The 123,500-nt window shown below is 41.9% G+C and overlaps 4 protein-coding genes and 2 long non-coding RNA genes across 9 annotated transcripts; 1 reads left to right on the top strand and 5 right to left on the bottom strand.

Moving 5' to 3' along the window:
* Positions 1–3,825: 3,825 nt before the first annotated feature.
* LOC138953299 (uncharacterized) lies at positions 3,826–33,800 on the bottom strand. Its single transcript, XM_070325099.1, has 15 exons — positions 33,286–33,800; positions 32,145–32,321; positions 31,647–31,821; positions 30,587–30,730; positions 30,222–30,286; positions 29,545–29,619; positions 29,009–29,118; positions 14,039–14,282; positions 12,808–12,984; positions 10,861–11,035; positions 9,623–9,763; positions 8,772–8,836; positions 7,746–7,820; positions 5,432–5,561; positions 3,826–5,073 (listed from the first exon to the last, which is right to left on the bottom strand). The coding sequence occupies exons 1-14, from the start codon at positions 33,510–33,512 to the stop codon at positions 5,450–5,452; spliced, it is 1,962 nt and encodes a 653-aa protein (XP_070181200.1). The 5' UTR covers positions 33,513–33,800; the 3' UTR covers positions 3,826–5,073; positions 5,432–5,449.
* Positions 33,801–41,749: 7,949 nt separating this feature from the next.
* Positions 41,750–52,874, bottom strand: LOC138953425 (mitochondrial amidoxime-reducing component 1-like). The gene is made up of 6 exons (XM_070325234.1): positions 52,092–52,874; positions 51,260–51,436; positions 50,741–50,915; positions 48,153–48,293; positions 45,783–45,919; positions 41,750–44,839 (listed from the first exon to the last, which is right to left on the bottom strand). The coding sequence occupies exons 1-6, from the start codon at positions 52,319–52,321 to the stop codon at positions 44,707–44,709; spliced, it is 993 nt and encodes a 330-aa protein (XP_070181335.1). The 5' UTR covers positions 52,322–52,874; the 3' UTR covers positions 41,750–44,706.
* Positions 52,875–54,480: 1,606 nt separating this feature from the next.
* On the bottom strand, positions 54,481–92,302 carry LOC138953424 (serine/threonine-protein phosphatase 4 regulatory subunit 3A-like). Of its 3 annotated transcripts, none has more exons than XM_070325230.1 (16): positions 91,839–92,302; positions 85,445–85,500; positions 83,711–83,809; positions 82,600–83,223; positions 76,523–76,672; positions 74,571–74,615; positions 73,980–74,096; positions 73,485–73,539; positions 73,030–73,106; positions 64,225–64,327; positions 63,406–63,564; positions 62,071–62,240; positions 61,718–61,863; positions 61,113–61,324; positions 60,493–60,779; positions 54,481–59,553 (listed from the first exon to the last, which is right to left on the bottom strand). In XM_070325230.1, exons 1-16 carry the CDS (start codon positions 91,978–91,980, stop codon positions 59,437–59,439), a joined length of 2,559 nt encoding a protein of 852 aa, XP_070181331.1. In that variant the 5' UTR covers positions 91,981–92,302; the 3' UTR covers positions 54,481–59,436. The 3 variants fall into 3 exon arrangements, with proteins under 3 accessions (XP_070181331.1, XP_070181332.1, XP_070181333.1); XM_070325231.1 differs by having other exon boundaries at positions 61,113–61,309; XM_070325232.1 differs by having other exon boundaries at positions 61,113–61,306.
* An 11,111-nt stretch (positions 92,303–103,413) lies between these two features.
* On the bottom strand, positions 103,414–106,581 carry LOC138953422 (uncharacterized). Of its 2 annotated transcripts, none has more exons than XR_011451526.1 (2): positions 105,854–106,581; positions 103,414–105,367 (listed from the first exon to the last, which is right to left on the bottom strand). It is a non-coding gene; the product is annotated as an uncharacterized lncRNA (long non-coding RNA). The 2 variants fall into 2 exon arrangements; XR_011451527.1 differs by having other exon boundaries at positions 103,414–105,363.
* A 74-nt stretch (positions 106,582–106,655) lies between these two features.
* LOC138953421 (uncharacterized) lies at positions 106,656–116,569 on the top strand. The gene is made up of 4 exons (XR_011451525.1): positions 106,656–106,791; positions 113,390–113,464; positions 114,926–115,012; positions 116,095–116,569. It is a non-coding gene; the product is annotated as an uncharacterized lncRNA (long non-coding RNA).
* Positions 116,570–122,232: 5,663 nt separating this feature from the next.
* On the bottom strand, positions 122,233–122,688 carry LOC138953298 (actin-binding Rho-activating protein-like). Its single transcript, XM_070325097.1, has one exon. It carries the CDS (start codon positions 122,686–122,688, stop codon positions 122,233–122,235), a length of 456 nt encoding a protein of 151 aa, XP_070181198.1.
* Between the last annotated feature and the right edge of the window lie 812 nt (positions 122,689–123,500).

Below are 123,500 nucleotides of genomic sequence, written 5' to 3'. Positions count from 1 at the left end.
TTTAGTCAGCGTATAGGGCTGGCTACAGCACCGAGACTGTTTTGCTTCGTGTTGTGAATGACATTCTTTCTGCTCTGGATAATGATGACCTATCAGTTCTGCTTCTCTTGGATAACTCAGCTGCGTTCGATACGATCGATCACTCTGTTCTGCTCTCTCGTCTCGAATCTGTTTTTGGCATTCACTCTACCGCTCTTCACTGGTTTAGTTCATATCTACAGGGCCGTAGTCAGTATGTGTCTGTCAATAATCTCTCATCTCCTCCATCTCCTCTCTGTTTCGGCGTTCCCCAGGGATCAGTTCTAGGCCCAGTTTTATTTGTACTATACACCACTCCTCTCTCTGCCGTCATCAAGCAACACGCAGTCAATCACTACCTCTTTGCAGACGACACACAACTCCAACAAGCATGCAAGCCTACAGAAATCCAAGCGGTGACGCACACTCTCCAAAACTGCACTTCAGACATTAAATCATGGATGACAAACAATATGCTCAAGTTAAATGATGACAAGACTGAATTTCTTCTTTTCTCTGGAGCTTCCTCTTCGACCACTTCCCTTCCAGCCTCCATCACAGTAGGTTCTAGTGACATTTCTCTCTCTGATAGTGCTAGGAATCTTGGGTTCATCATGGACTCCCACCTCTCAATGAAACAACACATCAAAAAAGTCTGTCAGACATGTTACTTTGAGATCAGAAGAATAGGTTCCATAAGAAAATTTCTCACTGTTGATGCCACTAAAACTCTCGTTACATCCTGCATTCTGTCCAGATTAGATTACTGCAACTCCCTTCTCATAGGCTGCCCTGACTCCACTCTCCAACCCTTGCAAAAAGTACAACACTCTGCTGCACGTCTCATTTTCAGAGCACAGCATCGACAACCCTGCACTCCTCTCATGAAAGAACTTCACTGGCTTCCTGTATCTGAACGTATTAGGTATAAAGCTGCCTGCTTCTGCTACAATATCATCTCTGAATCGGCACCTGCCTATCTTTCTGAACTGGTCTCTCTCTACACTCCCTCTCGCACCCTTCGTTCTTCTGATGATGCTCGACTTCTCTGTCAAGGTCGCTTTAAACGCAAGGCTCATGGCTTCCGCACGTTTTCGTATTATGGACCTCAGTTATGGAATTCACTCCCCTTTCAATTACGTCACTCTCCATCCATTTCATCTTTTAAGTCCAATTTGAAAACTCACTTGTTCCAACAACACTACGGGTAGTTCTTTAGTATAGAGTCTGGGGATGTGAGATGTGCATGATGTGTTGTTTGAATCTGACAGTGATTGTATGATTTTTGTATACATGTATTGTTGTCACGCGCTTTGAACTTCTGATAAGGCGCTTTATAAATGCCCGTTATTATTATTATTATTTATTAATCGAGACGAGGGTCGTGGTGTATGTCTGTGTGTGTGTGTGTGTGTGTGTGTGTGTGTGTGTGTAGAGCGATTCAGAGTAAACTACTGGACCGATCTTTATGAAATTTTACATGAGAGTTCCTGGGTATGAAATTCCCAGACGATTTTTGTTTGTTTGTTGATAAATGTCTTTGATGACGTCATATCCGGCTTTTTGTAAAAGTTGAGGCGGCACTGTCACACCCTCATTTTTTAATCAAATTGATTGACATTTTTGTAAAGCAATCTTCGACGAAGGCCGGACTTTGGTATTGCATTTCAGCTTGGTGGTTTAAAAATAAATTAATGACTTTGGTCATTAAAAATCTGAAAATTGTAATAAATTTTTGTTTTATAAAACGATCCAAATGTACTTTGATCTTATTCTTCATCATTTTCTAATTCCAAATACATATAAATATGTTATATTTGGATTAAAAACAAGCTCTGAAAATTAAAAATATAAAAATTAAGATTAAAATCAAATTTCCGAAATCGATTTAAAAACAATTTCATCGTATTCCTTGTCGGTTCCTGATTCCAAAAACATATAGATATGATATGTTTGGATTAAAAACACGCTCAGAAAGTTAAAACGAAGAGAGGTACAGAAAAGCGCGCTATGCAGCACAGCGAAACCACTACCGCGCAAAACAGGCTCGTCAGTTTCACTGCGTTTTGCGCGAGCGGCGGACTACGGTCATTGTGAAAAAATGCAGTGCGTTCAGTTTCATTCTGTGAGTTCCACAGCTTGACTAAATGTAGTAATTTTGCCTTACGCGACTAGTTTTAATCTTCTTAGCCTTTTCCTTACATTTGAGGACCTGAAAATCTTAAATGGCTGGAATAAATTTTAGACTTTAGTCATTTCCATCGGGAACCAGTTGCTTGCAGATTATTTCTGTCCACTTATCTCCAGAAGTTAATTTGTTGATCACCAGTTTGAAGTGTTGAAATAGTGGGTAAGTAAAACATGCAAACTTCATGTAACTTTTTTTATTTGTAATTAAGTAATTACATTTAACATCATCTACAGTTTCTCTGATACTGAAAATCTTGCATATATTTTTTGGGAAATTAAACTTTAAAGCACAGTCTGACAGAAAAATTTGTTTCTGAGTGTCATTCTTGCAGCTACTGTTCTTTGTGAATACATGTTGTTTGGTAACATTTGTTGTTGAAAAAATGGTCTAGTCATAACAGCAGTTATGCTGAATGAAATGTTTGTGTTGTGTATTTTGGGTGGCTGCAAGACTGTTGGTCATGTTTTTGAGTGAATGGGAATTAAATGTCACATGTAGACTGAGAAGAATTTGCTTGGTTTGTGCTTTGTTTGCTATCGATATACCCTGTACTGAAATGTTGGCAGCCCACTTGTGCCAGCAGGGTTTAAATCAGGTGTGGTGAGAATAGGGAGTAGGATGGTATGGGTCGTTGTGGTTATAGATCAGTACTGTTTGTACAGCTCCGTTGTCGGGCATGAAATTATTTTCGCAAATTTGCAGATTTCAAAGCTTCAGATCCCTAGATAGCAGGATTTTTTTTCTCTCTAAAAAAATTTCCAGGGGGGGGGGGGGGGGATGCTTTAAGGATTGTTATTTTTTGTTTTTACAAATGTTATCACATGCCTGGTTATCTAAAATGAGGGAGAATTATGTCCCTTGTAAGGTTGGCCTTGGCAAGTAACTGATAGCTTACGGCACATTGTAAAACACATCACCAAATGCAGTGCTGATGTTAATGTCAACTGAAATATGTGCACGTATTGTCTGCAGTTGCCATGGAGATACTGCTTCAGTTTGTGTTAATATAGAACCAGAGAGTCGGTGCTGAGATGTTCAGTCATATTGACCAAACAGAGTGTGCGTATGATGATGTAAAATACTCTTAACATTGTTCACTGTTGCCATGGTAATCCTGCTTATTGATTTCATTCGTATCCTTCATTTGTGTTGAACCAAGGTGGTTGGTGCTTTCTTGGTTCTATTGTCCCAAGTGAGAGCATGGAGTACATGGGAAGCTGTAAACTTGTGTAATGATACATAAATGCTGTAAATGATATAATTGGTAAAAGTTGATTGTATACAAGAAGAAAGTGGTGAGTATCTGTGTTCGTGAGGAATTGTGCACTTGCTCGTTGTGCTTGCTTCCAGGGAGGTCTGATTGTGCAAATAAAGGATCTCAATGGAGAACAACAAAATATTTGGGAAAGATTTTTGAGGATCTGATGGGTGAAAAGATTGTGTGAAAATGTAGACCGAGCCATCATTGTTTCCAGCTATAACCACTGACTGCGTGAGCGTGTACAATGGAATTGTATGGTGAACAGCTGTTTACGATCACGTAATAGTTGTTCGCTAAGTGAAAACACAGACTTGTTTGCGGGCTCAGACACACGCACTAACACACACTAAAACTGTTATTGTATGGCAGGAGTATTTTACTGTCATATTACAATGTTTCTTTGTAATAAAAACACATTAACACATTTTCTAATAAAAACAACTTTTCTGATAAAAAGACAACTTTAAATTAAAGCTTACTCGCACTGATAGATCTGACATTACACATGCAAAAACAGAAACAGCAATTCTCTAAATGTTTCATATGGATGGAAAGTTAAGCACATCATCTTTGGTTTCTGAAAGTATGTCACTGTTCATCACGCTTCCGTTGCATATTGAATCTGATTATCGTTGGAATACACTTGAGTCTACAGCACCTCCCCTGGTCTGTACGGTTACTTGAATACATTAATACATCATCTGGATACAAAGTATCTGTACAATTCACATATCGGAACTAAATATCTGATCAACAAAGGGAAGTAAGCGCTCTAAATGCATTGACATGTGTAATAGAGTAAGCGAGAGTTATTCGGAATGATTCTCCTGGCACCTGAGAGAATAACAAGCATTGAAATGAACAAGCGACTTGAGGTTCATTATCTGATATCACTACAACCACTGTCAGTACATGTGTACCATTTTCACAAGAAAAGTAAATGTCTCTGAGCTCTGCTTTTATTCCACCTTCAGGAGGGTTCAAACTGACATTGATGATTAAAGATACATTCCTTCCCGCGTAAAACATCATGTCAACAGCCACAGACCCCACCTAGCTTTTACACAGGATAAGAGCATACTCCAAATTAAACATATCCGAAAATTCTGCAGTCTGGCTGCTTTCTGTGCTCAATGGGATTTGTGCTGTTGACTTAATTGTGTATCTGACACCTATGTCAATCTGTCAAACTATTTCAGCAAAAACTTCCCACTCGGGCTTTTGATTTTGGGTTTGGGTTCAAGTGAAAGAATGTTCTAATTCCATGTAAAACCCTGGACAGATCCGTAGCAGTTAATATGTGACCCTCCACCACGAAATGAGTCGCATGTCACCTCATGCGGTTCTGCGCTAGGCATAATATAAGTCCGGGGGGTGTCTAGTAACAGTGTGAGGGTCACCTTAGTCACAGGCTTATAACTTGAAAAGTGTTCACTCTTTTCTAAAACGGTTTTCACCACTGGATAGAGAATAAAAAAAACTCTTTAAGAAAATGTAAAAATATGAAAATCATGAAAAGGGGACATGCGACTCATTCCGTGGTGGAGGGTCACATAATGATTGTGCGCATTGAAAGGACGGCACTGAAAATGAAATGTTGAGTGGGCGGGGATGTAGCTCAGTCGGCAGCGCGTTGGATTTGTATCCAGTTGGCCGCTGTCAGCGTGAGTTCGTCCCCACGTTTGGCGAGAGATTTATTTCTCAGAGTCAACTTTGTGTGCAGACTCTCCTCGGTGTCCGAACACCCCTGTGTGTACACGCAAGCACAAGACCAAGTGCGCACGAAAAAGATCCTGCAATCCATGTCAGAGTTCGGTGGGTTATAGAAACACGAAAATACCCAGCATGCTTCCTCCGAAAACGGCGTATGGCTGCCTAAATGGCGGGGTAAAAAACGGTCATACACGTAAATTTCGTTTCAGCCCACGAACGCAGAAGAAGAAGAAGAAGAAATGTTGAGTACAGTGTGCATCCTGGTCTCACTTTCTGAGGGCGTAGACAGGATCCCCAACTTTGACCACACCCTCCACATCAATGGTAGCGTTTGCTCCAAACAGGGGGCTTGTTCCATAGTTGGGAAAACATCGGTACCTGCACATGTCCAAAAGGCTTTGATTCAACAGTCTAAGCAATTGTCAGTGTTTAGACAGCTGGACAGCCAACTGGCTTGCTGGCCCTGTGGCAAAACACTTAGCATTGAGGTGTTTTTTCCACCCCCCCACCCCCCCTGAGTAATCAGTGAGTCATAGTAATGAACGATGTGTGGTCGGCCCACCATCTGTAAACAAACTTAACATTGACATTTTTTAGACTGTTACTGAAGCTAGCTCTTAGACTTTTTCAGGGTTTGATGACCTCCAGACCTGATGCAAGTCTGGCGGATCGGTAAAATGTCAAGGTCACACTGAACAGGGTTGTATTCACAGAACATAACTGACAATAATGAACAGTTTCAGATGTTTTTGAACGTGGACATCTCAAATTGGGCAACGTTGATTGGCTATGTCAAGGTCATACGGAGGTCACTTAACAATTGAAAGTGACAAATTCAGACTGAACTGGACTTTTCTAGTACATTTTTACAGTGTGACCACTCAAACTTGGTACCCTCATAGCCTTTCATGCTCGTTGTTTTGTCCACACAGTTTGTCAACGAGCATGAAAGGCTATGAGGGTACCAAATTTCAAGGTCACTGCTATTACAACTGAAAATAAAATAATTATATAGCTATTCTGATGGACACGTGGGGGAATTCGGGGGCTGTGATTGGATGGTCTCACACATCCCTTTTCCGATCATCAAAGCATAACGCTACAGAAGTTGGCCATTTTTGCCGATATCCAAACGATATCGGCAATAACAAAGACGCATGGTTCCGGTTTCTTCCACGTGTATAAAGTACACGCATTCTGTGGCTAGTCGACAGACGATGCCATTTGCTTTGTGTGTGTTTTTGTTGTTGCTTACTGTACATGACATACATTACGTGTAAAATCCAGTTCTTTAACAGGCAACAAACCTTGCAAATTTCCAGAAGCTGCAATCTGAAGCGACCTATCTCTGATTCTAGCAGACGATCTCTCCAATGTTTAACACAAAATCAGCAAACTCTCCTGTCACATAGAACGTCCATTGTATAGTGCAATGTTGAAATGAAGTTACCGGTCTGAAACATTTCGTCGTTTCTTCTGAGACAATCCTTGTTCTCTTATCATCTACAGATTTACCGCAGTCTTCACCACGCGAATTCCCAACAGAAGTCAGACTTTCGAACATACAATCTACGTAGGCAAGCATGATACGTCATATGATTCCTAACATATTGACGTAATGCTAAGCATCCGGTTATCTCGAGTTTTCTCCGTAATACATGTCCGTGGGTTTTTCAATGTTCGGTTATTTCCGTGGCTTCATGCGGAAAGGGAACCGTCGTCTGCAATCAACGACATGGACCATTCTGGTACTTGTTGCTGACAAAAACATGATTTTAACACAGAATTTAATGTCAGAATAGCTATATAAACGCTATTGTGTTTTCATCGTAGCAATAGGGTCCGATATTTAGACTCGAACAAGTATAATGCGACTCGTCTTCGACTCGTCGGCATTATACTTGTCTCGTCTAAATATCGGGCCCTATTGCTACGCTGAAAACACAATAGCTGTTAATAACAGCAGACATACCGTGCGCTGTCTCGGAAACTGAGACTTGTCTTCGAACAGATAGCTACACGCAATTATTACAACATCACTTGAAATTAGAGGGTACTCAACTCAACTCAACTCCAATTTTATTGGCTTCAATTTTCATAGAAGAATTTGTCTTGCGCTTGGGAGAAAGTAAGAGTATAACATATAAAAACAGCATTCATATCACATTTCATGTATCACACACAGTAATCACTAGTATAAGCCTACAATTATCACATTTGTACCTGTATCATACATGCAAATAAATAGTATCACATTTCCACGTATCACACACAATATATACATTACATAACATACAGCAAGCTTCCATCTCCCATCTTCCATCTAGGTTATAGTATTGTGTCTTGGGGGGGGGGGGGGGGATACAATAACTACAGTGGAACCTACCTTTAAGGCCCCCAAATTTAAGACCTCCCCTTTTAAGACCTTAAGTTTTCAGACTTGCTCTTCAGAAAATCTGTAAATTCACCTACATTTTAAAATTCCCTGTCTTGTAAGACCTAATATTCTCATATTTTGGCAGTCTCAAAAGAGGGTCCCACCGTAAAGCAAAACAGACTTACGATTTCAAAGTGTTGAGTGGCTCAGAGGCGGCATCACGCTCCCCTTTCTCTGGGATGACCGTGGTCAGCAGGCACCTAGTATAGTGACCACAGCAGAATAGTTAATCAAGCAATCAATTAGTCCGTCTGTTCTTAAGTTAAAAACTAAGCGAAATGATTAAAGCAACTTGAAGAAAAAATTGCTCTAATGAAAAAGTACAGCAGGGAATCTCGTTCTCTATAAGTCATTGATTGAGCTCATGGTTACATATGAGATACTAGATGAATACCCGCTTCGCCGGGTACGGCTTCGCCGGGAAGAAGTCGAGCCGAATACCCGGCTGCGCCGGGGGGTGTACACCAGCTTTGCCGGCGCACCGCACGAAGGAAGGAAGATAAACGCGCAAAATACTGGAGAAGAGTAATACCCGGCTTCGCTGGGACAGTGACCTTCTAAAAATAGTATAACGGGAATATGGATTGAGCGTTGTCGACAGTGACCTTCTAAAAATAGAAACGGGAATATGGATTGACGCCACACGAAGGAAGGGAGATAAACGCTGAAAACACTGGAGAAGATAAGGAAGAGTTACTGGGAATGGATCCAGAGAAAAACCAAAATCGGTTCAGCGCTGCGCGCTGAGAGCACGTGTTGAAATATCTCATCGACCAGGTTGTGTCCGGGGTGTACCTGAATATGGCCACCAAATTTGAAAGAGATCCATCGAGAACTTTGGCCGTGCATCGCGGACACACACACACACACACACAAGTCGTATATATATATATAGATAGTGCTTACTGATATAATCAGCAATATTTCGTAACCCGCTGAGAAACGTTCTTGAGGTGCTGGGCAAACAATATTGACATGGAGAGAGTATTCTGCATGTGGAAGAGGGAATGCGATATGGAATATGAGACACAGGACACAAACATGAAGCTGCGTGTCTTTCTAATGTGGGAGGGGGTGCACAGAGAAGCTCGGGAAAAGAGAGAAAAGATTGAGTTAGAACTGAATGCCCAAAGCAAAAAATGACTGTTTACCTGTCACAGGGGTCCAGTATTCTAAAGATCGCCTTGTCTCCGATTCTCACTTCAGACCAGTTGTTCTGAAAGTGTCCAACACACACACACACACACACACACACACACACACACACACACACACACACACACACACACACACACACACACACATGAATAAGTCTTAAACAGGTCCATAATAGTCTACAGTTGCATTTACTTATACAGTAAATCAAACTGATGATACCCACATGAAGACCAACGAAAACCTGGCCGTGGCATTACACATTATATCTCACAAACACACCTTGTGTTTTGCCCCAGTACCATCATATACTTTTCTTTGCGTATAAACTATCGTGTAGACCAAAACAGATCTGTCAAGATTTCACATGGGATGAGAGCTAGCATCTTTCCGCTTGAACACGTGACAAAAGTCAACAGCCTGCCTGGCTGTATTCATGAGTGCTACAACAAAAAATCTGCTCGGCTTCACAGAAAGCAGGTAGGCCGTCGAGTTTTGCTATCTGTTCACGTGAAAGGGTGCTCTTATTCCACGTAAAAGCATGTGTGATCTGTGATAGTCTAAGTGGTTGTTTATCCGGCAAGGAAGATGTTTTTAAAAAGTTGATTTCAAGTCTTGTACATTGTGAGTGTAAAAATCTATATTACCCACTCAGTGTTTCATTTATTTATACTGTTAATTAAATCGTTAAAACTCATATCGAAACTAAAAAAATGTGAATTATCTACCAAAGGCACTCATTCTAGCTCTAATGCTTGGCGACCAGTGTCATCATTTGCATACAAACACAAACACAAACAACAATGTGCAATCGTATCACTGTATCTATGGTTCTTAGTCTTCTTACCTCATCAAACGCCGGGCATCCAGCGATGACAATGTTGGGCCTGAACCTGTTCATGGACACGGGCTGCTTGAGACGCCCGTTGAGGTCACACAGCGACCCCTCGCTGATCATCAGGTAGGCACTGAAGTCTGTGAACGCCGCCTGCCAACAGTTCAAATTGTTAGAACACCTGCTGCAGACTTGCCCACTACACGATGGCCTCAGGAGCCAGATCTGGGCGGAGGCGACCACGGTGCAAGGGAAGCTCTATGGCAGTCTGGACGACCTACAGCGCACGGCAACATTTGCGCGGAGAACCGGCGTTTCCATCTGAGTGATCGACAAGAAGAAGAAGAAGTTAGAAATCCAAAAACAGATAGACTGCCAAAGTTCCAAAATTCAGAATCAAAATTCAGAATTAAAATTCAGAATCAAAATTCAGAATCAAAATTCAGAATCGATTGTGGTTCACTGCAAGCCGCTGAACATGTTATCAAGATAGAGACATAGATAGAATATATAATGTCTCTGGTCAAGATAAGTGTTGTGTAATTAGTGTTTGTCTGAGCATTTAAAAGACCGCTGGGTCGATATATTTGTGAACGTAACGTTTTGTATTGTCAATAATTAAACGTTCCAACAACTTGTATTTTGATTTAAAATTGTTAGGTTTTATAACTAGAGTTTTGAGTCGTGTCCCCAAAGTGCCCTAATCTCCAGTAACCGTTACGCTGCAGAATGGTCTTTTTTCCAGGCTCTTGTTGCAAGGTCTTTCATGCGGCCACCCTTTGTCAAAAGGGCGTATGGGCTAATATCTCATTTAGTTTGTATGCTTAACAGTTTAATGATAAAAAGACACATAAAAATTGCTTAGAGTGTGGGCTGACAGACAGACAGACAGACAGACAGACACACACACACACACACACACACACACACACACACACACACACACACACACACACACACACACACAATAACAGTAGTACCCATGCACCAAATTAAAAGACAAAGCTACACACGCACACACTCTCTCTCTCTCTCTCTCTCTCTCTCTCTCTCTCTCTCTCTCTCTCTCTCTCTCTCTCTCTCTCTGGATGTCTCTCTTGTTCTCGTACTCTCTCAGTCTCAGTACCATCCTCCCTCTCTCTCCCCCTCCCTTTCTCTCTCTCTCTCTCTCTCTCTCTCTCTCTCTCTCTCTCTCTCTCTCTCTCTCTCTCTCTCTCCCTCAAACACACATTTGCACACTCTCAGCTCACCTGATCCCCAGGCAGTGCCGGATTTCCCCAGGGTTTCTTTGTCTTGGATATATCTACACGCGGCAAGGAGGGGGCGGCCCACAACAGCCGTAGGCCGGGCTCCTGAAGAAAAGTTGAAAGCCAGAGTCCCGCCTCCTTCCCACAATCCACTGCCTTCAGGCGATTCTCCCATACTCTGTGAACAACAAAATATTGTGTGACAGGTCATAGCCCCGCCTACTGCCCACAATCCACTGCCTTCAGGCGATTCTCGCACACTCTGTGGACACTGATCAAAAGATTGAGTAACCGGTCATAGCCCCGCCTCCTGCCCACAATCCACTGCTTTCAGGCGATTCTTCCACACCGGCTCTGTTGACAACAAAAGATTGAGTGACAGGTCATAGCCCCGCCTTCTGCCCACTATCCACTGCCTTAAAGTGATTCTCCCACACTCTGTGGATGTCACAAAGATGTGAGTATGATATTTGTGATGTGAAACACGTCGTGATTTTAACTTCCCTAAAGATTGAATTGCGAATGCGTTGGGGACAGGAGAAGCGTTATCACGGGTTTCGTGTGTTGCACGAGAAAATAGCTTTAGCTTGACATGAGTTGCGTTTACAAGTTTGAGAAATATAGCTGGCTATGAACTGGGAACATTTACAGCACCTAAGATTTTCAACCAGGAAGGTTGTAAGCGTGTGTCGGTCTTGTTCAGGGAACAAGCACTCTTTCAAGAGACGGGTCTCTTTAAGGTAAATGATTTACTATGTTGTATATTATTGAAGCTTCAATACATAGCTGGAATGTAAATGTTAGTGTATACAAAGTCCACTAAATTCTAGTGAGAAGTTTTAAGAGAATTCTTGTTGTGATTGTATTATGGTTTTTGTTGGGAAATTCTTGAACATAAATGTTGTTACGCATTTATGTTATGTTTAAGACAGTGATGCTATGTATGGTAGTGTCATTAGTGGATTAAGTGATTCATGGATTAAGTATAGCTTGGGTATTGACTGTGGACGGAATGTGAATGTAGAATGAACGAGAGAGATGATACATGACTGTTTAGAAAGAAGAGATGGTTTAAGAGAATCTTGTATTAAGACTTGGGTTAATTCTTTAGGAGTTTCCATGAGGAGTTTCCCGCATGGAGTGTACGAGGGGCGGACCTCACACGGGAGAGCGCAGAACGATGGTGGCGAAAGAGACCACATCGGCGCAGATGGCTGGACGGAGGAGTATCCATCGTTACTGGTCGTAGAGACGACAGTTCTTTTCGCTAATGGCGAAAGTGTTTCTCGGGGATCCGGAGAAACGTGAAAGGTGCATGTTGGCATCTATAAGGAGAGTTTCTGGGAATTCATCATCTACGTGGATTCAGCGGCACAAGGATGTGTAAATGACGACATGCAGTGAGCCGTGATACGAACTCGTGAGTGTCTGTCAACACCTTAACTTGTGCAGTAATCTATAGTAATAGTATCTTTATATCATTTAATCACATTATTGAGTGATTGCGATAAGATTGTGTGAACTGTGTGGTCGAGAAGTTGATTGGTATTGATGTTTTGAGGTGAAGAATTGTGTTGTAATTTGTGAGGAATTAATAAGTCTGTATCCTCCCAAATTCTGTGTTTGAAGTGTGTAGTGTGAAGAGTGAAGTCAGTGTAATTAGATAGGGCAGAACACGTATACATAAAAGTAACTCCTTATTCGCACTATAATCCACTTCATGACAGTGGAGTACAACAAAAGATTGAGTGACAGGTCATGTTGTTGGTGGGTTGTGCTCTCCTGTCTGATACTACATGTAGGCTACCACTGAGTACGACAGTCCACAGCCTTTGGTTTTCTGATACTCCTCAGTTTTACAAGACAAACTTCGATTGACAGCCACAGCCCAGCCTCTTGTCCACACACACACACACACACACACACGCACGCACGCACGGTGACAGGTACCTGCAGTTTACGACGTTGCCATTGGTAACGGGAAGAGAGAGCGGCACCTTGATAGGGGTTATGCCAGGGGCGTTGAGCACAAGGTCGTTGCCCCGGACCTCTGTCTGTATCAGCGCCATCTTGGAGAACTGACGCTGCGTGATGAAGTCACCATTGGAACGCACCACCACCCAGTGTCTGTAAATCAACAGTGTATGGCATCGTCAGTTGTGGAACCACTAGTACAACTTGCATCTTTACATGATGTCATTTGGTAACGTGTGCAGATTAAACTTATAAACTGAACTTTGAAATGGCTAACCCAACTCCACAACTTCTCCTCCAACCGAAAACGTCATCGAGTCAACCCCCAGTGACATCATCAACACCCAGTGACGTTATCAACACACACAGCCCCTCCACTGAGTGACGTCAGGCCGGCACGCCGAAGAAGGCACCCGGAAGCAATCCAACTAACACCGCCAGGACCGTGTCAACAGTCTGCAGCAGCCCCGGCATCTGATACTTACTAAAGTGAACGCCTCAATGTCCAGAGATCACGATGTGGGGAGGGAGGTGTCGAACTGGCTGGTGCGGCTTGGTGCCACAGCTACCTCCCCTACAACTTTGTCATGAGGCTTGTCCTGAGTGGCGCAGCCTCTCTGCTGCTCTCTGAGGTCATTGCTGACGACTGGGAAGTCACAAGGTACAAGTTTTGAGCTGTGTGTGTGTGTGGGGGGGTAGGGTGTGTGTGTGTATGTATGTGTGTGCGTGCGTGTGTGTGTGTGTGTGTGTGTGCGTGCGTTCGAGGGAGGTAGAGGGTGCGTGCGTGTGTGTGTGCCACGGTGTGTGTGTGTGTGTGTGTGTGTGTGTGTGCGTGCGTGCGTGCGTTCGTGGGAGGTAGAGGGTGCGTGCGTGTGTGTGTGTGCGTGTGTGTGCGTGCGTATGTGTGTGTATGCATGCGTGCCTGTATGAATGGCAAAGACCCAAGTTCAAATCCGCTTCTACTTCTCCTTCATCTCAGCCATCGTCGTCGTCGCATGTTTGTTTTTTTTGTGTTTTTTTTTAGCAGAACGACTTTCAAACAGCTTTTAAAAAAAAAAAATTCTTTTTTTAGTCAAGGTGTTGGCGTTGCTGAGAAAGTCACTGAGTGGGGAATAACGTGTTTTGCCGACTTGCAATAGCGACAGGAATAACACATATCACGAGTCATCTGCATAATTAGGTCCACAACAAAAGCAAACATACGCACCTGTCGACAGCATTTTCGACTTTTAGTCCAAGAGGAGAACCAAGGCCAGAATTGACAGTGATTCCGCGGCACGATTTGACGGGGTAGTAATTCAGCTGAGTGACCGTTCCGACTTTCACCATGTTGTTTCGCCGGTTGTTCTTTGTCATAGCTGCGAAGGCGAATTTGGCCACAGTGACAGCAACCAAGGCAGCAAGCACTGTAAACTCTGTGGAAAACTCCGGCATCTTTGTGTGTATATAGGCTTATCTTTTGTTTAAAAGTGTGATGGGGGGTCGTTGCAGGCTCAGCCCACGGTGTTCACACGACTTTGCTGCAAAGAGAATAGAAATAATTAAACAGAAATATACGCGCGGAGAACATAGATTACTGTGGTTCGCGCTATATAAACTGTCTTTATTTTCATATGTTTAAAATTATTATCATTATTATATCTGTTTAACCAGCAGCGACTCATTATCCGTACTTCACTGAGTACACAAAACAAAGCCCTGGCTTTGAATTACTACACGTGAGTGTAGTGCGTCACTTATACTTTTTGTTTTACACAAAAAAAGCACGAGCTTCAGCACAAAAGCGAAAGCACTAATTTCAGTAGGGCCTACTATAAAAAAAACAAGTCGCGTAAGGCAAAAATACAATATTTAGTCAAGTAGCTGTCGAACTCACAGAATGAAACTGAACGCAATGCAACGCAGCAAGACCGTATACTCGTGGTCCACCGCTCACGGCATAGGCAGTGAAATTGACAAGAAGAGCGGGGTAGTGGTTACGCTATGCTGCATAGCACGCTTTTCTGTACCTCTCTTCGTTTTAACTTTCTGAGCGTGTTTTTAATCCAAACATATCATATCTATATGTTTTTGGAATCAGAAACCGACACGGAATAAGATGAAACTGTTTTTAAATTGATTTGGAAAATTTAATTTTGATAATAATTTTTATATATTTAATTTTCAGAGCTTGTTTGTAATCCGAATATAACATATTTATATGTTTTTGGAATCAGCAAATGATGGAGAATAAGATAAACGTAAATTTGGATCGTTTTATAAATTTTTATTTTTTTTTACAATTTTCAGATTTTTAATGACCAAAGTCATTAATTAATTTTTAAGCCACCAAGCTGAAATGCAATACCGAAGTCCGGGCTTCGTCGAAGATTACTTGACCAAAATTTCAACCAATTTGGTTGAAAAATGAGGGCGTGACAGTGCCGCCTCAACTTTCACGAAAAGCCGGATATGACGTCATCAAAGACATTTATCAAAAAATTGAAAAAAACGTTCGGGGATTTCATACCCAGGAACTCTCATGTCAAATTTCATAAAGATCGGTCCAGTAGTTTAGTCTGAATCGCTCTACACACACACACAGACACACACACACACACACACACACACACACACACACACACACACGCACAGACAGACAGACACACATACACCACGACCCTCGTTTCGATTCCCCCTCGATGTTAAAATATTTAGTCAAAACTTGACTAAATATAAAAAGCACTGTTTTCTCACAGCTGATCAGTTGTGACGATATTGCGCAGGTCCGGCACGTACACCACTATCCAACAGCCTATAGCTGGCAGGGATGGCGACCAGCTGTCACCACGGTTACTCTCAAATATATCGTCAAAGCTAAGGAGCAAAATGTGAGAATGAATCATGACGAAACAGGATGATGCTAGCAGTTATGAGAGTCTCACTGAGTGGCATTGGTCTCTTCTTCTACAGCCATTCCTAGGTGGGAGCTCGTTGCGCGAAACTTGACGCTGAAGCTGTGAATTTTTGCTCGTAAAATCTGTCAGTATTCTGACAGTCAAAAACTATACCCGTATCTCTGTATTTGTATGTCGGGCTCAATTAACAATACCGGCCGGTGATGAGGGCCTGAGATATCATGGGTTTTTTTTAATTCAAAGGTCAGTTTTCTAACTGTGCCCGTGGGTGTATCCAAGTTCCTACCGTTACACACACACTGAGACACACACGCACATATACAATCACTGACATACACGCCGCACGCACTTTTTCCTCATGTGGCTGCCATCCCACACAGGAATCCGGGGAAATAAAATGGCGGACAGAGCAGCAAAAGCAGCGACTATGTCAACCATGCCAGTGACAGACATTCGGCTCTCCTGCCAGGAAGCCAAACTGCTGCTAGCCAAGATAAAAAGAGAGGAAAGAGAGCAGACACTGTCACAAACATGTGAAGAGAGAGGATGGATACACCTTCCCTACAATAGGAAAGGGCACCACCTCTCACTCCCCCCGAGACCCACGAGCCTGTTGCTTCGCTTGCGCACAGTCAGCAGCCGCATCTACTGGGACAAGATAGTCTGTCTGTGTGGCAAGACTGGACACCTCACACACGTGTTTGAAGGTTGTGACACTCTCAAAGAAGAGATGTCTAGTCTCATCCGCTACAGAAGGGAGAATGCTCTCAGTCTGGGAGACTTTCTCCGCCCACACCCATCACTCGGAGAGAAACCGATGATGATCCTGGTCACCAGTCTGTTCACCTCAACTGTTGCGAGCTGGTTCTAATGTGCTTGCAGCAGACCCAGCACAGCACAGATCCACTTCTGGAATCTTAAGCTAAATGTGTCCCAAGACACACATTTTGTAGTCCTGGCATCCTGAAAGGCAGAGGCCCCAACCTACAGGTTTGCTTCCATACCAAAAACGCCTCCAGACACGGGAACTTGGGAGCAGAGGCAACAGCTCCGCTTGAACCTCAGAAACCAAATGTGCCTCTAGACACACAGATCCCTTAGACGGCCGAGGCTGTGGCCTCTAAGGTTCTCTTGTACCAAACCGCCTCCTGACTCTGCATCAGATTGCTTGCGCTGGCATCTGCTTACATAGACCCACATTAAGTCACCACCGAGTGGTAGACACAGACGACATTTGCTGTAGCACTGACTGCCAGCTTCACGGTAATGCGTACGCCTAGCGCGGCTCTGCTTGGGTGGGAATGACGAATGTTCTGAGCAAAACACTATGATTGTGTTCCTCCATACCCCCCCACCCTCCATGGAACTTCTTGACCCCAACAAATTGGGGGGGGGGGGGGGTATTTTCTTCTTCACGCCGCACGCACACACATTGGCTCAAACACACACACACACTCACACACATACACACACACACACCGTACACACGCACGCATTCTGCACACACACACACCGTACACACGCACGCACACTGCACACACACACACGATCCAAACACTAAAATTGCAAACCAAAAAGTGGGCAAATAAAGGATTTTGTGTCTGTGAATTGTTATTTTACCTGCACACAACGCATTAGTAACTGAAGTGCATTAGAACACGAGAGTATATATATACTTATAGTTGTAAATGGTCTTCCACTCACAGAATCATTGGTTTGACAGCTGTTGCCTGTTCGTCAGTTCAAAGTGTGTGTTTCTGTTTGTTTCTGTGTGTGTGTGTGCCGTGTGCCGCGCCGGGTGTGTGTGGTTTGTTTGTATGCCGGTGTTATTGTATGTGTGTGACGGTGTGCCGGTGTTTGTGTGTCAGTGTGTGTGTGTCGTGTGTGCCTGTGTGTGTGTGTGTGTGTGTGTGTGTGTGTGTGTGTGTGTGACGGTGTTTGTGCACGGTGTGTGTGGTGTGTGTTTGTCAGTGTGTGTCTGTTCAGTTTGTGCAGTGTGTGAGTGTGTGTGTGTGTGTGTGTGTGTGTGTGTGTGTGTGTGTGTGTGTGTGTGTCTTTGTGTGCAGTGTCCGTGTGTGTGTTTGTCCGTCTGTGTTCACTCACTCGTGTTTAACTTCTTCTTCTTCTGCGTTCGTGGGCTGAAACTCCCACGTACACTCGTGTTTTTGCATGAGTGGAATTTTACGTGTATGACCCGTTTTTACCCCGCCATTAAGGCAGCCATACGCCGCTTTCGGAGGAAGCATGCTGGGTATTTTCGTGTTTCTATAACCCACCGAACTCTGACATGGATTACAGGATCTAAGTTTCCGTGCGCACTTGCTCTTGTGGTTGCGTGTACACAGGCTGACGAAGGGGGATAAGCCACTAGCAGGTCTGCACATAAGTTGACCTGGGAGATTGGAAAAATCTCCACACTTAACGAACCATCGACCTTCCGATTAAGAGGCCGACGTCTCACCACCCCGCCACCACGCCCGTCCGTGTTCAACTGAATTGTAGGCCAATACAAACCACATAGAAGTTGACCTGTCTATGTGCACAAAAACTGACGTTGATAAGAGCAAGCAACACACCCCTACAGGTGTGTTTATCACAAGACTATGTATGTCAAGCTGTATATCAAGTTCAGTCCCGGGCCAGGTCAGTACATGTTACTGACAGATATATAGAAAAAATGCTCACGCACGGACTGCAATGACGTGCACTCGCACACGCATCCACACACCCATCATCTCTACACACAGACACACGCACACAACACACTCACTCACACATAGTCCCACCAGCACACACGCGCAAGCGGGACAAACCCAAAAACCAAACAACAACACACAAAAAAACACATCCGGCGGCATCCGCATGCACTGCGCACATGTGATACTGGCAGTGGGTAACTTGACTCATGTAATGCCAGCAAACTTTAGTTGGTTGCACAAAACAAATCAAATACCACTACCGAAAATAGTCAGATATGTGCTGTAGGTTCAACACTCATCCAAAACATAGTATGAATTGAAACAAGAAACTCAGTTGAGTACACACTCAGAGGTCTAGTTATTGACATATGGAAACTAAAAACCAAACAAACAAACAAACAAACAAAAAACACAGACACGAAAATGCAACGTGCACCAGTGCAAACGTCCAAGTTTGAAGTGTATGCACCTTTTTCAGTTTTAAACCGCATTATAAACAAGAGGCGAAGCCTTCAAGGCTCACGTAAGAAATCGACAAACAGTAACACAAACTCAATCACTCCGTCACACACACACACACACACACACACACACACACAGTAAGCATCATAGGTGAAACTGTGCAAGAAAGCGAGACCCTGGATCTGCCAAGTAGTCTCGGCCCGCTCACAATAACAATGACCGAGACTTTCAGTAATTCCTTTGCGTGACGTCTAACCCTCTTACGTCATAATGTGACGTCTTCAAATAGTTTCTATCACACACGTCGAACACTTTTGACCGAGACTGACGTAATCCATAGACTCGGAAATGTTAAAGTTTCTATCACACACACACGCACGCACAGACAGACAAAGTTTATCATCGCATAGGCTACACTTACGTGAGCCAAAAACGCTCGCGCTGGACCCGAGTACTCTTCAGACTGGCTCGCTCCCCCAGTATGAAAGTTTTTTTGTCTTGTGCACGTGGATTTAAAAAAAAAATATATATATATATATTATTTATTTATTTTACACAATAAAAACAATTATTAGAGTAAAATAAAACATTAAAACGTTCATAATAAACAATAGTAAACAAGAATTTTAAAAAAAAGAAAAAAAAAGACCGCCCATACCGGGAATCGAACCCGCATCACTCGGGCCATAGGCGGACGTGCCTACCACCAAGCCACCAACTCTGACAATTCTATCAGTGAAATTTAAGGCTATTGGGTGCTGGCAGGCTGTTCTATGAGGCTGGCTGTTGCCGTTTGAATTCGTCCTACGCCAAGTCGTTTTTGTGGTTTATTTCGCATTTAGGTCCCAGGTAACATTATGAAGTTTTAATACGATCAATCGGACCTATTATCAAGTTAGTGTATCAACTTTTGAACGAACTGCGCCCAGTAGCTTCCCAGCAATAAGCTGTTAAGTGGAGAAAGACACACACACACACACAGACTCACACACACACAGACACACGATTAAAGTCTGCTGAGCCCAAGTACTAGCGTACTCGGGGATAAACAATAGTAAACAAGAATTTAATAAAAAAAATTTTTTTTAAAAAATAGATCGCCCATGCCGGGAATCGAACCCGGATCACTTTGGCCATAGGCGGACGTGCTTTCCACCAAGCCACCAACTGGCTGGCTGTTCTATTAGCCGAACAGCAGTTCTATCCCACCGCGAATTGCGCCCACCGCCAAGAGTCGTTTTTGTGGATTATTTCGCATTTAGGTCCCAGGTAACATTATGAAGTTTTAATACGATCAATCGGACCTATTATCAAGTTAGTGTATCAACTTTTGAACGAACTGCGCCCAGTAGTTTCCCAGCAATAAGCTGTTAAGTCGAGACAGACAGACAGACAGACAGACAGACACACAATTAAAGTCTGCTGAGCCCAAGTACTAGCGTACTCGGGGATAATGTGCAGTTTGAAACGCATCAGTCTGTGTGTGTGTTGAGTGAGTATCATGCCGAATCAAATGTTCCCTGTGTAAACACCTTCAATGCATTAAATTTGACGCAAAACAAGTAAACAGCGATCTCAACATAGTTACAAGAAAAAGACAGAAAAGAACAGCTGTAGCATTACTCACTTTCGTTGTCCAAGGGCGTTCTTCGACCCAGCACCCAAAACAGTGCCACCGAGTTTTTGCTATGCCTCAAACTATACACTAGAAACGCCTGCGTGTGTGCATATCACCGTAGATTACACCATATTCACCAACATTGAAAAGAAGCTGTAGGCTAGATAGCGTACAATAATGCGGCACACGTCAATGTATCAACACTCCAGTACGCAGACCGACACAAACTGCACCGCGAGTGTTTTCAGCGTCAATGCAAAAGATTTTAGTCCCGAAGTTTGCTAACGTAGAGCAGAGAACACAAGCAAACAAAGTGAGACTGACCTAAAACAAGTCGCGTAAGGCGAAATTACTACATTTAGTCAAGCTGTGGAACTCACAGAATGAAACTGAACGCACTGCATTTTTTCACAATGACCGTAGTCCGCCGCTAGTGCAAAAGACAGTGAAAGTGACGAGCCTGTTTAGCGCGGTAGCAGTTGCGCTGTGCTGCATAGCACGGTCTACTGTACCTCTCTTCGTTTTAACTTTCTGAGCGTGTTTTTAATCCAAACATATCATATCTATATGTTTTTGGAATCAGGAACCGACAAGGAATAAGATGACATTGTTTTTAAATCGATTTCGGAAATTTAATTTTAATCATAATTTTTATATTTTTAATTTTCAGAGCTTGTTTTTAATCCGAATATAACATATTTATATATTTTTAGAATCAGAACATGATGAAAAATAAAATAAAAGTAATTTTGGATCGTTTTATAAAAAAATAATTTTAATTACAATTTTCAGATTTTTAATGACCAAAGTCATTAATTAATTTTTAAGACTTCATGCTGAAATGCAATACCGAAGTCCGGCCTTCGTCGAAAATTGCTTGGCCAAAATTTCAATCAATTTGATTGAAAAATGAAGGTGTGACAGTGCCGCCTCAACTTTTACAAAACGCCGGATATGACGTCATAAAAGACATTTATCGAAAAATTGAAAAAAACGTCTGGGGATATCTTTCCCAGAAACTCTAATGTAAAATTTCATAAAGATCGGTCCAGTAGTTTACTCTGAATCGCTCTACACACACACACGCACAGACACAGACACAGACGCACACACACACACACACACACACACACACACACACACACACACAGAGACACACACACACACATACACCACGACCCTCGTCTCGATTCCCCCTCTATGTTAAAACATTTAGTCAAAACTTGACTAAATGTAAACAAGTCGCGTAAGGCGAAAATACAATATTTAGTCAAGTAGCTGTCGAACTCACAGAATGAAACTGAACGCAATGCAACGCAGCAAGACCGTATACTCGTGGTCCACCGCTCACGGCATAGGCAGTGAAATTGACAAGAAGAGCGGGGTAGTGGTTACGCTATGCTGCATAGCACGCTTTTCTGTACCTCTCTTCGTTTTAACTTTCTGAGCGTGTTTTTAATCCAAACATATCATATCTATATATTTTTGGAATCAGGAACCGACAAGGAATAAGATGAAAGTGTTTTTAAATTGATTTCGAAAAAAAAAAATTGATAATAATTTTTATATATTTAATTTTCAGAGCTTGTTTTTAATCCAAATATAACATATTTATATGTTTTTGGAATCAGCAAATGATGGAGAATAAGATAAACGTAAATTTGGATCGTTTTATACATTTTTATTTTTTTTTACAATTTTCAGATTTTTAATGACCAAAGTCATTAATTAATTTTTAAGCCACCAAGCTGAAATGCAATACCGAACCCCGGGCTTTGTCGAAGAGTATTTGACCAAAATTTCAACCAATTTGGTTGAAAAATGAGGGCGTGACAGTGCCGCCTCAACTTTCACGAAAAGCCGGATATGACGTCATCAAAGACATTTATAAAAAAAATGAAAAAAACGTTCGGGGATTTCATACCCAGGAACTCTCATGTCAAATTTCATAAAGATCGGTCCAGTAGTTTAGTCTGAATCGCTCTACACACACACACACACAGACACACAGACACACACACACACGCACATACACCACGACCCTCGTTTCGATTCCCCCTCGATGTTAAAATATTTAGTCAAAACTTGACTAAATGTAAAAAAGGTTCTCCTAGTTTGGTTTTGGCCGTGCGGTTTCGGGGCCGCATGTGTTCTATTTCACTTAGGCGTTAATCTGTGTGTGTGTGTGTGTGTGTGTGTGTGTGTGTGTGTGTGTGTGTGTGTGTGTGCGTGTGTGTGTGTGTGAGTGTTTGTGTGTGTGTGTGTATGTGTGACGTGTGTGTACTGTGTACCCGGTGTGTGTGTGTGTGTGTGTGTGTGTGTGTGAGTACGTGTGTGTGTGTGTGTACGACGGTGTGTGACGGTGTGTGTGTATGTTAGTCAGTGTATGCTTGGCGTGTGCGTGTCACAGTGTCTCTGACTCGATGTGCCTGAATGTGTGTCACTGAGTTGGCTAGTCTCCATCCGTTGTATCATAGATGTGTGTGTCAGTGTGTGTGTGTGTGTATGAGTGTGTGTGTGTGTGACGGTGTGTGTATGTGTGTGTGTGTGTGTGAATGCGGCGTTCATTCTTGCGTGCGTGTATGTGATTCAGCGTGTGTGTCAGTACTGCGATGTGTGTGTGTCACTGTATGTGTGCGTGTAGTGTGTGCGTGTGTGTCACTGTGTGTGTGTGTGTGTGTGTGTCACTATGTGTGTGGTGTGTGTGTGTGTGTGTGTGTGTGTGTGTGTGTGTGTGTGTGTGTGTGTGTGCCAGTGCAGGTGCTTGCGGGAAGGCGTACGCCCGTTCAGTTTGAATGCGTGTGTGTGCTTGTTTGTTTGTCAGTTTATGTACGCCCGTGGTCCGCTTATATATGCCTTCTTCCTGCACTCTCTTTTACCTCAAAAGTTACGTTTGCTTACTTATGCACATGCGAGTTACGTTGAGAAATGCCAAGAATAGCTATGCAAAGTAAAGATTAAAAAAAATCAGTATTTTGAGTAAGCAAGACTTGAAGAAACGTTTGGCAATGACAATGTTTATTCTTTGAAAACTGTTGACTCATCAGAAGTAACAACAATAGCCTGGCAATATTACAACAACAAAATTACAACTTTTAAATTACACGCATCATTGTTGCATTAACAGAATGGCAGAAACTATGTTGACTGCGGGACAGAAAATAGGGAGAAAGCAACGCAGCTTTTTTTTTCTTCTCCTTTGTTTGCTGATATTGATGAGAACGGAATGAGCAAACAGCCGAGAGCAAGTTTGTACTCAAATGAAGCTCTACATCATATAACATCCAAAAACAAATAGACTGCCAACGTTTCAAAATTCAGAATCTAAAAACGAGACAGCTATGTTGTTGGGACGTTTAATTATTGACAACACAAAACGTTACGTTCACAGATATTTCGACCCATTGGTCTTGTAAGTGCACAGACAAACACTAATTATCCAGAACAAATTTATCTGAAAAAATGTTCAGCCGCTTGCAGGGAAGACACAAGAAGGAAGATTGCCTCGCTTGTGTGCAAGCGGCTGAACATTTTGTCAAATAAGTTTTTTTTCTCTATAATTAGTGTTTGTCTGTCTGTGCACTTAAAAGACAGCTGGGTTGAAATATCTGTGCACGTAACGTTTTGTGTTGTCAATAATTAAACGTCCCAACAACATAGCTTTCTCGTTTGGTTTTATTCTACATCATATAATTCTTCCAAAAGCTCAGTAGAGAACGCAACAATTGTTTGTTCGTTCATGGGCTGAAACTCCCACGGCTTTTACGTGTATGACCGTTTTTACCCCGCCATTTAGGCAGCCATACGCCGCTTTCGGAGGAAGCATGCTGGGTATTTTCGTGTTTCTATAACCCACCGAACTCTGACATGGATTACAGGATCTTTTTCGTGCGCACTTGGTCTTGTGCTTGCGTGTACACACGGGGGTGTTCGGATACCGAGGAGAGTCTGCACACAAAGTTGACTCTGAGAAATAAATCTCTCGCCGAACGTGGGGACGAACTCACGCTGACAGCGGCCAATGGATACAAATCCAGCGCGCTACCGACTGAGCTACATCCCCGCCCCGAACGCAACAATGATATTCGTTAAAAGTTGGTCTTCTCGTGCTATATTAAGCATGCATAGAGGTTTTTGTTTTGAGATCGAGCAAAGTAAACTGCAGTAGTAGCGTAACTTCAGTCCTCCGAATCTGTACTTGAATACTGTACTTAATACTCTACGCGGAAGAGATCAATGTGAAAATCAGTGGGCAGTGTTTTGTAGACCAGTAATAATCATTTTGACTTAGTTCAAAACGAGCATTCGTCAGTGCACAAATCTTTACTTCAGGGAGAACATTCAAAAAAGACACGAGTAAAATCTCAGCAGAACATATTTTAACATAAGTTAAAAATGCACTGCATTTTCCTGAATACACATAATACGTTGTTGCCAAACGCAACAAAACAACAATATATACACTTATGAAAAACTCTTTGCTTTAGCAAGCACATAGCCTACAAATAGACAAGTTACGTTTGGACAAGACAATATTTTTTTTTTTTTCTTCACAATTTTTTTTATTCAGAAAAGGTTACATGCATGTATTGGTAGGTTCACAGTATGGGAAAGGCAATTCAGAACATTGTGACATTAACAAAAACACATTATGTATACAATGGCAGAAAATAAAGTGTATTTAGGTATACAAAAGCAGGAAAGTGTGTGCAGTTACTCTTGTATCAGATCTGTGTACGCAGCCCACTTATGAATGTATTTGTCATAACTCATTGTAATCTGATGTACTTGTTTGTCTATTTTGTGTACATATGCAAGTTCTCTGAAGTACATGTTGAGAGTTGGTTGGACTTTAGCAAGTCTACACTTATAAACAAAAAACTTGGCAATTAATAATATGTATGAAAAACCTTCATCGACTTTTGTTTTATTGTCATTGCCAAACAGTACAAGAGTAGGGTTCAAAGCAAGTCGGGTACAATTTACACATTTCTCCCTTAGGAAATTGACAAACGCATTCCAAAAAGTCTGCACGCACTCGCATTCCCAGAGATAATGAAATATTGTGTCTCTCTTTCGTTTACAAAAATTACACTCATCACTAGCAGTCACACCCATGCTTTTCAAAATACTATTAGTAACAAGCACTCTGTGATTAATTTTCATCTGAAACCAGCGTAGTTTTGTTTCCTTGATTTTCTTTGTGGTCGTGAAAATGTTCGGCCATTCAACCTCCATGCCAATTATCCGTTCCCAGCTTTTGCAGGCATTGGGAAGTGTGTGTTCACCCAACATTACATCATAAAACACTTTGGCTCCTTTTGGAGATCTAGTTACAATGTCAAATGTTTTGTGCGATTTAAAACCATTGTTGTCTTCTAATTGAATGTTGTGTTTTCTCAATTTTTGCTTGACCGCACTGACGAGTCCACAAAAATCCAGAAACGGAACCTGGATATTGAATTTTGTTTGAAAATCTCCCAAGGATAAAAATTTGCCTGTGTCATTTACAAGATTTTTTTTACAAAAAAACACATCTTTCTCTATCCAATCTTCAAAATACACAACCTTGTTATCAATCTGAAATTTGTTATTAAAAAACAGGGGTTCCATCAAGATCTCTGCCCCTTCTTTCACTGGAACGCTGTCATAAAGTTCCAAGTAAGAATCAAACACAAATTGTTCCAAAATAAATTTATTGTGTGATTACGAATGGCATTCTTCAAGACAACAGGACCGTATTCTTCCAGCATATTAATTTCAGGACATTCTTTGACTAAAAGTTGTTTCCATTTTGGGTTACAAGGGTCTGAAAGACATTTCTTGAGCCAAGTAAGTTTTAGTGATTTAATGTATGTAGCTACGTGTGGAATATTCAACCCTCCTTTCTCAATGGGGTGCACAGCATTGGACCGCTTGACTTTGTCTCGTCTTTTATCCCATACAAAAGTGAAGCACATATTTTGCACCTGAGTTATCAGATGGTCTGGGGGATTGGGCAACATGATCCACAGATAGACAAGCTTTGATAACACAAGAGACTTCAAAACCGCCACTTATCCTGCAGGTGTAATAGAACGTTTCATCCATGTATTAAATAACTGTTTTGTTTGATTGAATTTATCCATAAAATTCATCTCTGCCATATTTGGAAGATCATTTGTAAACCAGAGTCCTAATAATTTAAACTGTGCTGGATTTCACGTCATTTGAAAATTGGGTACATATTGAATATTGCTATTTCTTTTACTGCCTAGCCAAACGTTACAGGTTTTCTCATAATTAAGCTTCAGCCCCGAGATAGATTCAAAGTCTGCTAAATCTTTAAAAAGTTCTACAAATGAATCCTGATCACCTTCCAAAAATAAGGAGGTGTCATCTGCAAACTGACTGATTTTGCACTCTGTGTCCGAAACTGTAATTCCTTTTATATTATCATTTTCCCTTATTTTACAGGCCAACAACTCTGCACATAAAATAAATAAGTAGGGAGAGACTGGATCACCCTGTCTACAGCCGCGACCGACTTTAAAACTTGAGGAAGCCTTACCGTTAATAAATACAGAAGATTTTATGTTGCTATAAAAAGCAGAAATCCACTGACGGATGTTTTCACCAAAACCAAAGAGTTCTAAGACCTTGTACATGTAACTCCAATTAATAGAGTCGAAGGCCTTCTCAAAGTCTATTGAAACCAGTAGACCCGGAAGATTTTTTTCTTTCAAATAATATATAATATCATGTACAAGTCTCAGGTTATCGCCTATGTACCTTCCTGAAACAAAACCAGTTTGGTCGTCATGAATAAGTTTTGGCAGAACTGATTTTATTCTGTTAGCAATGCACGAAGAGCCAATTTTGTACACAACATTTAATAATGATATTGGTCTCCAATTTTTTAGGTGTTCCCTTGTTCTATCGCCTTTCGGCAAACATATTATTATACCCTCTCTTTGTGTTACAGACATTTCTTTGTTATGGAAGCCTTCATTCAGAGAACGTACAACAAAGCCTCCAATTTGTCTCCAAAAAAAATTGAAAAAATCCACTGTCATCCCATCTGTTCCTGGGCTTTTTCCATTTTTCATGTTTCTGAGTGCTATTGAAGCTTCTTGCAAAGTTATTATACCCTCAAGAGCATCAGCATCTACAATCTCGGTAACGTGTGAACATAGCTTTCTAAGTCTCTGTCTTTTACCTGCCTTTCTGAATATAAATTCTGATAATACTCTTTGTTTCCTGTAACATATCATCAATATATCTGCTTACTAACGAAATGGCGTTTTTCTAAATTACAAAAATATTTTGTAACTTTCTCTCCTTCCGCCGCCCAACGTGCCTTACTACGAATAAGAATACCCTGAATTTTGTTTTTCCTCAAATTTACCAAAGTTTCTTTCCTTAATTGCAGCTCCTGCATTTCATTTTCTGTTTTATTCACTATATTTTCCAGGGACTGAATTTCTTCTTCCAAGAGTTTTTCTGTTTTTGTGTCTTCTTTCTTTTTCTTTGAACTGTAGTCTAGGTTTTTTTTCCTTATTTCCATTATTAATGTATCCACAAAGAGTTGATCAGAAATGGTTAAATGTAGACAAGACAATATTTTACGTAAATAAAAATACTGTACACTTTTCTGATTACAGATAATGCTTACGCCACCAGGCAAAACTCATAGGCAAAACTCATAATAGAACATTTTGTAGTAAAAATTAACAACTGATATCATGGCATTTTGCCCACTAGTCAAAACAACAGCCGCTTAACCGATCGAAAGGTCATTTTCAAACAAGTATGGATTGGACATGTATGGAATGCTGGTCCATATAAAAAATACTTCACGTTGAGTGTAGCAAACAATAACCCTTTGCGTAACAGGTTGCATTTGCGCTTTTGATTTGACTATGAAACTCCAGAAAACACGCACGCACCCACGCACACACACACACACACGCACGCACGCACGCACGCACGCACACACGCACGAACGCACACACACACACACACACACACACACACACACACACACACACACACACCCACACACACACACACACACACAGAGGTGCAATCACTGAGCAATATGTTGGAAGCCCGAATTAAAATGTAATACATTTCAGACCTTTAGTGTGTATGTGGTAAGCAATTCCGCCGTTTTACCGTCTTTAAATCCTTTCACTTTGATGTGCTTTCGGCAGAGTCAGCGGCTAAGGTGGTTAATTTGAATAACAAGCACAACAGACACGGCATGATGCAATCTATGTGGAATTTCCATGCTCAGTCTCACAACATTGATAAACACCAATTCCACTCAGCGCCAATGGAGAACAAATAATGAAGGGGACAAAATATGCAACAGACACTTCTTAATTTTGCTTAGCTTATAACAATATACTTCAATACTCTGAAATCAAATCCACATACTCATCACACAGATTCGCCATTCACGAATGTTCATAATGATCTAGCTTTAGGAATACTTTGACGCAACATAAAATAATGTCATTTCATGAAAGCATACACTGCGTCACCCACTCGGACTTTTCCCTCCGTTTCCACTGTTGCGTTGACACCAAATAGCGGGCTGCTGCCGTACTCCGGGAAACACCGCATTCTGGAAGAAAACCATTATGTTGAGAGTGATTTTGAAATGTTCGTTGTGTGAATGCAAGAAGAACATTTGCTACCTCTCCGTTAAACCCTACCACCCACCAAGTAAGCAAAAACTACTTTTCTTTATGGAGTCCTTAATTAATTTAAAAAAAAGTTAATTCATGAAATACATGAATGCTTTTGGTTTCATTTAATAAAATGTTAACACAAGTTCGCGTTCATCAAACGCAAAGTTGGTCTCAGGCCCCAGTGGTATTGATCGTTTGATAAATCACCTTGCCATGACTACCACAATGGAGGCTGCCTTAGGATAGTTGCCACTCAGAGTTTCTGGGACCACCCCGAGCAGCTCTCTGAGAAAAGGACATACGATTTCCTAAGACTCTGAAGCTCTGAAGGGTAATCTTTATGATTTATGTTAACTTACGCCTTGAGAGTCTCTAAGGGCTGCGAGTTGGGGTCCTTTTCGCCTGTGTCTGGGTTGATCGTGGTTATCACACATCTGCACGTGATCAGACAAAGAAAATGTCGAAACCCAATAAAAGGAACAGTCATTGTGGTAAACAAACAAACAACAACAACAAAAAAGAAAGAAAAAAGAAAGAAAAAAGAAAGAAAAAAGAAAGAAAAAATTAATTAATAACAACGTAAGCAAAAACATCAAAATACACAGGATGTGTATGTGTGTGTGTGTATGTATGTGCGTGTGTGCGTGTGTGCGTGCGTGCGTGCGTGTGTGTGTAGGGTGTGAGTGTATGTGTATGTGTGTGTGTGTGTGTGTGTGTGTTTAGGTGGTTTGTGTGTGTGTGTGTCTGTGTGTGTGCCGCGAAGGAGACTCTTCGTGAACATTACAGTTTGTGTCTGTGTGTATACATGGGTGACATCTATAGGTCATAAGATAGCCTTTTTCTGACGGTGAACTGAGACTAATGTTCATTATCATTGAGAAGAGGTGTGAATCCTCGCCGCAAATGTATGAGAATGTCAAGTGTTTCTTTGGGTATATGTGGTCTTTCTGCCTGTGTGTTTGGGTTGGAAGGTTCACAGGGCTGCTTCATCTTACTCAAACAGTCTAGACTCGAAAACTGAAATGTTGGCCATTACCTGGAGCCACGGTCGAGCATCCTCAATATGGCGGATTCTTCAATCTCCACTTCACCCCAGTCGTCCTGCACGTCAGTTCACCATCAGTTAACCAAAACAAATCAGACTCTATGCAAACTATCAGTAAAGGAACAACTAGTTAAAAGTGCGATATCTCCGACGTCGACTGTGACCAGGTCAGATTTAGGCTAATACAACCAGTTGAAACAAAGCGGATACGAGCAAGCATAGTCTGACGTCACGAAAAAACCCCGCACCAAAACCTCTTCAAGAAAAAAAATCAAGATCTTGTCCAAAGTAAACACAAGGACGAACTAAAAAGCAGACGATGCCAACAGTCATTCACCCGTATGGCCGTAGCCTACCTCATCAAACGCCGCCGGACTGCCTGTAATGACGATGTTGGGTCTGAAGCGTTCCATGGTCACCTTCTCCGCCAGATTTTCGTTCAAGGCTGCCAGGGATTCCTCCGTCAAGACAAAGTAGGCCGAGAAATCGCTGAACGCCGCCTGTGTTGAGGTAAAGGTCAACTCTATAGCACACAGAGTCGCTGGACAACTGACCCAATCAGGCGCACAGCTGCTTGGTTTGGTATTCACGAGGATTCACTCATGCACGTTTGGCTGTCTAAACGTATCTCACTATCTGTAGACTAGATGAATACCCGCTTCGCCGGGTACGGCTTCGCCGGGAAGAAGTTGAGCCGAAATACCCGGCTGCGCCGGGGACCCGGCTTTGCCGGGTGTACGCCGGCTTTGCCGGCGCACCGCACGAAGGAAGGGAGATAACTTATGCGCAAAACACTGGAGAAGAGTAAATATAGTATAACGGGAATATGGATTGAGCGTTGTCGACAGTGACCTTCTAAAAATAGAAACGGGAATATGGATTGACGCCACACGAAGGAAGGGAGATAAACGCTGAAAACACTGGAGAAGATAAGCGGGAAGAGTTACTGGGAATGGATCCAGAGAAAAACCAAAATCGGTTCAGCGCTGCGCGCTGAGAGCACGTGTTGAAATATCTCATCGAGCAGGTTGTGCCCGTCCGGGGTCTACCTGAATATGCCCACCAAATTTGAAACAGATCCATCGAGAACCTGGGGCGTGCATCGCAGACACACACACACACACACACACACACACACACACACACACACACACACACACACACACACACACACACACAGACAGACACAAGTCGTATATATACATAAAGATTATGTTAACATACGCCGGCATGAAACAGTCGATCGCTAATGGTTACATAAGCCTCTCTTTGCGACGTCCACCTGGAACAAATACTGTGCATTCAAAGCAAAAACAAGAGAACGCAATTTAGATCATCGCAACGTAAACTGAACAAAAACAGCAAACAAGTAATCCAGCAACAAGCAAAGACAAAAAAATTGAAGAAAAGTCAGACCTGATCTCCGGGGACGGTGAAGTTGCCCATGGGCTTTGGGACCTTGGTGAGGTCGCGGTGGTCTATGTCCGGGGCTGAATAGACCATGCGTACACCTTCCACTTTGAGGAAGGTGGAGAACCAGTATGCTGCGTCGTCCCCACAGTCCATGCCCTCTGTTCTCAAATCCCACACTCTGCACATGGTTTTATTCATGTCAGTGTTAGTTCCTTTGTTATCTAGTCTTTCTATCTTATATAGGTTCCTTTCAGGCCCATACAATGAGTAACTTCAATCAAGCCAGAGAGGACACACACACACACACACACACACACACCCTTCACGAACATTGACCAAGAACTACGAACATTGACTTAGAACTAAGGATGAAGTTCTTGACCTCGGAGCTCCAACCCTTTTTTTTCATCAGGCCTAGTCTTATTTGAAAAGCATTATTTTACCAAATACTGAATCGCCTCAGAGCTTTTCGGAATACATTATTATAAATATAACACCAACCTGCATATCATAACATGCCATCTGTCAGTGATTGGGTTGAGGGGCAGCTTGAGGGTGGGCATGTCCGGAGCATCAACGATGAGCTCATTGCCCTCGATCGCCGTTTGTATCAGCGCCATTCTGGAGAACTGACGCTGCGTCACAAAGTCGCCATTGGATCTTACTACCATCCAGTGTCTGCACAGATATGGATGGATGAATATGTTTCAAGATCCGGAATAAATCAGTCAAGCCGGCGCTTGTTCAACTTTGCTCAGATAAATATATTACTTTAGTTACCATACAGAGTCTGGGATGGATTGGGCGGGGCGGGGGGTGGGAGGGGGGGGGGGGGAGATGATGGTCTTTGTTGATAGATCTTAGGGTCAATGAATACAGGGGCGATGGATCCAGGACAATTGATCCTGAAGAGGGAGGGGGGGGGGGGGGGGGGAGATCCGAGGGACGAGGGATCTAAGGGGCGAGGGATACAGGGGCGAAGGAACCAAGGTTTGGTAGATCCAAAGGTCAATTGACCAAAAGGTCGATTCATCCAACTAAATGGTTTGCTCAAATATATGCGTGTGTGTTTTGTTTTTAGCAAACTTCATTGGACCCGGCCTTAATCGTTTGACCAATAAAAGTACACGACATTTTGACCTTCGGATTCATCCATCTTTGAATCTACCGGAACGCATGGCTGTCCAAAAAAATATATTGAAGGTGCAATGGCTCCAATAGCCGAAGTTGATCACTTCACTGAATCCTTCGCGATATATTGACCCTTGGAACCACTGCTTGAATGAATCGACATCATGCGCTCCCCGGCGGCCTGGTCCGGGTGGCCCGGCATTGGGTTCTCAGTCCGGTCTTGCCGGGCATAACGTCAAACAGTGTCAGTATTCGGAAACCCAAGTCAGTGACAGCATGACCACTCAGCACTGGCAGAGCAAATTCGGCTTAATGGTCACTGATTCAATCATTCGGCTTTACGATTTGAGCATCCTCATGTAAAACTGAACTTAGCCTGATTAACCTCACGCCGGGGTCTTGAGAAACAGTCAATGTCTCAGAGTGTGTCTAATGAATAGCCTCACATCCGCAAGAGGGATACAGACTTTAAATAGCCCATATTTATCATGTAAAAATGTAAGGAACCCACCTGTCCGCTGCCTTCCCGACCTTCAACCCGAGTCGTGTGCACATGCCCTCCTGCACGGATATTCCGCGGCACGATTTGATAGGGTAACAGTTCAGCTCTGACACCGTGCCGACCTTCACCATCTTGCGTCGTCTGTTCTTTCGTGTAACCGCTCCGAACAACATCTTTACGACTGCTCCTCCCACAAGAGTTGCAAAAATAACCGCTTCTTGAGGAATCTCAGACATATTGGAAGTTTTCTACCAACGTTTGCTCGAATGCAATGATCAGTCATAGACAATTTCCTACAGCAGCGAAGAAGTGACCGAGTCAGTCGTGGAAACACTGGAAACACGAGGCGTCGTGATGATCACCGTCAAAAGCCAGATTTGGTGTCCCGTTGGAATTACTCGATCAAAATTATGCAATTCAGACGTTATTTTTCTGCTATCTCAGGCTGTCATGCTTTACCGTACTTACAGTTAGTTCATGGTATTACATGTTTTGAAAGTCAGCTGCCTCTGAAACTAATGCAACAGGGTTTGAATCACCGGTGTCACCTTACTGTTGCTCCCTAGTACATGGTGACATCATTGTGTAAAGTTTAAGTTTTACGTAATTCTCGTTCGCTTTGCTTCACGGTGACATTGGTGGACTTCAGTTTTTTCTTTGTTTTTGTTTGGGTCAGTAAACTGATACTGAGCTGTAAAAAATTTTTTTTTTTTAAATTAACCTCGTTCTAGCGCTCAGCCTTTATAACACCATAGCCTACACGTTTGGCCTTCTCAGTGCCCGCATTCACTGAGCTGAGTATCGCCGGGCAGAGCCCGAGCCGTATCAGTCACTGAGAACTTATAATTTCACATTTCCGTATCAGTCGGCCAAACAATGATGAGAAATATAGGAGGTGCTTATGATGGACGGTCAGTCAGTGCAATGGAATACGGCCAGTCACCGGCGCCGGGCGGCGCAGTCTCAGTCTAGCTTGGAACCGGTGTCACGAACTGCAAAACTCTGCCTGAACAATCCTTCTCATTGATGATAATTAGTTTTAACGTCCTCTTAGAACCAATTGGCCTATCTTGGGACAGGTAGAGTTGATATGCTTTATGGGGGGACAGGACACTGGACAGACATGCAAACAGAGAACACATAATTATGATCGTGTTATAGATCTGGAAGTATGTTGTTGCGATATTTCAAAATGGGGATGGAAGTAAAGATTTTGTTGGGGTTGTTGCCATTGTGTACGCGAAATATAGTTGGAGTGGAGCGGTTTTGTAGGCTTATTTGCTTTTTATTCATGTAAAATATTTTTCAGACTTTTGGATAATGCCAAAATAATGTAATAAATAACTGGCTGAATAAGTAAATAAATACGTAACTAGAAACATAAAAATAAAAAATAAAAAAATTATTAGCCAAATAAGAATATTAAATATAACTTGCCAAAATAATATATCAGAATGGGGAACTTAAGTTCAGGTAGGAGGAGGGCGGTGTATGTGATTTAGCCTTGTTTGAATAGAGCTATATGATAGGTGTTGTAGGCGCTTTGGTTGTTGGGCGTGGGGGGGGGGGGGGGTCGGTGGGAGAGAGGGTTGAGGGGGAGAGGGGATGAAGTTTTCAAAACAGATGTCCTATTTCAGCCTTATGTATTGAGAGACACAGGGTGTATGCTGGCTTCCATTGAAGCGTGCAATGTTTATCTACAAACTCATGGGGTTTCAGTTTGTGTTCGTTGACAAGGGTGTGTATGTTGCGGAAATCTTGTTGGAGTAATTGGCAGCGGTCAAAGAGGTGTAAAAAAGATATTAGCTTTCCACATTCACAGAGACGGGGAAAGAACTTGTGAGCGCATTCATCCGTGCGAATTCTGCGAAGTATTTTAAGGAGGGGGGTGGGGAGTGTAGGCCTGTTTTGTTTTGTTTGTCGGGGCAGAATAAGCCAACCATGGGCATCGCCTTCTGTTTTTAATTCTGTTTCCCAGTGACGCCAGGCAACTTTGGCCATTTTGTGTTTTGCTTCCGTCTTTGTTAATTTGAGGTCATGAAATTCTGCTTGGTCTGTGACAGACTCTTTTGCTGCTCTGTCATCCATATCATTGCCTCTGATCCCTGTGTGTGAGGGGATGTACATAAGGGTCAGTTCTGTTCCAGAGGCAATGATCTGGTGACAGAGGAACAATATTTCCGTCTGAAGCTCTTCCCGGTTTCTGGAACCATTTTGGAGAGCAGTCAAAGCTGATTTTGAGTCGGAGAGAATCACGACTCTTGTTGGGGGTTGAGGGAGGTCATTGATATAGTGGCATGCTCTTAAGATGGCGTACATTTCTGCAGTGAAAATGGACACATCCTGGTTGAGTTTGAATTTTTTAGTTATTTTGAGGTCAGGGATGACAAAAGCACAGCCGGCTTGGCCATCATTTTGTTTTGAGCCGTCAGTAAATATTTGTAGGTGATCTTTGTAACTGTTTGAGATTATTTCTCTTACTATTGATGAGACAAGCACAGGGTTATCTTTCTTTGTTATACCCAGATCATGATCAGGGATGATAATGGGGGACTCCATGAACCAAAAGGGGAAGGGGTTAATGGGTTCACCCCACTTTCTTGAAATATCGGTTGAACATAGTCTGCTAGTGGGATTGTTGCTTCGTATATTGTGGGTGTTTTTCTTTTTAGGTTTTGGTAAGGGGCCGAGGTTATCGTGTCGAACTCAGCAGTGAGCTCTTCGTTCACAGCATTATCAACTGTACTGGCTCTTGATACATACTGCGCCGACTTTAGTCTTCTTTCTTCATTGAGGGGCAGCCAGCCAGCCTCTTGATACACTAATTTGTTTATGGAGTGTTTTGGGAGATCAAAGATGATTTTGAGGGCAGCCATTTCGGCTCTTTCCAATAGTTTTAGATTCGATTTTGATGCAGCAAAAAATGCTTCTTGACCATATGTTAAACGGGATCTTATAATGGCTTTCGTAACGTGAAGCAGGCTGTCTTTATTTGAGGCCCAGGTCTCTCGTTTTAATACTTTGAGGAGACTTAGTGCTTTCTTGGTTTTGCCGACAAGGTTTTTGATGTGTGGCCCCCATGTTAGGTTCGGGGTGAAGGTAACGCCAAGGAATTTGACTTGTTTTTTAGACTCCATGGGTGTATTGTTGACGATAATTGTGGATTTTTCGTGTAGTTTTTTTCTGGTGACAACCATGAATGTTGTTTTTTCGGCGGCGATTTCAAAGCCGTTTGTGTGCAAATAATGGATTATTTTGTCTACTGCGTTTTGATATCTCTTTAAGTTAGTTTTGTGTTTAGTTTCTCTTGGTTTGTGATTTGACCACAGAGCCAGGTCGTCTGCATACAGTGAAATCACTGTTCCATTCGTCTCGGCTCTGTGGATGTCATACAGCATGATGCTGAACAATGTCGGGGCAATGACACTGCCCTGAGGGACTCCCATGTTAACTTTGTGTGCTGTGGATACATCTTTGCCTACTCGGACTTCTAACGTCCTTTCGTTGATAAATTCCTTCACGAAATTATACAGTCTTCCTGATATTCCAATGTTTTTCAGTTTTTCCAATAGTTTGGTGTACCAGACTGAATCGTAGGCGCGTTTAATGTCAAAGAAGGTGGCAAACATGGTTTTGTTTCTTGCTCGAGTTTTTTTTAATGTGGGCAGCTAGTTTAACAATGTTATCTGTACAGGACCTGGACTTTCTGAAGCCGGCCTGGCACGTGGGGATGATGCCATGTTTCTCTAAGTAGTGTTCCAGCCTATTCTTGATGATTCGTTCATAGATTTTGCCAATATGGGGCGTGAGAGATATGGGCCTGTAACTAGATGCTAACTGCTTTGGTTTTCCGTCTTTTGGAATTGCTATCACCAGCGCTTCTTTCCACGCCTTGGGAATTGTGTTGCTTTCATAACAGGATTGGAAAAACTTAAGCAGTATGTCAGGGAAGTATTGTATCATTTTATATGAAATTGGATCTTTGCCAGTGGACTTGTTTCCTGTCTTTATGCTTGTTATTGCTTTCTTTAGCTCCTTTTTGGTTAGAGGACCGCAATGCACACACACGGCACACACACACACACACACTGACACACAAACAAACCGTGCACACACACACACATACACTGATACACACTGGCACACACGTGACACACAAACCGTGTACACACACACACACACACACACACACACACTTGAGTCATGCGTATAGATGTTGCACTGGAAGGATGTCAGTGTGGGATTTTGTGTGTGCTCCTGACAAATGATCGACATTGTAAGTATCACACCGTAATCCAGCTGTTAATACCTCGATCTCTAAGCAGCTGGGTCAGTTTCACTTTCACATGGTGACAATGTGTCACTGACGATGAACTAGTGCACGTGAGAAAATAAGATCAGCTGCACCATTTACACCGTGCAGGTCACAAACACACAGACAAGACAGGCTCAGAGACTATAGAGTATACAGGTACTCTACAGTCTCTGACAGGCTGCCTGACACTGAGATGGGCTGGCACTGAAACAGACACACTACAACGCCGCTCACACACAAACGCACACACACACTATACGCGCGGGAGCTTACACGTACACACACACTGACACCGCACACGCGCGCGCGGCGCACGTACCGCAACTTACACACGTGACACCGTGCCAAAACTCCTTATATGTCCTACCCTTGACTGAGTTTTTAACGTGGATGTTCGACCGTGTATGTGAATGTTTGTGTGTGTGCGTGTCAGTGTGGCTGTTTCTTGTTAATGTGTGTCAGTGTGCGTGTGTGTGCGCGCGTCCGGTGCGTGTGTGTGTATGGGTATGTGTGTGTGCGAGTCAGTGTGTGTGTATTTGTGTGCGTGCGCGCATTTCTGTCTCAGTGTCTGTTAGTATTTTTTCTGTCGGTCCGCTGTGCTCCCTGCCTTGTCAATTCAGTAAAGATGGTAGGCCGCCTAATTCAAATTGTACGCCCAAGGTGTATACTCTCAAGAATTGAAGTGCATTCCACAAGCAAGAGTTCCCATAAAAACATAACGCTGAATCAGTATTACATTTATTTGTATTACTCAGCACTTCCCTTTAACTTGTCTATACAGACATATATATAGGCCGACCTATCTGGGTGGGTGAATAAGTTCAAGTATGAACTTGAAACCTGAGTGATCCTCAACAGGTACTTCACACGTGTAATTAGTTTGCCAGAGCACAGAAAGTGTTTGAAATCATTAAGCGCTGGTCTCAAATGCCGCACTTCAATGGCAGACGGGAGGGGACAGGCTGTGTGTGTGGGTGAGTGTGTGGGACTCGGAGTATGTGTGTCACCGTCGTGTGTGTGTGTGTGTGTGTGTGTGTGCGTGCGTGCGTGTATGTGCCGTGTGTATGCGCGCGTGCGTGCTTGCGTGTAGGCCCTATGTGTGTACAGTGTGTTTGGTTCGTCACGTGTATGTGTGGGTGTGTTTGGGGGGGGGGGTAGACTCAGCAAAACTTGACACAAGACCGAATTAATCGAGTCGTGGATTTGATAAATAAGTGATCGCATGAAAAGGTGTGTCAATGGTTCAGAGGAATTTCAGTCAATGTCATACCGTATCAAGCTGTGTGCGGTACTTGTGTGCCAGTCAGAAGATCTAAAGGTTAGCCCTTACACCCCCAAGAGAGCCTTTGATTCGTTTCCTGCTAGGCCTACCCCTTGAAGCTTTCAAGAATAAGCTTATTCATCATTCTGTATGTCACTTTCTGCACTTGATCACATCAGCACTGACTGGCTGTTAATTCGCAGAACAGCTCCAAGCACCGTAGTCTTCTGAAGATAAACAAACACGACTGCCGTACTTACTAAAGGTGATGTTTTTATATTTAGTCAAGTTTTGACTAAATATTTTAACATCGAGGGGGAATCGAAACGAGGGTCGTGGTGTATGTGCGTGTGTGTGTGTGTGTGTGTGTGTGTGTGTGTCTGTCTGTGTGTGTGTGTGTGTAGAGCGATTCAGACTAAACTACTGGACCGATCTTTATGAAATTTGACATGAGAGTTCCTGGGTATGAAATCCCCGAACGTTTTTTTCAGTTTTTTGATAAATGTCTTTGATGACGTCATATCCGGCTTTTCGTGAAAGTTGAGGCGGCACTGTCACGCCCTCATTTTTCAACCAAATTGGTTGAAATTTTGGTCAAGTAATCTTCGACGAAGCCCGGACTTCGGTATTGCATTTCAGCTTGGTGGCTTAAAAATTAATTAATGACTTTGGTCATTAAAAATCTGAAAATTGTAAAAAAAAATAAAAACTTATAAAACGATCCAAATTTACGTTTATCTTATTTTCCATCATTTGCTGATTCCAAAAACATATACATATGTTATATTCGGATTAAAAACAAGCTCTGAAAATTAAATATATAAAAATTATTATCAAAATTAAATTGTCGAAATCAATTTAAAAACAGTTTCATCTTATTCCTTGTCGGTTCCTGATTCCAAAAACATATAGATATGATATGTTTGGATTAAAAACACGCTCAGAAAGTTAAAACAAGTCGCGTAAGGCGAAAATACAATATTTAGTCAAGTAGCTGTCGAACTCACAGAATGAAACTGAACGCAATGCAACGCAGCAAGACCGTATACTCGTAGTCCACCGCTCACGGCATAGGCAGTGAAATTGACAAGAAGAGCGGGGTAGTAGTTGCGCTAAGAAGGATAGCACGCTTTTCTGTACCTCTCTTTGTTTTAAACTTGACTAAATATAACGAAGAGAGGTACAGAAAAGCGTGCTATGCAGCATAGCGTGTATACGGTCTTGCTGCGTTGCATTGCGTTCAGTTTCATTCTGTGAGTTCGACAGCTACTTGACTAAATATTGTATTTTCGCCTTACGCGACTTGTTGGTTTGTTGTCGTGTCCCATTCACATCAAATGCATTCATTGACCATTCAGATGTAAGTTTGAGCACTCAAAAAATGTAGAAACCACACACCTTCTTGGCGTGGAGTGAAGAAGAGGATGGGGTGGTGGTGGTGTATAGTGGTTGTGGTGGTGTATAGTGGTGGTCGTGAGCATGAGTAGGAAGCTTGAGGAAAGGAATGAAGGACGGGAAGGGGGTAAGTGGTCCATCATTCCAGTGGGTATTTCGATGTCTTCGTGCTTGGCTTGTCAATAACTACTGAGGTTCCTTTTATTTTGGTTCCATGTTAGTGTGCTAACTTGAAGACAGTGCGGTTAAGTTTGATAATGTGTTAGAAGATCATTGAAACAAATGTAATGTAAAGTCGAATGAGTTTTGTCATTATTGTCCTTGGTCATTCTGCCCACAAAAAGGCGAGAAAATAATGCTTGGCATCAGAGCAACCGGGACATGGACTGACGAAGCGCATCACGCAAAATAAATGATAACAACAACCAGAGAGAGAGGGCTAGAGAGAGAGAGAGAGAGAGAGAGAGAGAGAGAGAGAGAGAGAGAGAGAGAGAGAGAGAGTAATTAGTTTTAAAGTCGTCTTAGGACCAATTGGCCTATCTTGGGACAAGTAGGGTTAATATGCTAGACCGTCGCGATATAACCTTCGTGGTTGAAAACGACGTTAAACACCAAATAAAGAAAAGAAAGAATATGCTACTAGAGAGAGAGAGAGAGAGAGAGAGAGAGAGAGAGAGAGAGAGTGACAGACAGACAGACAGACAGACAGACAGAATGGATTCATATAATGAATTGATTTTTTCGTGATGCTGACCAAAGTTATGTTCCAATTACTTTACCCATGGCCCATTTAGGACACCCTGTCCCAAATGCCCTTGGCCTAGAATCACGTCCAGGAAATATGTCTTAACGCGCAACCATGTACTCCCTTGCACCAGTGACACTGACTCATTCATAACCACTGAGAAACTGTTTCCCTCACAGTGAAGAGAATCGATCTCTGCAAACACATCATTTTCCCTTTTTTGTGGCTGTCCTCATCGATTTTGCACATCTAACCCTGTTAGCTTTACTGGTTTAAGCTCTGTACGCCGGAGGATAATCAAACACGAGTTTGTTTGTAGAACCTCGCTGACACGATTGCTACTTTTCTTCCTCCGCTTTAAAAAAAAAAAAGGATATTTGGTGACATAGTTTGGATCTCTAACCTGCATGTAAAAAGACAAGGAAAGAAACAGCTTTTCAGGTATGTTTATGCAGTGGATACTTGTTAGGTATACAAAATTGAGACTGGTGGTGCATAGTGGTAGTGGTGGTGGTGGTGTGTGTGTGTGTGTACGTGTACGCACTTGCGAATGTTTATGTGAGGGAATATGAATGTATGTTGTGTCTTTGTGCACACGCGTATGTGTTTGCACAATTCGTGTATTTGTTTGAACTGTCATCAACTGGTTAATCATGTGATGTACACACACACACACACACACACACACACACACACACACACACACACACACACACACACACCATACATAGAGTAGAATATCACAAAAAACAGCAAATTTCTATTCAACTGGTAATTTACTAAGATTGTTTTCCTTTTCTAGTATACGAACACCAGAAAAGAAAAAGTCAATGCTGAATAACAAAACATCATACATAATGCACAAGTTGCAGTAAGCAAATCCTATTTGATTACAAAGAGTCATAATTATCAAAAATAGATTTGCTCTGTTTTGCAAACTAACTACATGTAAATCTGTTCACAGTATAAAGACCTTTCTTGTTACATTTTGTAAAAAAAAGATAGTCTGCTGGCCTTGTACACAGCCCCATGTAAAAGAGGACCAAGCGAGTAAGTGTGTAAAATCAGGAGTTTGCTAGGGTGTCACAATAATCAGAACATCTTGTGTTTGTACATATCACAGATGGAACAACATCAGTACTGTTCTGCCTGCAGATCTCAAAGGGCATACACATCAAATATGTTTCAAAGTTTTATGTGACCATGACATATTCTCTGCTTTTTCCTCATTTTCATGCTGGGGTAGCTAACCATTAAGTAACCACAAACATTTCATACACTGTGTGCGTATGCATTCTAGTGTGTGTGTGTGTGTGTGTGTGTGTGTGTGTGTGTGTGTGTGTGTGTGTGTGTGTGTGTGTGTGTGTGTAAACAAATGCAATAAACTGAGAAAGCACCAAATTAGCTTCATACATGTAGTAGGCCAGTTACTTGTAAATAACTTAGATGAAGAATTAGACATATAACTGCCATGCAATTATTGCCCACATTTGTGGTGACACATTACATCCACACTGATCTGTAAGCTAAGAACTCACCGTTTGGTGAGAACGTGCGCAACCCATCTTAGCTTGCAAAAAATCACACCGAAATTCTTTTATCATGACAGAACTGTTGCACAGCAGGAGTTTGAACTGAAAATTTGCCACTGACTCAAACACAGCGAGTAAAACATCAGAATTAACATACAAAGAAAGAGAACATTGAAGTTGGAATAAAATGGCAAGAATGCTTGCAACTTCAGAGTATTTTACATCAAACATATGTATTACACGTGTCATTTATTCAATTCTGATCACACAACCACTTTAGTAATGTATAAAATGTGGACAATACAGTTCAAAATCAAACTCGATCAAAACTGCCTAAATAAAACAAATGTGTTAAGCAACTTCTGACATTGAATGAAACCAGTTGTGAAAAAAATGTAATTTTATTTTCAAAAAGAGAGTCTGCTATGTCACCTTGGAAAAAAATGAAAAAGGTAGGGGGTATGCACTTTCATAAAATCAAAGTGTGCAGAGATTCAGGGAAGGTAAACATCTAACTGAACAGACAATTTTACTGGGTTTTTCCCCCCTTTCAGAGCTTTACAAACATTGCAATTTCTCACAAGAGAACAAAATTCATTTGGAGACACTATTTTTTTTCCAGGGAAATCTCATGTTATCTTACTGACCCTAACAAACAAGAAACTGCGACAGCTGTTGACAATCCCAGTCAAACGACAACAAAAACAACCACAAAGATCTACAGACGAAAGAAAAAGCTTACAATAGATCTTACTCTTGAGAAAAAATTCCAATATCTTTTCAGCATAATACTAAACAGTCAAGAACATTAAAGTGTAGGTGTTCAATTACATACTGTACCAGACTTGATAGGGGAGTGCAGGGTTTAGCCTGGAGGAAAAAGACAATGGGACATTTGTCCCCCTCAACCAAATTCTGATGGGACATTATTACATAGTCGAAGGCAAAACGCACAAAGCAGGCTAGGCGGTTCAAAAATGCTTTTGTCGAAAGATGCAAAATAGTGCTATTTGGTGCCATATAATAATACGAGAATTTTCCAGTCTATCGGGTTAGAGTGTGTGGGTGGGTCTGTGTTTCGCTCGATATCGCTTCTGTTGACAAAGGTAACCCGGTCTTTCTGAACACTGTACTCCCGTGAAAAGTGTGCATGGGGTGGCGCAGTGGTACGTAATCTCAGTGCGCCCTTTGACGCACTGAAGAGAATTCCAATGGGACATTCTGAGATGTTATGCGCCAATGGCGCAAGGCGCACCAGTAAATGAAACCCTGGGAGTGTATTATCAGTCAACACGTTGGTCCACTGAATGCCAAAGGATGGTATAATCATAAGCAGATTAAGTAACATAAGCATGAAAAGGTCATTACTGTGGTCGACATGTGGTGTCTTGCTTTTGAGATAACTCTATGAGTGAGGGGGTTTTCTGTGTATATTTTAAAAGCAACTCAAAGCATGCTGGTATGAGTAACAGGAAACATGGTTGCATTACCTGTGGAGACCGTTGAGTTTGGACATAACCACTCGGGATTCCCTTCCAAGAAACACAGCGGTTTCTCATCTCTCTTAAAAACAATTCTCTTTGCTCTACGTCATATGGGCTGTTCACTTCAACGTGCAAAAGGCCGCAACTTTCTGATGGTATAAGTCAACAGGAAGAATATAGGGCTGGCTTGCTTGTGTCTGTTTATATCCTTGTGTACAAATCTTAGGGATAGAGATTGTTAATATGACTGTCTGGTATGCAACCCTTCACTTGCTAAGGGTGCTGCAGCAAACGAGATATATATAGAAGCTATGCTGCCTTCCCCATCAATACTGTCTAATTCCTAATGCAAGCAACAAGGATCACACAAGCATGTCTACATATAAAACACAGATCATAAAAATTTCGGATAATGCTCAGATCTATCAAATACAAAATGGAATCAATAGCACACTGGTCAACATTATTGTAAAATCAAAATGTAATATTGAATCAAAACCGAATCAAAAAAAGGTTTAACCTGATTAAATACAAAGAAAAGTTTTGAGGCGACCCCAAAGAGGAGCACACAAAATTAATACAAAATTAGTTCTCAAGAGATCTAACTTGCTGAATATCACAAGGTGTGGTAACAGTGATATGGTTTTGAAGTGGGATACCACAGTGATATGGTTTTGAAGTGAAGGATGGATGTTGCCCTATTTTGGGGAGACTTGGTGCTGGCCCCTCATGGCATAGATTGTGTCACCAACTTTGATTTTTCCAGGCTTGTCAAGGGTAAAGTTGACACCAAATGTTGGCTTGGGTCCATACGGCTCTTTTAGTCGGAACCTGCAAAATAAACAAGATGAAGTCTTCATGCACATTTTGACTGGGAAACAGACAATGTTACATAACTATTTTAAAACAAACAAACAGTGAATCAAAGGAGAAAAATAAAAATTTTGATTAGCGACCTTTGACACTGACAATAAGTTCTCAATCTTGCAACCACCTAATGTAGCAAGACCTCCTATCTGGATATAGGGAATTTTTTTTTGAGATTTTGCACTTTTCAACAGAGAGAATGAAAACCTGACTGTAAACTCACAAAAGTTCCATCTTCTCAGAGATTTCTAATCTTTCCTATCAGTATAGAAATATTGAAATGTTCAATATTACCAATACCAATATTACCAAACTCACCTTTCCTTTTTATATTTAGTTAAGTTTTGACTAAATGTTTAAACATAAACGGGGAAATTGATTGACATTTGGGTCAACTAGTCTTTGACTCAGCCCGGACTTTGGGATTGCATTTCAGCCTGGAAGCTTAAAAACTTGTTAGTTTGCTGATTAAAGTTGTCATTAAAAACGAATTTTTACTTACAGATTAAAAACCCATTGCATTGTATTCCTCATCTTCTCCTGAATTCAAAAATATACAGATACCGGTATATGTTATGTTTACTTTAAAAACGCGCTCAGAATGAAAGAAAATAAGGTTGAATATAATTCTCGCATGCTCCGCGGAGACGGGCGTGACCCATCTTGGTCTTCGGGGATGGTTAGCTGAGACAATCTGAATGTAGTCTCACCGACGACTGGTTTTTGGAGTTGATCTTTTAGTTTGATGCCTACAGATTGACTAAATGTTTTTATATCACTTGATGACTTGTTTGATTCTTGATTTTACAACATTAGCAGTCTCTCTGTTTGGGATTTCTGCATATCCTCAAAGGCAAGGAAAAAAGAAATAAAGACAAATTATAAGCTGCCTTCAATGAACACCTACTTCTTGAGAGTGGCCAGTGGCTCCTCCTTGGGGTCCTTGACCCCTCTGTCTTGGTCCACAGTGACCAGCACACAGCGAGTACAGGAGTCCAGCGCTCGCAGCTCAGCGTTGCCAATGCGTACAAATGCAAAGTTGTCCTGACGACAAAATAGTCACTTGTAACACCTACGATCATTGATAAAGTGTCATGTATGCATTCACCATAACACACAAAATCATTGATAAAGTGTTGTATTGTAGATTTGTCGTCACCATAACACCTAAAACCACTGAACAAGTGTTATTTGCCATAAAATATAGTATCACTGATAAAGGGTTATGTATGTTACATGTATCACCAAACTCCAGTTGACTGTTAGCCCACAAGGGCGTTAAGAGGTCCAGAACCTTCACCTCAGAATCACAAATGTGGTTAACTTTTCCTCTTTACCACCTTCAAACTTCTTTCCTGTTCATTAAGGGGTGACAATTCATCCATAACTTTAACAGAAGAATTTCAACAAAACATACTTTACGAGTGAACATTTGCCTGAATTACAAACCTAATCTCTACACTGTGCATGAGTTGGTAAGAATTGCTCTGTTAACCTTTCAAAGTATTGATCAATTATGAATTGTCACACAATTTTCATTAAATCTCAAATGACTTTGTTTTGATTAAAGGCACAGTAAGCCTCCCGTAAACCATCACAGAGCTCCCCGAGTGTCTACACACAGTTCCAGCATACTTCCATTTGAACGCTTACCGAACGGGAACATCCTGGCTGCTTTCTGTCGAGCGTGAGAAATTTTCAAAGAATTTATTTTCGTGGACTTGCTCCTCTACAACAATGGCGCCTCGTTTTGGTGCTGGACGGCTGTTATGAATATTCAATACCGGAAATCACGCCCGGACAGTAAGCCTCCCGTAAACCATCACAGATACTGTCAGGCTTTTACACACAGTACAAACACCCTTCCCTTTGAACGCTCACCAAACGGGAACATCCTAGGTGCCCTACGTAAAGAGCGAGCAATTTTTAAAGAATTAATTTTGCAGATTGTCTCGAACACTTTTTGGACCCATCCTGAACTCAGGTCAAACATGAGTTACTTCCCTTCGGGTCTCATTCTATCGATGTAAACTGGCGATAGCCGTGGATCGATGATTATCAAAATGTTTTTGTACCGTGGTGCGTTTTTGCGCTAGACCTAACTTTTAAAATCTAAATAATAAATTGACAGCTTCTTACACAAACATTCTTTAATCATAAAAGAATTCTTTTTTTATCAAGACAAGATCAGTACAATTCGAAGTTGTGAAAGTTTGAAAAAAGAAAAGCCCGGAAGCAGGGTCACGCAAGGGTCGTAGCAGACGACGGTTTATGCATATCGTTCCTCTCAACTGTCAAAAGCCATCGCTAGAGTTCTTGTGAACCACAGCCGTTTGTTTCGTGCATAAAAACGTGCTATTGTAAATAAGCTCACATCGAGTCGCATTCAAGTGACTAAGTGACGACTACATTGTGAAAAAGGGAAACTGGATCACACAGGTTCACGATGGCTCAGGGGTAAGATAAACCACGCAAAAATAAATTCTTTGAAAATTGTTCGCTCTTTACGGAGGGCACCTAGGATGTTCTCAATCGGTGAGTGTTTAAATGAAAGGGTGTTTGTACTGTGTGTAAAAGCCTGACTGTATCTGTGATGGTTTACGGGAGGCTTTCTGTGCCTTTAATTTAATGTAATTTTTTGTGGTGAAAAGAAATTTGAATAAAGGTTTGATGATCCAGTGCACATATTGAACAAGCAAAGGTCTTGTAAATGAATGTGTTGGCATATTTTTTATCCACAGTTTATGGCCAGGGTTTATGTGAACTACAGACCTCAGCCAACTGTTACAGGCAGACAAAAGTATACATATCCCATGCAACCTTGTTATGTTTGACCAGGTGATCTGGTGACTTAGTTGGTAGAGCATTGGCCTTGTGATCCTATGGTCACAAATTCAAATCCAGGCCAGGACGTACACAGGTAAAATGTATGCGATTACTCAGAGACTTTTTCTTCTCCATTCATGGGCTAAAACTACCACAGTTTTTATGTGGATGACCGTTTGGACCCCACCATTCAGGCTGCCATACCCCGCTTTCAGGGGATTCTCAGAGACAAAATCTATGTCCCACCCCGATGTTAACACCATTGTAAGTTAAAGACCTCGGGTCATTTTGCCAGAAGTGCAGGTGACTGATTACATCAAAACATGCACCTACAAATGTAGTGCAACTCTTGTTGCTGTCAGCTTTCCACGGTGACCTTGAATATCTCAGCAATGGGATAATAAAGACTAGTATCAAATGAAATGAAAGCAAAATGAGTCACCAGACTAACCTCTTCAAAAGCCGAGCATCCATCCACTATGAGGTTAGCACGGAAGTTGCTGATTGGCACCGGGCTGTTCAGTTTCTGGTTGAGAGCTGCCAAGGACGGGTTGCTCAGCATCATGTAGCCACAGTAGTCGGACAGAGCCGTCTGAATAGACACAACGTAATGACGTAATGAGAAAGTGCTGTGCCACTGAACAAATCTACATGTATACTCCTTAGATCTATCAATTATGCGATCCGATTTCCCCCCCCTAAGTCAGATCACTCCATGTATCAATTATGCCATCTGATCTTTTTCCCCTTAGTTAGATCACTCCTGCGTTTATTATGTTTGTCTAGTAGTTGGTCGATTTATCTGGTTTCCATCTTTAATACTCACGCTTGTGATTTTTAATCTAGTATTGGCATACTCCAGAATTAGCCCCATGGAAGTGACTTTGTGTACTGAAAGAAGAGCCAACATTTGAGATTGGGTAATTCACTCAGTCCCCTTGTTGTTTCCATTGCTTTATTTTTATGTTAGTGCATTTCAGTTTCTTCTCTTTAATACAGGGTTCCTGCAGGGCAGAGCTGATACAATTCAATGAGTTTTCAAGGACATTTCCAGGACCAAATAAATGCTTTTCAAGGACATGATTTTCCCCAAATTAAAGTCTTTTTTACACACGAAGCATCGCGCATGATGTTTCGATTTATCCGATGCTTCTAAAAGCCAAGCTTTGTATTTTGCATTGGCAAGCCATTGACGATTGAAGACGCAGTTGCCTTTCCCCATTTTCCACGCTAAGACACAGGAAGAGATATAAAAATGCCACTGCGGTTCTCCGCGTCTGCAAACTATTAGTCATTCCGTAGTTGTTTCCCTTGCCAACTTCCGGGAAGGGAAGCAACTACGGGTGACTAGTAATAGTTAGTTCGTCTGCTTTCGTTTTCACTCGATCTTTTATTCTCCCAAAATGTGTGTACTGTATTTGACTAAAAACAAAAGGGGGGTTGCATTTTTTTTTTAAATAAGACAAGCTGCTGACGAAATGTATAGGCAACAATTTGGAAAAATCAAGTACTTTTCAATGACTATTTAACAAAACTCTATTTTCAAGCACTTTTCAAGGCCTGGAAAAGGTTTTCCAATTTTCAAGGAGTTTTCCAGGGTTTAAGGACTCTGTACGAACCCTGCTTTAATAGCATCCAGCATCATTACAAGCTTCAATAAACAATGTTTATGTCACTACTTCCTCCTGTATTATTTTTCAAAGAGATTTGAATCACTGTTGCAATTTTTAATGGAGACATTAGAAAATCCATCAAGTCCTCCTGTCGAACCGCATTTTGTATGCCTATGAAGGGAAGCAATGCTGACGTGAGTCAGGCGCTTGAGCGGTATCGTACTTTCCTACAGGAAATGCATCCAGGTGCATTCCCTGTACAGGGACGTAGCACCCGGTAGGGCATGTAGGGCGACCGCCCGACCACTTTTTCCGTAAAAAAAAAAAAAAAAGAGAGAGAGAGAGAGAGAGAGAGAAGAGAGAGAGAGAGAGAGAGAGAGAGAGAGAGAGAGAGAGAGAGAGATCTACCAACAGAACACCCCACGTAGTATTCACGCGATGGCATAAGGTCGGTTTTTTTGGGTTTTTTTTGTTGTGTGTGTTAGTCTTGGTCAACTGCTGGAATAGGATGACGTCTTATTTTGACGAGAACGTCACACGTGACGAGTTCCGTCAGGCCATAAAAGTATTGGCGCCAATTTAGTGAAAATTGCTTCTTCGTCCGTCTGCTCCCATGAGAAACAATGGAGGTAAGAAATGTTTTGTATATTCTGTGTGTGAAGCTGGGGTCAGACTGAGGGGTGAGTGATTGTGTGTCAACCGTAAGTACGCCATAACAATTGAGTAACACAGTAACTTGTGGGGTTAACAGTGTCACATGAAACAACATGTAGAGAGAGAATTGAACAATGGACACAAGTGTGCATCCTGGTTGTGATGGATCGAAAACGCGCTAAAAATATTCTGACAAATCCCTCTATTTTTCAGTCATCACTCAGGCTGCCAATGTTGATGGCTGGACGGATCAATAAATTGCTTGTTTAGAAGTAAACCAGTTTGTCAATCCTTGCTTTTTAACACACTAGACAATAATGAAGACGAAAGTCATTTGAAGTAAGTGCTCATCACATTCAACGTATCGGAATTTAGATATAAATGTAAGTCGATTGATAATCACTGATACATTCACCAGCCCGTTGTTTGGTGGAGGATGGAAAGATGATTAGATGGAACTGAGCTCAGAAGGCACGAAATCGCATCATGTTTTCTTTCTTTTTTAGACCATTACAAGGGGACGGGAAGGGGGGGGGGGGGGGGGGCGGTAGTGTAAGCCCCATATTTCCTTAGCTGTCTCAGCATTTTGTTTTCCATTTTTTTCCGCCCTACCACTTTTATTAGGTGTGCTACGTCCCTGCTGTATACAGGAAAAACAGTTACAGGAAGTGCACAACCTACGGGGATTGCACCCACTTTAGGTTGACTTAGACCCCTTCTGCTTTATTGAGAATGTGACAGAATATTTCATCTCAGGTACATTACAACTAACCAAATCTCCAGGTTGGGCAGGATGGTTCCAGTTCTTCTTGTTCTTTTCACAATGGCGTTTCTCCAAGGATGGTGCAGAAAAGTGCAAACGTAGTCCACTACGTTTGAAATACCGGCACAACCAGGATGCCACTTCATCTCCACAGTCAAGAGAAGTCAATGTGTCTGTCTTCACTCTGTGAAATAAACAGTCATCACATTATTCAACGGCTGAAAGATAACGTTCAGCAAGACAGTTTTCTTTACAAAGTGGACTAAAATGAAGTCCAGTATTTTGAATTAGTGATGAATATTTGTTCATTTAAATGTGCATGTTTGCTTATCATTGACTCTGTGCGCATGTGTGTGTGTAATTATCTATGTTTTGCTTAATGCTGGTAGAAATGGCATGAAACAGAATGCAAGGGTAAATGATTCTCAGTACGTTGTCGTTTTATTGTTTGTTTTTGTTTAGATTTTAGTACTGAAGTGCACTAATTCACAAAATATATAACAATTTTTTTTGTTATTTGATTCTTACGTAATTTTGCTGAGACTATCAGCTGTGACTGGTGGGTTGACAGGCAAAGTGATGGGTTCCATCCCAGGGGCCTCAAGTTGCATGATGTCTCCCTTGACTTGCACAGAGATGAGTGCCATTGTGGGCTCCTGACGCTGGGTCAGGTACACGCCATCTGCCGTCGCCACTGCCCAGTGCCTGAAATAAAAAAAGATGTTCAGGGTAGACGGAGTGAAGCGAGTGCAGCACAGCGTGATTCACTGATTGTGTGTGAGGATACATATATAGATCTGTGTATTCAGGCATGAGACCAAGGGTAGGGCGGATGGTAGCGAGAGAGGTGAAGGGACGGGGAATGTTTACAGTGCCGTGTGCCGGGCTGTGAGCAGTTCCTGCCAATGTTTAGCTCAGGCACATTCGCGGCAGACGCGCCATTACTGAGTGGCATTAGTTCTATGCAGGAAAATGCAGCGCGCTATTCTGGCCATCAGCTATCGTCCTCATCTCTAAGGCAGACTGATACCAAGAGGTGTAAATTACACCCGCCTTCAGACTCAAGCATTTTCAAACGCTCGACTCAAGACTATATTACTGTGTGTGTGTGTGTGTGTGCACTATAAAGATATTGATGATTGGAATGTAAGCAGCTAAAGGAGAGAAGGGTTTCACACTCACATACACACACAAAGAGTAACACACACACGACAGGGTCAACAAGGAAACATAACTTTTTCTGACATAAGGACCTGAGCTTGAAAATTAAACTTCTGCCAAGTGTGTGTTCCACATATCGACTGTTATATAAATCCAAAATATTCAAGTTGAAACATGCACACACTCACACACGCTCTACCTGTCTGTCACACCAAAGCATGACAATCCCAAAGCGGTGCAGTCCCCTTCTTCCACCTGAATTCCGCGAAATGACTTGATTGGGTAGACGTACAACGCCGCAACACGGCCGACAGGACGATATCCGTTTGCTTCATTTCTTGCAGTCAAATAACCGCCCAGTAATTTCAGTGCCGATCCAGCAACCAAAGTTGCGAAGATACACGCCGGAGAGTTGCTGTCAAGTTCCATGTTTACAGTTCTGCTACTCTTCTGTGTTACGAAATCAAGTTTGTCGGATGACTTCCGCTTTGATGAGACAGATGGTTGGTTCAAAGCAAAACTCGTTTCAGTTTCAAGGTAAACACACTTGCTCCATTAATTAGACAGTCTCTGCATTAGCCTGATTAGGGACCTCGCATAAAGCAGTCTTAAGCAAGTTCACGTAATCGTAAACGCTGGGAAGGGGTTAGGGCTGGGCTAAGGTGAGCTGACATACCTTACCCAGTCAGTCATTTCACTCTTAAAGTAAAACACAGGGCAATGACCCTCTTTCACCTGCAAACTGGTACGAGGAGTTGACCTCATTGGGAGGCAAGAGCATTCTGATAATCATCGGTCCACGCTATCGCTACTGTCTATAAAATGAGACCCGAAGGGCAGGAACTCATTTGACCCGAGTTCAGGATGGAGGCTAGAGCCGATAAACATTCAGGCTGTGGAAATGTCTTTGGTGATAGTATATTATTATAGTAGCACCCGAGACTACATGTAGTCTAGTCTCTGGTAGTACTACGAAATAAGTGTGTTAGAGAGTGGGAAGGGGTGGGGGGGGGTGGTGGTGCAGGAAGGGAGGGGGTTGAGACCTTAATTGAGAGAGGCATGCAAGTACATGCCTCTCTCTCAATTAAAGTCTTCTCAGTGGTTTGTTTATACTGTGCGTGCACGTTTGTATAGTGTACGATTATGTGTGGTCGTGTGTCTATATCCATCTGTACATAAATGTAGTGGGTTGTTTCGCTTATGTTGTCTGATAGAGGTAGATCTACATGAGGCTTGTTTAAAAAACACTTGGTCAAATATACATTTGATCGACACAAAACATGGTCAAATATTTTATAACTCATGTGTATAAACAATAAGTGTGTCAGAGTATCTATAATTATATTTTATTATACATATTATGTGTGTCTTGAAGAGAATGTGTGCATGTCTGTCTTTGAAAGTATATTTGTGTGTGTGAGAGAGAAAGAGAGAGAGAACGTGTAAATGTGTATACATGTATGTATCGATTGGACATTGGATTTCCCTTCTTTGAGCCATGTGACGTCAGAGGCCTACAAAACTTCATATTTGGGCGTTTCAGGTTGACCGAAACTTTAAAGGAACTACAAAACACACCTCATGTGTTTGATTGCATGTGTGTGTGCTGTTCAATGTCAAAACAACAACAAAGTCAGTACATGACGTGTGTTTTGTAGTTCCTTTGAAGTTTCGGTCAACCTGAAACGCCCAAATATGAAGCTTATGTGTTTGATTGCATGTGTGTGTGCTCGTTCAATCGTCAAAACAACAACAAAGTCATAGTACCTGAAAGGAATTCGATCGATACATAAATGTTATTTGCGTTTTTGACCAAAATATGACATTTTACACATATCTCGACAGTCATTGTTCACCTCGACTGCTAGCGCGGTCTCGGAGAACAATGACTGTCTCGATCTGTGTAAAATGTCATATTTTGGTCAAAAACGCAAATAACGTATAGTATCTTTACTTTATTTGGTGTTTAACGTCGTTTTCAACCACGAAGGTTATATCGCGATGGGGGAAGGGGGGAGATGGGATAGAGCCACTTGTCAATTGTTTCTTGTTCTCAAAAGCACTAATCAAAAATTTGCTCCAGGGGCTTGCAGCGTAGTACAATATATTACCTTACTGGGAGAATGCAAGTTTCCAGTACAAAGGACTTAACATTTCTTACATACTGCTTGACTAAAATCTTTACAAAAATTGACTATATTCTATACAAGAAACACTTAACAAGGGTAAAAGGAGAAACAGAATCCGTTAGTCGCCTCTTACGACATGCTGGGGAGCATCGGGTAAATTCTTTATCGTCCCAACCAATATGGGACTCCCCCTAACCCGCGGGGGGTAAATGTGTGTATAGTTGTACAAGAAATCAGTTGACTCCCACACTAGCGAGAGTATTGCAGAAGATGTTTATTCATGTGCGTACGTTTATTTTCAAACGTGCGTGTGGAACAAGTGTCTATTTGTACAAATGCCACTTAAAACAAGCGTCCATTCGAACAGGTGTTGTTTTGAATAAGTGTCAAAAACATAAAAGTGCATGGAGAGAAGGGAGATAAGAAGATAGAGAGACTGAGGGAGAGAAAGACGCTTGATGTACTTACACCATGCTTTTTGCACAGCATTTATTTTGAACATGAAATTGTTTACATGATAAAAATTTTATCAATCAGTCAGTCGCAACACTTACTGTCAGTAACTACACAAAATGTATCACGCCTACTGAAAGGTTCACAGGTCCATTTACAGTGACAATGATCTCCTGGCACTTTTTATTATAATCTGCCTCCCCACTACCAACTCCCCCAGACATCGTACTTGCACACCTTCATTTAAAATCAATGCAAAGTGACTTGAAACATAATAAACTGCCACAGTAGTACCGAGGTGGCAATGGGTCTGGTTCATACACAACGCTCAACAAAAAATATACATATATATACATTCCAGGTTCCCATTTTGCTTTACTGCAACACTGGTCTATAATAATTTGAATCAGTTATCTACAGTGTATGACCCTTGAACGAGGACAGCTGCCATTTGTATGCCTGCTAGGATCTAGTGCTCAGCTTTATCTCTACATGCTGCGATCAAGATTGCTGCATATGTGAAGATGACCACTGAATGCATGTACGACACAAAGGTATTCTGAATAAACAAAACTTGACCAGTCTTACCTGTATCAGTAAGCAGTATTTGAAAAACGTTTTAAACTTTACTTTTTAATTTAGGCGTTTTAAACAGTACTCTGTAATGTGGTGTACCTTACAAACTGAAAACAGGCATTCACAAATGAACAAAATCAAACATTATAGTTCCAAATACCAGTGTGTGTGAGGTCGAAAAACTATTCATGAAATGTATGACAATATTTCCGTTTCTTCTCTACAGTCAGTTTTATGTTTAAAAAAATAAAAACAACCAACAGAGCATGATGTGCTAGAAAGGAGTAAAGAAGTGGCAAACTGACAAAACGAGGGATCATTATTTCTGCAATAATTTTTTCATTCAAACCAAGCCGTTTCTTGCACACATTTCATGCATTATCAAACGCAAGAAGTTCCAAAAGCAGTAAAATATGACATACATCTAAAAATTAAAATACCAAAACGTGAAATGTCTGCAAAGAGAATACGTAGAGCAATTCAGATTACCACATCTGCCATTATTACATGGACTGCAACTGCTGAATGGTCTTATCTGAAGGATACACACTTTCTATTGCAAGATCTACTCAACAAGTCAGTCAGTCATGGATTTACTTCCACAATTCGAAAGCTTCAACCATTTCTTATGCTTCAATGTCTACAGGAACACAAAAGGAGATGTTTCAATGTCTCAGATGCGCAGCCAACCCTTCACTGATGTGCAAGATTGAATCAGGCTGGAGAACTGTCTTGAAAAAAACTCAGAAGCAGGCCGAGATCCAGGGGCCACCAAGGTGGGGTTAAGTGGAAACGCCTCGCTGGGGGGCCCAGGGGCGCGAAGCCTACCATCCAAAATTGATTATGGACATTTCTTGAGGGTGTCAGGCCTCTCCTGGCACGAAATTTAATTCTTTCTGGACAGTGAACCATAGCACATGGATCAGGACTTGTGTATTAAGTCCATGTATATAGTAAGTGATCTTTTCACCCAGGGCTTTTGTTTTTTTCTGAGAATTTTTTTTTCTCCGAGATCTTTTTTTTTCCTCAGAAAACCATTTGGGTTTCCCCTGAAAACCGCTGATCCTAGGAGAATTCCCCAGCCTGCTGAATTCAGTACATGTATATATATGTATGTATGAACCTTTAACAACTGAAAATTTGAAGTGAACTTCACAGAGGTAGTTAGATATCCCAAGGCCAATACAGAAAGGTACACCAGGGTTGTGTCCATATGACATATCTTGGTGCAGGTTTCAATGTGTGAAGGATGGATGAGACACATGAGTAGCAGTATAAAAAGCTTTGCTCCTTGCAGGCAGTGCTGCTGGTTTCACAAACATCTTGTGCAATTTCACCATCCACAATTTTCTCGAAAATCACTTGAAACAACAGTCCCAAGTCATTTATCACCAAAAACTTTGTCATGAAAATGAAGTTGATGGTACGAGGGAATAACTCTGCATCCAAGATGTTGAGAGGGCTTTGACCTGGTGTACCTTTCTAACTGGGCCTTTGACTGGACCATTTACCATAACATTTGAAACTAACTACATGTAGCTTCAAAAGTTGCATTAGCATACAAGCTATTCAGACAAGTTTAGTCTGAACAAGCAGCAAAAAAAGCCCTTACAAACTGTGTGGCACACTCGTGAATGAGACCCATAGAAGTGATGTCGCAAACGAACTGAACACCAACCAAACACAGCTCTATCGGTGTGTGATGCCATTTTTACTGGGAGCATGCCAATCATGCTGAGCAAACCTGGCAAATGCTGCCTGTCAGCAAACCAAGAACAAAGAAGAGACTTCAAAGATACTCTCCTTCCTGTGGATGATCATGCAAACAACGACATATTGATCCAGGCTTTCACAAGGGATACGTGCATCCTTTCACTTGGAAACTGACCAAATCCTACAAACTTCCTGTGCAGAGTTGGAATTCATTGCTGAATCAATTTCCAAGATTGACACAGGTGTCAGTAACGATGAGTAACAATATTAATTAATTCAGAAAAAGAAAACCCAACTCTGCACAAGAAGCAGACAGGCAATATATTCTTGGTAAGTGTTTAAAGTGCAAGTCTCTTATTTCAGGCAAAAACCTGGACGGACCTGTAGAGATGTGCAAAATTGTTTACACAGCAAGGAAGGTATGTTGTCCTTCAGCTAAAGTGAAGTTTCTTTGAATTCTATATTTTTTGTGTGCAGGATAGGCTAACACGTACTAGGCAGTGTTAAAAGAAACATTTCAGTTGAAACGCGTAAAACTGAAACTTTCCTGTTAGAAATTGTTTGCAAGATGATTAAAGCTTCTGGTTGTATTATTAAAATTAAAAAAGATACACGAAAATTGCAGCGCGAGCTTTGCATGATGTCGGAATTAGCCAACTGTTCAGCAAAATCAGACAGAAAGATTCCTGAGTAGCACTGTGTACTTGACGAAATGCTGCTTCCACCGGGGTAAGCCATAAAAAAAATTGATTTCATAAATTGTATTATTTTTCACAGGCAGTAGTTTGTTGACTGGTGTTCAAGTGAAAGTTAATGATTGTAAACTAAGATGGATCTGTGCTACATGTAGTTCACACAGCAAGGAAGATACCTTGAACAAAAACAGCTAAGTTTTGCCTTAATACAGCTGCTGAGTAACATGTAACAGTATTATGTAACTGCCTGTAAAATTAAAGTAGGTTGATCTTACCCAACATGTTATACTCTCAGTATTATTTCTCAATTTATTGTCAGATTTTGCCCCTCAATTCTGTTCACTTCCTTTTCATTCCTCTTAAACTTTATTTCAGTCTTCCATCTTTTCGAGCAGAAACAAAATATGCACAATCATTTTAATTTTCAATTTCAACACAGCACTAAGATTACTGTTTCAGTCATCTTCACAGCAACGGACATTCTCTCCTTCCCTCATACAACAGCAAACACACACAAAGCAACAAAAATACAAAACACTCTGGATTCCATTACATTTACAAATCAACCAAATCTTTTGTTTCTTTCGTTCAGGTAGATATCTCTGTGGATATGATGTACAGGTATACATATAAATATGGCTTCACAAACTGAATAGTGACTGTTGTTGGTGATCAGTGTTTCTTTTTTAACACTAACTTCTAAGGGTGCCATACCCAGCTGACTGCTTATCAAAACCTACTGACAGCAATTGCAGAACTTTACAGAACTCTTCGTGAAAGTTTGTGGAAACCTTCCAATAATTTTCTGAAAACTCTCTTGCATCAGAGTATTTCAATGATGAAGAAAGGAAGAATGAAAATGTCAGCAAAAGAAAGAGGAGGGGGTCGGGGGGGCTGGCAAGAGAAGCTGAACACATTGATACTGAACCTCAATCACCCTCCCTCCTTTCTAACTGAATGGGACACCAACACACATGAAGGCCTCCAAATATGACTTGTAAATGTTACATGCTCTAAAAACTATTTCTGAAATCTTTTGTTTTGCCAAAAGTAGCTTTTTTAAAGCTGAAGCGAGGACGGCCTGCAGATATCATTTTGGCATGAAGATTTGCTTTAGATCAAATCGAGGACAGTTCAAGATTTGCTTACATGATTGCAGTCTAAATGTTAAGTTTAAGCTTTAACCCTTTTACAATGTGACATCGACTCATTCTTTCAGGAAAGCCCAGATGATATTTTTAGTCAGTGTTCCCTTTGAAGAAGTAAACACAGGTCAATGATTGTGGATAGGCTTCCTGACCATTGCAAATCCTCCCTTTTGATTCTTATTCATAATTTGTATACCCATCACCTTCCTAGGCTTCTTATATTAATGATCACTCTGTTGTCATAAAAATTGCCAACATAAAAAGATAAAACCAAGCACAAACAAAAGACTGAGAATAAGAGAACAAGGGCACATGCGGATTCCAAAACATTTTCTGTATTATACTGATTGTGCCAATCTCTTCTTAGTTATTTTAAGTATCTAAGTACACCTACTTCCAAGACCATAAAACAAAAACAAAAACATCAACAGAGAAACAGTGTTAAAAACCGAGAAGAAGAAAAAAAGACATCCTAAAAAGAACAAAATGGAGAAAGTCAACGGAACATAAGCTGAGGGTGAAGAAGAGTGGAATGAAGAGAGAAGTCGGGTTATGAGTTCCTTTCTGAAGCTGATGAACGCGGATGAAGAGAGATGTGCGCCGGCGATTGTTGATGCAGCAGTAGTGGTGGAGACAATGCTGGGAAAACACTATTTCACAACTGAATCCTGACCTGTTGTCACTAGAAGAACACCACTTTAAGGCTGAGACTTGCACTGGTTGCTGTGAGGTCCGTCTACCCTCACCATTGCAATGCTTTTGTTTTTTTCTCTTGTCCATACAGTACTGAACTGTGTGTGATAAAGTTGAGCTTAATGCGCCTGCTTGTGTTAGGTTCCTATTCGAGGCCGCTTTGGTGATGGCGCTATGACATCATCATCCTCCTCCTCTTCTTCTTCCTCTTCTGAATCCTCATCAGGATAGTCCACCAGACCTCTCAGTCCAGGCTGAAACAGCAGGAAGAAACATTAAAAGATAATTCCCACTTTTTTAACAAAGAAAGGAGAGAATGGAGTGAAATCCCCATGATACACTAAGGCATATCCGAGAGTTCTACAGCCGGCGTCTACTGCTAGATAATAAATGTAAAGAAAATCAAATTTTGATCTTACTGACAAGCCTGCAGTATTTTCAAAGTGTACAATATCACAACCAAACATTTATACACACGGATGGGACTGGGGCAGAAAAAAATAAAACACTCATGGGGGGAGGGTCCTGGAAGGGTACTCATAGAAGCTGAGAAATGTGTCTAATTTCAATTATTTCAACATGAAAAGTGGGCTATTCATGTGTTCTTCTTCTTCTTCTTTGTTCATGGGCTTAGACTCCCACGTTCACTCATGTTTTTTGTACGAGTGGAATTTTACGTGTATGACCGTTTTTACCCCGCCATTTAGGCAGCCATACGCCGATTTCGGGGGAGGCATGCTGGGTATTTTCGTGTTTCTATAACCCACCGAACTCTGACATGGATTACAGGATCTTTTCCGTGCGCACTTGGTCTTGTGCTTGCATGTACACACGAAGGGGGTTAAGTCACAAGCGGGTCTGCACATAAGTTGACCTGGGAAATCGGAAAAATCTCCACTCTTAACCCACCAGGCGGTAGCGACCGGGATTCGAACTCACGACCTCCCGATTAGGAGGCCGACGTCTTACCACCACGCCACTGCGCCCGTCTCTTCATGTGTTCAAATAGACAGAAAGAGACCATTTACTTGGATCCTTTTATAAACCCCACCTCTGCAAACATTAGATTTGATCAACAAGTCTAACCGTGGAGACTGCCCACCTAAAACAGAAAAGGAAGACAGCCACAACTGCTTCATTCAACGTGTCCCCCCAACAACCAACCAGTACAGAGGACTTTAAACTGAACTCACCTTTTTCGTCACTGCGTTTGTCTTGTCAGCGGGCTTTGGCGTGGTGGTGACAGGAGAGGTGTGAGGCGTGGGACACAGACGGCCCGGCGAGGAAGGAGAATCGGGACTCCCAGGACTCCCTGGGCTCCCTGGACTGGCGGGACTCCCGGGACTTCCCGGACTGGTGGGGGTGGTGCCCAGCAGGTTGGACAGCGGGCTGTTGCTGCCCGTCTTGAGGTTGATGTTGATGGGGGTGGACTTGTGCATCAGCCGCTGGGACACGTCACGCACCTCCCCTTGCTCCTTCGCTGCAGTGCACACAAACGTATCAAGATTACACATATTTCAAGTACAAAGTCACGATTCTGTAATTAATGCCAGTGGCGTGTAAATGCAAAGCTAGAGAAAGTCAAGATTTCATGTACAAAGTAAGCGAGTTCATAAAGTGCTGCTAGTGTTGTGCAAACCGTTGGCAACTTACCCGAGAAACTCAAGTTTAGATTCCATGTAGATCCCAATTAGCAAAAGTGACCAACAAAGCCAAAAAAAACAAGATACTTCACAAATCCAGCTCTACCCAAAAAATCGCTAAAGAGAACAAGACAGAGGCAATGAATTTTACAGCATAATATACCACCAACCTTTTTTATGTTCCCATATTTTCTGTATGTTGTCGAGGTCAGCTTCCAGTTTGTGTTTGAGGAGATCAGACATCTGTGGGGGACCATCACTGTCCTCTGCATCCTCGTCCTGGTCAAACCACAACTCCTCTTCCTCGTCCAACGTTCGAACATCACGCCGGAACCGGCTGTTCCGCATCAAGGATGCTGCATGTCTGCTGGCAAAATGAACACTAATATGTCTCAATAAAACACATGTCATTAATTTTAATAATAAACAATAATAAAGCTATTTATATGGCGCAAACCCCAGAACAGTTTTAAGCGTCTCACACTATTGAAAACAAACTTAAGGAAAAATAAAGTAAACAGTCCCATGTAATCAAATGAACAGAATGTAGAAAACGTACATCTGTATCTGTGAATCAAATAGGACTTTCTGTTACTGAGTGTCCTATAAAGTATGATTCCTTCTCACACTGATCATGCAAATGGGTTCCAGTTAAAACAACAAACAGTCACAAGTATGTTAAGTCAATTCAAACTTTTATGTCCACATCATGCACACTGACATGTTATTTCACAGCACATACATTCATAGTTGTGTGTTAACACAACACACATACCCTTCTATATTCATCCTGTCTTTGAGCCTGTCTTGCTGCTGGTCATAGCGTAGTTTCAGAGTCTCAAATGTCTTGACATACTTGACACCCTCTAACTCCTTTTGGAAGTTCTCAACCACATGCGTTGACAAGGTCTTTATGTCTTCCTGCAAAACAGAACAATCATGAATCATACACTAATACTGCTGTCAAAACTTTTTTTCTTTAACTGTGTATGTGTATATATATTTTTCTACTGTGTAAGGACAAGAAATATTTGCACACTAGAACAACCTAGACAAAGCAGCAGCTCATGGTAAATGATCCAGGTACAACACAATAGCACTAGCAATGCTACTTATGTCTGTACTTACCACCCTAATGAACTCAAACAGCTCTATCAAGGCTGAGTTGAGAAGGTTGTATCTGTCCCCGTTGCGGAGGAAGAGGTTGACAATTGGCTGGAAGAGGTTGCCTTTAATGATGTAGCGATTGTAAAATTCCTCCTTCAGACCAACTATCTTCCTCATGAATCGTAAGGCACCTGAACAAAAAATACCAACCAATGCTTTATGAATAATCAGGGCCTAGCATTGGAAAAAGTGAGTTCAGCTTACAAAGGCGGGGGTCTGGCCCCTGGTGGGGGAAAAAAAGAAGAAATATAAATAGTGGTGAAATAGAAAAAAAACTCTGAAAATATAAAATTTGAAGATTTTTTTGCGATTTTCTTACCTCAAATGACACCCCCCCCCCCCCCCCCAAAAGAAGACTGAGCAACTAAATTATGCCTTCACCAACAGGCAAAACACAGACAGAAAACAAGAAAACTGACAATCTTGTGTTATTTGGCCTGAAAGTGCCATTTCCACTTCCAGGAATACCTGGATTCTTTGTCACTGAATGGCTGACCACGTTCAACAATGTCGCTTCGAGACATTATTTCAAGTCTAGAGCCACAAAACACCGGCACAAAGCAAGCTCATGCAATGCCAGAGGAAGTGCGTGCTCAAGCAAACTGTCAAACCGATTGAGAATTGAACCGAACAGCGCACAAAACGAAAGCTGGGACTGTTTGGGTTTACCGTTTGGGAATAACAGGTTTTTGCATTTCGGCGTACACCAAATCGAGTTCCACGTACTGGAGATGTTATTTCGGCGTAAAGTAAGCCGAACGGCTTACAATGCTAGGCCCTGATAATGAAAGGTTAACATGGATAAAAGCTGGGACATTTGTAAACCAGGAGAAAACCCCAGGGTCAAGGGGGCAAGACACCCCGAAACACGGCCATTTTAACACCATTTCAGGATACTACATGCAAGGAAATACAATACAGTACATCCACACAATTTCATTACTACCTACATTTTTTCTCAGTCAAAATGATCATCCAAAAACCATTTTCAAAATCTGGAATTCCAGATTACCAGACGGAAATTGTCATTCCTGCGATCTATGCATATTTTGAACATTTGAGTACCTCATCAATCCTAATTCTGCCTGAACAAATTCCGCTCTGTAAAGTGATGTATACTTGATGACAATTTCTAGTTTTCAGAGTGCAAAAGCATTCTAATGAGACTAAGAACTTGACACTTTTAGACAGAAAAGGTGGGAACACGATCAGGGAGAACATAACGTTTACAGTGCTCAAAGCCAATGCAGGACAAAGACAGTACAATGATTGAAGGCTGCTATGTTTAAAACTTACAGAGGACAAGAAAAGAATGCCTGGATCCCAGAAGCACCAAGACTCGTCGCAGGAGGTCTTTGCTGATGACATAGTTCTTGATGTGGTAGGTGTGGTGCTCAACGCAGAATGACAACAACTCCAGGATCAAGCTCAGGAGCTGGGCAGTCTGGTAGTCATCTGCATCATATTAAAAAAAAAACAGTCAGGGGCGCTGCTACGATTCGTTTTCTTTTGCAAATTTCCTGAAATGGCCAAAATAGTTTCTGTAATTTTCGGAAGTTTAAGGCAATCCTTTGTGACACTCCCTCACATTGCAAAACAAGCTCGGCACGTGTGTTGAAATGACAACATAGTTTTCAGCGATTTGAAAAGTTTCAGTGTTCTGCAGGCCAACTCCAAACAATATCCCAAAACAGTAATTTTTGTGTGTGTGAGCTATTAACTTGGTCGATTTGTTGTACTGAGTAAAACAACGACAACCCTATTTTTCTTCCAGCTTCATTTAACATTTAAACAACCCCTTCTTGCTTTTGAGTCCATACTACAGAATGACAGCTGTTCATTTCTTTAAGATTTTATTTTCTCTCACTGAAGACAAATTTCTGTGCTTGTGGTTTCAAAACACAAGTAAACAAATCTTGAGTTCTTATTATCTAAAGAACCCAATGAAAAGTTTGACCACTTATTGGATGTAACTGTTTCTTTGACAGCTCTGTTGTGGATGCTTTTGTTGCTATTTTTAAAGACAGCGAGGCAAAAATAACAACTGCAAAATAAATTGTGATCGATCACCTTCAAGCAACAAGATTTTCAGCTGCTCTGTTGAATAGTTCTTACCTCGACTAGGTTTCTCATCGGCAGTGTTTGCAAACAGCGGTGCCGTCAGAACATGCATGCTGTGTTTGTAGAAGAAACTGAGGAACTCTGTCTTTTCTGTTTTCTGTAACAAATAAACAAGTCGCGTAAGGCGAAAATACAACATTTAGTCAAGTAGCTGTCGAACTCACAGAATGAAACTGAACGTAATGCAATGTTTCAGCAAGACCGTAGCATCGTCAGTCCACCGCTCATGGCGAAGGCAGTGAAATTGACAAGAAGAGCGGGGTAGTAGTTGCGCTGAGAAGGATAGCACGCTTTTCTGTACCTCTCTTCGTTTTAACTTTCTGAGCGTGTTTTGAATCCAAACATATCATATCTATATGTTTTTGGAATCAGGAACCGACAAGGAATAAGATGAAAGTGTTTTTAAATTGATTTCGAAAAAAAAAAATTTGATAATAATTTTTATATATTTAATTTTCAGAGCTTGTTTTTAATCCAAATATAACATATGTATATGTTTTTGGAATCAGCAAATGATGGAGAATAAGATGAACGTAAATTTGGATCGTTTTAGAAAAAAATAATTTTTTTTACAATTTTCCGATTTTTAATGACCAAAGTCATTAATTAATTTTTAAGCCACCAAGCTGAAATGCAATACCGAAGTCCGGGCTTCGTCGAAGACTACTTGATCAAAATTTCAACCAATTTGGTTGAAAAATGAGAGCGTGACAGTGCCGCCTCAACTTTCACGAAAAGCCGGATATGACGTCATCAAAGACATTTATCAAAAAAAGGAAAAAAACGTTCGGGGATATCATACCCAGGAACTCTCATGTCAAATTTCATAAAGATCGGTCTAGTAGTTTGGTCTGAATCGCTCTACACGCACGCACGCACACACGCACACACATACACCACGACCCTCGTTTCGATTCTTCCTCGATGTTAAAATATTTAGTCAAAATTTGACTAAATATAAAAAGGGCAAAGCCCATACGACTCACATGCTTGACCTTGACCTTTACATGACCTTGACCTTCAGGGTCAAGGTCAAATAACTAAACCTAGCAATGACATCATACACTAAGAACTGCTTTACACATTTTTCCTACCAAAATACATGTGACCTTGACCCAAGGTCAAGGTCATCCAAGGTCATGCAACACAAAGCTGTTAATTCAAGACATAGGAAGTACAATCCAAAATTTTAGTAATAAATTTTAATTTAATTAATATACTTACCCAACTCACGTATAGCAATTAACTCTAGTTCAGTGCTGGTAACGCTGTTCGCGTCCCCTTGGTAACAAGGGAGACCACTCTAAAAAAGAGAGTGAGCCATCCCATAATGTCCGACCAACTACTGGTCTGACTTCCGTATGCGTGCGCATAGGCCGCCATTTGTATCATACCATACGAAGCCCAACTCACTTCTTTTATAGACCCAAAACCAACCACAGCGGGGAGGCGGGAGGGATTAAACGATGTGAGTTGGGTAAGTATATTAATTAAATTAAAATTTATTACTTAAATTTTGGATTAAATTACATAACTTTACCCAACTCACATATAGCAGATTGCTACTATAGGTGGTGGGTACTTACCAAAATTCAAGCATGAAGGACTTGTCCTGCGGCTACTATAGCAGGTAGCGCGGAACTGCCGTCCTGTCTCCGTGAAGAGACATCTCTGAGGTAGAAGTTAATGAATATATCCTCAGAACGCCAGTAGGCTGACTCCAGTACCTCAGTAAGCCGGCCAGACCTGAGGACTGCCAGTGACGAAGCCCATGCTCTTGACTCGTGTGTCCTGGCTGCCGTGAGAGGCAAGACCGCCCTAATATCTCCAGATTGCACCTCCCACCAGGCATAAGCTTGTTTGATAAGATTGGAGACCCACTTGGTCAACGTAACCTTTGCGATGTCCTTATGCCTAGCCGTATTCAGAGATATAAATAGCAGTTTTTGATTTTCTGAACGGAGATGCCTTGTGCGTGACAGGTAACTACTGAGAGACCTGACAGGACAATTAACTACATCAGGGTCGCCCGGGGCAAGAACATCGCTCAGAGGCCGGATGTGGAGTACAGGAGAGATATGCCCAGGTTTCTGGTTCTTAGCAAGGAAACCTGGTGTAAATTTAAGAGAAACAGACCCATCTTTCTCAAAACCGATATCCTTCTCTAACCCTGACAAAGCATGCACCTCGCTACCTCTCCGAGAGGTTGCGAGCAGCAAAAGAAAAACCGCCTTGCGTGTAACATTAATCAAGGATGCCGAGAGAATGGGCTCAAAACCTTCCGAGGCTAAAAACCGCAAAACAAGCATCAAGTCCCAGGCAGGGAGACGTGACCTAGAGCGCGCGGCTGTAAGGGAGGCACCCTTAATGACGCTAGCTATCACTCCGCCGAGTGTAATCTTGTGTCCGAGTTGTGAAAGAGTTGAGGAGATCGCTGACCTCCGTACGCGAAGAGACGAGGGTGAAACTCCCTGTTCTGCCAACCAAGCCAGGTGGTTGGCAACCTGCATCGATCTCGGTGATAAAGGTTTAACCCCGTTAAGAGAGCACCACCTAGACCATGCCGCCCAGTGGGAGGAGTACACAGAAGTCGTGGACTCCCTATGGGCATGACGGACAAATTTCAAAGTGGAGGCAGAGGCCCCTGCCTTAAGCAAAGAGCTTCGGACAGAATCCAGGCGTGAAGGCTCAGGATCCGCGGATCTTCGTGGGGGATGCCTGACCGAGGCTGAACAAGATCTCCCTTTTTCACGGCGAGAGGGATCGGGGGCCGAACTGCTAGACGCAGCAAGTCTGGAAACCAGTGCTGGCTTGGCCAAAGAGGAGCGACCAGAACCAGCGCTGGTTTCTCCAAGTCGACCTTTCTTAGTACCTTGCCCAAAAGGCAGAACGGAGGGAAGGCATACGCTGTCAGGTTTGTCCAGTCTATTTCCAATGCATTTACCTTCCAGGCCAGAGCATCCGGGAAGGGGGACACAAAGAGAGGAAGTCTCGCCGAGAACCTCGTGGCAAACAGGTCGATCTTGGGCTTGTCTACCTGAGCCCAGAGACGCTGCAGGGCATGGTGTGAAAGAGTCCATTCTGAGTGAACCACCTTGTCCCCTCTGCTCAAAGTGTCCGCAAGGACGTTCAGACTGCCCCTCAGATACACGGCTGAAAGCAGAATGTCTTGAGTGTGACACCAGGTCAGAAGACAGCAAGCTTTGTCTGACAGACTGGGAGAACGCGTCCCCCCCTGTCTGTTCACATAAGCCGCCACAGTGGTGTTGTCTGTGTGGAGCCTGACATGCTTGCCCACCAGAAAAGGCCTGAACGCATGCAGCGCCAAAGAGACGGCCTCCAATTCTAGCACATTGATGTGCAGGGAGGACTGGGATGAGTCCCAAACCCCTGACACCGTCTGCTCGTCTAGATGAGCTCCCCACCCCATCAGAGAGGCGTCCGTGAAGAGCTCGCTCTCTGGAGGCTTGCGAACAATGGGCACTCCCTGGAACAACAGAGGGAGCAACCAAATGCGAGTTGTGCGCAGAAACCATGAACCCAGAGCTATCTGGAGATTCCAGCCTTGGGATGACTGATCCCAACGAGCCTGCAGAGCAGACTGGAAAGGCCTCTTGTGCACCCGGCCTAACGGGATGAGAGTCGCCATTGAATCCATTTGGCCCAGAACCGAGGCCAGAACCCGCACACTGGCCCGATTCTTTCCGTAAAGAGAACGTATCAGATCCTGGAGCTTGTCGATCCTTCTCTGAGAAGGACGGACAGACCAGATTCTGGTGTCGAAATCCATGCCCAGATAAACAAAGTTCTGAGATGGCACCAACTCCGACTTTACCAGGTTTATCGAGAATCCTAGCTGCGAGGCCTGCTTCTCCCCTGACCAGAGAAGCCGGAATCCCGAACTCACTATCCCGGTAACCCACTTGCTGTCCACTAGCTGCAGCCAGGAAGTGAGGGCCCTGGATGGGCCGCCCGCTACAACCAGTGCGGGGGCTACCGGGATGAGAGGTTCGGGAACACATCATTGGGGGTGAGGCTTGCGCCCCGACCCCCTAGACCCTCCAAAAGATTGACCCCTCTTAGGGTAAGGAGCCCCGCGGCCCCTACCCCTCGAAGCGAAAGACTGCTTTTGTGACTTGCCGCCGCCGCCAGAAGAAGAGTTCTGAGGCTCGCTGGCGGTCTGAGTCTGAGGCTTAGGAGCCTTCTGGAAACCTTGTAACGCAAGGTGAGAGAAAGCAATGTCCCTTGCATCCTGTGACTCTTTCTGGAACGCGTCAATGGACGACTGACCCAAAAGAGCCCCGTCTGTGAACGGAGAGACCTTCAAGCTCTCCACATTAGCCCTGTCCCGAATCCTGGAACCTGCCAAGAAGGCAGATCTCCTGGAGTGAACTGCATGGGCATAAAGTTTAGCCGAAAGAGACATCTGTTCTTTCGAAACCTTAGCCAGCGTGGAGAGAAGGGTGGTGACATCCAAAGCCGAAGCGTCGAACCTGAACTCGAAAGGGTCAAGTGATGTGGCGATTGACCTTGACAACGACCTTTGTAGAGACTCTGATACAGAAGAGAGCTCCAACAAAGACCTGCCCGCTTCTTCAATAGCCGCAAGCGACGCGTCAGTAAAAGGAACAGGCTTGTCCTTACTGTACGTGTCCTCGCGCAACACGGCCATTCCCGGTGACACCGGAAGCACGGCCGACGGCAGGGCGAATGACTCAATCAAGTTGACTGACTGAGGGGCAAACCTGCAATTCGAGGAACCAGAAACTTGACCCCCAGGCTTCGCAAGCCAGTCCAAAACATCGTCCGGAGCCTCCCCATGTTGCAACAACAGAGGCACCGGCGGGCCACGTTTGGCCTTAAAGACGTTTGCCATTTCATAGGCAATTGACGAAGATTCGCGGAATCGGAACTGAGGTTTCTGTTCTCGAGCCGACCGGAAATCGTCAAAGGCAGAACGAGGTGGTGGAAGCTTTGACCTACTTTCAGCCACCCCTTCAGGAAAATACTTAAATGCCGTCTCGGCGGCCAGCGCCACTGCGCTTGGCAACCTTGATGGCAAAGTAAGTTGAAGGTCGTCCCCCATGGTGGACGTACCCTCGTCGACCTCTCCCTCTTGCTCAAAAGGACAATCGGGAAGGTGACCCCCAGAAAGACTCTCCTGGTCAATCGAAAGGTCATCCAGGTCAACCACTCCCTGCCCCGCGGGCGGGAGAGGACGATGCGGCTCCCCACGTTCCTCCAAAGAAGGGGGTAGGAGCGCAACGCCCTTTCGCTGAACAGGGCCCGTCGACCCAACTGACCGGGCGCTTCTGCGCGAGGGGTCAGCCAGGCTGTCGGGGCTATTACGGCTCGCAGGCTTTGCAGCCAAGGTCGCCTTTTCCTCCTGAACACGCACCCCACTTTCGCCGGAGAACCCGGCTACTCGTGGGGTAGACAAACCTTTGCCGTGAACCGGCGAGTTCAGCAGAGACACACTGCAAACGTCACCGTCCTGAGAAGCGTGCACATCAACCCGCGTAGTGACAGTCGACCTTGAAGCCGTAGCAGAGGGCGAGGGCCGGATCCTGGCAAGCGAAGGCGGATCCGCAACACCGGAAGGGAGGGCGCGCAACTCCGCCCGTGTTGAAGAAAGCTCGGCAGCCAAGGTCGAGACCTGTGAGCTCAAAGTGAGCAACAAAGACGCTACATCCGCAGGAGGCAAAACTGGGCCACTAGGCGTCCCAGAAACAACACCAGGAACTTCTACAGGCGTACCCTTAACTGGAATCTGCTTAGACAAAACGGGGGAAGCGAGCATGGCCGCTAAAACCGGTGATTTAGCTGGCAAAGCAGAAAAAGCAGAAACGTCATGACCAGAATTTTTAGCATTACGAGACCCTTTCTTACTGGGAGAGGCATCAGTAGCAACCTGTCTCGCACTAGGCTTTCTCTTAGCGCTATCTTTCAGCGCCGCTTCCGCCATGTCAACAAACAAACTCACAAAAAAATTTTCAGAGAAAAATTTCGTAAGTCCGAGATGAGCGACAAAATGTCGCTAAAGTTACAAGTAAAACAGAAAGATCTCACCAAATACAGCAGAAGTACAGGTGCAAGGCTCAGGCGGCGACCAAGGGGCGAAATCCAAGTCCTAAGACGTAGGAGAAAGGCTGAGCACAGCCAGAGCGAACGAAAACACGTCCCGTTCCCTTGAACGCTGAGTATGGAATGATACAAATGGCGGCCTATGCGCACGCATACGGAAGTCAGACCAGTAGTTGGTCGGACATTATGGGATGGCTCACTCTCTTTTTTAGAGTGGTCTCCCTTGTTACCAAGGGGACGCGAACAGCGTTACCAGCACTGAACTAGAGTTAATTGCTATACGTGAGTTGGGTAAAGTTATGTAATTTAATGGTGCTTATTGGCTCTTTCTACCATGAGATATGGTCACTTTTAGTGGTTCACTACCTTATTTTGGTCACATTTCATAAGGGTCAAAGTGACCTTGACCTTGATCATATGTGACCAAATGTGTCTCATGATGAAAGCATAACATGTGCCCCACATAATTTTTAAGTTTGAAACAGTTATCTTCCATAGTTCAGGGTCAAGGTCACTTCAAAATATGTATACAATCCAACTTTGAAGAGCTTCTGTGACCTTGACCTTGAAGCAAGGTAAACCAAACTGGTATCAAAAGATGGGGCTTACTTTGCCCTATATATCATATATAGGTGAGGTATTGAATCTCAAAAACTTCAGAGAAAATGTGAAAAATGTGAAAAATAGACAATGTTTTTTAGACAACATTTATGGCCCCTGCGACGCTATGTATGTTTTTTGGGGCCTTGTCATCATACACCATCTTGCCAAATTTGGTACTGATAGACTGAATAGTGTCCAAGAAATATCCAACGTTAAAGGTTTCCGGACGGACGTCCGGACGACTCGGGTGAGTACATAGACTCACTTTTGCTTCGCATGTGAGTCAAAAAACCAATGAATTATTAAACTTTTATCAAGTCATGTTTTATGTCTTGTTAACACAAAATAAAACAAGTTGCGTAAGGCGAAAATACAACATTTAGTCAAGCTGTCGAACTCACAGAATGAAACTGAACGCAATGCAATTTTTCAGCAAGACCGTATACTCGTAGCATCGTCAGTCCACCGCTCGTGGCAAAGGCAGTGAAATTGACAAGAAGAGCGGGGTAGTAGTTGCGCTGAGAAGGATAGCACGCTTTTCTGTACCTCTCTTCGTTTTAACTTTCTGAGCGTGTTTTTAATCCAAACATATCACATCTATATGTTTTTGGAATCAGGAACCGACAAGGAATAAGATGAAAGTGTTTTTAAATTGATTTAGAAAATTTAATTTTGATCATAATTTTTATATTTTTAATTTTCAGAGCTTGTTTTTAATCCAAATATAACATATTTATATGTTTTTGGAATCAGAAAATGATGAAGAATAAGATGAACGTAAATTTGGATCGTTTTATAAAAAATTCTTTTTTTTACAATTTTTCAGATTTTTAATGACCAAAGTAATTCATTAATTTTTAAGCCACCAAGCTGAAATGCAATACCAAATTCCGGCCTTCGTCGAAGATTGCTTGGCCAAAATTTCAATCAATTTGATTGAAAAATGAGGGTGTGACAGTGCCGCCTCAACTTTTACAAAAAGCCGGGTATGACGTCATCAAAGGTATTTATCGAAAAAATGAAAAAAACGTCCGGGGATATCATTCCCAGGAACTCTCATGTCAAATTTCATAAAGATCGGTCCAGTAGTTTACTCTGAATCGCTCTACACACACACACGCACACAGACACACACACACACATACACCACACCCTCGTCTCGATTCCCCCCTCTACGTTAAAACATTTAGTCAAAACTTGACTAAATGTAAAAAAGGCAAACTCAAGAATGTATACACAGGCAGGCCTGAGGAATATATTTTCTGAAATTGGGCTGTGTTATGAATGTGGGAGTGTGTAGGTGTGTGTGCACGAACACTTTTCTGGATTGTCTATGCAATCTGAAGAACTTATTCTGTCAACATCAAATTTCTCCATGTCAAAACCTAGACAAACAAGAAGAGCAAACGCTCGATCGAGTCACTTTCGCAGTTCTGAATATTATATGAGGCATCAGATGGACAGGAAGAAATTGCTATTCACAACACAATGAGTCACGTTCACATAAAATTTGAGCCCGGTCACTTTTATAGTTTCCGAGAAAAGCCCAACGTTAAGTTGTGTGTTGCCGAACAGAAAAGGCTAGTTATCTCCCTTGTTTTTCTGATAACGTTCGTAAAAGGCTACAGATGTAAATACTTTGATGTAAAGAATAATCCTACAAAGTTTCAATCACATCCGATGAACTTTGTCAAAGATATAAAATGTCTAATTTTTCCTTTGACGCTGACCTGTGACCTTGAAAAAGGTCAAAGGTCAACGAAACCATCGTTAAAGTGTAGAGGTCATTGGAGGTCACGACTAAACAAAATATGAGCCCGATCGCTTTAATAGTTTCCGAGATACTTTGTCAAAGATATAAAATGTCTAATTTTTCCTTTGACGCTGACCTGTGACCTTGAAAAAGGTCAAAGGTCAACGAAACCATCGTTAAAGTGTAGAGGTCATTGGAGGTCACGACTAAACAAAATATGAGCCCGATCGCTTTGATAGTTTCCGAGAAAAGTCCAACGTTAAGGTGGTGTCTACGGCCGGCCGGACAGACTAACACTGACCGATTACATAGAGTCACTTTTTCTCAAGTGACTCAAAAATTAAATGTGTCCAACTCACATTGGCAGTAGCAAGCATGTTCTCAGGATCCAGCAACAGACGCAAGATACCCATCAGCTGCATGGCTCCTCCAAGCTCTGTAATATAAACAGATATCATATAGACCTATGAAACAAACATGCAAAACAAATTGACTGATTTTTTGGGCCAACTCAGGCAACGTAGCTAAAGTTCCTTTCACATGTATTTCTTATAATTGCTCTTTTCTCTTCCATCATAAATCTTTCATGTAAAATGAGGCCTTTTCATTACAAATGTTGAAGGAGGCGGAGAAAGAGGAAAATGAGAGATGCGAAAGAGGAGGAGGAGGAGAAGGAGAAAAAAGAGAGAGAGAGAGAGAGAGTAAGAGAGAAAGAAAGAGGTAGAGAGAGAGAGAAGAGAGAGAGGGAGAGAGAAAGAAAGAGGGAGAGAGAGAGAAGAGAGAGAGGGAGAGAGAGAGAGAGAAAGAGACATACCTGGGTCTGTATCATTGATCATCTGCTCAATGACTAGGTTGATCAGAATGTCATCCTGAAAAAAAAGAAACTCTACTAGAAATGCCGGAATATGTTAGAAAAGTCAACATGCCCAGTTTCCAATGATTAGCTTATGTCATCACAGACATATTTCAGGTAATTTAATTGACTTGAGAAACAGTTAATAAGTTAGTCACCGAGCAAACGGAAATTGAGCTGTATCACTTCTTTAACACAACCATCCAATACAACTACAGCAACCAGATTTATTCCATCTCACATGATAACATCCCCAGCAGTCAGACATGTGATTCTGAAATCTCCATTTTTATGGGAAACACTAATAGTAATAGTGAGCAAAGGTGTGGTTAAATACCTACTTCTTAATGCTTATTTTAGACTTAACAAAAACCCTTCAGCTTGGGCTTTATCAAAATGTACATAAAAATCAAGTATCCTGAGCAGTAAGGCATAGGTATGAGAAAACACACTTACATCATCTTGATTCTGTGTTTCCTGCACGATGAATTCGCGCACCATGGACGGACTGAACTCCACAATGTATGAAAAAATGTCAATGGCTGCAGACCTCATTCTCTCGTCATCTAGACCCTGTAAAGATATAAACATAGTCACATGATTTGCTGGATTGATTTGTTATGCTTTTTTTTGTATGACTTATTCATATCATAATATGTACAACTACAGACAGCATTTGAAATTGCAACATGACAGTGAATCACATGAAATGATGAATGCTGAAAGTCGTTTCTACCTTAAATAATGAACAAGTCAACTTATTCAACATGCGAGGGATTGAACAGATAGACTTTTGAATAGTTTAACACACTTTGGTCTGAAATAACGGGCTCTAGTCCTGCCCGTAGCAACGACAGTCAATATTGGCTCCTGCAATGTAGATCATCCAAATCCAGATATCTAGGCAACATAATTAGATGAATGAGAATACTCAGGTCTGACAATCTTTTTTTGTCTCAAACAAGTTTTTCTCTTGCAACTGCTGAATATACCTTGCTGTTTCAAGCAAAACCAACAACTGCTAAAGACTCAAACAACAGAACTTACCAAAATGATTTCGATTGTGGACAAGATGCCAAGATTGGATAAAGTCTGAAATAAACAAGGACAGGCATTTGAATACAAGAAAAACATGCAAACCATGTGATTTTTGTGAACATGTAGAAATTGAAAATGATCTTTTGCACCATACTCCATAGTGATTTCAGCAGAAGTTTTCATAATGAAAGCAAACAACAGCACAAACAATTTACTGCAACATACACAGCTTCAGACAAAACCAAACAAAGTGAGTGAATTACTATTAGAACAAAAAAGCTATTATACTGTTCAAAAAAAGAAACGCATAGCTTGTAATATTTGGTTAATTTAGTTATATGGCTACAAGGATATCCACCAAACTGCAGAAAATGTTTCTCTGGTCGTCGACCTTTCGTCCATTGCCACAAGTGAGCTCTGCACGTGACGCATGCGTTATCAGTGGCTACAATGTCAAAATTGCTCATTTGGCATGACCACTCGTCATGCTTCAGTGTAATCTCGTGAAACACGGGGAATATTGAGCTCTCACCATGTCTTCCAAAACCCATAAAAGCGGATTGTTCGCCACAAAGAAATCAGACGACAATTCAGCGACGAAAGATGGCCCGATTGAGCAGAGAAGACCGCCAAATTGCATTGGGTCGTTTACAAGCAGGCCAAAGTCAAAGTGCAATCGCCAGGCACTTCCACGTGTCCCAGAGCACCATCAGTAGACTGTGGGTCAGGTTTCAAGCCACTGGCTCCGTTGCTGACTTGCCACGAGCGGGAAGACCAAGGGCGACAACTGCTGCTCACGACCGCTTCATACGGCTCCGCCACCTCCGGAATCGTTTCCTGTCGGCCTCATCTTCTGTCCAGGCTCTCCCCGGGCCACACCGATTATCGGACCAGACCGTGCGGAACCGCCTGCATGAAGCTGGTTTGAGAGCTCGCAGACCTCACAGAGGAGCTGTCCTCACCCGCCGCCATCGCCAGAACCGAGTGCAGTGGGGCAACCAGCACCTTCGCTGGACCGTCCGGAATCACTGGAGACACGTGTGGTTCAGCGACGAGTCCTACTTCCTGCTCCAGCGACATGATGGTCGGAGGAAGGTCTACCGGAGAGTAAACGAACGTTACGCGCCCAACTGTGTGGATGAGGCACCCGTTCATGGTGGTGGAGGCGTCATGGTGTGGGGGGCGATCAATACCGCTGGAAGGAGCACCCTGGTGCACGTCCAAGGGCGCATAACTGCCCAGCGATACGTGGAGGAAATTCTGAGCCCACACGCCCTTCCTCTTCTGGCTGACCAGGATGCCATATTCCAGCAGGACAACGCTCGCCCGCACACAGCACGACTCACCACCCAGTTCCTCACCGACCACCATGTCCAGGTGCTTCCCTGGCCATCCATGTCGCCAGACATGAACCCGATAGAACACCTCTGGGATGAATTGGACAGACGTGTGCGCAGGCGAGAAGAAGCGCCGGCAAATCACCGCGATCAATTGCAGGCACTTCAGGAGGAGTGGGACACCATCCCACAGCAAGATATCCGGCATCTGATCCAGTCCATGCCCAGAAGGTGCCGGGCAGTTGTTGCTGCTCAAGGCAGTCACACCCCCTACTGACTTGACAGCCTCGGCACCCAATCGTATTGATTGACTGATTGATTTGAAGATGCAAATGAACTGTGTGTGCATTCAACTGTGTCCATAACAAATTTCAAACAAATAATCTAAATATTGGATTTTCTGTTAATTTTTTCGAAAAATAAAACAAATTTGGCAAGTAGCAACTATGCGTTTCTTTTTTTGAACAGTATATAATTATTTTAATTTGACATTTTTGAATGAAACCAAAAACTATTACACACACTTTCCGACTTGTTTCTAACTCAACAAGAAGCCGCTCTGGTAATAAATACTCATATGCGAGGTGAAAAAACAGCCTAGAATTCACATGACACCATCATTACCTTGAAGAAATTTTCTCTGCTCGGTTGCTGCAATGTTTGTGAAAATGTGCAGAACTCCTTCAGGAACATGACCAAATCCCGCCTGTGCTCATCGCTCGTGTCATCCTCCGTGAGTTGAGCAAAGAGCGTAGTCAAGAACTTGACGTCTTCCTGCACACCACAACACAGCAAAATAAACGACAGTCATCGAACACAGAAGTGCATGAGGGCATACAGTCACTTTGGGAAGGGATTGTGGTAAAACAGTTAGGAGGGCTTCAAAGGGTATTTCTAAAACCTACCTAAATGAGGCTCAGACTTACATAACAACACAAATCAAAATCCTGAAATGTGGTTGAATTTTCTTGAATAATTGTTGATAAACTGGAATCTTTCTTCTGAACACCTAACTCTAAGTATTTTTGATACAGATGACACCATTTCATGCCATTTGGTATTTGTTATTTTCCTTGGGAATTTCCTCAAGGTAACTCGACAGGACAGTAACTCTGTAGACAGCTTGCAGCAACTGAATCGCACTACCCAATTTAGTTCCTGCATGAGGGAATTTCGCGTTTTTGTTGAGAGCTTTAAAATGGATTTTTATTGTGCGCATGTGTGCACACAGAACTGTTTGAACTTCTGGAAGAGTCTGCAAAAAAGTTACTCTTGGAAATAAATTCCTTGCCGAGACCCGGGTTCGAACCCACACCGATAGCAACAAACTGGTTTTAAGGCCAGCTTGCAACCGACTGAGATTACTTACCATCCCATGCACAGTTTAAAGTGTTTGGATTTTCAATGAGAAAAACAAAAGCATGCACCAAACTGAGAACACATGTAATGATGTATGTGTACTCAGAAATTGGTAACATGATTTAGTGGCAAACGGGGAGATCATTTGGTACCAGACTGCACCATTTAGTAAACCCCCAGTGTTGTTGCCAGGCCTCAGTCTTCGGTCTCTGATGCATTCCTTTCTGATTTGACGCATTGGACCTAGCCTTGTCCGGTCCATGGACCGATAGTTTTTATGTTTTGGTGGTCAACTGACCGATACATATTCGTACAAGGTCTGCAATGAATGGAATGGGAGTTGCAAAGTCGGAAAACAAACCCCGATCGAAATGCTCATGTTCGCTACGAGTGAAAATGCACTCGGTGCCGAGTCCGTGTTTGTCGTCATCGACACTCGAGGCTGCGTTTACGGAAATACCCTATCCAGCCGGTGTACCTATTTACCGAAAACGGCGCAAACAGCGGAAAGTTCATCAATATAATACTATGGCATGGTAATGCGAAGATCAGGCAGGATCCCTACATTCGCACACCGGGCACTGTATTGAAAAGGGTAGGCCAGGAATGTCACTTGTCAGCCTCTTTCTCCTCGCAAAGTGTATGAACAATTAAATGAGTGCCATACACTAATGTCTGTGAGAATCAGATAATGAAGTGTTATCATTGTTCAATGGCTTTGTCATTTTTGCGTAAAAAGATAGATTTAACTCCGGACCGTAAGTTATTTTGCATTGCATGTATCAAAGGTATGGCGGTACAATTTGGACCTATTGTTTTTTTTAAAGCCAGGACATTTGGACCTATTGTGTTATTTTTAGGGAGGTCCAAATGACCTATTGTCTTCTTAGGCTGGCAACAACACTGCACCCCTGTATAAAAGTTAATACGGGGTGTATAGGTTTCACTCTGTCTGTTTGTTTGTCAAGACTTCGATAGATATTAAATTAGATCTCTGGAACTAATGGGTTGACTGAGCTGACATTTGGCGTGTAGCTTGGAACTGGGGTACAGACAGTCCTTGTTTGGACAAAAACATTTTCGGATTCTGGGCCCCCTCGCCTACTTTGTACTTCGCAGCTTCGACAATACATGTATCCCAACTGCCATCAGAATTTGGTTGAGGGGGTCAAAAGACTCCCATACTGGACCCTGCTTCTGTTGATTAACCCCACTGCCTAAGCTAGCGGTTACACTTACATCTTTTAAATTCAGGATTCTTTTTTTCAACTGTTACCGAGTAAAAGTACTAACAGTAACACAATGAATTATCACACTCACTCAGACATGCCACTGCTGGCAAACATCTTTGAGTATGAGATTGAGAATGACACCTTTTCCACTTCCATTCTTAAATTAGAAAACAACCACATCACCACACTAGTCCCAGTCACCTCCTGTGCAAAATAATCTAGAACCCACGGAATACGCGCGATACAAGCCTCATATTGATTGATTGATAAACAAAATTGTGTTGCTACTGTAACCAGACCTTACCTCTTTCTCCCTGCCAAGCTTCAACACCCCCCCCCCCCCCCCCTCCCCTTTAAACAGGAACAAACACAGACGCACACGTTTTAGACAGAACGTACTGGCCGCAGACTTACTATACTTGAAGCTTCCCCCCTCCCCCTCACAAAAAGTTGCTGTACTACCTACCCGACCTTACCATCCCTTTATTGTTTGTTTGGCCAAACATTAACACTGGCAAACAAGTAACTCTTGGCACTAATGTTGCTGATGTATGTAATGCATAAAATGGGCAAGACAATCTGTTATCTCGTGTACAAGATTATTAAGTAAATTCTATTGCTTCTTCCCCCAAAAATATCAATTAACTCTTACTGACTGGAACACTTATTATGATGCAGCTTTTGACTTCAGTAATCTAAAAGCACCACTAAGTGCCTGAACTTCAGATATTTTTCTTCACAAGCGCTTATCAGTAGAGAGACTTGTCCTTGAGACAAAGCTTCGAGATTAGAATATCCTTTTTCAACCCTTTTTCCCCCCCTGCTTCAAATCTCAGTTGCACTTGCCGTTCAATGTTGGAATATTCAGACCTGGGAACCCCTGTTTTGCACTTAGAGTATTCTCAAACAAACTTGGTGTATTTTCAGAAAAATGAGCATACTCCACACAGCATTTGAACATCCATGATTCAAACATGCTTCACACACGTCCGCCACATCGTTAATTAAGTTTATTTATACAGTCGAGATCGCTTTACACGAAATGAAAGGGATCAATATTTTTTTTCGAGTTAACGTTTTTTCGCGATAACGAAAATGATCAAACTGATTACTTTTCTTTTAAAAGCAAGATAAAGAAGATAAAACAGTGCCATACCTTTAAAAAAAAGCCTCCGTAGTGCGCGGCGGACGAAGTACACGGTTCAGTCAGAGTCGGCAGTTTTGTCGTCTGCTACAGTTCATTATTTTGTTCTTTCTTTCTTTATTTGGTGTTTAACGTCGTTTTCAACCATTCAAGGTTATATCGCGACGGGGAAAGGGGGGAGATGGGATAGGGGAAAGGGGGGGAAGATGGGATAGAGCCACTTGTTAATTGTTTCTTGTTCACAAAAGCACTAATCAAAAAATTGCTCCAGGGGCTTGCAACGTTGTACAATATATGACCTTACTGGGAGAATGCAAGTTTCCAGTACAAAGGACTTAACATTTCTTACATACTGCTTGACTAAAATCTTTACAAACATTGACTATATTCTATACAAGAAACACTTAACAAGGGTAAAAGGAGAAACAGAACTGTTAGTCGCCTCTTACGACATGCTGGGTAGCATCGGGTAAATTCTTTCTCGTCCCAACCAATATGGGACTCCCCCTAACCCGCGGGGGGTCATTATTTTGTTGTACACTTTAATTCCCCACAAAAAAGATTAAAGATAAAATCCATTGCAGTGTTTAAAATCCATTGCAGTGTTTATGAATTCACACAGGACGAAAGAAATCCGTCAACTTCAACTGTTTGACAGACTCACTGCACTTTCCGACGAACCGTTCAATTATTGTGTACATTTAAAACAAATCCTTTTTTCAATTTTTACTGACAAAAACTGTACTGAGACCACTGAAGTACACGCCGTGTTCGTGCCACTCCTCTGTCGACACCGACACGCCTAGAAGCAGAGGTTGCCTCCCTTGTCCTCAAACTGCGCGATATCTTTAAACTGATCATCTCGATGGCACTGTTCGCTTTAGCCTGTCCGGTGCTGTCGCCTGCTCAAAAAAATGCCTCACATAACGAAAGAACAAAAACCCGACCCCAAACAGACAAAATTGTCGTTTGGCGGTTGCAGCCAGAGCAACAATGAGTCAGTATCAGTCAGTATCATTATGGGTTGCAGCAAGAGCAGTGCTCAGTGAGTCAGGGAAAGACAAGGTGTTCCAGCAAAAATGGATGAATGAGTTTCCGTGGCTTGAAAGGACCGAATGCATTGATACACTATGATATACATGTATTGTCACAACGTCAAAATGGCAAAGGTGATAACTACCAGACAGGCAATCATATGGGAAAACAAGAAGGGCAAAGCCCATACGACTCACATGCTTTACACATTTTTCCTACCAAAATACATGTGACCTTGACCCAAGGTCAAGGTCATCCAAGGTCATGCAACACAAAGCTGTTAATTCAAGACATAGGAAGTACAATGGTGCTTATTGGCTCTTTCTACCATGAGATATGGTCACTTTTAGTGGTTCACTACCTTATTTTGGTCACATTTCATAAGGGTCAAAGTGACCTTGACCTTGATCATATGTGACCAAATGTGTCTCATGATGAAAGCATAACATGTGCCCTACATAATTTTTAAGTTTGAAACAGTTATCTTCCATAGTTCAGGGTCAAGGTCACTTCAAAATATGTATACAATCCAACTTTGAAGAGCTCCTGTGACCTTGACCTTGAAGCAAGGTAAACCAAACTGGTATCAAAAGATGGGGCTTACTTTGCCCTATATATCATATATAGGTGAGGTATTGAATCTCAAAAACTTCAGAGAAAATGTGAAAAATGTGAAAAATAGCTGTTTTTTAGGCAACATTTATGGCCCATGCGACCTTGACCTTGAAGCAAGGTCAAGATGCTATGTATGTTTTTTGGGGCCTTGTCATCATACACCATCTTGCCGAATTTGGTACTGATAGACTGAATAGTGTCCAAGAAATATCCAACGTTAAAGTTTTCCGGACGGACGGACGGACGACTCGGGTGAGTACATAGACTCACTTTTGCTTCGCATGTGAGTCAAAAATGACATTTCATAGATACACCGATTGTCACTCATACCCTGTGAAAAATCTGGAAGGGGTATAAAAACCCTTTACTTTTTTCCTGAAAGGGTATGAATACCCTTGACTTTTGGGGTTGTGTGGAACCCTGGGTATTACTTAATACTATTAGTATCACATGTCGACAACATGGAGTCTATTGAAAAGAATAGCAAGACAGGCACGCTCTCAGTCACACAATCGTAACTTCCTGAAGTTAAAATTTAGGCCAGTCCACTGCACATGTTAAAGAACCAAGCTACATGTTACAATACATGAATTCAGGAACTCCTATACTTAACTTCACCCCTCTCCCCCCTGACAGTAATAGAACAAGAACATGTGGATGCACACAGTGCCCCCCGCCCCCCCCCCCCCCCCCCCACCCACACCCACAGGACTTATTCAAGTTATTGCAGTTTACAGGTTTCAAGTCTGATACTACTGAGACAGAAGGAATAAGTTCTGCCAAGCATGACTCAGGTAAGTACAGACACATGTGCACAACCTTGAAGTCACTGAAAATTAAACTTCGAATACTTTACGCAGTTCGCTTTTCAACTTCTAAGACAACTTTGTCAGTGATTTCCAAGTTTTGTTCTTTGTTCATGGGTTAAAACACCCATGATCTATTACTTGTATGACTGTTTTTACCCCGCCATTCAGGCAGCCACAAGGGGGAATAAGGCACAAGCAGGTCTGCACATAAGTTGACCTGGGACTGTGACAGGAGAAATCTCCACCCGTAACCCACCAGGCGCAGCCAGGATTCCAACCTGCGACCTTCCGTGTCTTATCCACTTGGTCACAGCTCCCGTCTGATTTCCAATGTCAAATTTGCTGAAAGCATGACTGGGTATTTTAAGGCTTTCCCTGCGTCTGTGATCATTTTCCCCTGCTACTTTCCCATCCTCCTGTGATCATTTTCTTCTAAGACTTGAGAACAATTTGAAGAGGACACAAGGGGAGATAGGGTGCAATGTCCATGAGACAGCTTATACACACCTGAATCATGCTGACGATCTCCACTTTGTTGAAGAAAACAAACGAGCTTAACGATGACAGCATATTCTCCTCAAAAACAGAGGGCGTAGGAAGTATCACTTCTTGAATGTATTGAACTCTGTATGTCTGGTGAATTTTGTTCTCCAGTTCGAAGTTCGACATTGGTACCACCTCCTTGAATTTGGCTTTATGACGTAAGTAGTCCCTGTGTTTTGCTGGCTGGGTTAAAGCCGGGTCGTACTCCATGATCCCCACAATGTCAAAGATCACGTCATCCGAGAACATGATTTCAAATAACGCATTCTTGTTCAACAGAAACACACTTTTGAAAATGTCAAACAAGTGATGCAACCCTTCCATGTTTTCGAGATCCTCACACATGTGGAAAAGGTCAATGAGTTTCTTGATGTAGCCATCATTTTCAATGGCCACAGCCAGTTTCTCGCGACGAATGGGGGATGGCAGAACACTGCTGAACAACTCTGAAATTTCCTCCAGCTTGCTCAGTTCACAAGGTGGTAGTTCTATGGGAGGCGCTGCATCTGGCATGTCATCAAAACGCTCATCTTCTGATTCTTCAACAACATCCTGAGTGATGTCCACTGAAGGATCCTTTCCTTGAACCTGTCAACACACAAAGTTAATACATGAGTTACTTTTACTATCTCTCCCTGAAAATTCCGCACAGACCACTGCTAATCTGAATGAGAACACAATTTCAAAGTAACAACATAAGCTTAACAAAATGTAATGCAGTCTGTAAAGTTTATGAGTGATTTCAAACACATGTCATTATTGTTCTAGTCAATTTACTGGCTAACCCAAGCATGATGCATCAGTGTTGTTCTAAGGGCTCTGTCTTCAGTCAATGCCGTATACTTTTTTATTTGACACATTTTTCTGGTTTATAGTTTTAATTCATGTTGGACTCGAGATCTTCTGGCAAACTTTTTTTGTAGCCAGAACATTTGGACCAATACATATTTTCAATCCATGTCCAACCAACCTGCCATTGTCTAAGTCTGGAAAGAACACTGAAGCATGTATCAAAAGTTTGAAGCTGGTCAACATAAGTATTAATCTATTTTTCAAAGGAAATAAAATATCAGACCTGACAGATCTTCTCCCAGATTTCATCGCAGCCCGCCTTCTCTTGGAAGCTCAAGGCCAGGTCGTAGTTATCAGCCTCAGACCACACAATCAAAGTTTCCTGAAAGTAAAGCAGAATGGTGTTTGTGAATTTTTCCCCTCAGAAATTCAGATATGTTCCTTGGGAATGAAAATATTGTGTGAAAAAAAATGTAAAGTTGTCCTCTATCATCATCATTTTTGTGTGTGTGAGGATAGGATGAGAAACAAACAGTACTATCAAGTAACCATTGCTGGAGGTTCTATCCAGAAAATTTGTGTTGGGGAATCAAAAAATTAGGTGTAGAAACAGCATCATTATGTGTTCTCTACTACCATCAATTTTGTTGGTGAAAAGAATCAAAACAATCAGCACTATTTTAAAGTTATTAATGCTGGAAAGGAAGCTCTAACCACAGACTCAATATCTTGCATTTCAATGAATTCACGAATTTCTTAGAAACAAAGAAATAGGAACAAAAACAGATTATACTGATAAAAAAAAAAGATAATTGACTTTTTTTCCACTCCATCTCTTGGCATACCAGTGTTTCACATCACTCCCAATTGGGAGTTTGTTACGTCATGTTTTTCCAAAAAACGTCATGTTTTTTTAGCTTGGGAATGGGAGTAAAAAAACTTTATGAAAAATCATTTGGGAGTATAAAAACGTTCAAGAATTTCAGATGGAAGTATTGGGTTTCGATATTGAGCAGTGTAGAAAGAGTACATCAATGTACTTTCAGAAGCAAACCCTATTTTAGTCGCGCTCAGACTCGCCGCTCGCCGAGAGTCGACGGCCATGAACTGAAGAAGCTTCCCTAACAATGTGAAGGGGCAACAACCGAAATGCAATAACGAGTAGTTTCCCTTGACGCGTGCCATGTGCTTACGATCAAAATGGCGTCTAAAGGGAAAAAAAGTAAACAACATGCGAAATCTACCAAGACCGCATCGCTGGCTTTGTTTGGGTTTATAGTTTGTTTGCTTAACGCCCAGCCGACCACGAAGGGCCATATCAGGGCGGTGCTGCTTTGACATATAACGTGCGCCACACACAAGACAGAAGTCGCAGCACAGGCTTCATGTCTCACCCAGTCACATTATTCTGACACCGGACCAACCAGTCCTAGCACTAACCCCATAATGCCAGACGCCAGGCGGAGCAGCCACTAGATTGCCAATTTTAAAGTCTTAGGTATGACCCGGCCGGGGTTCGAACCCACGACCTCCCGATCACGGGGCGGACGCCTTTGGGTTTATAGTGCCTGCTACACAACCTGATGATGCCTCTAGCTCTGAAAGTGCTAATCGTACACACCATCAAATTCTCGATCAGTGGTATCGGGATTTTCCATGGTTGGCGAAAACAGATGAGGATGCGACGGTCCCAAATGCGTTGGTGTGTACGCATAGTTTTAGTTGATAGTTTAAAAAAAAATCAATTACAGCTGTGCATTCATGAAGGCTATTTTTTATGTAGTATTAATTAATACCGCACCGCAGAAAAAAAAACTCTTTAACATTTGGATTGGGAGTAAAAAAACTTCTTAACTTTTTGCTTGGGAGTGAAAAAACTTCATGTTTTTTTAGGTTGGGAAACACTGCATACACATACATTTGGTTGCAAATGGCAAAGCCAGTTTACCTGAAGTTATGAAAATCTGTTATAATTATGCATACATGTACCAAAAGAAAGTGCAGGAAAAGACCATACCTGCTGCTTTTGGTATGCAGTGTCTGGCTGGATTTTGGACTCCAACAAAATTGAACCTGCAAAGACAGACAATCCATCAACACATTTAACATCCATTACTGTTGCAAAATCAGGACTGGCAACTGTGATATTTATTTTTTATTGATTAGTTATATTCTGTTATGAGGGCTGAATATCATGATCATCAGTCATCGAAAGACGGTCAGAAATCCACCAACTGCCTGCTTTTGTGTGGCGACTATCTCAGCTTTCTATAAAGTTTCAACTTTAAAATATAATATTTATGTACATGTACCAACTTATGAGTGGTTCTATGCTTCTCTTGGTGGTGTTAATGTTAACTCTGAGTTGATACCCCCACCGACCATCTACTTTTTAGTTCATTGACCTCTCGACCATGCATAACTGATCAGACAACCGGTGAGCCCAGCTACAGAGTCAGACTATGATCACAAATGTGTTAACTGTTATTACTAATATGATATTAGCTCATACTCCCGAAAGTGTATCAAACAGTGAGCAACCCCCATGCTGTTGACAGAGCTGTACAGTGAGAACTAGCGTCTGAGCTCAGCACCCACCCCTGTTTAGTACAATACGCACATACTGGACAGACATGCAACTGCCTTGGAGCTACCTGTGTCTTGACTCTTGAAGTGACAGGAAGCCATCCTGTGATATAGTCTCCTTGGGAAAGACTTGCTGGAGTCAAAGAATGTGCAGGATAGATAGTACTCCTCGAGTCTCCTCAGTTTATAAAGAAAACTACAAAAAAAAGTAGAACTGTACAATGTGACAATTTCCGAAAGAACCAATTTCCTGACAATATTTCCGCTATCCATCTTTCCAAAGCTTTTTGCAGATAAAATTATTATTGAAGACAGAGCGTATTATTGAAGACAGAGCCAGAGTGAAAAAAATCAGGTTCAAACTTGATTTGCATTCAGAATTCTTCCATGTCCGAGTATAACCCTCCAGCAATGAGCCACTATTGTGTCTCAGTGATGTCTCCGAAGATAAAATCAGGGAAGTAAGTCATGAGTTGAAATTATGAAAACATCTTTTAGTTCTACCAAAACATGTAACCTTGACCCGCTTCTAATTTCTCATCTCTTCAGTGGCTAACATCATACTTCTTTGGTAGAACCGAGCCATATTTGTAAACAATAACCTGTGCCTTTCTCCTTTGGTCTACCTCAGGGCTCACCGCCAGGCATGCTCCAGTCACTATTTCCTAACTAGTAACTGCTTGAACTGAAGGGTTAGCCACATTTGCCTCTTGTAGGTGGCCACATTTGCCTTAAAGTTCCGGAGCGCCTTGTACGTTGGCTGATGTTTAAATCGTTAGGCAAAAAAAAAAAAAAATAGGTGTGGTTAAGGTAACATAGCCAAAAAAAAATAGGGTAGGAAGGTAGGCAATCACTTTTTTTTTAAACTTTTTTTTCTAATGTGTACAAATTAAACCTACTTGACACTGACAGGGAAATAAGTGTGCGACTCGAGCGCTTTCGCTTTCATTGCGTTTTCTGCACTCGTTTTTTTTGTGTGTGTTTTTTTTACAAATGTAATAAAAAGTAATAGGGTCGGCCCCTAAAAATAGGGTAGGTCGGGTTACCGTAACCACACCTATTTTTTTTTTAGGCCTTAGTATCAATCATATTGAACAGTTCTATTTCTTATGTTAGAACCATAAGCAGGTACAGATTTGACCAATCTTATTCAAATCTGTCCTCAAAACCAACCTTTTCAAAGAATACATTGCTATTCTTAAAGCCATATGTACTCGATGACTATACACGCTAATTGCTTTACCAACAGCTGGAGACATGCTAAATTAAGTTCCCTGCAAAATATTGTGGTCTAGGACCCCTTCAATGTTGAGATATGTTAATTTTCATTTTGATCTGGATCGTCCTATTTATAGATTTGGCAACACATGCGCTGTTGACGCAAGGGAGAGAACTCCGTGTCGTTGTTGACATCCTCACTTTTTCAGAGGCTAGAACAAGCTGAAATGCACCTATAAATGGCTATATGGTCCGCGCATGACGACATATCGTCATTATATGGTCTTATGGTGCGTTTGACATCGATTGTGGGCAAACTATACTTTGTAAACACGAGAGTAAGTTAGTAAGCCTTTAATCTTCACTGTCCGACTTAATCGTCGGACATTGGTCATAGTCCGATTAATTGCCTCAAAGACTCAAATATCCCATTCATATGGTCCGGTGTTGGTTAGACATTATATCCTAGCATACTTTGTAGAGGGCGGACAGAGTCTGATTAAATTTTGCTTGCTTCGATCAAGGTTCTTACACACTTCATTCATTTTAGATCGCAGAGCTGGGCCATGCCAGAATTTTGCAGCTATGTACTCAAGAGCAGGGGTGGGTTGCATGAGACGACTTAAGCTGGGCGGAAATGTGCTCAAAGTTGAGATGGTTGACTTTACGCCGAAAGCGCGAAAACCGGGGTGCATGAGTGGTCTTACGTTTGTTGAGCACAGCGTTTCTTGCTTAACTTTGAGCCTGCTCCCCCCCAGGCTTAACGCTGAGCTTGGCAGAGATAACAGACTTAACCAGCCAGTTGCCGCTTGCAAGATGATTTTTTAAAACCTTTTATCATTTGGTGCTATAATAGGTCGCACCAACGCGACGGAGTTAGACAACTTTCTTGTTTACTTCATCTGTGCCAGGCAACCAAAAGGTTTTTTGTTTTTTTAGGGTGAAATCATTTTTTTATTTTTTATTTGTTGAAATGTGTATTTATTTATTCAATCATTAATATATTATTTTTTTATTTGTTAGAAATCATCTTTTGTTACCTAATGCTTCATAATTATAAGTGTTTTATTATTTGATTGAATTTTTTTAATCTTATTTATTTATTTATTATTTATTATTTATTTTTTAATCTCACATGATATGACTTTGGTTTCTTTTCCTTCTATTTTGTTTTTAACTTCATTTTTTTGTGGATATAATTCGTGGTTTTTTTGTAATTACTGTATTTTTATCTTCTTTTTGTATTTACTTTTTTAATTTTTGGTCGATGTTTACCTTTTCAGTAGTGAGCGATTCAAGATCAAGAAGACAATCTTTATTTTTTTCTACTCGATCCAACATGCACAAAATAGTACTATAACGCCGAACGCTCTACTTTGCACTACACACGGCATCTCCTGTGTTGGTATGAGCGCGCGCTTCCTGTGCATGCTTGAATGCGCCCAGATGCCGCAGAGTACATTATTGTGTAACAGACGGTCTCTGATGCGCCCTTTTCCCACGAACCTACTAGACTGCAGTTTGCATTGGCTGTTGCTGACCACATTTCCGTGACGTCATGGAATCTCCCACTAACGCTCTAAGTAGGTATCTCCCACCAACGCTCTAAGTAGGTCGACAACGTCGACTTGCCCTCTTTCTCTGTTGAGTCGGCCCTTAAGACCGACTTTGTTTCGTGCTTTGCGGATTCTTAACAGAGCAAGCTTTAGAGTAAAGTCGAACCGTTTGAGCTTGGAATTAGAGTTCTCTCATGCAACCCACCCCAAAACACTAGGTAGTAGGTGACTCTTTTCTCATTCGGCAACATGTGTAAACCACAACACAACCACTAGACACAACAAAATATCTGCAACAGCAACTGTTTGAAAGCATTGGTAACTGAAAGTGTTCAGTCATTTTATGTAGCCCATTGACATGGAATTGGTCTCTTTCAAGTATGGAGTAATTACAATTTACATACCCTAAACATCGGTTGTTTTAGGGTTTGCGTACATGGAGTTCTTTTAATTTAAAAGTTAGCAGCAGCACATAGAAGATGATGGAACAAACTCACTTCTAATTAGTAATTAGTTAATGGCTAACTTAAAGCAGTCAATCAAGTCATTTATTAATTTGGCTCATAGTCATACATCCATTGATGAAATGATACTTTTCTAACACCAAGTGAGTTAACTGTGTAATTTGCTGTTATTTGTCTAACCCTTCTAGTATTAATATTAATTGTAATTCAACTGTGTGATTTTTGTTATTGTTTAAACGAAAAAAACAACCGCGTATCAAAATAAAAGTAGCATTAAGTAGAAGTGCAATGCCAAGGCACTGCATACCCCCAGCGAAAGACAAATCCGCTTTCTCTCTCTCTCTCTCACACACACACCCCAAGTCACACACGCACACCCGAAGTCACACACACTCACTCACACTCTCACACAAACTTCATACACAAAACCCACACTCATACGCACATATAGACAGACGGACACACACCTTTACAAACACATACAAACTTACGCACACACACCCACTCTCTCTGTCACACACACACACATAAATAACCACACACGTACACACCTCAAGTCACACACACACACACATTGACTCACACAAATTTCATAAACACACTCATACGCACAGACAGACGGACACACACGCCCTTGCAAACACACACACTCACACAAACTTCATACACACAAAACACACACTCATATAGACAGACGGACACACACACCTTTACAAACACACTCATAGTCATACACACACACAAACTTACGCACATACACACTCTCTCTCTCTTACAGACACTCGCACGCACACACACATTGACTCACACAAATCTCAACCACACAAAACATACATTCATACTCACAGACAGACGGACACACACATCCTTGCAAACACACACACACCCACTCACACTTCATAGACATAAAACACATATATGCATACACACATAAATAACCACACACACTCTTTCTCTTACACACATTTACACACACTTACACACAACAGGCTTGGAAATTGAAAAATGTCAAAAAGGCTGAAAATATTTAAGTAATAACAAAGTACGCGGCACAATGCGCCTAGGGGAGTCCAGGGGTATGCCCCCCCCCCTGGAATTTTTTGTCTCCAAAGAACCCAAATGGTGCAATTTGAGCTCCAAGTTTGCCATTAAATTAAGTTCTTAGAACCATTTTTGCCTACCCCATTAATTTCTTCAGCGGACACTTTTGCTTTTTCGGCGGAACTAAAAAAAAAAATTGGCGGAAATTTGCCTTTTGGTGGACAATTCCCATGCCTGACACACACACACACACGAGTACAGACTCACGCACGTGCGTGCACACACACACTAACACATGTGCACAAAACGCACATGCACACCGCGAGAGAGAAGGACTGCAGGGAGACATAACGTCATGATGCATTGACGTCAAAGCCTTTCGATGTTCTTATGCGAGCTTTATTCGTAGACTTGGAAACTATGCAATTTCTACCCGGCCAAAGCGGCCTTGTGTGGCGCTTGCTCAAACAACGGGGAGGCCCATGTCATCCACTGTATTTTAGTTAGTATGTTCCCAATTTTGGGCAAACTTCCATCCCCAATCCTTCTTTATTATGTATTATCGGCATGAACATTTCTCAAGTCGATTACAGTGTAGCGTTCGTGGGATACCTCCAGCTTCGCCGAGATAAAAAGAGAAAATATGTTTAAAACACAGACACACACAAGAGAGAGAGAGAGAGAGAGAGAGAGAGAGAGAGGGGGGGGGGGGTGGTGGTGGTTAGGTGGCGCTAAAAGTGAACACAGCCAAACATATTCTCAAAAGGTGGCCCTAAAAAAAGTGAACACAGCCAAACATATTCTCAAAATGTAGAGTTGCTAAGTACTCCAAAATCGCTTTCCCCGGCTCATTTCTAGTCTACTAGTACTACGTAGTCCTACTCCTTTTGATATAAAAAGTTAGCTGATGGAACAAACTAATTATGAGGTATACGCAACCCAAATTAAGGAAAAAAGACAAAGAAAAGATTTCTAAAGAGAGAACAGTTTTAACTTTAAATTAAAAGCAGATGATGTGCATCACGTAAAATGTCCGCTTGAAATTTGTGAAGCTGGTCAAATGTCCTTTTCTTGTTGATTAGGTCCGGACATTTGTCCGATTTACAAAAACCAGGAGCAACATCCCTGCTGTTCAGTGTTCCAATTTGTATTTTCTCGAATTGTCAGTTTTGGTATGCCTATCTTTTACATTACTTTAATCTATTTTGCAAGTCAGTGACCGAGTGAGAATACTGAATACGGTGATTCATAAATCAGTGTTACTACCAATGAAAATATCATTTTTGTTGAAGTGGCCCTTAAAGGAAATCAATTTATGGAAGAGTGCAATCTGTGATACTGCTTTTTTGTCATTGTGAGAATAACTCGGAAGATGCAACAACACGCCGAGGGTTCTGGGGTAGTCTAATCCAACCTTTGCTTCACTCACGTACAGTGAATTATGTAGCATCTTTCGGTTACGGTGGTGATAGGGTAACCCGACACTTCTCAAAACACGGAACGATGGGTCACAGATGTCATTGTCTGTTGTTTGACCTGTACTTACCATCAGTTTCCGATCGCACCAACAGGGACATTCCTCGTAACCGCTCAACGTATGCCGACGACACATGCCCCGTACCCCGATCGTCCCACTGGCGGTCTTCGTTCAGCATGTACAGTTTTACTCGTCTGCGTGTGTCAGTCATGATGTCAGTGAAACAGTCAATTTCCAACTGAAGACAGATCTATAAAAATGCCAAGATCGCTTCGTAGTAGCCGACGCTGTAGAATCAGACGACTCGCATGGACATAGCGGCTCAAAACACACACACATGCACGACCTGCGACGACTTTTCACTCAATAAAAGAAACATTATCCCACAGATTTGCTGTTAATGAGTGATGTTTATCTTGTTGACGTTTTATCTCATCAATTCCAGGGATCTGTAGATCCTACAGAGGGCTAAAATCAATCAGTCGGGTGCTGTCACATTCGACGGGAAATGTACAAGTGGCCGCCATCTTGAATGGTTGATAAACGAAGCACGGGGTTTACATCATGCAGATCACGGGTTCCCGCGAAAATCTGAATGGAGATTTTGGCGTTTTACTAGTTTTAGTGACCGAAATGTGAATGCCTTGCAGTTGCACCCTCTGTGTAGCAGCAAGACAATATGATACACCGAGTACTAATTAGGTCATTGACAACCAGCCCAACAACATGAAAACTAGCGTGGATGGATTTTGAATAACACACATTTTAGAATTGGTAACTGAATCACTGAATAGGCCTACCCGTTAGCAAAATAATGCCACTATAGGCTTATAGCCAAAGAAATTACAATGGGAATCCTTATGTACAGTGTTTGTTATAGCCCCCTATATAGACAGACTTTTTGTTTCCAACTCTAAAGCACTGAATGCAACGGATGTGGGCGTATTGTAATACGTGCAACTTATGAAAGAAAATCAGTGCTACTTTTATGCCTGCGACCACTCTGCAATAAGGTGCTTATCCATTTGAATGCGGAACGTTCAAATCAGTGCCGTAGAAGGCGCTGCTGGCAGTAGGCCTATCACAGATTTCTATTCAGTCTTGGCGGATGATGACATTATTCAGTTTTACTGCAGTAAACAAGTTTTACCCACAACATCCGGACTGTGTAGTTCAAATTACGTCATTGTTTACTTGTTTGTTTATACTTAACCACGTCAACTGTTCTATCCTTAGCGGAGGGCCCCAAAGGGTTTAAACTGAATCGTGATCGTGATTGGCGCCGGTTTTTTGACCTTTCTGTGACCGTGATTGCCGAAATTTCCATTTCTGTGATCGTGATGGGACTTTGTTCGTGATCCGTGATGACAAAAAAATCGGCAAGTCTCGTGATCGTGATCGTCATTTGTTCAAGTTCGTGATCGTGATGGGCATTATTGCAAAGCATTTTATTTTCAACGTACATTTTTCACAGCTGTATCACTCTATGATCCTCTATTCGTCAAGGAGCCAATCCCAATTGAAGGGAAGCAACAACACATTCAGAAATATGATTTTGACAGCGATTGCTTCCCTTTAAGAGAACCAATCACACAATAAAGAGATCCTATCAGAAGGCAAATTGCAAAAGTCTGCCAAACTTCATCCAATGGAAGGGCTTCGTGCAAAAGTTTTGAGTGCATTCAGTCAAATTCGAATCAGTTCGAAGATCAAAAAAGGCGTGCAGCGGTACTGTCATCGAACTTCTGTATATTTTGTGGATTCAAGCCAGACCAAAGCAGGCGGCGCGGCGAGAATGCCTTCCTTGGTGGAAAGGTCAGGCTACGGGTCGGTCTTTCCGAAGACGAAATATCAAGGTATGTTGATCTATGTTGCTCTATGACTGTTCTGAATGTAGGCAAAGATCTTGACTCTGAAATTTGTTCAAGATCTTTGAGTTGGAGTGAGGTCATTGACATTGTCGACATTGCCACGTCCTGCTGTCACTCGCTCAGTGTGACCTCGACTGGCTCGAGATCGAGTCTGCGTGTAGCCAAAACCGAAACTATAAATGTGTTTTTCATCCCAGCAACGTGGACACGCTTGGCATAGATTCTAATTGTCGCTTCTTTGCATTAAGCTTGGATTTATTTTAGCGCCTGTAAACTTTAATATCAACAATGGGTTAAATTCAGAAACAATGGCGGGGAGACGTGCCAGTTTGGGTCACTTGATCCTCATGTCAAAGACGATCAAAGTCATGTTCGTTGGGGATTTTGTCAGGCATGCTACTTTTCCGGTAATTGCCGGAAATCTGATAAAGCCGTTTTCAAAATCCAGTAAAGTCAAATTTATTCCGGTGAAGTTGAAACATTTCCGCAAAAACGATCCGTGTAAATATCGCGCAACGCGACCGGGCGCCGGTCTCAATGAAGCCATCGCACAGTAGTGTTGTTTTCACCAGTTTGGAGGTGTGTTGAATGGTGGTGGGGGGAGGCTAAAATGGGATTTTTTAACAAGATCACAACACTATTACAGCCCTGAAAATGATGCCCAGAATGCACCAGATTGCACAGATTTTAACCGTTTTTTGAAAAAAAATCCGGGGGGGCATGCCCCCGGACCCCCCTAGTTGGCTCGCCTGCTTCGCAGGCTCAGGCTTGTGGCTTCGAGTTCGACAGAGAAAGAGAGAGAGAGAGAAAACAATGAAAACAACATTCTTGTTACTGATTACAAATCATATTTATTTCTATGTGTGTATGAAAGAGAATTAAAAAAAATTAATAAAAAAGTACAACAGTTCTCACTTTGTGTTGAATAAACAATAGATCCAGAGGAGCGTGTGGTTGTGTTTACTTTGACACGTGCTTTCTGTACATGCAACTTTTACCGTGACCGTGATTTGCCACTGGTGTTCGTGATCGTGAAAACAAAAATCAAGGTAACTGTGATCGTGAAAGCTAAAATTTCCCTTCCCGTGATCGTGATGATACCCCCCCTTTGGGGCCCTCTTAGCGGATTATGACTTTATTCAGTTATTCTGCAGAAAAACAGAAATGCTGGAGAAAAACTGTTTGTTTCTGCAGCATTTCATCTTTTGCGAGAGCAACGGTTTTTTTGTGCAGTAAAACAGTTTTACTGCAGTAAAATTGAAATCAAGAATGCTGCAGTAAAACGGTGATGTTGTTTTACTGGAGAAAACCTTTTTACACTTTTTCTTCAGCATTTTGGCATTATTCAATTATTCTGCAGAAAAACAGTGCTGGAGAAAAACTGCTGTCTTTTCTGCAGCATTTCTGCATAATGTCATCTTTTGCCGAAGCAACGGGTTTTTTGGAGCAAAACATTTTTCTGGGCAGTAAAATTGAAACTCAAGAATGCTGCAGTAAAACGGTGCTGTTGTTTTACTACAAAAAACCTGTTTACATTTTTTCTGCAGCATTTTGTACTGAATCATTGTTGGAGCACGCGAGCCCCCCCTCTGTCGAGAGATGGACTCATCCAGAATTACCAATAGTTGTGCGCGCGTGACGACACGAATGTATTTAACGGTCTGTCCAGTCTGACCAGTAGATATCCCTTGACCCGTCTGTATAGATCTATGGTCTGACCATAGATCTAGGGGAAAGGCCCTAATTACTGGACGGGCGCCTAATAACGGACACGCGATATCTCAGAAATAGGAGGTCACAACAAAAAAATTTTGCGCGAAACGATTCAGTGATATCCCCTTTCACTTTGCACCAAAATAACATGGCAATTGAACGCACACAATTCTGCACGGTAAGTGGTTTTCTGTTTTTCGCACTCTCACTGTAATTTTAGACATTTGTAAACTAAGTGCAGCAAGAAGTTACGACTTTCTGAGATGAATTGATTGGTTGAAGTAGATAGTTCATACACTCTATTAGTAAATACCATGCAATACGACATACTCAATGAACGCATTTTTCAACAGCTGCATTGTAACTCCAACTAGTGGGGTTTTCCAAATACCGTCCACCACGTGCGCCCAAATAACGGACTATGTAATATGTGTAATATGTAATAAATGTGTGTGTGTGTGTGTGTGTGTGTGTGTGTGTGTGTGTGTGTGTGTGTGTAGTTGAACGTGCAGCGAATTTCGTGTCCGGATTTTGGTGACCCCCTGTCCGGATTTAGGCAGTAGGTTTCCCAAAACCGGACAATTTGCCGAAAAATTCAAACCTTAATAACTTTTAAAGTATTACAGATTTTTTCAATTCTTTTCAACATGAATATAAAGGTAGGTTAGATCTACAATAATCCGTTTTCAAAATTGCGCTATGTTATATACTTTGTGAGAAAAATGGGTTTAACCTTAAGTGTCCGTTAATTGGGGCCTTTCCCCTATACAAGGGATATCTATGGTCTGACTTCCTTTCCGCCGGAAGTTCAAAGTTTCAAATAAAACAATGGCACCTGTCAGCAACATTGTCACATTTTCCCAGACGAACGCAGAAGTCCACTTCGTGTTCGATTTGCTTCAGAAATTGTTCACGTTCGGCCGCCACTGATTGTGAAGTTGAATATAATGCCCTTATGCCACACGCCTTCTGATTGGTACACTGCGGAAAAACTATTATACCACACCGGTGACACTGTGACGGTTCCCCTACGCTTTGTGTTCGGTGCCCTGACCCTTTGTGTTCGGTTCCCACTCGGTTCCCACACGCCAAAATTCGCGGACAAAACATCCATTTATGGTAGTATTACGCAATGTTGCTCTCTGAGAATGGTCTTGTTAGATCTGTGAGTGTTTACACTACATGCCTAGGTGCTGTTGGATTGAAGGTTTTTGATATTTTAGCCGTTATTAGGTAGAATGCCTTCCACTTTACTGCAAAACTGCATAATTCGTAGCATCGGCAAGAAATATCCTACCAAAAAATGCCTGCTTGGAACTGTCGTTGGTCCAGCAAAAAGTTCAACATGTCTGTAGCAGACAGCCCAAGTTTCAAGATTGTAGGGCCATCCAAACAGCCGTAATAATAAAAACAACAAAAGTAGTCAGTGAAATTGGCTGTGTTCGGTCCCCACACACTTTTGTGACGTAGGCGTGACGGTTCCCATAATTCATTGTGTCGGTCCCCACTTTCTGTGTCGGACCCCACTTTCGACCTAATTTCTCTGTGACGGACCCCACAACCAGCCTATTTTGTGTCGGTCCCCACACCTTCTTGGATTTATGACTTGCCGGTTACTTGTATCATTGTATTCATTGAATCTAATTGTCTCGGAGTTATTTTTCAGCAAAAACCGGCAAGGCAGCACCTTTTGTGATACCAAGTAAGTCAGATGACATCAGTATGTGTGTGTATGTGTGTGTGAGAGAGAGAGAGAGAGAGAGAGAGAGAGAGAGAGAGAGAGAGAGAGAGAGAGAGAGAGAGAGAGAGAGAGAGAGAGAGAGAGACTAACTTTATTAGTTTATGCCACAAATAATATATAACATTATTTATCTCTGGGACGGTTCCCAGTATACCAGCAAATTATGTGTTGATCCACCCACACCTTCTTGAACTGGCCTTCCCAATATCTACTCTTAGTCTTAAGGCCTTGGAGATATGCAATTTGGCACATTTTTAAAATAAAAGATCCACCTGTCGTATGTGAGATTCAGTTTTCAGAGCAAAATGCTGCCCAGGGACTTCTAGTGGTGATTGAAAAAAAAAAAAGAGTACTTGCCTGTGTCAAGTATGTGTCTTTATCCACGCTTGTTGTAAGAGGCAACTTTTCCCAGCTCCTTGTGTTCATGACTGCTTTCTCTTAAAATTAATTACTTTATGACAGTCAGAATACAATGGAACAAGGCTACATAAACCCTGACAGCCTACGACAACGGCCCGACTAAGGCTCAACACCGCGCCAATAAATTCAGCATTGGGCCAATGTTGGGCCATGATTGCTCCGTTTTCGTAGGCTATCAGGGTCAAAGATACATATTGGTAAACTAGTAAAATACATGTTCAGCATCATCAGCAATACCACAAAAGGATTAAAACAAGAAATTCCTCCGATAGGAACTACACCCCCGTCAAAGGGAAATAACCTTCTCAGTTGGTGGCAGTGAGAATGGTTATTTCCCTTTGACCAACGGGGGTGTCCGTCTATACCAGGCCTTGTATAATTTTAATCCACCAATAACTCCCTAACCGTGTGTTTGACTGGTCCCAATTTTTGTAAGGACCGTCTCAGGAATGTATAGAACCTGTTCACCAAGTTTGGTGACGATCGGTCCGTTCATTCTTGAGATCTACTTGCGAACACAAACACATCGAGTGAAACCTATACACACCCCTATACCGGGGGTGTAAAAATCCTATTAGCTGTATGTCAGCGGCACAATGCAACCAGAACCAGCGTTTATGTGGAGTGATCGGGTGCTGGTCACTACCGCGAGCGTCACTACCGCGAGTACCACTACCGCGTCTCACACTAAAGTTGTGTTTCCGTACCCGCGATAGCGTTTTTCCAGCGGTGCGACGAAAATCAAGCACATAGAAAATGACCAGGAGTGTTTCCACACGCGCGACGCGTTAGCGGCGCGACAAGCGGCAAGCGACGCGATTTGTTTGAAAGGGTCCTGGAGCGATTTTTTCGCGTTGTCGCGCGGCAACGCGGGAGTTTACAGATTTTACCGCATGTTTAAAACGCAAGTACGGAAACACGTCACGCGTTTGCGCGCGTTTTCTTTTGTCGCTGCCGCTGTCGCGGGTACGGAAACAGAACTTACCGCGAGTACGACACTACCGCGAGTACGACACTACCGCGAGTATAACACTACCGCGTGTCACACTACCGCGAGTATAACATTACCGCGTGTCATTTTATGACTTCCATGGCTGAAGGCAAAGGTTGAAATGTTTCCTTGAAATATAAAACAAAAAGGCCTGGTCTGTTCTCTGAACACTAATTCAATGTTTGTCATGCTAACCAAGAACTCAAAACGATCAGAACACACTATCAGAATACATATAGAATGGGTTGCTTCCAATCAAAGCCGTTAGAACACAAACTCACAAGAAGTAAGTTTGCATGCGTTCTCTCTACGGTTATGGTACTCGCGGTTGTGGTACGCGCGGTAGTGTGACACGCGGCAGTGTTATACTCGCGGTAGTGTCGTACTCGCGGTAGTGTGACACGCGGTAGTGTTACACGCGGTAGTGTCGTACTCGCCGTAGTGTGACACGCGGTAGTGACGCTCGCGGTAGTGTCGCATAACCGGAGTGATCTGGAAAGGTGTCAATCTCTCTCTCTCTCTCTCTCTCTCTCACTCTCTCTCTCTCTCTCTCTCTCTCACACACACACACACACACACACACACACACACACACACACACACACACACACACACACACACACACACACACACACACATACTGATGTCATCTGACTTACTTGGTATCACAAAAGGTGCTGCCTTGCCGGTTTTTGATGAAAAATAACTCCGAGACAATTAGATTCAATGAATACAATGATACAAGTAACCGGCAAGTCATAAATCCAAGAAGGTGTGGGGACCGACACAAAATAGGCTGGTTGTGGGGTCCGTCACAGAGAAATTAGGTCGAAAGTGGGGTCCGACACAGAAAGTGGGGACCGACACAATGAATTATGGGAACCGTCACGCCTACGTCACAAAAGTGTGTGGGGGCCGAACACAGCCAATTTCACTGACTACTTTTGTTGTTTTTATTATTACGGCTGTTTGGATGGCCCTACAATCTTGAAACTTGGGCTGTCTGCTACAGACATGTTGAACTTTTTGCTGGACCAACGACAGTTCCAAGCAGGCATTTTTTGGTAGGATATTTCTTGCCGATGCTACGAATTATGCAGTTTTGCAGTAAAGTGGAAGGCATTCTACCTAATAACGGCTAAAATATCAAAAACCTTCAATCCAACAGCACCTAGGCATGTAGTGTAAACACTCACAGATCTAACAAGACCATTCTCAGAGAGCAACATTGCGTAATACTACCATAAATGGATGTTTTGTCCGCGAATTTTGGCGTGTGGGAACCGAGTGGGAACCGAACACAAAGGGTCAGGGCACCGAACACAAAGCGTAGGGGAACCGTCACAGTGTCACCGGTGTGTATACTGTCCCAGGGGGCGACGAATACTGACAAACGCTACTTTACAAGGTCGTTCGTTTTTCTCCAGAAAAACTGTCACAGACTACTCTGAAGAAACTAAGTTAATCGCAATAATGCTGCAGAAAACCAAGTAAACATTATGCTTCAGAAAAACTGTTTTACTGCATTAAAAAACGTTGATTCGGCGAAAGATGACATTATGCAGAAATGTTGCAGAAAAGACAGTTTTTCTCCAGCATTTCGGTTTTTCTCCAGAATAACTGAATAATGTCATAATCCGCTAAAACAACAGCACCGTTTTACTGCAGCATTATTGATTTCAATTTAACTGCAGTAAAATGTTTTGCTGCAGAAAAAAACGCTGCTTCGGCGAAAGATGACATTATGCAGAAATGCTGCGGAAAAGAACGGTTTTTCTCCAGCATTTGTCTTTTCTGCAGAATAACTGAATAAAGTCATAATCCGCTAAGGATACTGTTCTTCTTCTTCTTGTCGTTCGCTGTTAGATCGTCAGTCTGGACTGCAAGGGATACTGTTCGATCACCAGGACTTTGTAGGCCTAATAATGATCGTCACATGCTGAACCTCTAAATCTGGCAGTAGTACTTCAATTATCATGTCAGCAACCTTACCATTTTAAGACTGCCTGACAGGAGCTGGTGTGAGTTCTGAAATGTCGAATCAATGTGTTTTTTTGTCAGCTGTTGCACAAACTAGCCATCATCACAGTTTTGGGGAGGACTGCATGGAAGGAATAATGAAAGTGTGATATGCTTTGAATGTCAAGAGCTTGTTTTACCCCTTCTTTTCAGTGTCAGCAACACAGGTTAATGGAGGTACAGTGAAACCCCTATTTTAAAACCCCCGAATTCAAGACCCCCTCACTTTTAACTCTTTCCAGTTCGCTCCCTTACCCATCGTAAGCAAGCCCCCCCCCCCCCCCCCCCCCTGTAGTTTTCCACTGACCAATTATCTAATTATCGAAAGAAAAAAAATTGCTATTTTACATTGGATGGGTCGGACAGTGGATAAACTCATATGTTAGACACACTTTATGACAGAAACAAGCTGGGTTTTTGTTATAAGTTAGTTATAGGAATGCATTATTAGGCACACACAAAAAAAGTCTGTTAACGGTAACATAGGCCAATAAAATAGGGTCGGTAGGTCAGGACTTTCAGTTTTTTTTTCCCCATATTTACAGGTATTAAAGGGACACATAGAATTTTTTTTGATTTTTCCTCTTTGCCATGCTTAGGTCACCAAAATGGATCGAAAGGCATGGCAAAGAGGGAAAATGGAAGCTAATTTTTGCGCCTTTAAAGACGAAAGGCACAACAAATAATTTTCACAAATGAAACTTTATCTTTTATTTTTATGAACTAAAAATTCAAGTGGAGAGGGGATGAGAGACGTGAAGAGATGGCCGGGGTTGCGATATGGGTGGGGAGTCTGGGCTATAAAGTTCTTGCACGCCGGCGAGACCATATACTTTTTGTGTGTGTGTGTGTGTGTGGGTGGGGGGGGGGAGTATTTTGTTTATCAACACTCTCTCTCTCTCTCTCTCTGTCTGTGAATATTTTTGTAAAAGAGAAGCAACGGAAAAGGTGGCTGCAACAACACCCTCAATACAACCCTAGAGACAGTTACTATCAACTCTCCAGAAAAGACCAGGTCATCATTGTGCGCCTGAGAACCGGCCACGGCTGCAGACTCAGGCATCACATGTTCTCAAAATTCCACATTGGGGACACGCCTGTATGCCACTGTGGCATCGCAGACATGACAATGGAACACCTCCTCCAACACTGTCCAATCCACCAGAAACTACGAGCAGAAACATGGTCTGCTGACACACCAGTTCAGGAGAAGATCTTCGGCACCCTGCAGAGTCTTCGCTGTACTGCAGACTTCATCAGAAGTTCCGGAGTCCCTGTCTGAGCGATCGAGAAGAAGAAGAAGATACACATACATGAAAGCTAAATTTATTAGCACATCTATTTTCAGTTACACTTTTTTTTTATCACACAGCAACCACCAGATTTTTTTATATGAATTATCCAAATGGTTTGATAAAGTGTCAATTGATATGAATTAACCTCCCCCACCCCCTACACCTAAAAAAAAAGGGAGTGGAGAGACGGATCAACTCAAACACACACAAACACGCATTATGAAGCTGTCTCGGACACAGAAAAAAACTCCCCAAAAAACCCACGAAGACACAAAGTATACATATTGCTGATATCTGACAACATTTCACGGGTTTGTTTGTTTATTTGTTGCTTAACGTCCAGCCGACTACGCAGAGCCATATCAGGACGAGGAAGGGGGGGATGAAGGGGGCCACTTGTCAAGCGATTCCTGTTTACAAATGCACTAACCCATGTACTTGTGTCCCAGCAGGCTTTAGTAAAACTAAATTAATACCTACTGGAAGATTACCAGTTTCCAGTATGTTAAAATAGGCTTAACCTATCTACTGCTGGACTTACATCAGAACACTAACAGATTAAACTATACATGAATCGCGAGACAAGCGGCAAGAGAAGAGATTTTTGGAAAAAATACAGGTGAATGAGCAAGAAGGCAGAAAAAAGAAAAGAATTCATGAAGAAAAAGAGAGCATGACAGGAAAGAGGAACCAAAAATCTACCTAACAGCAAACTAGAAAGCTCCTGCGGTTCCAAAAACAGGAGGGGCCTTTAATTTCATAACCGCAGTGCCCCACTGCGGGAACATTTCACGGGTGAAGCAAGTTTACCTTTAGTAGAGTTTCAGAACAATCATGTAAATTAGTAAGCTTTCAGAACAATCACGTATGAGGGCTTACATGATTACGATGAAATAAATAGTAGACTTTCAGAACAATCATGTAATAGTCACTTTTCAGAACAATCACGCGTAACATAGGCTACGTACGCAAACAAACTGACTAGCCAAAACGAACGCCATGGGGTAGGCGGACAATATTGACGCCTTCATTATTGAGTTGTTGTTCAAACTGCGCCTACCAACACCTTCCACTCCCTTTCCATTTGCTCTCCCCTCCCCTCCACCCCCCTTTCCCTACTTCAAGGGCAGTCATTCAATTGTGACAGCAAAAGGTGAGAAGAGGACAGCCGTAGGCCACTCGACCGGCGGCACGCACCGCTGACCACAGACCACCACTCCTGACTCTTGATGCGTGACTAATCGCGTGCGTGTGCTGGGCAATTACGAACTTTGACACTCGCTGATAAAAGGGTCAAAGTGGTTATTGACACTTTGATATTAGGTTGGTCGTCTGAACTGAAACGGAGGTCGTCGTTCTTGGGAGGTTAGTTACAGAGCGGTAAAAGGCATCCGTGCCGAGAAATTCGGTCGGCAAAAGGAGGGTTTTTTTCTTGGGAGAGGTCGTTACGGGAGGTTCCGCTGTACATGCAAAATAAGTGCTCAATTGTAACTTCATTATTCTGTGTGAGCACACACACACACACACACACACACACACACACACACACACACACACACACACACACAGAGGAACTTGAAAACGAAAGGCAAAACTGTTTGTAACTTAAAAGTCATCCAATGTATCTTCCATACTACATGTTTCACATTATGTACACTCGGAGATCTATAATGTACTTGTAAGTTCAAAAACTGATAGTTTAAGTTATCTCTTATATTCTTATACATACAACCTATCTGGCTATGCTATACAGATGTGACAGAGCCTTCAACATTTAAGTGACACACATTGCAACAAGAAACAAGACTAGTACAAACGGAAACAAATCTTAATAACTTTGACTACTAAAAAATAAAACTGCTAAGCCTAAAAAATCATTAACATAACAAATAGCATTCACATACTTCAAATAATCTTTTATCACTTCCTTTCTAAATTTACAAAAAGACAACATTCCTGAGTCAGAATTCAAAAACTGATTCGAGACCTCTGGAATAATCAAGGGAAGTAATCCTGACATTCCATTTGTCAAGAACAAGCACAGTTCCTTCCCTTACACTAGATAGTAAGTTAGGTGGGACAAATCAGTAGGCCAACAAGTAGTTTGTAGAATGGGAAAGAATGAATTACTTTCACAGGTTTACAAATCTTTTAATCAACAATACTGTCCATGAGCCATTACTAAAAAAAATGAACAAAAGTCTTAACCACTTCTTGTATACAGTAACATATATGCCAGCAATTTCAATCATGATTGATGAAAAACTACCACACACAGGAACATAAACTACATGTAATAAACAAGAACAAAAAACTTCATCAAAATCATGTTAGCAGTTTCCCACCCTTGGTTTATATTAAACAAATCTGATCTTAAACAATCTAATCTGAACCCCTGGCATTAATGCAAAACATAATGGCCTACTATAGTTCTGACAAATTATGTGAACATTTCAGCTGATAGTTTGCATGACTTCCAATCACAATGAAACATGCTCATGTTGTATGGTCACTCTTGGCTACAGGTTGAAGGGCCATGAAAACAATGCACTGCACTGGAGGTTAGCTTGATGTATCCAAGGGTCGATACATGTGACAGTGTCGAACTGACAAGCATGTTTAATCTGATGCAGATATATTTCCTGCATACATATAGTGGGTTTTTTTTTCTAAAGGAATGAGTTCAAACACGTAAAGATCTTGTTTTCATCATACTTTTGGGTATACATTTTCAGGCCATTGCATTTATACATCGATGTTTTCATCCAACTGTATGCATACCTGCAGTGAATACCAATGAATCTTGAGAGTCAATAGATCCCTTAAAGTTAAACCCAATTGAATCTACATTTTATCAACCCTTGGATCCACTGACATGCACCTCTACACTAAATCTGACCTAAATCAATCTGTCTTTTTAGGGGGACCATCTGATTTTATGAGCTCATCAAGATCTTGTTTCACAGATGTACCATCTTTGTTTTCTTTCCAGTACTTGTCTGGAATCATCTCAGAGAATCGTTTTAATGGTGAAAGATGCGTTCTTCTTCTCAGCTTTTTTTTAAATGTTGTGCTAAGCTCTTCCCTTTGCTCAGCCTTTAGTTCAGTTGTTCCTGCTTTAGCTGATTCTGATGCCGGTAAGTTGATAGAGGCTGACAGAGGATCTGATGGTTTTGCCTCCAGGTCGCTATTCTTCTTGTTTGTTTCTCTGCTGTGCCAAGGCCTTGATTCACCTTCTTCTCCTGATAAAGCTGTAGAGAGTCTTTCAGCAGGAGACAGTGACAGTCGTCGCCTCCTTGAAGCCCACTTTGGCAAACTTTGAACACCTGGCATTTCATTGTTACCAGCATTTTGTTTTAAAGAATCTTTATCTGAATTATTTCTGCTTTCTTCTTCTTCTGAAGAAGAAGACAAGCCAACTTTCTGAAATGTCAAGCCTGTCTGGTGCAAAGCCTGATGTGCCGAGAACTTGTGGATGTGAACACATACTCTCTGAACCAGCTGATTCATGTCGGTGGATGTGGAATGACCATCAGTGTCAAACCTGTCTGAAATAAAAAGGAAGTTTTGTCTTACATTGAGACAAATGAAAACATCACATGCAGCAAGCACCTGTCTACTGCGCTTTTATGAACATTATGAAGTTGTAGATACAGCAGACAATAAAGCAGCACTATTCAGTACTTGAATTTCTACATTTCTGAGTATTTTTATCCAACTCTTTATGTACACATATTTCAAGGAAGGTTAGTAACACGTCCTCAGTTTTACAAGCTGTATTGCTTTTGTTTTTGCTGCCTTGAGATCACTTCAAAGAGAACACTGGTGGAAAAATAAACATTACAGAGCAGTCAAAGTATAGCAAGAGTATATCGCTCAAAATTGATACGTAGAATACCTAATGTATTCCCAAGTGGAGATTGCAAGAGAACGTTGCGAGGATCGCAAGCCCAAAGAATATACAATCGTCACAATAGGAATGAGTACAAATCCTTATTAACATTTCGTGTGCGCGAGAGCAAAGATATGTTGACCTTGTGTGCCTTGATCAAAATCGCACCGCAAAAAACGCTACCATAAAGTTGACACTGAGCGAGTTTTCGCGAGGAACAGGGTTGAGCTACGGTAGGGTCACTGCGCATGTCTGGTTTTTTTCTTCGCGGAAACGCTGTTGGGTTGTGTCCAGTCGCGTCCCTTGCAACAAGATGGCGACAAGCGCGTTACGGATTTACTGTTGTGGAGAGTTGATGGACGACGATGATGAACAAGCAGTACTGTTTTATTGTTGATGTGAATGTAATGCCAAAACATCGAACTATCGATTCGAACGTCAACGAAGAAGTGAGCGTGAAAATCGAGCGCAAAACAGCCGGGTAAAAGTTCAGGGCGCTAAAGTACATTTGAGCCGAAATCGCACCCAAACTCCTGTTGACCTCATTTCTTCCCAAAATAAACATCACTGCTAAAATAAAATGCATTAAAACCAAGACAGTATCCAACCCAGTATCCTTAATTTTTGAAAGGCTAAGTGATTTACAACAAATGTCTTCTCACAATCCGTAACTTTGTCAAAAAATATTTGCAGAAGTTTCTCATCTCGCCTTGGCAGCCATCTTGGAACTGGAGAGACCCTACGCAGGAAGCAAGGTTGAAAGTTGGTTAACCGGTGACGTCACTCCAGTCGTACCGGACCGAGTTTTTGCGACCTCCGGTTCGACTCGAGTCACCTTAGTTGACGCTAAAACTCGCTCAGTGCGTATCGAAAGTTAAGTTTTTAGGGGAAGTAACTCCAGTGCTATAATTGTCTATAATTTTTGTCTTGGTACTGTCGATTGGCTAGATCGTGAGCTTTGGCCAATCAGCGATCTCTGTTTAGAACGTTGTCGTCAACAAGGTCAAAATGGCGGCGATTGTAGAATGGTATCGGCAAGCAACCAAGAGACGTTTCGTTCGTTTTGGGATACCATTCATTGTAAGAACATCAAACGGATATTATTGGGGTAATCTTGAACATTAGCGTGTTAAATTCATAGCTCAGTATCCAGTGACATTCTTGGATCTGGATCTGGATCTGGATCTGGATGACCCGCCTGGGTTGGTGGTTGGCGGGTGCGCCACAGAAGCCGACGACGACTATCAACGTGACGGTTTTTTTTTGGGGTGTGCGCATCTAAAAGAGTCTTAAAAGTTCACTGTACACAAGGTGGATATAGTGTACAACTCCAGCTGGTCTTCTTGCTGCTGTACTTGCGGTTTTAGTCCGTTTGCCCTAGAATGTAGGCTTTTCAAGCACAGTTAAAAAATGCTATGTTACAATGTTAAAAACTGGATAAAAACTACTGAGGCTCTCACACTGGTTTCTGCCCCCCTAACGCCGATGAGAAGGCGCTGGGCGTGGTCAGGGTGACGGTGGCTTCGCTCAAATTGTTCCACTCGATCACTGTCTTTATAAAGAACGAGTTCCTGTATTGATCAGTCTTTGAGGTAGGAGCTTTGAAACAGCGGCTGTTGTTGGTTGCCTGTCTCTGGAGGATGTTTTGGCTCTCATACCCCTCGTAGGCTTTAGGCTTGACTCGGCGCCGAGATACGCTCACCGGGGTGAGGAAGGAGTCAGGGGGTAAGGCAGGTACAAGTCCATTGATGATTTTGAACAGCATCGTCAGGCGAAGTTGCTGACGGCGTTCCTGGAGTGTAGGGAGTTGGAGGTACTCTAGCATCTTGGTGACGCAGCCTGGGTCCTTGGACACGTAGTCTTTCATGATGAACCTAGCGGCTAGGCGTTGGATGCGTTCGAGTCTCTCAACGTCTTGTTTGTAGTAGGGGTCCCAGACCACCGCCCCGTACTCAAGGGTGGACCTGACAAGAGTGATGTAGGCAAGGCGACGGCACTCACGTGGGCAGTTCCGGAGGTTCCGGCGTAAGAAGCCCAGGATAGATCCTGCCCTCTTGCAGAGACTGGTGATGTGGGGGCCCCACTTCAGGTCGGCTGAGATCTGTATGCCGAGGTACGGGTTCTGTTCGACCTGTTGGAGGATGGTGTCTCCGAGGCTGTAGAAGTAGTGGGATGTGGATCTGGTGGAGAGGACGTAGCACTTCTTAGCGTTGAACCTCATCCCCCACTGGTTTGCCCACTCTTCCAAGCTCTTTAGGTCTGCCTGTAGCGTAAGGTGGTCCTGAAAGGTGCGGATCTGGCGGTAGAGGAGACAGTCATCCGCAAAAAGTCTGACAGACGACTGGACTGAGTCTGGGAGGTCGTTGATATGGCACAGGAACAACAACGGACCCAGCACTGTGCCTTGCGGGACGCCGGACTCGACCTCTACCTCTTCAGATGCCTCGCCCTCCAGTACAACCCTCATCTTCCGCTTGGTCAGGAAACTGGTCAGCCAGTTCTTGACTTATTTTTGATACAAGTCCATGCAGGGACCTATATTTAGAGGTCTATGGTCCATGTAAGCAAGCCAAAGAACATTTGTCGTGAAATTAATTGACGGATTGAGCTCCAAACTTAAGCATAATTAATTAATTTGGTTGTTCAGTCGACGAAAATGCACCGAGAATGGCATACGTTGTCAACCATGGGACATCAATTTACACGAAAGAGTTGTCTCCCTTTGCCCGCTCATACGGATAATTCCTTCTTTGACCCATGTAAACGAAATGCATTCGTACAGTTCATCGGAGTTCATTCCGTAACTTCAAAGGGATCTAAAATGACTTGTAATGATTACAAGTGCAGGTTCTACAAATTTGGAGACTTAAATGTCTCTGAATTATGAGCTATGAATTTAACACGCTAAAGTTCAAGATTACCATTATTGGCTAGTCTGATTTTACTTATAACAGTTATCCTGTGTACTTGGTAAAATTACTCTATTTTGCTCCCAGGAACGCAGTTAATCAAAGCAAAAGACACCGTAAACACAGAGTATGGTCACACAACTTGTGCAAGTGCATGGGTGCAACCTGGAAAATTCAAAAAACCGGCAAAAGTTGGGGTCCAAGCTTTTTTAGTATTTAAAATGCCCAAAAAACCCTCTCCTGGAACAAAAACATCGGCAGCCGATGAAACCAACAACCGGCTGCCGGCGTGTAGCCGGCAGAGTTGCACCCATGCAAGTGTAACTTGTGCAAAAGAAGATTCTACCCACCTCACCCCTCTTTTTCCATTTAGCTAACATATTTGACTAAATGTATTCCGGCAGGCTGGGAGAGGAAGGTTAGGGTGTGTATACAACTGTATATATAGAGAATACTACATGGCTTGCTGTGTCGTACCAGATTTACACGAGTTGTTTCTTTAAATATTGAACTGCGAGCGAAAGCGAGCTGTTCACTATTTCAAAAAGCAACGAGTGTAAATCTGGTACGACACAGCAAGCCATGTAGTATTCTGTTTATCCTACATACTGTACTTACGTGTATTTTACTGAAAATTTCCTGCATTCGAGGCAGCTAAATTGAAGACGCTTGTTTTGGAACCTCGATCTCTTCTAAAGCCTCGTGCAATCTATTACGTCAAAGCAAAGAAACGTCACTCTGAAAGTGTGGCGTGACGTGTTAGTTATAAAAATTCATCGAGGGTAATTAGCGAGCGCAATTTTTGTTTCTATAATGACGTTTGTCTCGGTGACTTTGGCATCATAAGTAGTGGAAAAACAGGTCCCTGCCAGACTTGCTTGACATGACCTCATTTACATGATATACACACGCGTGATTTGAACGATTATTATCTCACGGGTGTCTCTCTCACGTATGTAGGATAAATATATATATATATATGGTCAAGAGTACAACAGAGCGTCGAGTGCCTGTATCACGAGTCGGTCACAAAAAATATAAAAATTATGATTAAAATTAAATTTCCGAAATCGATTTAAAAACAATTTCATCTTATTCCTTGTCGGTTCCTGATTCCAAAAACATATAGATATGATATGTTTGGATTAAAAACACGCTCAGAAAGTTAAAGCGAAGAGAGGTACAGAAAAGCGTGCTATGCAGCACAGCGCAACCGCTACCGCGCTAAACAGGCTTGTCAATTTCACTGCCTTTTGTACGAGTGGCGGACTACGGTCATTGTGAAAAAATGCAGTGCGTTCAGTTTCATTCTGTGAGTTCCACAGCTTGACTAAATGTAGTAATTTCGCCTTACGCGACTTATTTTTCTGGAGATGATATCAGCCTTTAAAAAAAAATATTAACAGCTATTGTGTTTTCAGCGTAGCAATAGGGCCCGATATTTAGACGAGACAAGTATAATGCCGACGAGTCGAAGACGAGTCGCATTATACTTGTTCGAGTCTAAATATCGGACCCTATTGCTACGATGAAAACACAATAGCGTTTATATAGCTATTCTGACATTAAATTCTGTGTTAAAATTATGTTTTTGTCAGCAACAAGTACAGTGAAAACTGTCAAATACGGTCACTGGACTTAACGGACACTCGCAGAATACGGACAGTCAGTCTCGGCACGGACTGCTTTACACTGTAAAACACCTAAACGTTACGGCCACCTCGGCATTACGGACGCGGACACGTATTTTGGGTCCATAATAAGTCATATACCGTACTTTCCGGGTGACAAGGCGCTTCGTTATCTAAGACGCACCCCCTTCTTTTTAAAATAAATTGTAATCCAGTCACCCATTGGAGGCAGGGGGCCATAGGGCGCACCAAAATGACCCAGTTTTTGCCATGAGAGGTGGTTCCCCTGTCATATCTGAGAGAGGAAACACTTCCTGCATCGGGGTCAGTGACCGGTCAGTGACCGACTTTAACTGAGTGAAAATATGTGTGCTCTGTGTGTGCGGCCAGATCAAAGGCATTGTGATAGCTGGGTGGCCTTGTTAAAAGACACGACCTTCTTCCCAGGGGTCAATGACCCAGTTTTTGCCATGAGAGGTGGTTCCCCTGTCATATCTGAGAGAGGAAACACTTCCTGCATCGGGGTCAGTGACCGAGTTTAACAGAGTGGAAATCTGTGTGTGCGGCCAGATCAAAGGCAGGGCAGTACCTAGTAGCTGAAACATGCATTATCACAAGTTTTTAAACTTGTTTTACAACAGTCAATATTAAATGTTTCTCTATTTAATCTAAACAGCTTCTGTTTTTCTTATAAATGTACATGTACATGTGCAGTACTCTCTCTCTCTCTCTCTCTCTCAACTTGACTTTGTCGCGTTTACTTGCACCTGTCTAATAAGGACACCTGCAGAATAAGGACACTTTTGTCTGGTCCCAAGGGTGTCCTTATTTGACAGGTTTTACTGTACCAGAATGGTCCATGTCGTTGATTGCAGACGACGGTTCCCTTTCCGCATGAAGCCACGGAAATAACCGAACATTGAAAACTCCACGGACATGTATTACGGAGAAAACTCGAGATAACCGGATGCTTAGCATTACGTCAATATGTTAGGAATCATATGACGTATCATGCTTGCCTACGTTAGTACGTAGATTGTATGTTGGGAATTCGCCTGGTGAAGACTGCGGTAAATCTGTAGATGATAAGAGAACAAGGATTGTCTCAGAAGAAACGACTAAATGTTTCAGACCGGTAACTTCATTTCAACATTGCACTATACAATGGACGTTCTATGTGACAGGAGAGTTTGGTGATTTTGTGTTAAACATTGGAGAGATCGTCTGCTAGAATCAGAGATAGGTCGCTTCAGATTGCAGCTTCTGGAAATTTGCAAGGTTTGTTGCCTGTTAAAGAACTGGATTTTACACGTAATGTATGTCATGTACAGTAAGCAACAACAAAAACACACACAAAGCAAATGGCATCGTCTGTCGACTAGCCACAGAAACAAACCTGGCGAGGTATGCGTGTACTTTATACACGTGGAAGAAACCGGAACCATGCGTCTTTGTTATTGCCGATATCGTTTGGATATCGGCAAAAATGGCCAACTTCCGTAGCGTTATGCTTTGATGATCGGAAAAGGGATGTGTGAGACCATCCAATCACAGCCCCCGAATTCCCCCACGTGTCCATCAGAATAGCTGTATATATATATACACTAGATGAATACCCGCTTCACCGGGTAGCCGTCTTCGCCGGAAAGAAGTAGAGCCGAATACCCGGCTTTGCCGGGTACCCGGCTCTGCCGGCTGAGTGGCGCACCGTACGCCGGCTTCGCCGGGTGAGTGGCGCACCGTACGCGATTGATGCCACACGAATGAAGGGAGATAAACGCACAAAACACTGGAGAAGATGTACCTTCTAAAAATAGTAACGGGAATATGGATTGAGCGTTGACCGTTGTGGACAGTGACCTTCTAAAAATAGTAATGAGAATATGGATTGACGCCACACGAAGGAAGGGAGATAAACGCAAAACACTGGAGAAGATAAGGAAGAGTTACTGGGAATGGATCTGGGAAGATGAACAGAAGAACCAAAATCGGTTCAGCGCTGCGCGCTGAGAGCACGTGTTGAAAATTCTCATCGACCAGGTTGTGTCCGCGGGGTCTACCTGAATATGCCCACCAAATTTGAAGCAGATCCATCGAGAACTTTGGCCGTGTATCGCGAACACACACACACACAGACACTAGTCGTATATATATACTAGAGGAATACCCGGCTTTGCCGGGGTGAATCGCGAGACAGAGACAGACAGCGTGGCGGTTCACCACATTCACCTTTGAAGGCGAAGTCCTGTCAAATGGGATTGAGAATTTTAGGGCTTATTTCTTAGCCCTATATTATCTGTTGTGGCTTCTCAAATGCCAGAACATACAGACAGACAAAAGCCGCTAGACCCCATCACAAACAGAACTCTAAAATCCACAGGTGTTGCCCACACAAACACACACACACACAGAGAAGCCGTATATATATATCTATATCTATATCTATAAATATATAGAGATGGGTGACAGTGTATTTTTCGCGTGGCTATAAATTGATTCGACCTTTTCACTTTGACAGTAAGAACAACTTACGGGTGCAAGGGAAGCGTTCTGGACAGCGCAGTGACATTCTAAAAATAGTAACGTAGAAACGGGAATATGGATTGAAGCCACACGAAGGAAGGGAGATAAACGCAAAACACTGGAGAAGATAAGGAAGAGTTACTGGGAATGGTGAAATGAACAGAAAAATCAAAATCGGTTCAGCGCTGCGCGCTGAGAGCATGTGTTGAAATATCTCATCGATGATATTAAATGTGTCCGGGGTGTGTCTGAATACGGTGTCCAAATTTGAAAAAGATCTACCGAGAACTTTGGCGTTGTGATGTGCAGGTCTAGCGGCTTTGGTGTGTCGGTATGGGGGCCCGGGTAGCTGAGGTGGAACCAAAATCGGTTTAGCGCTGCGCGCTGAGAGCACGTATTGAAATATCTCATCGACCAGATTTTGTCCGGGGTGTATCTGAATATGGACACCAAATTTGAAGCAGATCCATCGAGAACTTTGGCCGTGCATGGCGAATACACACATACACAGACAGACAGACACACAGACAGACAGACAGACACAAGTCGTATATATATATAGATATAGATAAAAGAATGTAGGGTAGTAATATTCACAATTGTTTTTTGTTTCAGGCATTTATAGTTGGTGGATCTTTTGCATTGAAACAGTTTTGTTCCGTACGGTATGATTTTCAAAGAAGTAAAAAGGTATGTCAATAAAATATACTTGTATTTATTTGTTAAATATGTTTTGGACAATTTAGGCTTAAAATGTACATTATATTAGTTGTATGGGTTTTTTTTTAATGGAGGCGGAGAAAGGAGAAATGTATTCTGGGTATGGGAGTGTCTGTTTTAGGGGAAGAGAGAGCTTTTTGAGAATGAGTAGGGGAGGGAGAGCTAGAAACTGGAGCACTTTTAGTTTAATGAATTATATTATTTTGCTATGATTAATATGAAAATCTGTGCCAGCCTCTTTGAAATTAACTGACAATGTTAACTATCGTGATAATCATGTAGGCAGTTACAAAAGGTAGAGTTCTTCGTAATGCTTACCTCAAAACCTGCATTCTTGTGGCAGATAGCATGAGTAACAGCATATCAAAGCAGAACTGAATGTAGTATAAGAGTACCCCCCTGAAGCAGACCCCCTCCCACATTAAGCAACCTATCCCTATTTTATTCATGTTTTTATTACTTAGGCCAACAAAAAAAATAGGTGTGGTTACGGTAACATAGCATTAGCCCCAAAAAATAGAGTAGGAAGGTAGGCAATCACTTTTTTTTTTGTTTTACTTTTTTTTCTAATGTGTACACATTAAACCTACTTGACAGGGAAATAAGTGTGCGACTCGGGCGCTTTCGCTTTTATTGCGTTTTCTGCATTCGTTTTCTTGGGTTTTTTTACATTTTTTTTTTTACAAATGTAATAAAATTAGTTAGTGGAAGAATCTTTTTGCATGTATGTTTGATGGTGTATGCTTTTAATTAAGCGTTGCTGACTATGAATGTAGATGTAAATGCTTGTATAACTGTGTTTTAATTTTAAATGTGTCAAGCGCAAAGAGCATAATTGTAAAGTTATGATGTTGCGCTATATAAATGCTCATTTATTATTATTATTATTATTATTATTTGGGTTTAGAGTATCTGAGTCTTCTGACTGTATGATTATGACCCCTTAAATGAACCACCCACCATCTTCTTCTTCCTCACCCCACCCCACCTCACCAATTACCAAGCCTTTCTCAGGTTGTTGCAGCTTTCGTGTAGTTCGCGGAAGAGACAGCAACACTGCATTACCCTCTTCTTTGTTCATTATGTATCAAGCCTTGAAGGCAACACTGGTCATGATTACTAATAAGGCCCCAGGAAAGTTGAAACCACAGTCATCAAAGTCATGCCTCCTGATATATACAAACAAATAAGGAAAAAATAACTAAACAAGCCTTCTCGTTTTCACCAATATTTTGGCCTCATGGCCTTCGACAGGGTGCTCTATATATATTATGTAAATATATGTATGAGGTGACACTTTCACTAGCATAGAATAGGTATGATACAATGAAAGATGACTGCTGAGTAGATGGAGTATTTTGATTTATGGATAAAATCGACCAAAATGTAAGTGGGTCAGGGAGTGCATACATATTGAATTCAAATTTTCAGATAACACACCAAGAAGCAGAACAATATGGAATCAAACTGAAGAGTGAGGAGGGAACCGGAAACCAATCAATAGAAACAGTGTATGAGGTCAGTTTAACCTTCACCGGATCACGCTTTGGACTACACAGTCCGGATGATGTGGGTCGTGTACGACCCATACTTTCCAAAGAAGGATTCAGCGTAAAAAGTATGGGTTGTACACAACCCACGCCATCCGAATAAGGATAAACAACATACAATTACTTACGTAATTCCATATGGGTCGTCCACGACCCACTTCATCTGGACCGTGTATTTCAAATTACGTCATCGTTTATTTGTTTGTTTACAAAGATAATCTTTTAAAAGTTGGGCAATTGGATGGTCGTATGGTGATTGGAGATTACGTGAAAGTCTCAATCAAAAACTCCAAATAGTTTCAGAGATAAAAACGATTTTGTTAGGCTCTGGGTCATCCACGACCCACGAAGCACAGTGATGGTTAACAACAAAACTCTTAACCTTCACCGGATCACGCATTGGACTACACAGTCCGAATGATGGGGGTCGTGTACGACCCATACTTTCTAAAGAAGGATTAAACCTAAAAAGTATGGGTCGTACACGACCCACGCCATCCGAATAGGAATAAACTCTTTACCGCCTCTTTGCAGAGTATGAGTCGTACACGACCCACGCCATCGGAGTAGGGATAAACACCGTAAAATGCCGATTTTAATTCCATATGGGTCTTCCACAAAATCTGGACTGTGTAGTTCAAATGAAATCATTGTTTATTTGTTTGTTTACAAAGATAGTTGTTTAAAAATTGGTCGATAGGAAGGTTCTGTGGTGTTTGAGGATTACATGAAATCTCAATCAAAAGCTCCCATAGTTTTAGAAATACAAACACAGGCTCTGGGTCGTCCAGGAAGCACGGTGAATGTTAAGAGTGAGGTGAAAGCAAGGTGTGTGTGAGGTAGAAAGAGAGAGCACAGAATTACATGTACATGTAGTACTCATAAATGAATCAATGTATATGACACACTGTTGTGTGAGTGAATAATACTTTGAATATGTCCGTTTCCTTTTGACTGCTTTCAGTGTTAAATTTCACACACCAATAATCCAGTAGGTATAATATTTCTGCTTGCTGTTCTACATGCAATAAAACAATCTTGTATTTTCAGGAGTACGAAAGAACAGATCTTGATACCTGGGAAAACATCAGGGGACCACGTCCATGGGAGGATTCAAAAACGGTGCAGGATCTTCAACGGCAAACCAATATTTCGTAGCACTCCTTTGTGGGAAATCAGAAGATATCATTGACTTGGCATATTCCACCTTGTGATATTGTGAAGTGAGCGAAAACTGTGACCGGAAATGTGTGAAAACTTGCGAATGGCATGAATGTTTTGTATGAAATAATAAATGTTCGAAATATTTTAAAACAAAACACTGTTTTGGTTACTTGATGAAAAAAATGTGCAGTGACATCTGTTACCTCAAATTCTACCACTGTAGGCCCGTTTTTTTTTATCTTGAAAGTATGTAATTCATTCAAGCTGTCTTCAGTTTATATATAATACGACTAAAATGCTTCTCTTTTAGTATGCAATATCCTTGAACATTTCATAGGTACTGGACCATGTAAGTTGCATACAGATATTTTCATGCTTTTTGTGATGACATTTTTCACACACACACACACACACACACACACACACACACACACACACACAAACTGTGGTTTACAACCTCCACAGTGGTTTACAACCTCCACAGTGGTTTACAACCTCCACAGTAAAAGCATTGTTTTACAGCTGTCAGATCTTACACATTTGTGCAAGTACAGTCGGCATAGATAAAAACTGGAAATAAGTGTCATCACTACACTCTTGTTTAATTACCAAACAAGTCGCGTAGGGCAAAATTACTACATTTAGTCAAGCTGTGGAACTCACAGAATGAAACTGAATGCACTGCATTTTTTCACAATGACCGCAGTCCGCCGCTAGTGCAAAAGGCAGTAAAAGTGACGAGCCTGTTTAGCGCGGTAGCGGTTGCGCTGTGCTGCATAGCACGCTTTTCTGTACCTCTCTTCGTTTTAACTTTCTGAGCGTGTTTTTAATCCAAACATATATCTATATGTTTTTGGAATCAGGAACCGACAAGAAATAAGACGAAATTGTTTTTAAAACGATTTCGGACATTTTATTTTAATCATAATTTTTATACTTTTAATTTTCAGAGCTTGTTTTTAATCCGAATATAACATATTTATATGTTTTTGGAATCACAAAATGATGAAGAATAAAATAAAAGTAATTTTGGATCGTTTTATAAAAAAATAATTTTAATTACAGTATAGACCGGATGTATAAAACACCGGATGTATGAAAGTCTGGATGTATGAAAGGGGTAGGCAGGGTCCCGGCAGAAGCTACTCTTTGTTATTACTTAGAATTTTCCGGTTGTATGAAAATCGGATGTATAAAAGTCCGGTTGTATAAAAGCAAATCTCTGGTCCCGAGCAGCACAAATGCGTTGTTGCAAGACCGGTTGTAAGAAAACGAAAGTAGACCCAAGTCACCAAATGAGGATGCCCTGAAAACTTCCCCACCAACTGATTTTTATCCAGATTCTATAGCTGTCAACGAGTTGTTCTGTTTAATTTGTTTCTCCATTCAATCATTTTTTTAACCTGTTACAAATTCGTCACGAAGACCCATAAAATCACAGAAGGCATTTGTGTTACATTTATAACCAGAGACATTGGTCATGGATGTGAATCAGTTGTTATCTGTTTATGTTGTTGTATTTTATGTTGTTGTATTTTATTTTGTTGTATTTTATGTTGTTGTTTTTATGTTCTTGTTGTTGTTTTTACATTTAGTCAAGTTTTGACTAAATGTTTTAACGTAGAGGGGGGAATCGAGACGAGGGTCGTGGTGTATGTGTGTGTGTGTGTGTGTGTGTGTGTGTGTGTATGTGTGTGTGTGTGTGTGTGTGTGTGTGTGTGTAGAGCGATTCAGACTAAACTTCTGGACCGATCTTTATGAAATTTGACATGAGAGTTCCTGGGGAATAATATCCCCGGACGTTTTTTTCTTTTTTTCGATAAATATTTTTGATGACGTCATATCCGGCTTTTTGTAAAAGTTGAGGCGGCACTGTCACACCCTCATTTTTCAATCAAATTGATTAAAATTTTGGCCCAGCAATCTTCGACGAAGGCCGGTGTTCGGTATTGCATTTCAGCTTGGTGGCTTAAAAATTAATTGATGACTTTGGTCATTAAAAATCTGAAAATTGTAAAACAACATTTTTTTATAAAACGATCCAAATTTACGTTCATCTTATTCTTCATCATTTTCTGATTCCAAAAACATATAAATATGTTATATTTGGATTAAAAACAAGCTCTGAAAATTAAAAATATAAAAATTATTATTAAAATTCAATTTCCGAAATCGTTTTAAAAACTATTTCATCTTATTCCTTGTCGGTTCCTGATTCCAAAAACGTATAGATATGATATGTTTGGATTAAAAAAAAAATCAGAAAGTTAAAACGAAGAGAGGTACAGTAAAGCGTGCTATGAAACACAGCGCAACCGAGCCAAACAGGCTCGTCACTTTCACTGCCTTTTGCACAAGCGGCGGACAACGTTCAGTTTCATTCTGTGAGTTCCACAGCTTGACTAAATGTAGTAATTTCGCCTTACACGACTTGTTATGTTCTTGTTGTTGTTGATTTTATCCATTAAACTGATTTTATGTTTAACTCCATTAATAATCTGTTTTGTTTGTCTATTCAGTCATTTTAGCCTGTTATAAATTTGTCATGACTGAAGAGCCATAATAGCCCAGGAAGGCATTTTTTTGTACAATTAAAACCAGAGGCATTGGTCGTGGGTGTGACTCAGTTTTTTATATTTAGTCAAGTTTTGACTAAATACTTTAGGGTTAGGGTTAGGGTTAGGGTTAGGGGAATCGAAACGAGGGTCGTGGTGTATGTTCGTGTGTGTGTGTGTGTGTGTGTGTGTGTGTCTGTCTGTCTGTGTGTGAGTGTGTGTAGAGCGATTCAGACTAAACTACTGGACCGATCTTTATGAAATTTGACATGAGAGTTCCTGGGTATGAAATCCCCGAACGTTTTTTTCATTTCTTTTTTATAAATGTCTTTGATGACGTCATATCCGGCTTTTCGTGAAAGTTGAGGCGGCACTGTCACGCCCTCATTTTTCAACCAAATTGGTTGAAATTTTGGTCAAGTAATCTTCGACGAAGCCCGGACTTCGGTATTGCATTTCAGCTTGGTGGCTTAAAAATTAATTAATGACTTTGGTCATTAAAAATCTGAAAATTGTAAAAAAAAAAAACAATTTATAAAACGATCCAAATTTACGTTTATCTTATTCTCCATCATTTGCTGATTCCAAAAACATATAAATATGTTATATTCGGATTAAAAACAAGCTCTGAAAATTAAATATATACAAATTATTATCAAAATTAAATTGTCGAAATCAATTTAAAAACACTTTCATCTTATTCCTTGTCGGTTCCTGATTCCAAAAACATATAGATATGATATGTTTGGATTAAAAACACGCTCAGAAAGTTAAAACAAAGAGAGGTACAGAAAAGCGTGCTATCCTTCTTAGCGCAACTACTACCCCGCTCTTCTTGTCAATTTCACTGCCTTTGCCATGAGCGGTGGACTGACGATGCTACGAGTAGCCTATACGGTCTTGCTGAAAAATGGCATTGCGTTCAGTTTCATTCTGTGAGTTCGACAGCTACTTGACTAAATATTGTATTTTCGCCTTACGCGACTTGTTTTTTATGTTGTTGTTTTTGTTTTAATCTGTTAAACTTGTTTTAAGTTTTAACTCACTTTTTTGTATTCAGTGCGCGCGCGTGTGTGTGTGTGTTATAAATGTGTGCGTTTTGGAGAGAGAGAGAGAGAGAGAGAGAGAGAGAGAGAGAGAGAGAGAGAGAGAGAGGGGGGGAGAGAGAGAGAGAGAACTCAGAAAATGTTATTTGCTACGCCAACGGTCATTACAAAGCTTCCACGACCAAAAACATTGTCAAAAGCGCAAAAGGGTTGTGGAGGGAACACACACAATACAGTTGAGCCACACACAAACACACACACACACACGTGCGCGCGAGCGCACGCACGTACGCGCACACACACACACACGGGGGTGAGGGTGGGGGTGGGGGGCGGAGAGTGCACGGCCTTATGCAAAGCAGAACAGTTCCTTACACAAACAGTTGCTCTTTCTATCGGTTGTCCTGACTGTGTCAGTGTATGTAAGTACATGTACTTTTCCACTTGTTATTCACAAACCTTTTCTTCTAACAAGGATATGTATCAAAACATTTAAACATAAAAAAACCAAATAAATACAAAAATGATATGAAAAAACCCCTACTTTTATCAAGTAACAGACGCGTGGCCGGATGTATGAAAGTCAATCCACAATATTTTCATACATCCGGTTAACCGGATTTAGTAAAGACCGGATGTATGAAAGACAAAAAGTGGGTCCCGACGACTTTCTTACATCCGGTCTCGACTGTACAATTTTCAGATTTTTTTGACCAAAGTCATTAATTAATTTGTAAGCCTCCATGCTGAAATGCAATACCAACGTCCGGCCTTCGTCGAAGATTGCTTGGCCAAAATTTCAATCAATTTGATTGAAAAATGAAGGTGTGACCGTGCTGCCTCAACTTTTACAAAAAGCCGGATATGACGTCATAAAAGACATTTATCGAAAAATTGAAAAAAACGTCTGGGGATATCATACCCAGGAACTCTCATGTAAAATTTCATAAAGATCGGTCCAGTAGTTTACTCTGAATCGCTCTACACACACACACACACACACACACACATACACCACGACCCTCTCTCGATTCCCCCTCTATGTTAAAACATTTAGTCAAAACTTGACTAAATGTAAAAAAACTGATGGGAAATCAGCACACTGTGTATGTACTGAACTTTTACCCAGACTAAATCACAGATGGAAGCAAGTATACTTGTGTTCAGAATGGAGTAACTCTGTAGGCAAAGAGTGCATGGAACTATTGTGGGTGCATATTGAGTCAAACATGTATCTCCAACAGGGGTTGGTAACTCCTAGCCATTTTGTCTTTCTTGTTTTGTGTGTGTATTAAGAGATTATAAACATGTGTTCAAGAGCTAACTTCAGTCAAGATAAACAAAGTGATATTCATTCACTGCAAAAGTGCAGACATTTTTGTAAAGATTTGAACATTAAACACCATGAGTTTGCTAATTTTAAATTACAAATTTAACTTAATGTGGATGGGGGGGGGGGGGATTCTGATTTGGATATGTGTGTGAAAGGAATGTAAAAAGATGCACAAGGCTCATAAGCATATTAACCAACCAACCAATCAGAACCACTCACAAACACCCTCCGCGAGTTAGGGGGAAGAATTTACCCGATGCTCCCCAGCATGTCGTAAGAGGTGACTAACGGATTCTGTTTCTCCTTTTACCCTTGTTAAGTGTTTCTTGTATAGAATATAGTCAATTTTTGTACAGATTTTAGTCAAGCAGTATGTAAGAAATGTACTGGAAACTTGCATTCTCCCAGTAAGGTAATATATTGTACTACGTTGCAAGCCCCTGGAGCAAATTTTTGATTAGTGCTTTTGTGAACAAGAAACAATTGACAAGTGGCTCTATCCCATCTCCCCCCTTTCCCCGTCGCGATATAACCTTCGTGGTTGAAAACGACGTTAAACACCAAATAAAGAAAGAACACTCACAAACACATAGTAATCTATAATGCACTCACCCAACCATTAAAATTAGTTAAAAAAAGATTCAAAACAGAAAAGATATATTGATGTGTACATTTATTGGCACTGTAATTCAATCAGCAGGTAGCTTCAAATACAATCATTGTAGGCTCCACTGGGTGTAAGAAAATGTTAATGCCAGTGTAAAAAACACCTGCTGACTAGACAAAACGGGCTACATGTATTGCACACATTTGTTGGCCTAGCACATTGCAAAAAATACAGTTTGCTTCTTGCAAGAAAACATACAACCTGTCCATCAACATGTAACAATAAAGAGCTATGAACAGCATAACTGTTTTTCAGACATGTTACAACATTACCTGTACACTAAATTATGTTCAGGTTGACACAATAAAATCAATTATGCACCACTATCTCATTTACAAAAATTTAGTCTATTTCATGCACCCTCAATCTTTGTATTACAACATGATTATTTCTGCATTGAAAAAGCTTTTCATCTTCAATGATTTAGTCCATTTCGGGCACTCTCAAACATCGTATTGCAACATCGTCATCTCTGCGCTGAAACAGCATTTCTCCCTCAAACTGGACCAGATGTTGTTTCCTCGCTCGCATCAGCATCCCAACAAGCTTGTTTGAAATTGTGGTGTATGCATCAAACAACCGTCCAAACGTGATGGTGTAGGTGTTATCCGGCTGACGTTGACCCAGCTCTGAGATAACTCTGCACAGTTCCACAATCTCTGCACTGATGTGGTTTCCAGCCTGACGTCCTCGCATCTCTGTAAAGGAACCCTCAACAGGTTTACCATAGTTGGGGTCATCTTTGTCAAGCTTGCTACGATGGGATGCTCCTTCCCAATCAGAAAAAGGGTTGACGAGTTGTTTTTCCTTGTGTTCATCTGCTCTCTGCTGCCACAAGGAAACCTTAGAAGCCAGTTGCCCCTGACGACTGTGAGCCATTCTCTGTGATCCACAACATGAGATTGTTGCTCCTGCCCTCTGAGGTAATTCTGTGACACATAAGATACCATATTTGAGTGTTTGATCTCATTCTGACAGACTAGTCTACCTTTACAACTTTTCTTTTTACAGGCATTTTTAACTTAAAGGATGTTGGCATCAACGAAACTGTAGCAGTTTCCTTAATCTCAGAAGAATTTTTTTCCATCAGTAACATATGACACAACACAGACAGAGGTTATGTCAAGGGATGCAACTGTTAGAGAAATTCAAGTTTTACGCACTCACAGCAGAACCATTAGGGGCATGTTCCTGGGTTTTAACCCGACTTTAGATGATATACACAAGTGTATGCATGTTTAGGTGGTATCAGCCATCTGCACTTATGGCAGAATGACCGACCGTCTCTGGGTCTGCACATAAAGTTGACCCGTGTCTGTCCCGGCACGGATTCGAACCAGCGACCTTTCGATCACAAGTCCAGTGCTCTACCACCTGAGCTACCCGGGCCCCAACGCAACTGTTCTAGGTATAAAGTAATTTATACCCCTTAGGTAAAATCTAATGACCACTATTTTGTATTACTGAATGCAGTATGTGTCGATTCATATATATCCGGGAACACCAGGTTAGTGAATGTCGCTCATCTCTTTTTTTCCAGACTCTGTATGCATACTTTCACATTTTTTAAAACTACCCCCTAGTGCAAGAATGAGACTAAAAAAATCCACTTGTAGTGGGATGCAAAATAAATTTAAAACTACCCCCTCGTGCAAGAATGAGACTAAAAAAATCCACTTGTAGTAGGATGC

This window comes from Littorina saxatilis, linkage group LG17 (assembly GCF_037325665.1).
Source record: "Littorina saxatilis isolate snail1 linkage group LG17, US_GU_Lsax_2.0, whole genome shotgun sequence".
NCBI lineage: Eukaryota > Metazoa > Mollusca > Gastropoda > Littorinimorpha > Littorinidae > Littorina > Littorina saxatilis.
Note: the sequence above shows the minus strand (reverse complement) of the source record. Positions and strands in the feature narration are given on the sequence as shown.

What these genes read in the sequence shown, in the direction of transcription:
- LOC138953424 (XM_070325230.1), bottom strand. Translation starts at nt 91,980, where the DNA reads ATGACTGACACACGCAGACGAGTAAAACTGTACATGCTGAACGAAGAC. An exon ending in ACATGCTTGCTACTGCCAAT is followed by an intron (nt 64,328 to 73,029) that starts GTGAGTTGGACA and finishes TATTTGTTACAG; the next exon opens with AAAACAGAAAAGACAGAGTT. An exon ending in GCATTCTTTTCTTGTCCTCT is followed by an intron (nt 62,241 to 63,405) that starts GTAAGTTTTAAA and finishes TTTTTTGTTCAG; the next exon opens with GTGCCTTACGATTCATGAGG.
- LOC138953425 (XM_070325234.1), bottom strand. Translation starts at nt 52,321, where the DNA reads ATGGAACTTGACAGCAACTCTCCGGCGTGTATCTTCGCAACTTTGGTT. An exon ending in CTGCCCAACCTGGAGATTTG is followed by an intron (nt 48,294 to 50,740) that starts GTTAGTTGTAAT and finishes GTGTCTATTCAG; the next exon opens with ACGGCTCTGTCCGACTACTG. An exon ending in GATGCTCGGCTTTTGAAGAG is followed by an intron (nt 45,920 to 48,152) that starts GTTAGTCTGGTG and finishes TTTTGTCGTCAG; the next exon opens with GACAACTTTGCATTTGTACG.
- LOC138953299 (XM_070325099.1), bottom strand. Translation starts at nt 33,512, where the DNA reads ATGTCTGAGATTCCTCAAGAAGCGGTTATTTTTGCAACTCTTGTGGGA. An exon ending in TGGCATGTTATGATATGCAG is followed by an intron (nt 31,822 to 32,144) that starts GTTGGTGTTATA and finishes AACCATGTGCAG; the next exon opens with AGTGTGGGATTTGAGAACAG. An exon ending in GATGCCCGGCGTTTGATGAG is followed by an intron (nt 8,837 to 9,622) that starts GTAAGAAGACTA and finishes GGACACTTTCAG; the next exon opens with AACAACTGGTCTGAAGTGAG.
- LOC138953298 (XM_070325097.1), bottom strand. Translation starts at nt 122,688, where the DNA reads ATGGCTCACAGTCGTCAGGGGCAACTGGCTTCTAAGGTTTCCTTGTGG.